General features: G+C 43.9%; 1 protein-coding gene across 4 annotated transcripts; it reads left to right on the forward strand.

The window, feature by feature from the left end:
• The first annotated feature begins 27,391 nt into the window (after positions 1 to 27,391).
• phf6 (PHD finger protein 6) lies at positions 27,392 to 103,406 on the forward strand. Of its 4 annotated transcripts, none has more exons than XM_060832361.1 (13): positions 27,392 to 27,465; positions 37,152 to 37,194; positions 55,429 to 55,585; positions 56,195 to 56,296; positions 66,911 to 67,044; positions 67,155 to 67,201; positions 72,339 to 72,499; positions 75,078 to 75,221; positions 89,303 to 89,407; positions 90,043 to 90,176; positions 92,584 to 92,692; positions 93,823 to 93,891; positions 93,980 to 103,406. In XM_060832361.1, the coding sequence occupies exons 3-12, from the start codon at positions 55,448 to 55,450 to the stop codon at positions 93,838 to 93,840; spliced, it is 1,092 nt and encodes a 363-aa protein (XP_060688344.1). In that variant the 5' UTR covers positions 27,392 to 27,465; positions 37,152 to 37,194; positions 55,429 to 55,447; the 3' UTR covers positions 93,841 to 93,891; positions 93,980 to 103,406. The 4 variants fall into 4 exon arrangements, with proteins under 4 accessions (XP_060688344.1, XP_060688347.1, XP_060688346.1 ...); XM_060832362.1 differs by lacking the exon at positions 27,392 to 27,465 and adding an exon at positions 29,532 to 29,564; XM_060832364.1 differs by lacking the exon at positions 93,823 to 93,891.
• Positions 103,407 to 128,486: the final 25,080 nt, after the last annotated feature.

Genomic DNA, 128,486 nt, shown 5'->3' on the forward strand with positions numbered 1-128,486 from the left:
AATAATCAAGGATATACATCCTTTCAAACAGATAGGTAGGTGGGCAGAGGGGATGGGGTTGATTTATTAATAAGAAATTAAATCAAAGTAATAGTAAGAAATGAAATAGGTCAGATGCTATAGAATGTATGTGGGTAGAATTGAGGGATAAAAAAAATAGGTGGAGTTATGTACAAGCCTCCAAGTAGTAGTCAGGAGCTGGGGCGCAAGATATATCAGGAGAGGGAAAAGATGTGTAGGAAAGGCAAAGTTACAGTAATCATAGAACATAGAACATTACCGCGCAGCACAGGCCCTTTGGTCTTCGATGTTGCGCTGACCTGTGGACCCAATCTGAAGCCTATCTATTTTACACTATTCCATTTTCATCCATTTGTTAATCCAATGATCATTTAAATGCGCTTAAAGTTGGCGAGTCTATTACAGTTGAAAATGTGTTGCTGGTTAAAGCACAGCAGGTCAGGCAGCATCGAAGAAACAGGAAATTCAACGTTTTGGGCCAGAGCCCTTCATCAGGAATCCTGATGAAGGGCTTTGGCCCGAAACGTCGAATTTCCTGTTCCTTGGATGCTGCCTGACCTGCTGTGCTTTAACCAGCAACACATTTTCAGCTCTGATCTCCAGCATCTGCAGACCTCACTTTTTACTCGAGTCTATTACAGTTGCAGGCAGAGCGTTCAATGCCCCTACTATTCTTTGAGTAAAGAGACCACCTCTGACATCTGTCCTATATCTGTCACCCCTCAATCCCTTGTGCTAGCTATCACTATTCAAGGAAAAAGGCTCTCACTGTCCACTCTGTCTAGACCTCTGATTATCTTATATATCTCAATTAAGTCACCTCTCAACCTTCTTCTCGCTAATGAAAACAGCCTCAAATCCCTCAGCCTTTCCTCATAAGACCTTCCCTCCATACCACGCAACATCCTAATACATTGCCTCTGAACCCTTTCCAAAGATTCCACATCTTTCCAAAATGCAATGACCAGAATTGAGGGATGTGTAGGTTAGGTTATTTTATTTTACATTCGGGTTAATCCTCGGCACAACATGGTGGGCTGAAGGGCCTGTTCTGTGCTGTACTTTTCTATGTTCTATGTTCTACGAACCTTTTCCAAAGCTGCCACATCCATCCCATAATGCAGTGACCAGAACTGTACGCAATATTCCAAGTGTGGCCACACCAGTTTTGTACAGCTGCAACATGACCTTGTGGCTGTAAAACTTAATCCCTCTACCAATAAAAGCTAACACACCAGATGCCTTCTTAACAACCTTTCCAGCCTGGGTGGCAACTTTCAGGGATTTATGTACATGAACATCAAGATCTCTTTGCTCATCTACGCTGCCTAGAATCTTACCATTAGCCCAGTACTCTTTATTCCTGTTGCTCCTTCCAAAGTGAATCGCCTCACACTTTTCCACATTAATCTCCATTTGCCACCTCTCAGCTCAGCACTATAGCTTATCAGGAGGGATTTTAATATGCAGGTGGACTTGGAAAATCAGGTTAGTAGTGGATTGCAAGAAAAGAAATTTGTGGAATGTCTACAAGATGGCTTTTTGGAGCAGTTTGTGGTGGAGCTGACTAGGGAACAGGCAATACTGGATTTAGTGTTGTGCAATGATGCAGACTTGATAAGAAACCTTAAGGTGAAGGAATCCTGAGGAGGCAGTGATCAAAATATGATTTAATTTACTCTGCAGTTTGAGAGGGAGAAGATAGAATCAGAGGTAACAGTATTACAGCTGAATATAGACACTTACAGAGGCATGAGGGAGGAGCTGGATAGAATTGACTGGGAGAGGAGCCTAGCAGGAAGGACAGTGGAACACCAATGGCAGGAGTTTCTGGGAATAATTCAGGAGACACAGAAAAAAAACATGGTACAGAGAGGACGAGGCAACCATGGCTGACTTGGGAAGTCAGGGATAGCATAAAAGCAAAAGAGAAAGCATATAATGTGGCAAAGGGCAGTGGGAAACCAAAGGATTGGGAAGCTTACAAGGACCAACAGAGGGCAACAAAGAAAGAAATGAGGAGGGATAAGATTAAATATGAGGGTAAGTTAGCCAGTAACATAAAGGAAGACTGTAAGAGTTTCCTTAGGTATATAAAGGGCAAAAGTAGACATTGAACTGCTGGAAAATGACACTGGAGAGATAGTAGTGGGGAACAAGGAAATGGCTGAGGAACTGAATAATTACTTAGCATCAGTCTTCATGGCGGAAGACATGAGTAATATCCCAAAAATTCTGAAGAGTGCAGGGGCACAGCTGAGTAGGTGGCCATCAACAAAGAGAAAGTGCTACAAAATCTGACTAGCCTGAAGGTGAATAAATCACCTGGACCTGATGGACTACACCCCAGTGTACTAAGGGAAATAGCTAAAGAAATAGTGGAGGATTTGTGGTGATCCTTCAGGAATCGCTAGAATCAGGGAGGCTCCCAGAGGACTGGATAATCATTAACGTGACAGGCCCGTTTAGACATGGAGTAAAGCAAAATACGGAAAATTACAGATCAAGTAGCCTAACCTCAGTCATGGGTAAGATCCTGGAATCCATTGTGAAGGATGAGACTTGTGAATTCTTGGAAGTATATGGTAAAATAGCATAAAATCAATATGATTTTGTCAAGGGGAGGTCACACCTGACAAATCTGCTAGAATTCTTTGAGGAAGTAATGAGCAAGTTAGACCAAGAAGAGGCAATGAATGTTATCTCCTGGACTTCAAGAAGGCCTTTGATAAGATACCACACAGGAGGCTACTGAGTAAGATAAGGGTTCATGGTGTTAGTGGCAAGGTGCAAGCATGGATAGAAGCCTGGCCGTCTGACAGAAAGCAGAGAGTGGGGATAAAAGGGTCCTTCTTAGGATGCTAGCTGGTGACAAGTGATCTTCCGCACGGCCCAGTGTTGGGACCACAATTTTTCACTTCATGCATTAATGATCTGAGGGCTTTCTGGCTAAGTTTGAAGATGATTCAAAGATAGGTAAAGGGACAAATAGTATTGAGGAGACAAGGAGGCTGCAGAAGGATTTGGAGAGGTCAGAAGAGTGGGCAAAGAAGTAGCAGATGAAATACAACGTGGGAAAGTGTGATGTCATGCACCTTAGTAGAAGAATAAAAGCACGCACTATTTCCTCAATGGGGAGAAAATTTAGAAGTCTGAAGTGCAAAAGAGACTTGGGAGTTATAGTCAGGGATTCTCTCAAGATAAACTTGCAGGTTGAGTCAGTAGTTTGAAAGGCAAATACAATGATGGCTTTTATTTTGAGAAGATTTGAATATAAATCAGGGATGTACTTCAGAGGCTCAATAAGGCTCTGGTCAGACCACATTTGGAGTATCGTGCACAGTTCAGGGCCCAAATCTCCTATCAGTCCTGGAGGGTGTTCGGAGGAGGTTCATGAGAATGGTCCCAGGAATGAAAAGATTAACATACGAGGAATGTTTGAGAACTCTGTGTGTATACTCGATGGAGTTTAGAAGGATAAGATTAGATTAGCTACAGTGTGGAAACAGGCCATTTGGCCCAACAAGTCCACACTGACCTGCCCCCATCCACACCCCTACATCTAACACTACGGGCAATTTAGCATGGCTAATTCACCTAACCTGCACATTTTTGGACTGTAGGAGGAAACCAGAGCACCCGGAGGAAACCCACGCAGACACGGGGAGAATGTGCAAACTCCACATAGTCAGTCACCTGAGGTGGGAATTAAGACCATAAGACATAGGAGTGGAAGTAAGGCCATTTGGCCCATCGAGTCCACTCCGCCATTCAATCATGGCTGATGGGCATTTCAACTCCACTTACCAGCATTCTCCCCGTAGCCCTTAATTAAACCAGGGTCTCTGGCGCTGTGAGACAGCAGTGCTAACCACTGTGCCAACATGACACCCAGGGGATGTGAGGGGATCTAGAGTCATTGAGTCATAGAGATGTACAACATGGAAACAGACCCTTCAGTCTAACCCATCCATGCCGACCAGATATCCCAACCCAATCTAATCCCACCTGCCAGCACCTGGCCCATATCCTTCCAAACCCTTCCTATTCATATACCCATCCAAACGTCTCTTAAATGTTGCAATTGTACCAGCCTCCACCACTTCCTCTGCCAGCTCATTCCATACACATAACTCAACTTTGTGTGAAAATGTTGCCCCGTAGGTCTTTTTTATAACTTTCCCCTCTCACCCTCTAGTTCTGGACTCCCCGAACCCAGGGAAAAGACTTTGTCTATTTACCCTATCCATGCCCCTCATAATTTTGTAAACCTCTACAAAGTCACTCCTCAGCCTCCGACCCTCCAGGGAAAACAGCCTCAGCCTGCTAAGCCTCTCCAACCCTGGCAACATCCTTGTAAATCTTTTCTGAACCCTTTCAAGTTTCACAACATCTTTCCAATAGGATGAAGACCAGAATTGCATGCAATATTCCAATAGTGGCCTAACCAATGTCCTGTACAGCCATAACATGACCTCCCAACTCCTGTACTCAATACTCTGACCAATAAAGGAAAGCATACCAAACGCGTTCTTCACTATCCTATCTACCTGTGACTCCACTTTCAAGGAGCTATGAACCTGCACTCCAAGGTCTCTTTGTTCAGCAACACTCCCTAGGACTTTACCATTAAGTGTATAATTCCTGGTAAGATTTGCTTTCCAAAGTGCAGCACCTCGCATTTATCTGAATTAACCTCCATCTGCCACTTCTCAGCCCATTGGCCCATCTAATCAAGGTCCTGTTATAATCTAAGGTAACCCTCTTCGCTGTCCACTACATCTCCAATTTTGGTGTCATCTGCAAGCATACTAACTGTACCTCTTATGCTCGCATCCAAATCATTTATGTAAATGACAAAAAGTAGAGGGCCCAGCACCGCACCTTGTGGCACTCCACTGGTCACAGGCCTCCAGTCTGAAAATAACCCTCCACCACCACCCTCTGTCTTCTACCTTTGAGCCAGTTCTGTATCCAAATGGCTAGTTCTCCCTGTATTCCGTGAGATCTGACCTTGCTAATCAGTCTCCCAGTGGAACCTTGTCGAATACCTTACTGAAGTCCATACAAATCGCATCTACTGCTCTGCCGTCATCAATTCTCTTTGTTACTACCTCAAAAAGCTCAATCAAGTTTGTGAGACATGATTTCCCACGCACAAAACCATGTTGACTATCCCTAATCAGTACTTGCCTTTTCAAATACACGTACATCCCGTCCCTCAGGATTCCCTCCAACAACTTGCTCACTAACGACATCAGGTTCGCTGGTCTATAGTTCCCTGGCTTGTCCTTACCACCCCTCTTAAACAGTGGCACCACGTTAGCCTACATCCAGTCTTCTGGCACCTCACCTGTGACTATCAATGATACAAATATCTCAGCAAGAGGCCCAGCAATCACTTCTCTAGCTTCCCACAGAGTTCGAGGGTACACCTGTTCAGGTCCTGGGGATTTATCCACCTTTACCCATTTCAAGACATCCAGCACTTCCTCCTCTGTAATGTGGACATTTTGCAAGATGTCACCATCTATTTCCCTATAGTCTATATCTTCCATATCCTTTTCCACAGTAAATACTGATGCAAAATGCTCATTTAGTACCTCCCCCATTTTCAGCGGCTCTACACAAAGGCCGCCTTGCTGATCTTTGAGGGGCCCTATTCTCTCCTTAGTTACTCTTTTGTCCATTATGTATTTGTAAAAACTCTTTGGATTCCCCTGAATTATATTTGCCAAAGCTATCTCATGTCCCCTTTTTGCCCTCCTGATTTCCCTCTTAAGTATACTCCTACTTCCTTTATACTCTTCAAAGAATTCACTCGGTCTATCCTGTCTATACCTGACATATGCTTCCTTTTTTTTCTTAACCAAACCCTCAATTTCTTTAGTCATCCAGCATTCCCTATACCTACCAGCCTTCCCTTTCACCCTGACAGGAACATACTTTCTTTGGATTCTTATTATCTAATTTCTGAAGGCTTCCCATTTTCCAGCTGTTCCTTTACCTGCAAACATCTGCCCCCAATCAGCTTTCAAAAGTTCTTGCCTAATACCGTCAAAATTGGCCTTTCTCTAATTTAGAAATTCAACGTTTAGATCTGGTCTATCATTTTCCATCACTATTTTAAATCTAATAGAATTATGGTCGCTGGCCCAAAGTGCTCCCCCATTGACACCTCAGTCACCTGCCCTGCCTTATTTCCCAAGAGTAGGTCAAGTTTTGCACCTTCTCTCATAGGTACATCCACATACTGAATCAGAAAATTGTCTTATACACACTTAACAAATTCCTCTACATCTAAACCCTTAACACAATGGCAGTCCCAGTCTTATTTCTGGAAAGTTAAAATCCCCTACCATAACCACCCTATTATTCTTACAGATAGCTGAGATCTCCTTACAAGTTTGTTTTTCAATTTCCCTCTGACTATTGGGGGGTCTATAATACAATCCCAATAAGATGATCATCCCTTTCTTATTTCTCAGTTCCACCCAAATAACTTCCCTGGATGTATTTCTGGGAATATCCTCCCTCAGCCCAGCTGTAATGCTATCCCTTATCAAAAATGCCACTCACCCTCCTCTCTTGCCTCCCTTTCTATCCTTCCTGTAGCATTTGTCCCCTGGAACATTAAGCTGCCAGTCCTGCCCATCCCTGAGCCATGTTTCTGTAATTGCTATGATATCCCAGTCCCATGTTCCTAACCATGCCCTGAGTTCATCTCCCTTCCCTGTTAGGCCCCTTCCATTGAAATAAATATAGTTTAATTTATTAGTCCTACCTTGTCCCTGTTAGACCTGACTGTTTGAATCGCTTCTGTTCTCAGCTGTACCAGTCACAGATTGATCTCTTTCCTCACTATCTCCCGGGGTCCCCCCCACCACCATCTTACTAGTTTAATTCCTCCCGAGCAGCTCTAGCAAATTTCCCTGCCAGTATATTAGTCCCCTTCCAATTTAGGTGCAATCCGTCCTTCTTGTACAGGTAATTTCTACCCCAAAAGAGATTTCAATGATCCAAACATGTAAATCCTTCTCTGATACACTAGCTCCTCAGCCATGCATTCATCTGCTCTATCCTCCTATTCCTGCCCTCACTAGCTCGGAGCACTGGGAGTAATCCAGATATTACTACTCTCGAGGACCTCTAATTGAAACATGCACAATGGCCTGGACAGGGTAGATGTTGAGAAGATGTTTCTATTGGTAGAGAGACTAGGACCTGAGGACATAGCCTTAGAATTTGGGAAGACCTTTTAGAACAGAGATACGGAGAAACTTCTTCAGCCAGAGAGTGGTGTATCTGTGGAATTCATTGCCACAGAAGGCTGTAGAAGCCAGGTCATTGAGTATATTTAAGAATGAGATCGACAGATTCTTGAGAATCAAGGGAATAGGGGTTACAGGGAGAAAGTGGAAGAATGAGTTGAGAAACTTATCAGCCATGATTGAATGGCGAAGCAGATTTGATGGGCTGAATGGTCTAGTTTCTGCTCCTATGTCTTATGGTCTTATGACCTCCTTTTTAAATATATGCCTCACTTCCTATATTCTCCCTTCAGAATCTTATCCTTTTCACTTCCTATGTCCTTAGTTCCAATGTGTGCAATGACCTCCTGCTAGTACCTTTCCCCTTTGAGAATATTCTGTACCCTCTCCGAGATCCCTCTGGGATCTTGGTGTCCATGTACACAGATCTCTGAAAGTTGCCACCCAGGTAAATAGTGCTGTGAAGAAGGCATATGGCGTATTGGCTTTTATTGGTAGAGGAATTGAGTTCCGGAGTCCTGAGGTCACGTTGCAGTTGTATAAGACTCTGGTGCGGCCACATCTGGAGTATTGTATGCAGTTTTGGTCACCATACTATAGGAAGGATGTGGAGGCACTGGAACGGGTGCAGAAGAGGTTTACAAGGATGTTGCCTGGTATGGTAGGAAGATCGTATGAGGAAGGGCTGAGGCACTTGGGACTGTTTTCATTGGAGAAAAGAAGGTTTCGGGGTGACTTGATAGAAGTGTACAAGATGATTAGGGGTTTAGATAGGGTTGACCATGAGAACCTTTTTCCGCGTATGGAGTCAGCTATTACGAGGGGGCATAGCTTTAAATTAAGAGGTGGTGGGTATAGGACAGATGTTAGGGGTAGATTCTTTACTCAGCGAGTCATGAGTTCGTGGAATGCCCTGCCAGTAGCAGTGGTGGACTCTCCCTCTTTATGGGCATTTAAACGGGCATTGGATAGGCATATGGAGGATAGTGGGCTAGTGTAGGTTAGGTGGGCTTGGATTGGCGCAACATCGAGGGCCAAAGGGTCTGTACTGCGCTGTATTTTTCTATGTTCTATGTTCTATATCCTTAATCCTGGCACCAAGTATGCAACACACCATTCTGATTCCTTGCTGTTAGCCACAGAAATGTCTGTCTGTGCATCTGACTAGGGAGTCTCCTATCACAATTGTTTGCTTGGAACCTGATGTATCCCTCATTATATTAGAGCCGGTCTTGATACCAGAAACTTGGCTATTCGTGCTACATTCCCCTGAGAGTCCATCACCCTCTACATTTTCCAAAACAACGTACTTGTTTGAGGTGGGCATAGCCACGGGGGACTCCTGCACTACCTGCCTCCCTCTCCTACCTTTCATGGAGGTAACCCACTTCCATGATGTCTGCGATTTTTTCCTCTTCCTATAACTGCCACCCATCACACTTCCTAGCACCTGTAAATTCCTCATTGCCTCCAACTGCCACTCCAACTGACCCATATGATCTGATAGGGTTTGCAACCAAACACACTTCCTGCAGACATAATGATCCTGCAATAACATGGAAACTCTCCTTAATCTCACATGTCTAACAGGAAGGGCACCTCATTCTACTGAAAGCCATCTTTGCCGTGGTTCTGTTCGCCGAGCTGGGAATTTGTGTTGCAGATGTTTCGTCCCCTGTCTAGGTGACATCCTCAGTGCTTGGGAGCCTCCTGTGAAGTGATTCTGTGATCTTTCCTCCGGCATTTATAGTGGTTTGAATCTGCCGCTTCCGGTTGTCAGTTCCAGCTGTCCGCTGCAGTGGTCGGTATATTGGGTCCAGGTCGATGTGCTTATTGATTGAATCTGTGGATGAGTGCCATGCCTCTCGGAATTCCCTGGCTGTTCTCTGTTTGGCTTGTCCCAGTCGACTGACAACCAGAAGCAGCAGATTCAAACCACTACAAATGCCGGAGGAAAAATCACAGAAGCACTTCACAGGAGGCTCCCAAGCACTGAGGGTATCACCTAGACAGGGGACGAAACGTCTGCAACACAAATTCCCAGCTCAGCGAACAGAACCACAACAATGAGCACCCGAGCTACAAATCTTCTCACAAACTTTGAACACCCATGGGCGAGAGACGCTAAGACAAGCCAGGAAATGGGAATCCTGTGCCAACTGCCTAAGCGCCACATACGAACAAATCCGGTTCCTGCATGAATGCCAAAAGAATCGAATCCTTCCACCATGTGTCAGATACAGACCACCAGTCAACAACCCACAAGACAGGGACAGAGCCAGACAGAACGGTTCGACTGGGACAACACTACTATTATAGGACAAGCCAAACAGAGAACAGCCAGGGAATTCCTAGAAGCATGGCACTCATCCACAGATTCAATCAATAAGCACATCGACCTGGACCCAATATACCGGCCACTGCAACGGACAGCTGGAACTGACAACTGGAAGCGACAGATTCAAACCACTACAAATGCCGGAGGAAAGATCACAGAAGCGCTTCACAGGAGGCTCCCAAGCACTGAGGATGTCACCTAGACAGGGGACGAAACGTCTGCAACACAAATTCCCAGCTCGGCGAACAGAACCACAACAACGAGCACCCAAGCTACAAATCTTCTCACAAACTTTGACCATCTTTGTACCTTAACAGTCTATAGATCCAGAAAATGGCACAGACTTACTGCTCTAAAAAACACTGCTTCAGGCTAACTTAGTACCTATGTTTTATATTTTTAAAATTTAATTAAAAGACAGATCTCAATAAAACATATAATCAAAAAAGAACGCGCTCTACTTACTATGATAGATTTACTAAGTAAAGAGCAGCAAGATTACACTGAAAAAGCTATGCACTTAGCTTCTCCTATGCTGTCAGCTCTCTCACACAGGCTCCTCCAAGGTCAGCTGTGAATTTCACTGTTTGTTAATTTTTCTTGGACGCACTCCGATGTCCAGAGCTACTTGAACTCAAACAGCAAAGGCAGTGGCTGTGCAGATTCACTGCTGTGTCAGACAGCAATGTAGGTTTCTTTCTTGTTTGATTCACTGACCATGTAGCCTCTGCTTTTTTCCTTCATCCTTGCTTACCTTTTCTGCTTTTCTATATTCTGAAGGATCACGTTTTTCTAATATAGCCATGTTCTCCTTTAGATTTCTCACAATCTCAACAGGAGTTTTATGAGATTTAATAAAAGATTAGATTAGATTAGATTACTTACAGTGTGGAAACAGGCCCTTCAGCCCAACCAGTCCACACCGACCCGCCGAAGCGCAACCCACCCATACCCCTACATTTATCCCTTATCTAACACTACAGGCAATTTAGCATGGCCAATTCACTTGACCCGCACATTTTTGGACTGTGGGAGGAAACCGGAGCACCCGGAGGAAACCCACGCAGACACGGGGAGAACGTGCAAACTCCACACAGCATGTGCTAGTGTTAAATTTCTCTTTACTGGTGTAATCACCTGCAGAAACAAAGTAAATAAAGTTTCCAGAATTATTAAAAAGCAAACACTGTTTACTTTGTTGCTAATGTGACATTAATGTTGCAGCATATAGCATGGCACAGAAAACTACTCCTTACGTTTTGCTGGTATGTGGAGAATGTTTAGGAAATGATTTGAAATAATATTCAAAAACCTTCCAGGAACATTGAGCAGAATACAATATTGATAAAAATTTTACAATAAAACAATATTATTTGAAGATCATTGATAATATCCTACAGTTTACAATGGCATGGAAGAGTCTTTAAGAACAAAATCTCAGTATACGTAGGAAAGGACTTAAGACTATAAGACCATAAGATATAGGAGCAGAATTATGCATTCGGCATTCAGGCTTGCTCTGGCATTTGATCTTGGCCGACATGTTTCTCAACCCCATTCTCCTGGCTTCTCTATGCAACCCTTGATCCTTTTACTAATCAATAACCTACCTCTGATTTAAATACACTCAATCACTTGGTCTCCACAGCCCTCTGTGACAATGAGTTCCACAGATTCACCGTTCTCTGGCTGAAGACATTTCTCAGCTCAGTTCTGAAGGGTCATCCTGAGGCTGTACCTAATTTTTCTTACAACCGGAAACACCTTCTCCTGGTCCACTTTATCCAGGCCTCTTAGTATTCTGTAAGTTTCAGATGGATCTCCTGTCATTCTTCTAAACTCCATCGAGTACAGACCTAGAGTCCTCAATCTTTCCTAATATGACAAGTCCTTCATCCCCAGGATCTTTCTTGTAAACCTCCTCCAGACTCCCTCCAATGCCAGCACATCCTTTCTCAGAAAAAGAGCCGGAAATGGCTTACAATATTTCATATGCAGTCTGACCAGAGCCTTATACAGCCTCAGCAGTACATCCCTGCTCTTGCATTCTAGCTCTCTTGACATTGCATTTGCCTTCCCAACTGCCAACTGAATCTGCATGTTAACCATCAGAGAATCCTGAACCAGGCCTTCCGAGTCTCCTTGTGCTTCAGATTTCGGAGCCTTTCCCCATTTAGAAAATAATCTATGCCTCTATTCTTCCTACTAATATGTATAACCTCACACTTGTAATCCATCTGCCACTTCTTTGCCCACTCTCCTATTCTTCCAAGTCCTTTTGCAGTCTTCCCAATTCCTCAACACTACTTATCCCTCCACCTATTATTGTGTCATCTGACAACTTAGCAACAACGCGCTCAGTTCCTTCGTCCAGATCGTTAATGTATAGTATAATGTGAATAGTTATGTGCCCAACACTGACCCCATGGAACTCCACTAGTCATCAGCTACCATCCTGAAAAAAAATCCCTTTATCCCTCCTCTCTGCCTTCTGCCAGTCAGCCAATGCTCTATCCATGTCAGTACCTTGCCACTAACACTATGGACTCTTGTCTTATAGCAGCCTCCTGTGTGACACCTTGTCAAAAGTCTTGTGTAAATCCAAATAATTCACATCCACTGGCTCTCCTTTGTCAATCTTGCTCGTCACCTCCTAAAAAATTCTAACAGATTTGTCAGGCATGACCTCCTTTGATGAAGCTGTGCTGACTCAGCCCTACTTACTATGCACTTCAAAGTATTCCATATTCTCATCCTTAATAATGGATTCTAAAAGCTTACCAACAACTGAGGTCAGGCTAACCGGCCTATAGCTTCCTATCTTTTGCCTCCCTCGCTTCTTAAACAGTGGTGTAACATTAAACATTTTCCAGTCCTTTGGGCCCCTCTCTGACTGCAGTGACTCCTGAAAATATCACCACCAATGCCTTTACAATCTCCTCATCTATCTCCTTCAGAATTCTGGGGTGTAGTCCATCTAGTCTGGGTGATTTATCCATCTTTCCAAGCATCTTCTCCCTATTCAGTTCCCCCACCATTTCTTGTTCCTCATTGCCACTCGTCTGGCCTCATTTTCTAGCAGTGCAACATTCACTCTTGCCTCTTTCTAAAAGAACTCTTGCAATCCTCTTGCATATTATTAGTTTGCCTCCTCTCATATTTTATCTTCTCCCCAGTTATTGCTTTTTCAGTTTTCCTCTGTTGGTTTTTAAAGGCTTCGCAATCATAGAATCCCTACAGTGTGGAAACAGGCCATTTGGCCCAACAAGTCCACACTGACCCTCCAAAGAGTATTCCACCCAGATCATTCCTCTACCTTATTACTGTACATTTCCCATGACTAATGCACCTAACCTACACATCTCTGAACACTATGGGCAATTTAGCTTGGCCAATTCACCTAAACTGCATACCTTTGGACTGTGGAAGGAAACCGGAGTATCCAGAGGAAACCCATGCAGACACAGGGAGAATGTGCAAACTCCACACAGATGGTCACTCAAGGCTGGAATTGAACCCGGGTCCCTGGCGCTATAAGGCAGCAGCGCTAACCACTAAGACACTGTACTGCCCTATAAATGAGCAGAACAGAACTCCCATACCCTGACCGGGAATCGAACTCTGGCTGCAGCGGTGAGAATGCCAAATCCTAACCACTAGACTACCAGGGAAGGGATCAATAGACTACTAGGAAAGGGTATCCTCTGGATTCCCACTAATATCCACCACATTTTTTCTTTCTCTTTTCTCTTTATGCTGTTCCTAACTTCCCTTATCAGCCATGTTTGCCTCATCCTCCCCTTAGTATGTTTTTTCTTCTCTGGGATGAGTTTCTGCTGTGCCTCCTGAGTTACCCCCAGAAACTCCTGCCATTGCTGCTCTACTGTCATCCCTGCTTGATTTCCTTTCCAATCAACTCTGCCCAGCCCCTCCCTCATGTCTTTACTCAATTGTATTACCGTTACATCTGATTCCAGCTTTGCCCTCTCAAACTGCAGGGTAAATTCTATCATATTATGGTCACTGTTCCTGAGGGCTTTCTTTACCTTCAGCTCCCTAATCATTACAAATCACTAAATCCTCTTCCCATCTGTGCTCAATCACAAGATGTCCCAAAAAGACACTTTGTAGACATTCCATACATTTGTTTTCTTGAGATCCACTACCAATCTGATTTTCCCAGTCCACTCACATATTGAAATCCCCCATGATTAATATAACAGTGCCTTTTTAAAGTTTTTACTTAGTTTCTTCCCCACATCCTGACGACTGCTAGGAGGCTTGTACACAACTCCCATCAAGGTCTTTTCTCCTTTGTGGTTTCTGAACTCTACCAAACTGACTCTATGCCTTCTGACTCTATATCACCTTTTGCTATGGATTTTATTTCTTTTACTAATAAGGCAACCCCACCCCCTCTGCATATCTGCCTGTTCTTTTGATAGGATGTGTATCCTCGGATATTTATTTCCCAGCCCTGATCCCCTTGCAGCCATGTCCCTGTGATATCAACATCTAACCTACTAATTTCAATCTGTGCTACAAGCTCACTTACCTTATTTCATATGCAGTGTGCATTTAAGCACAGCACCCTCAATCCTATGTTGACTGTCCCCTTCTCATAGTCATCCCCTTATAGAACATAGAACAGTACAGCAAAGAACAGGCCCTTCAGCCCACGATGTTGTGCTGACCATTGATCCTCATGTATGCACCCTCAAATTTCTGTGACCATATGCATGTCCAATAGTCTCTTAAATGTCCCCATTGACCTTGCTTCCACAACTGCTGCTGGCCACGCATTCCATGCTCTCACAACTCTGTATAAAAGAACCCACCTCTGACATCCCCCCTATACTTTCCTCTAACCAGCTTAAAACTATGACTCCTCATGTTAGTCATTTCTGCCCTGGGAAATAGTCTCTGGTTTTCTGCTGTGCCTGAAGTTATATTCCTGACTGTTTCTGTACTCCCTGTCCTATTATTTATTCTGGAAACTTTAATAACCTCTGCTGATCCCTCCCTCCCCCTTTAATTTTTTCCATAAGTTTCCACACAACTGAACCCATCCCCAACTATTTAGGTTAAAGCCATGTCCACGGCCATGGTTATATGATTCACCAGGACTTGGGTCCCAGTAACGATTCAGGTGGAGCCAGTCCCATCAGAATAGTTCCCTCCTTCCCAAGTACAGGTAATAATATCTGATGAATTTGAACCCTTTCTTCCACAACAATCTTTAAGCTATGTCTTGACCTCTTTAATCTTATTGACCCTGCACCAAGTTGCTTTTGGCTGAGGTACTAATCCTGAAATTCTTACTTTTTTGGTTCTGCTTTTTGACATTAACCCCTAGCTGCTCAAATTCCCAAAAGAACCTCTTTCCTCTTTTTACCTGTATTGTTAGTATCTATATGGACCATGGCACATGGATCTTTCCCCACCCACACCAAGTTCCTCTGCAGCCCAGATGAGAGATCCTGTACCTGGGCACCAGGCAAGCAATTCAGCCTTCAAGACTCTAATCATGACTCTAATCCACAGAAAACAATGTCCATTCCTCTCACAATACCAACCCTGAAATACAATTACATTTCTCTTTTCTCCCTCTCTTCAATGGTTCCCTGTACTACAGTGCTATGGTTAGTTTATTCATCCTCTCTGTAGTCTCCACTCTCATCCACACAGAGAGCAAGAATCTCAAATTTTGGCCAAGTTCAAGGGCTGAGGCACCTTCAGCACTACCTCTTGGTTCCCTCTGCCTATCTCACTCACAGACTCACCCACCTGTCCCTGACCATTGACAGAAGTTAATCTGAGGATGTGAACACTTCCTGAAACACAATGTCCAGATAACTCTCACCCACTCCAACGTATTGCAGCGTTTGAAGCTCAGACTCCAGCTAATCAACTCTGAGCTGGAGTTCCTCAAACAACCAACACTTATTACAGATGATGGTCACTATGAAACATAATAGGGTCCACAAGCTCCCACACCATGCAGTTACATCACTTCGCCTAGCCCGGAATTTCAATTTTAATTTCTTAGCTCTTACCTGATTTTTTAAAAAATTGTACTGGTCTTTTACTTTGTGGCCTGTAAATATTTTCCCTGCATACCTTTAAACTGAAAGAAACCTGTAATGGATAGTCAAATTAGTAGCTATCACCAACCAATCCATTTACCTCTGGTGCCATTGTTTTGTGCTGGGCCCCTGATCCTGGATTTCAATTATCCTGATACACAAACCTTACAAACTGTGGGACAAATAAAAGCAATCAAACAACACTCCTCCCCATCGTCGCTGAATCCCCACATCGCCTCCAAATTCCCCGAACGATATACTATTTGAGCTGTGTCTCACTCTCCTTCCTCACTGAGTGAAGCTTACTTCCTTTGAAACATGTGATTCCTTCATATCCGGAGTAAACCCAAACTGTACAGGTCTAAAGGAACGGGTAAGTTCCATCCGGTTTTTGGGTTTTTTCTCCACTAAAATCGAATTTCAGTCATGGATGCAACAATCAGATGGTCCCAAATAGCTTTTCTTTATGAATCTGAGGCTGATAGAAAAGACATGCATTCTGTTCCCTATTAATGCAAGCATTACACAACAGTTAACCATTAGCAATCTCATGGTTACAAGCTTTTTTACTGTTCACCGGATGGGACATTGCTGGCAAGGCAATTGTTTACCCATCCTTAATTATCCTGGAGCAGATAAGCTGGAAGCTGCATTCTTGAACTGTTGCAGTCCTTGTGATTGCTGTTAGTAGCTGCAAATGTGTTGCTGGTCAAAGCACAGCAGGTTAGGCAGCATCTCAGGAATAGAGAATTCGACGTTTCGAGCATAAGCCCTTCATCAGGAATGATGAAGGGCTTATGCTCGAAACGTCGAATTCTCTATTCCTGAGATGCTGCCTAACCTGCTGTGCTTTGACCAGCAACACATTTGCAGCTGTGATCTCCAGCATCTGCAGACCTCATTTTTTACTCGAAGATTGCTGTTAGTAAGCGAGTTCCAGGAGTTTGTCTCAGCAACTGTGGAAAAACAGAATATAACTATAACCAAATTAGAGTAATGTATAATTTAGAGGGGAACTTGTAGGTGGTGATGTTTACTGTCTCTGCTGCACAAATTCTTCTGGATGGTAGAGGTTGTCAGTTTGGAAGTTACTGCCAAAGGAGCCTTTGTGAGTTATTGCAATACACCTTGTGGATGGTACATTCTGTTGCTACTACAGATTGTGGTTGAGGGATTGAATGTTTGGGGATGTGGTGCCAAACAAGGAGGCTGCTTTGTCCTGGATGATGTTGAGCTTCCTGAGTGTTTCTGGAGCTGCACTCATCCCTGGGAAGTATTCCATCACACTCCTGGCTTGGATCTTATAGATGGTGTGTTGATTTTGGGATTCAGGAAGTGAATTACTTGCTGTAGAATTCTCAGTCTTTGACCTGTTCTTATAGCCATGGTATTTATCTGGCTTGTCCAATTCAGTGTCTGATCAACAATAACCCCCAGGATATAGTTCAACTATAGTAACATCATTGTACATTAAGGAACAATGTTTAGGTTCTCTCTTCTTCGAGATGATTATGGAATAAAAGGAACAATGGCAGCATGGGTCCAAAGTTAGCAGAATGACGAAGAGTAGATTGACTTAAATGGAAACAGAAAATCCTAGAAAACAAGAGGCTAGACTGTGCAGGTTAGAGCACTGCAGCCTAGTTTTTGTATTCTTACAACATTTTTTATTTACAGAGAAATATATTACACATTATTCAACTCCAACTGACAACCAACCATTCAGCCTGTTCCATGCAGATGAGATCCCAATTAATGCCCGCCATCTGAAATATAGTCATAGGAGAAATGTTTAACTGCTTCGTGTTAGAAACCTTACACAACTGCATCATACTTTCTGCTGTTATTTTTGTGTGATTCTTTTGTATCAAATTTCCTCTTACAGATTGCGATGCCCATATTCTGGAGATTAGCTTTGTAAAGCTATAATGATGCACTTTTAAATTTCTTACCTCTTCAACAAGATATACTTCAATCCTCTGACAATTTCTATCTCTTTCTTTTCAAAATGCCAAAAGATATCCTAAGTGACTACAAAAATTAAAATAAAACCAAAAATAAAAAGCAGAATACAAGATTCCAAAATAGTGACTGAATGTCTGCTGTATAACTAGATTTTCTTTCAGAGCTAACATCTGCACACCTAGAGTCAATTATTTCTCACAGTCACTCTGGTTCATTGGAAAACTATTAGTGATTTTGATTCTGTAGACAATGCTATTAGAACCTAGTCTCTATTATCATTTATCACAAAAAGGGAAGAAAATGTTGAACTCTCCACTTCTAATTCATATTCTACTTATGGTCTTGCTCACATATTTTTGAAGTGATTTTTGTTTCTTTGTAGCCCAAGAAAACTGAGACTGCTCCGAGGATGTCATCTCTGTATTGTGATGTAATTCTTTGTTACAGTCACATGATTATCAGCAAGTAATAACAACGAATTTTTAATTCACTTTCTTCCAGTTGCTGAGCAATTAGCAGAGGACAAATGCCAAGCTTATGGAAATAAACTGGTGCTGTTCCACTAGCCACCTCACTTGCTTTTCCTGTTTCTTTTAATCCATTCCAAGCAACAAATAAACAATCAGTTCAGTCATGTGGCCATCTACTTTTGAAACACTCAATGAGTGTCTTATCTGAGTCTTTACAGCACTTGTTGATGTTTTGCAATACCTATAGTAGAGAACGTTGATTTTAGGGGATTACTGGGATTGGGTACTACGCTGATAAGAGCATGAGATCCAATTCATTAAAGCTGATGGTTATTGCTCGAGATGTCGTGGTGGTGACTGGTGTTTGGGTTAGTTGTCCCAATACATTGACATCATTTGACATGCTTTTGTTGCAATATAACCATCATTGAGTCATAAAATCATAGAAATGTACAGCACAGCACCAGACCCTTCAGCCCAACTCATCCATGCCAACCAGCTATCCTAAATTAATCTAGTTCCATTTGCCAGCATTGGCCCATTGGCCTGTATCCCTCTAAACCCTTTCTATTCATTTACCCAACCAGATGCCTTTTAAATGTAACTGTACCTGCATCCATCACTTCCTCTGGCAGTTTGTTCCATATATGCACCATGCTCTGTGTGAAAATGTTGCCCCTTAGGTCCATTTAAATCTTTCCGTCTCATCTTAAATGTATGCCCTCTACTTTTGGACTCCCCTACCCTGGGGAAAAGATCTTGACTATTCATCCTATCCATGCCCCTCATGAATTTATAAACCTCTATATGGTCACCCCTCAACCTCCAATGCTCCAGGGAAAACAGCCCCAGTCTATTCAGCCTCTCTTTGTAGCTCAAACCCTCTAACCCTGGAAATATCCTTATAAATCTTTTCTAAACACTTTCAAGTTTCACAACATCTTTCCTGTTACAGGGAGACCAGAATATTACACAATATTCCAAAAGTGGCCTAACCAATGTTCTCTACAACTGTAACATGACCTCTCAATTCCTATACTCAGTGTACTGACCAATAAAGGCAAGCATATCAGACGTTCTCTTCAAAATCCAGTCAACCTGTGACTCCACTTTCAAGGAACTATGAACCTGCAATCCAATGTCCCTTTTTCAGCAACACTGCCCAGGACCTTACCATTAAGTGTATAAGTTCTGCCCTGATTTGCCTTTCTGTAATGTAGCACCTCATAGTTATCTAAATTAAACTCCATCTACCACTCCTCAGTCCATTGGCCCATCTGATCAAGATCCCTTTGTATTTTGAGGTAACCTGATTTGCTGTCCAGTACATCTCTAATTTTGGTATCATCTGCAAACTTACTTACCATATCTCCTATATTCACATCTAAATCATTTATATAAATGATGAAAAGCAGTGGACCCAGCACCAATCCTTGTGATACTATGCTGGTCACAGGCCTACAGTCTGAAAGCAATCCCAAATCACTTCTTCAAAAAAACCAATCAAGTTAGTGAGACATGATTTCCTACATGCAAAGCCATGTTGACTATCCCTAATCAGTCCTTGCCTTTCCAAATGCATGCAAATCCTGTTCCTCAGAATCCCATCCAACAACTTACCCACCACTGATATCAAACTCACCAGTCTATAGGCCCCTGGCTTTTCCTTACTACCTTTCTTAAATACTGAGCCATGTGAACCAATCTTCACCCTTCTAACACTTCACCAGTGGCTATCAATGATACGAATATCTCAACAAGGTCCAGGGAGATGGTGAATACCCAGCTGCCGGTTCTGCTAACATTGAGGACCATGTGGCTGCTACATCATCATCCCCCCAGAAGTCCCACTCACTGAGGTTGAATGGTCAGTCTTCAGCAAAGGGCTCATTTTCATTTTCATTCTATTTCACCCAGACATAAATAAGTTCCGCACATATCATGATGTCAAGCTCTTTTTCTGCTTCCTCCACACCTATTTCTTTGAATCTAATCCACTCTTTAACAACCCCTTCTCCCACATCCAGCAAAGTCCATCCTCCTGGACACCCCTACCGGCCTCCTACCCTCCTTCAATTCCTTCATCTCAAACTGCTGTCTCTTCCTCCCTCTCAATTACTCCTATCTCTTCCCATTGGAATGCACAGCCCATCACTCCCTTCGCTCCAACTCCAACCTACTAAACCCGTCGATAAAGTGGAGCACGGTGGTAGTACATTGCTGAGGCCAGACACCAACTCTCTGACACCTCCTCCCACCGTTCCCTCAATTATGACTCCACCTCTGATCACCAAGGCATCATTGCCCAGACAATCAACAACCTCATCAGATCTCCCGTCCACAGCCTCCAATCTGATAGTTCCCCAACCCCATACTGTCTGTTTCTATCTCCTACCCAAAATCCATAAACCTGACTGCTCCTGTCCCACTGAGCTCATTGCCTCCTATCTCGACTCTGTTCCCCTTTGGTCCAGGAACTTCCTACCTACATTTGTGACACAACCAATACCCTTAACCTTTTCCAAAAGTTTCAATTCCCCAGCCCCTAACACCTCATCTTCACCATAGACGTGCAGGCCCTTTACATATGTGTCCCCCATATAGACCCCGCCATCAAAAAGAAATTTCTTTCTCCACTCTTATCCACTTTCTGCAGGGACGGTTCACTCCCTCGTCAGCTCTAAACTTTCCACCAACTTCTCCACCACACTGGTACCTTTCCCTGCAACCACAAGAGATACAGTACCTGCCCCCACACCTCCCCTCTTACCTCCGTCCAAGGTCACAAACAATTTTTGCAGATCTGACAGAGGTTCACTTGCACCTCATCCAACCTCATCTATTGCATCCGTTGCTCCCAATGTTGTTTCCACTATATTGGGGGAGGCCAAATGCAGATTTGGGGAACAGTTCGTGGAGCATTATGCTCTGCACTCATCAACCAATCTGACCTTCTGATATATATCTATTTTAATTCCCCCTCCCACGCTCCACTGGTGACATGTCCATCCTTGTCCCCCTCCATTGTCAGAGTAAGACCAAATATAAACTGGAGGAACAACACCTGATATTTCACTTGGGGAGCTTCCTGCTCAATGGTCTCAATATTGACTTCACCAGCTTCAAAATCCCTCCTTCCCAAGCATTTATCCCATATCCATCACCCCCCCTTCGCCTTTCTGACCTCATCTAACCTGTCCATCTTCCTAGTCACCCATCTACTCCACTCATCCCACTGACCAATCACAATAACCCCCTACCTGCATCCAGCTATCACCATACCCCCCTACCTTTCCTCCACCCTCACTCCTACCCCCCTCCCTTTATATACATCAGGGATCCTTCCCCTTCCTTAGTCCTAACAAAGGGTTTCGGTCTGAAATGTTGATTTTCTGCTCCTCAGCTGCTATCTGACCTGCTGCACTTTTCCAGCTTCACATCTTTTGACTCTGGCTTCCAGCACCCACAGTCCATACTGTGTCCAAGCTGCTGACATGGCTTCCTTCTGCCATAACCCTGGTTCCTCACTCACTGTGGTTGACAGGGTCCTCACTGTGCATCCAACCAATCACCGTGCTTCTGCCCTTGCTCCTTCCCATCACTCACTACAAGAACGTCCCTTGTTCTCACTCTTCATTCAACCAGCCTCTGCATTCAAAGGTTATTCTCCGCCATTTCAGACAACTCCAACAGACCGCCACCACCAATCACATCTTCCCCTCACTCCCCCATCTGCATTTTGCAGGGATTGCTCCCTCCATGACACCTTAGTCCATTTCTCAATCACCAACACCACTCCCCCTTCCCATTGCACCTTCCCATGTAAACGTAGAAGGTGCAATATCTGCCCCTTCATCTCCTCCCTGCTCATTCTAAGGGCCTAAACCATCTTTCCAGATGAAGCAGCATTTCACCTGTACCTTCTCCAACCTTGTGTATGGTAGTTGCTTCACCCAGTGTGGCCTACTCCACATTCATCGGATATGTGGAACAGTCCATCTTCTGCAGCTACACTGGCACCATCCCCCACCTTTTCCTCCACTACATCTATGATGTATCGGCGCTACCTCATGCTCCCACAAGGAGGTTGAACAGTTCATCCACTTTACGAACACCTTCCACCCCGACCTCAAATTTACCTGGACCGTCTCAGACTCCTCCCTCCCCTTCCTAGACCTCTCCATTTCTATCTCTGGCGACCCACTCAACACGGGCATTTACTATAAACCGACCGACTCCCACAGCTACCTAGATTCCACCTCCTCCCATGCTGCCCCCTGTAAAAACGCCATCCCATATTCCCAATTCCTTCACCTCCGCCGCATAGATAATAGACAACAGACAATAGGTGCAGGAGTAGGCCATTCAGCCCTTCGGGCCTGCACCACCATTCAATATGATCATGGCTGATCATTCCTAATCAGTATCCGCTTCCTGCCTTATCTCCATAACCCTTTATTCCACTATCTTTGACAGCTCTATCCAACTCTTTCTTAAATGAATCCAGAGACTGGGCCTCCACTGCCCTCTGGGGCAGAGCATTCCACACAGCCACCACTCTCTGGGTCAAGAGGTTTCTCCTCATCTCTGTCCTAAATGGTCTACCCCGTATTTTTAAGCTGTGTCCTCTGGTTCAGCACTCACCCATCAGCGGAAACATGTTTCCTGCTGCCAGAATGTCCAATCCTTTCATAATCTTATACATCTCAATCAGATCCCCTCTCAGTCTTCTAAACTCAAGGGTATACAAGCCCAGTCGCTTCAGTCTTTCAGTGTAAGGTAATCCCTCCATTCCAGGAATTGACCTTGTGAACCTACACTGCACTCCCTCAATAGCCAGAATGTTTTTCCTCAAATTTGGAGACCAGAACTGCACACAGTACTCCAGGTGTGGTCTCACCAGGGCCCTGTACAGCTGCAGAAGCACCTCTTTGCTTCTATACTCAATCCCTCTTGTTATGAAGGCCAGCATGCTATTAGCCTTCTTCACTACCTGCTGTACCTACATATTTGCCTTCATTGACTGGTGTACAAGAACACCCAGATCTCTCTGTACTGCCCCTTTACCTAAATTAATTCCATTGAGGTAGTAATCTGCCTTCCTGTTCTTGCCACCAAAGTGGATAACCATACATTTATCCATATTAAACTGCATCTGCCATGCATCTGATCACTCACCTAACTTGTCCAGGTCACCCTGTAATCTCCTAACATCCTCATCACATTTCACCCTGCCACCCAGCTTTGTATCATCAGCAAATTTGCTAATGTTGTTGCTGATACTATCCTCTATCTCATTAACATATATTGTAAAAAGCTGCGGTCCCAGCATGGATCCCTGCAGTACCCCACTGGTCACTGCCTGCCATTCCGAAATGGAGCCGTTTATCACTACCCTTTCTTTCCTATCAGCCAATCAATTTTCAATCCAATCTAGTACTTTGCCCCCATACCATGCGCCCTAAGTTTACTCACTAACTTCCTATGTGGAACTTTATCAAAAGCTTTCTGAAAGTCCAGGTACACTACATCTACTGGATCTCCCTCATCCATCTTCAGAGTTACATCCTCAAAAAACTCCAGAAGATTAGTCGAGCACAATTTCCCCTTCATAAATCCATGCTGACTCCGTCCTATCCTGTTACTACTATCCAGATGTGCCGTAATCTCATCCTTTATAATAGACTCCAGCATCTTTCCCACCACTGAGGTCAGACTAACTGGTCTATAATTTCCTGCTTTCTCTCTCCCACCTTTCTTAAAAAGTGCTATAACATTAGCCACTCTCCAATCCTCAGGTACCGATCCTGAATCTATCGAATTCTGGAAAATCATCACCAACGCATCCACGATTTCCCAAGCCACTTCCTTCAGTACCCTGGGATGTAGACCATCAGGCCCCGGGGACTTATCAACCTTCAGACCTAACAGTCTCTCCAACACCAAATCCTGGCAAATATAAATTCCCTTAAGTTCAGTTCCTTCAGCCACTGTTACCTCAGGGAGATTGCTTGTGTCTTCCCCAGTGAACACAGATCTGAAGTACCCATTTAATTCTTCTGCCATTTCTTTGTTCCCTGTAATATATTCCCCTGTTTCTGTCTTCAAGGACCCAATTTTAGTCCTAACCATTTTTTTGCCTTGCACATACTTGAAAAAGCTTTTACTATCCTCCTTTATATTATTGGCCAGTTTACCTTGGTACCTCATTTTTCCTCTGCGTATTTCCTTCTTAGTAATCCTCTGTTGTTCTTTAAAAGCTTCCCAGTCCTGTTTTCCCACTTATCTTTGCTATGTTATACTTTTCCTCTTTTAACTTTATATGTTTCTTAAATTCCCCTGTCAGCCACGGCCGCCCATCTGCTCCCAGGAGGACTAATTCCAATACCAAACAACCCAGATGGCCTCCTTCTTCAAAGACTGCAATTTCCCCTCTGACGTGGTTGACGATGCTCTCCACTGCATCTTCTTCACTTCCCGCTCCTCTGCCCTTGAACCCTGCCCCTCCAATCACCACCGAGACAGAACCCCACTGGTCCTCACCTACCACCCCACCAACCTCCAGATACATCATATCATCCTTCGTCATTTCCGCCACCTCCAAACAGACCCCACCACCAAGGATATATTTCCCTCCCCTCCCCTATCAGCGTTCCGGAAAGACCACTCCCTCCGCGACTCCATCAGGTCTACACCCCCACCAACCCAACCTCCACTCCCGGCACCTTCCCCTGCAACCACAAGAAATGCAAAACTTGCGCCCACACCTCCCTCCTCACTTCCCTCCAAGGCCCCAAGGGATCCTCCCATATCCATCACAAATTCACCTGCACCTCCACACACATCATTTACTGCATCCGCTGCACCCGATGTGGCTTCCTCTACATTGGGGAGACAGGCTGCCTACTTGCAGAACGCTTCAGAGAACACCTCTGGGACACCTGCACCTACCAACCCAACTGCCTCGTGGCTGAACACTTTAACTCCCCCTCCCACTCCGCCAAGGACATGCAGGTCCTTGGCCTCCTCCATCGCCAGACCATGGCAACACGACGCCTAGAAGAAGAGTGTCTCATCTTCCGCCTAGGAACCCTCCAACCACAAGGGATGAATGTAGATTTCTCCAGCTTCCTCATTTCTCCTCCCCCCATCATATCTCGGTCCCAACCATCCGACTCAGCAACACCTTCTTGACCTGCAATTTTCTTCCTGACCTCTCCGCCCCCACCCTCTCTCTGGCCTATCACCCTCACCTTAACCTCCTTCCACCTATCTCATTCCCAACACCCCTCCCCCAAGTCTGCTTGGCACACCTTCCTCATTCCTGAAGAAGGGCTTCTGCCCGAAACGTCGATTCTCTTGCTCCTTGGATGCTGACTGACCTGCTGCGCTTTTCCAGCAACACATTTTTCACCACATTGGAGAAACCAAATGCAGACTGAGTGACCACTTTACACACCTCCAGTCTGTGTGTAAGCATTACTCTGATCTTCCCGTAGCCAGTCATTTCAACACAGCCTACTTGTCGGTCCTCGGCATGCTGCAATGCTCCAACACATTACAGTGCAAACTGGAGGTGGAACATCTCACCTTCAGACTAGGCACTTTACAACATTCTGGGCTCAATACTGTGAACGCCCATTCCTTTCCTTTCTTTTAGCTTTGCTTGTTACATTCTCTGTTACCATGTCCTCTTTCCTGTACCCCACCCTAGTGGGACTGTCTGTTCTTTCCATCTCTGGCAGTTAGACACACCATTCTTCTGTCATCCTTATATTCCGATCAGTTAATCCGAACTATCAACATCCTTTCTCCCCCAATTCCACCTCCCAAAACTATAGTTTATGTCTCCCCATATGTCATGTCAGCTCTGAAGAATCATCTAGACCCAAAACTTGAGCTTGCTATCTCTCCATGGATGCTGCCTGACCTGCTATGATCTCCAGCATTTTTTATTTTCAGTACAGATTATAGCATCTGCAGTAATTTTCTCCAACATGTGATGACAAGACCTGATGTGTGGGCGAAGAGATAAGATCATGGGAGAAGCTACCTCAAGCCCTAAAATCATTGAATTTTATATTGAATCCAAAAAACTGCAGAGTTCCCAAGGAGAAAAGGAGATGTACTTCCAGCTTGCACTGAGCTTTGCTGCAGTACTGCAGCAAGCCTCAGACAGACATGTTGGCCAGGGAACAAGGTGGTGTGTTGAAGTGGCAGGCAACTGGAAGTTCAGGGTCTTTTTTGCAGACAGAACCCAAGATCACGGTTGAGGCCATTTTCATTGATTTGCAATTTGGCTGTCAGTTTCTGCTCAATGATTCTGCATTGTTTTGTATCTTGAAGGCTGCCTTACAGTACCGTTTTAGATTACTTGTTACTTTGGTTAGACCATGTTTGCATGTGACTCTTTTATCTCTTGCATGTTATTCCGGCCATTTGGGTTGTTTCTAGCACCACTTTTTTTTGTAATTATCTTTCTGCCTCAAATAATTGGATTGTAGATCATCTTCTTCTCTTACTATTTAGCTGTTAACACTTTACCCACATCATCTGACACTTTTGATCACCTGCAGAGACTTATTATTTGACACTCCACTCAGACTATTTGTATGATTTTTGGATCTCTGCCTATAAATTCTGCGCCTGTGTGATTTTCTTTATTCCATCTGACAAAGATGCAGCATTTTGAAAGCTTGGGATTTCAAATAAACCTGTTTGACTATAATCTGTTGGCATGTGTCTTCAGAACCTCTGCGAAATGATCCCCCAGTCTATGCTTCATTTCCCCAAAATAGGGGAAACCACATAAGGTATAAGCCCTTCATCAGGACATTCCTTATGAAATGTTGACTCTCCTGCTCCTCGGATGCTGCCTAATCTGCTGCGCTTTTCCAGCACCACTCTTTTTGAGTCTGATCTGCAGTCCTCACTTCCTCCCATTTTGTGTGCAATGCAGGTAAGTGCTGCTCCACCTGGAAGGTGCGTTTAGACCCTTGGATACTGAGGAGATAAATGGGCAGATGTTTCACTTTCTGCGGTTACAGTGGAAGGTGTTCTGGGGCTAAAATGAAGGAGTATTGGGGCAGCATGCCCCCAGAGGCTGAACGGCCTAGTTCCTGACCTCGTTGCTGTGGTTACCGGTTCCGCCCATTCCTCCACCCGGTCCGGGGGATGGCGCCTGCGCAGACTCGTCCCAGAACCGACCAATCAGGGTTGTGGAGGCGTGGCCGCGGCGACGTCATTGGGTGGCGGGCTGAGCACGGGCCCGTATCTGGGAGCGAGCGGTGGCGGGGCGATTGCGAGAGGCCGTGGTGAGTACGGCAGGCCCGGAGCCTAGGGCCTAGGCCACGCTGCTGCAGCTGCCTCTCCATCCTTCCCCTGTGTGTGAGCGGGAGCTGCTGATGATCCCAGCTCGTTATTACCAGAGCCCGACCCTCTGCCAGCCTCCCTTCCTCATGGAGGCTGTTTGCCCGCAGGCAGCAACGTGTGGACTGGTCACTGCACAGAGGCAGGCCTTTAGCTCCATCCCGTAGGTGCTAGCTCTTTGCAACCCTCCCTGTTCCCCTTCGTTCCTTCCCCTTCCGCACCTTCCCCGGTTCATTGTTAACACCAGGTTCACCTACTCCTATTCTCGTGGTTATCCTCCCACATCCTAACTTCAGCTGCTGTAAAACTCTGCTGCCTGTACCTTCACTCTCACCAAGTCCCATTCATCGGGTAGTCCCTGTGGCGCACTCGCTCCAGGTCAAAACGTCTCGATCCTACCCTTGCTTTCAAATTCCTCTGAGGCCTTGCCCCTCCCTTACCCTGCAATCTCTACCAGTTTTGCAGTCTTTTGAGATATCAGTGCTGCTTCAATTCCAGTTTCTTCATCTGATTTTATTCATTGAGCTATTGTTGGCTGTGCCTTGACCTGAGTGGGTGCTAAATCTTGAAGCCCCCTCTGTAAAGTGTTCTGTTTCTCTGTCAATGCTTCTACTAGTTTTCTTTGTTATGTGGGGGTAGTTCTCTTGCATTCTATATTCTGAATTTGTTTGGTAACTGTGGGTGTCATTGGCTAAGCCAGCATTTACTCCCCATCCCTAATTGCCATGGAGATGATGGTGATGCACTGTTGCATTCTTAGGTTATTTTGCATCCACGTTGCTGTTAGGAAGGGAGTTCCAAGATTTTAACCTAATGACAAATCACAAGTTGTCATGGCTCACAAGGCCATCTTATCCCATCATATACAAACCAGCTCAGCAAATAAAAACATAAGAAATAGGAGCCAAAATAGGCTATTTGCCACTTTGAGCCTGCTCAACCAATCAATAAGATCATGGTTCATCTTTTTCGTGGACTCATCTCAACTTACTTGCCTACTCACCATTATCCTTAATTCCTTTAATGTTCAAAAATTTAAAAACATTCAATAAGGTATCCTCAACTGCTTCACTAGGTAGGGAATTCCACAGAATCACAAACGTTTGGGTGAAGAAGTCTCTCCTCAGCCCAGTCTAAATCTGATCCCCCTTATTTTGAGGTTATGTTCCATAGTTGTAGTTTCATCCGTCACAGCTTCTATCTTAGCTATTCACTGCATAATTTTATGTCTCTATAAGATTTCCTCCTCGCTCTTCTTACTTCCACTGAATATCAACCTAGTCTACTCAATGTCTCCTCCTAAGCCAACCTCCTCAACTCTGGAATCAACTGCAGACCTTGTTTTTAACTGGAATCAACCTTGTCAACCTCCTCCAGTGTGATCATCATTCTTCACATAACCCTGCTCATTGTTTCTATTTAAATAACCATCTAATGCTGCCCTGACTGTTTCAATTAAACTATCTCACCTCTTCCAGGCAGTACATTCATAACTGAGGTAAAAACAATGACTGCAGATGCTGGAAACCAGATTCTGGATCAGAGGTGCTGGAAGAGCACAGCAGTTCAGGCAGCGTCCAAAGTGCAGTGAAATTGACGTTTCGGGCAATGAAAGGCTTTTGCCCGAAACGTCGATTTTGCTGCACTTTGGATGCTGCCTGAACTGCTGTGCTCTTCCAGCACCACTGATCCGACATTCATAACTGAGGCCACTTATGCGAAAAAGTTTTTTTTCTCTCATCGCACTTATTTTGCAGGTGTCTTTAAATCTAGAACACTTGTCATTCCTGATCCTTTTATGAGTGGAAACGATTTCTCCCAATCTACTCTAGCTCCCTTGTGATTTTGGAAATTTCTCTCAGATTTTCTCTCGACCTGTTTCTCGGGGGAACAGTCTCCCCTCAAACGTTATCCTCATTGACTCTTCTAACTAAATTTTCTCATCCCTCAGGATTGCTTTTCTACATCTCGTCTGCGCACTCTCCATTGCATTCACATCAGTACAGTGCACAATATTCCGGCTAAGATCTAACAAGTATCTGACGTAAGTTCAGCATTATCTACCTGCTCTTGTACTTTATACACCTAATAATGAAGCCCAGTGTAAAAGGTATTTTACCTACTCTGTATTGTCACCTATAATGATCTATACACAATACACCCAGATCCTTCTCCTCCTGGGCCCAATTAAGAATTGTGCCTCTTATTTTATATTGTCTGTCAATCAAACAATGAAATAACAGGAATCAGATATTTGGTTCCTCAAGCCAGCTCTGCCATTCAGTAAAATCATGGCTGATCTGACATTTCTCTCATCCATTTTCCTGCCCTTTCCCTGTAGCTCTTTTTGCTCCAACTGATCAAGAATCTATCTCATCCTTAAATATACGCAAGGAATCTGCACCCAGAGTGCTCTTTAACAAGGAGTTTCAAAGATGCTCAGGGCTTTGAGATAATACATTCTTCCTGTTCTCAGTCTGTGCATGCAGTCAGTGTATGTGGGTGAGGTCTTAAATGAATACTTCTCATCTGTATTCACAGAGGAGAAAGAACATTGCTGAGAATTTCATTTGGGATAGTCATGTTCTAGGATTAAGGAGGAGCTGTTAACTGTTCTGAAAGAGGGTCACTGCACCCAAGACATTGACTCTGAATTCTCACAGATGCTGCCAAAATCTACTGAGTTTTTTTTCCAGCAATTTCTGATTTTTAGCATTTGCAGTTCTTTGTTTTTTTGGCGGGGGGGAGGTATTAGATGTTTTAGCAGGCATCAAGGTGCACACATCCCCAGGGCTTGATGTGATGCCTCTCAAGCTGCTATGGGAGGCAAGGTCAGGTGGGATTGCTGGGTCCTGGCAGAGATATTTAATACATTTTTGGCCACAGGTCAAGTGCCAAATGACTGGAGGTTAACTAATGTGGTTCCTTTGTTCAAGAAGGGCGTTAGGGATAGGCCAGGTAATTACAGACTAGTTAGTCTGATGTCAGTGGTAGGGAAATTATTGGAAAAAATTGAGACAGGAGATTAATCAACTCTTGGAAAGGCAGGGATTGATCAGGATAGTCAGCACCAATGTTAGAGGAAGATCCTGCCTGACAAATTTTAATTGAGCTTTTAGAAAAGATGACTAAATATATTGTTGAGAGTAGTGTAGTTGATGTGGTTTATATGAACTTCATTAAGGTCTCACATGAATGACGGATCCACGGGATCCAAGGTAAGTGGCAGACTGGGTCCAAAATTGACTTGTAAATAGCAGGCCAAGTGATGGAGTGATGTTTTTGTGATTGGAAGCCTGTGACCAGCAGTGGACCACAGGAATCAATGCTGACTCCCTTGCTGTTTACGTGTGTTAACAACTTGGAAGTGAATGTGGCCGATATAATTAGTAAGTTTACTAATGACGTGCAAATTGGTGTTATTGATAGGCGGATGGTCTTAGGCTGCAGTCTCGTTGATCAGATGGTAAATTGTGCAGAACAACGGCAGATGGAATTTAATCTCTAAGTGCAAAAGTATGCATTTTGGGATGTCTAATAAGGGAATGTTGTAAGTTCATAGACTCTTGAAGGTGTCCGCATAGGTAAACACAGTGGTGAGAAAGGTTTATGGGATGATTGCCTTCATTAGTCAGAATATAGAAACATTGTAACAACTTTATAAAACATTGGTTAGGCGACAGATGGAATACTGAGTGCAGCAAGCAGAACTGCATAATCTTAAAAATGTACTGAAGAGGGTGCAGAATGGATTGATCAGGATGTTGGTTGGGATGAAAAGAGTCAGTTATGATAGGAGACTGCGTAGGCTGGGTTTGTTTACCTTGGAGCAAAGGAATCTGCTTGGGGGATCTGATTGAGGTATACAAAACTGTAAGACATCGTTTAAAAAAGCATATGGAATGCTGTCTTTCATTAGGAGAGATTTGGAATATAAAAGTAGGGATATAATGAACCGTCATAGAATTCCTACTATGCAGGTAGAAGGCATTCAGATTATTGAGTCTGCACCAACCTTCCGAAGAGTATCCTACCCTATCCCTGTAACCCCTCACTTGCTGTAGTTAACCCAACTGGTCTGCACACAGTGATATAACATTGCCAATCTACCTTTCGGACTGTGGGAGGAAACCCACGCAGACACAGCTAGAATGTGCAAACTCCACACAGATGGTTGTCCAAGGCTGGAATTGAACCCGGGGTACCTGTCACTGAGTGCTAACCACTATACCATATAAGGCACTGGTAAGCCTCAACTAGAGTGCTCTGTACATGATTAAATTACTTAGTGTGGAAACAGGCCCTTCGGCCCAACAAGTCCACACTGACCCGCCGAAGCGCAACCCATCCTACATTTACCCCTTTTACCTAACACTACGGGCAATTTAGCATGGCCAATTCACCTAACCTGCACATCTTTGGACTGTGGGAGGAAACCAGAGCACCCGGAGGAAACCCACGCAGACACGGGGAGAATGTGCAAACTCCAGACAGACAGTCGCCTGAGTCGGGAATTGAACCCGGGTCTCTGGCGATGTGAGGCAGCAGTGCTAACCACTGTGCCGCCCATGATAACACATCCTTCCTGTAATGTACAGTTCTCATCCGTACATTACAGGAAGGATGTTATTGCTCTGGAGGGAATGAATGGAAGATTTAATAGAATGTTGTCGGGGTTGGAGGATTTGAGCTATGGAGAGAGGTTGAATAGGCGAGGGCTGTTTTCCCTGGAGCATTGAAGGCTGAGGGGTGACCTTAGAGGTTTATAAGATCATGGGGGGCATGAATAGGATAAATAGACAGTGTTTTTCCTGGGGTGGGGGAGTCCAGAACTAGAGGGCATAGGTTTAGGGTGAGGAGGAAAGATATAAAAGAGACCTAAGGGGCAACATTTTCACTCAGAGGGTGGTATGTGAATGGAATGAGCTGCCAGAGAAAGTGGTGGAGGCTGGTACAATTAAATCATTTAAAAGGCATGGGTATATGAATAGGAAGGGTTTGGAGGGATATGGGCCAGGTTCTGATAGGTGGAACTAGATTGGGTTGGGATATCTAGCCGGCATGGACGAGTTGGACCAAAGGGTCTGTTTCCTTGCTGTACATCTCTATGATTCTATGACTGTAGAGAAATTTAGCTAAGAGGAGAGGTTAGGGTTGTTTTCCTTGGAACAGAGCAAGCTGAAGGGTGATTTGAGGTATACGTAATTGTGAGGGGTAGATTTAAAGTAGACTGGAGGAACCTGTTTCCTTTTGCAGAGTGTTCAAAATCCAGGGATCGTAGATGCAAATTAGGTGGCAGAAGGATTAGTGGAGATGTGAGGAAGAGCATCTTTATGCAGAAGGTGGTAGGTGTCTGAAATTCACTGCTTGAGTTGATGGTGGAGGCAGAGACCCTAAACTCCTTTTATATAAAAAAAGTACCTGGATCTGCACCATGAGTGCTGTAAGCTGCAGGGCTATAAGCTGTGTGCAAGAAGATGGGATTAGAAAGGGCATCTGGGTGTCTTTGATTCGCATGAACAAGATGGACCAAATGTCCCCCATCTATGCTGTATCATTTCTATGATTCTACATCGAGTAGACCATGAGAATCTTTTCACTATGATGAGACAAAAGGGCATAAGTTTAAGGTGAGGAGTAAATGGTTTAGAGGAGATCTGAGCAAAGCTTCTTTCACCCAGGGGACGATAGAAATAGGAACATGTTGCAGAAGAGGGTGGTAGAGGCATGTACTCTCGCAACATTTAAAGAAGCATCTGAATGAGAACTTAAAGTGCAAGGGCATAGTGTGGCTCCTGTTTGGAGTCTGCACACTGCTCCTACCAGTGTCTCCTTACCCTTGCCCCACTCTGTGTACCTCTGCCCAAGTGGATTCTACATCATCTGAGCCTAGATCTGTCTCATTTTATGTCTGACTGACATTGTTATCCCACCACCTCTACCTTCCCTCCTGATTTTCTGAAAGGTTATATATCCTTTAATGTTAAGCTCCCAGGTCTGGTCACCCTGTTACCATGTCAATGTAATGGCTACGTGATCATATCCATTAACTTTGTTTTGCACTGTCAGTTCATCTACCTTGTTCTGAATGCTTCATGTTTTCAAGTACCAAGCCTTTAGCTTTGTCTTTTTGCAATTTTTAATCATCCTGATTTCTTATTATCCTATTTGCATCTCTCCCTTTGTTTGCTTGTCTACCATTTTTGCATTTTACTGTTCATTCTTTTATTACCATCATGTTTCTCTTTCCCTTCTCATCCTAAGATACCCACTCTCTCTGCCATTCTAGTTTAAACCTGCCCAACCACACTAGCAAATATTTGCCCTAAGATGTCAATCCCAGTCCTGCCCAAGTGTAACCTGTCCAGTTTGTAATGGTCGCACCTCCCCCAAAACCAGTCTCAATGTCCCAGGAATCTGAAACCCTCCTCCTTGTACTATCTTTTCACCATATATTCAACTGATATATCCTCTCGTTCCTTCTCTGATTAGCACATGGCAAAGAAATCCTGATATCACTATCTTTGAGGTCCTGTTTTTCAACTTACCTCCTGATTCCCTAAATTTGCTTTTACGATTTTTTTTAAGGCTATGTCATTGGTACTGATATGTACCACGACCACTGGTTGTTCACCCTCCTGCTCCAGAATGTCTTTTAGATGCTCTGAGGAATCATGAATGGCGTTGAGCATTCATAAGTGAACATTCCTATTTCCGACCTTGTATTGGAAGCAAATCATAAATAAAGTAGCTGGGTAGGTTTGGGCCTATGCCATTACCTTGAGGAGCAGTGATGTCTAGGGGCTGAGATGATTAACCTTCTGCAACCACAACCTTTTTCCTTGGTGCTAGGTATCACTCCAACCATCAGAGGATCTCCACAATTCCCATTGACTTTGTTTTTGCAAGGGCTCTCTATTTTGTCTGTTTAGACCAAGACTGTAATGAGGTCAGGAGTCGAATGGTCCTAGTTGAGAATCAACGAATAGATTTTGTTTATAAGTTCAGCTTGATAGTACTGATGATGCCTTCCAAAACTTGGATCTCAGGATGTTGATCTAGAATAGACTCATAGATTATTAATTGGCCAAGTTGGATTTGTCCTGCTTTTCGTGTATATTTTCCACTTTGTCACCAGCATGTTGCATTGGTTGGAGCAATTTAGCTATGAAGAGAAGCTGGATGGGCTTGGATTGTTTACTCTAGTCCAGAGAAAGCTGAGGGGGACCTAATTGAGGTGTATGAGGTTATCGAGGATGTGCACCAAATAGATAGGAAGCTGCTGTTCATAGAACAGTCAGTGACAAGGAGACAAGGGCTCTTGTTCAGTAGTAATGTCCCTATCCTGGACCGGGAGGCCTATGTTCAAGTCCCACCCTCTCCAGATGTGTGTAATTAAATATCTGCACAGGTTGATTAGAAAAATAGGTTAATTAAAAATGGTTGCATATTGAGTTAAATGGCTGAATGTTTAGTGTTAGATTTTTATTTCAGATTTAAGATTTATTATCATGTGTACTCCAGTATAAATGTATAGTAATAGAGTGTTTAATGTTGCCACACTGAGTGCCATCTTAGGTACAAGTACCTAGATACAGAATCATGACAACAAGGTAGAAAAAGAACAAAGTTGGGACTACAAAGGAGTCCTGACACTATGCCGCTGCTGAAGCAGCTACTGCTCCTGTCGATCACCTGGAAGTGGATTCGGGTCTATCGCAGTTGCCACTTTCTCTGCTGTTGAAAGTGGATGCCACTGCCTCGAGTCCTGCACTGGGCCCACCAACATCAACAATTCCCCAGCTCCGGTACTGTCGCCTGCTTCTGTGGCGAGCTCCCTTAAGGTTCATTACGTCCCTGCTGGGCTCATTCTCCCCAAGGAGTTGACTCCTGCTGCTGCTGCCCATGCTTGGGAGGCCAGGTGCACTCCAGCCCTGATAAACGCTTCAATCTCCTTGGCTCCCAGCTCTCACTGTGAACTTGGCTGAGTTAGGGGGTCAAGAGTATGTGGATGTTTGGATACATCAAATGACACTACAGTATCCAATATCATGTAGTTAGAGGTGACTTGAGGGAAAAATATTTTCACTCAGCAGGTGTTGAGGAATGTGTTCCCTGGGAGGGTAGATGAGTACTTGAAATGTCATAATGTTCAACGATATTGACCAAATGCTGGAAAGTGGACAGTCTGATTCTTCTGTTTATACCATTATTTTTCAAATAATTGTCTATTTGTGTTTCAAAAGTATAAGGATTCTGTTTTCAAGGTTTTTTTTTAGGATAGTCCCCTAAGAAACAATACTTCTCTTTATATCTTCCTTTGTTACTTTTGGTTTTAAATTGGTTTTCCTTTTACTGATTCTGAGAAATGTTTTTTTGCCTTAAAAGAAGCACTCAATTTTGAACAGTTTTCTTTCTAAGCACCTTTATCATATTGAAAGATTTCTCTTTTCATTAAATAAAAGAACTGCGGATGTTGTAAATCAGAAGGAAAAACAAATTGCTGGAAAAGCTCAGCAGATCTGGCAGCATCTTTGGAGAGAAATCAGTTAATATTTTGGGTTAGTTCTGAGGAATGGTCTGATTTCTCTCCTGCTGAGCTTTTCCAGTGATGTCAATTTTTGTTCCTAATTTCACTATGCAAAACTAAAGCCTCTTTGAGTCATGAAAGTGTTACTCCCTGAGAATAGTTCTTAAATATGGTACCCAAATGTGGTCTTGGTGATCTATTTCACTATTCCTTCATTGTCATAAGACCAGAATTTTGGAGCAGTCTTCCTAACAGCGCATGGCACGTGGACTGTAGCAGTTAAGGTCATGTGATCCTTCAGAATCTGCTTTCTCTCCACAGTTGCTGCCAGACCTGCTGAGTTTTCCCAACAATTTATTTTTGTAGCTTTAAACTCTTTGACTGATGTGCCTTGGCTTTTACAAATGCAATATTGATTGTTTATCACCCTGGTCTTAGTGAGGCCATTGGATTACTTATCTAGCGTTCTTCAGGCCTCAGTGCACATCTCTTAGTCACCCTTCTCACCTTTCTCTTCCTCTTCTGTTTTTATCCTCTGTTTTGCCCCCAACTATTGTCACTTCAGGGCTGCAGTTCTTTGGTTCTGTAGTCCATGTTTAACTGTCTTCTGATTGCTAATTAGACAGAGCAAACCTAATGACCGCTGAACCTATGCTCTTCATCTCACCTGCTCACTTATTTTTCTGTCCATCCAGCTAACTGAGGATCCTTCACCAGCCCCACATTGTTCATTTTCCTTTAGAGTCGAACTTCTGCATCCATAGAGAGCAACACTCAAAATACACAAAGGGGGGGGGGGGGGGGTCGATATCCCAAATCATCTAGGAAATTCCATTCTCGGGGTGATCAAACAGTAAAGTGACCCCTGTAAACAGAATTGAAGGAAATGGTGAGAAGCTCCTCGGTTAGGGAAGACTGAAGGCTGGGGGCTGAGGCCAGCCTGTCTTAGCTGAGACATCTGTATGCTGCAGGGTCCCAGGGAAAGACTGATGCTGTAAGGCAGCTGTGGGTTACAGGGAAGACCTTAAGGGGGCCTTTTGCTGAGTATTGCAGTGCGTCTTGATTTTATTTTAAGTAACTGTTTATTTGTTTATCTTCCAGCTAAGAAGACCTAACTTTTCTATTTGCAGTTCTTTAGCAAAGGGTAAGTAGTACTGTTAATCTTATAGGCTTATAAGCTGTCATTGTGAAGGATTAATGAGAGTTTTTTGGTCTAGTCTAAATAAAGGTGACTACAGGTGTATGAAGCGTGAGTTGGTAACGATGGATTGTAGGATCTTACTAAAGGGGTTGATGGTGGATAGCAATGGTTCATATTTTAAAACATGCAAGCATTGCAACAATTATTCCAGTCTGGTGCAACAGTAAGGTGGCTCAATCATGGCTTATTGGAGGTGTCAGAGAAGAAGGTTACCTCCAAGTACAGTGGGCTGAGGAGTGGCAGGTGGAGTTTAATTTAGATAAATGTAAGGTGTTACATTTTGGAAAGGCAAATCAGGGCAGGATTTACACCCTTAATAGTAAGGTCCTGAACAGACACCTTGGAGTGCACATTTACAGTTCCTTGAAAGTAGAGTCTCTGGTAGACAGGGTCGTGAAGGAGGCATTTGGTATGCTTGTCTTTCTTGGTCAGTGCATTGAGTACAGGAGTTGGGAGGTCATGTTGTGGCTGGAGAGGATGTTGTTTAGGCCACTTTTGGAATACTGTGTTCAATTCTGGCCTCCCTGCTGTAGGAAAGATGTTGTGAGACTTACTCTGAGATGTAAAGAATGAAGACGGGCCTAAATTGCGCCATGCCAACCTAAATATCCATACGGACTAACCCAATTTCCCTGCTCTTGGCCCACATCCTTCTAAACCTTTCTTGTCCATGTATTTATCTAAATGCCTTTTAAATATTGTTAATGTATCTGCCTCAACCACTTCCACTGGCAGATCATTCCATATCTGTCCCACCTCTCCAGTTCCCTTTTATTCTTTCCCCTCGAACTTTAAATTGATGCCCTAGAGTTCACAATTCCCCAACCCTGGAAAAAAGGCTGGTTGCATTTATTCTGTCCATGCCCCTCATGACACTCATATAAGATACCTTCTGGTCTCCTACGATCTCGAGGAAAATAAAAGTCCCAGCTTGTCCAATCTCTCCGTTTGGCTCACACCCTTGAGTCCTGGCAACATCCTTGTAAATTTCTTCTGCACTCGTTCCCATTTAATAACATCCTATAACAAGGTGACCAAAACTGAACACAATACGGTCTCACCAACATCCTGTACAATAGCAACCTAACTTCCCAACTTCTATACTCAATGCCCTGACAAATGAAGGTCAATGTGCCAAAAGCCACCTTCACTGCCCTGTCTACCTGTGACTCCTGCAAGTCCTTCTACTCCTCTATATTAAACTCCTTTTGCTATTTCTCCGCCTACTTCCTAGATTAGATTAGATTAGATTCCCTCCAGTTGGAAACAGGCCCTTCGGCCCAACGAGTTCACACAGACCCTCTGAAGAGTGACCCACCCAGACCCTCTGACTAATGCACCTAACACTCTGGGCAATTTTCGAGTAAAAAATGAGGTCTGCAGATGCTGGAGATCACAGCTGCAAATGTGTTGCTGGTCAAAGCACAGATTCCTGATGAAGGGCTTATGCTCGAAACGTCGAATCCTCTATTCCTGAGATGCTGCCTAACCTGCTGTGCTTTGACCAGCAACACATTTGCAACTCTGGGCAATTTAGCATGGCCAATTCACCTGCCACATCTTTGGACTGAGAGGAAACCGGAGCCCCTGGAGGAAACCCACGCAGACACAGAGAGAATGTACAAGCTCCACACTGACAGTCACCCGAGGCGGGAATTGAACCTGGAACCTTGGTGCTGTGAGGCAGCAGTGCTAACCACTGAGCCACCGTGCTGCCCAGTTGATTAAGGTCCTATTGCAATTTCTGATAATCTTCCTCAATGTCCACAATATTGCCTATTTTAGTGTCATCTGCATACTTGGTAATCATGTCTTGTACACTCTCATCCAACTTATTGATATAGATAACAAACAGCAATGGGCCCAGCACCAGCCCCGAGCTACTGCACTTTTCACAAGCCTTCAGTCCACTATTACTCTCTGCTTCCTTTTATCAAGCCAATTATGTGTCCAATTTGCCAGCTTCTCCTGGATTCCGTATGATCGAATGAATCTTCCAGAGCAGCCTACCATGTGGAACCTTATCAAAGGCCTTACTGAAATCCATATTGACTACTTGAAAGGGTTCAGATGTTGCCAGGGTTGGAGGGTTTGAGATACAAGGAGAGACTGATTAGGCTGGGGCTATTTTCCCTGGAGCGTTGGAGGCTGAGGGGTGAAGTTGTAGAGGTTTTATAGAATCATGCGGGGCATAGATAGGATGAATAGCCAAGCTCTCTTATGCAGAGTCGGGGAGTCTAAAACTAGAGGGTATAGGTTTAAGGTAAGAGGGGAAAGATTGAAAAGGGACCCAAGGGGCAATGTGTTCACCGTGGGTGGTGCATGTATGGAATGAGCTGCGAGAGGAAGTGGTGGAGGTTGGTATGACTACAGCATTTAAAAGGCATCTGAATGGGTACATGATTAGAGGGGCTGTGAGTCAAATGCTGACAAATGGAATTAGGATTTCTGGTCAGCATGAACGAGACGACCCAAAAAGTCTGTTTCCATGCTGTCTGGCTCTATGACTAAGATCCCAAAGATTAGACAGTTTCCAGAAAAGGCAGCAAACCTGTGGATTGGGGGCATTTTAGAACATTGAGCATTACAGTGCAGCACAGGCTCTTTGACCCTCGATGGTTTCACAGGTCGGCACAACAATCTGAAGGCCATCTTACCTACACTATTTCATTATCATCTGTGTTTATCCAATGACCATTTAAATGCTCTTAAAGTTGGCAAGTCGACAACTGTTGCAGACAGGGCATTCCACGCCCTCACTAATCAAAGTAAAGAACCTACCTCTGACATCTGTCCTATATCTATCACCCCTCAATTTAAAGCTAGCCTCGTGCTAGCCATCACCATCCGAGGAAAAGAGCTCTCTCACTGTCCACCCTATCTAATCCTCTGATCATCTTGTATGTCTCAATTAAGTCACCTCTCAACCTTCTCTAACAAAAACAGCCTCGTGTGCCTCAGGCTTTCCTCCTAAAACCTTCCTTCCGTATCCTTCCTATAATGCGGCGACCACAACTGTACACAATACTGTTTTGTACAGCTGAGCAACATGACCGTGTGGCTCAGAAACTCAGTCCCTCCACCAAAAAAAACGAACACACTGTATGCCGCCTTATCAACCTGGGTGGCAACTTTCAGGGATTTGTGCATGTGGACACAGATCTGTCTGCTCATCTGCACTACCAAGAATCTTAATGTTAGTCCAGTGCTCTGTATTCCTGTTACTCCTTTCAAAGTGAATCACCTAACACTTTTCTGCATTAAACTCCATTTGCCACCTCTCAGCCCAACTCTGCAGCTTATATAGATCCCTCTGTAACTGCAACAATCTTCCACATGATCCACAACTCCACCGACTTTAGTGTCATTCACAAATTTGCTAACCCATCCTTCTACACCCTCATCCAGGTCATTTATAAAAATGATAAACAACAGTGGCCCCAAACAGGTCCTTGTTGTACCCCATTAGTAACTCAACTCCAGGATGAATATTTCCCATCAACCACCACCCTTTGTTTTCTTTCAGCTAGCCAACTTCTGATCCAAACTGCTAAATCACTCTCAATCCCATGCCTCCAAATTTTCTGCAATGGCCTACCGTGGGGAACCTTATCAAACTCCTTACTGAAATCCATATACACCACATCAACTGCTTTACCATCATCCACCTGTTTGGTCACCACCTTAAAGAACTCAGGAAGGTTTTTGAGGCATGACCTACCCTTCACAAAACTGTGCTGAAAATCCCTAATCAACTTATTCTTTCTAGATGATTATAAATCCTATCTCTTATAATCTTTTCAAAACTTTGCCCACATCACAAGTAAGGCTCATTGGTCTATAATTACCAGAGTTGTCTCTACTCCCCTTCTTGAACTAGGGAACAACATTTGCTATCTCCCAGTCTTCTGGTAGTATTCCTGTAGACAATGACAACATAAAGATCAAAGCTAAAGGCTCTGCAATCTTCTCCCTAGCTTCCCAGAGAAACCTAGGATAAATCCCATCTGGCCCAGAGGGCTTACCTATTTTCCCACTTTCCAAAATTGCTAATGCCGCCTCCTTGTGAGCCTCAATCCCGTCGAGCCTGATAGCCTGTATCTCAATATCTCGACAACATTGTCTTTTTCCAGTTGTATACTGACGAAAAATATTCATTTACTCTTAACTCTTTGGCTCCACACACAACTTCCCACTACTGTCCTTGACTGGCTCTAATCTTACACTCATCATTCTTTTATTCCTGACATACCGAGGGAAAGCTTTAGGGTATTCCTTGAGCCTACCTGCCAAAGACTTCTCATGTCCCCTCTAGTTCTTCTTAGTCAGGAAGAACCTAAAATGAGAGCTAACTTGTGTCTCTGAAGCACCCTAGCTGAGCCTTCACACCTCATCTTAACATAAGCCTCCTTCTTCCTCTTGACAAGAGATTCAACTTCTTCAGAAAACCACCATTCCCTCACTTGAACACTTGCTGCCTGCCTGACAGATACATACTTATGAAGGACATGCAGTAGCTGTTCCTTGAATAAGCTCAACATTTCAATTGTGCCCATCCCCTACAATTTCCTTCCCCATCCTATATCTTGCTTAATCACATCATAATTGCCTTTCCTCCAGCTATAATTCTTGCCCTGTAGTAAACATAACCGAATTGTGGTCACTATCACCAACGTGCTCACCTACCTCCACATCTAACACCTGGCCAGGTTCATTATCCAGTAGCAAATCCAATGTGGTTTCACCTCTTGTTTGCCTTTCTACATACTGTGTCAGGAAACCCTCCTGCACACATTGGACAAAAACTGACCTATCTAAAGTATTCTAACTATAGCTTTTCCAGTCAATATTTGGAAAGTTAAAGTTCCCCATAACAACTACCCTGTTACTTTCACTTGTACCAGAATCATCTTTGCAATCCTTTCCTCTACATCTCTGGAGTTTTTCGAAGGCCTATAGAACATTCCCAACAGGGTGACCTCTCCTTTGCTGTTTCTAACCTCAACCCTTACTACCTCAGTGGATGAGCCCTCATCAGACATCCTTTCTGCCACCGTAATCCTGTCCTTAACTAACAATGCCACACCTCCCCCCTCTTTTACCACCTTCCCTGATCTTAATGGAATTCAACAAATGAACAAGAGGTTCATTAAGATGAGGAAAAGTCAGACAGCAAACTTGCAATGAACATAAAAATTGACCATAAAAACCTCTATACATATGTGAAGGTATGAAGATTAGTAAAGACAACTGTCGGTCCCTTACAACCAGAAGTCGGGTAATTTAGATAAGTTGAGAATGGGCAAACACATGGTGGATGCAAGTGGTCTTTCATTGAAGCATAAGCGTTCAATTTTGCAGATTTTGTTTTAACAATACAGTAGTCTATTACACAAAAAACGAAAATGGGATAGAACAAAGCATGCTATTTACCTATAATGTGTTTAAAGATTTTGATACATTGTGCAAACATAACCCAGTAATCCCAAAACCACTCCATTACAGTGCTCTCTCCAGAGAATTATCTCCTTCATCACTCCTATTGGGCTTATTTTAAGTGTTAAAAATCACACAACACCAGGTTATAGTCCAATAGGTTTAATTGGTAGCACTAGCTTTCGGAGTGCTACTCCATCAGGTGATTGAATTTATAGCAAAAGTTGCCGGTGCGATGTAACTGAAATTATACGCTGAAAAATACCTTGATTGTTTATTAAGTCTCTTGTGTTAGAATGACCATGATAGTTTCACTTCATATGTAAATCACAAAACTCTTTTTAAAAGTTACATTCTCAGGTTAACTAACTATTGGTGTCAGGCCAGACCTTCAGCATCTTATCTGGTCTAGTATATTTCAATGTATAATTTCAGTTTCATCACACTGTAAAGTTTTGCTATAAATTCTGTGCTTTACAATTGTGTAGTCCACAACCACCTGATGAAGGAGCAGCGCTCCGAAAGCTAGTGCTTCCAATTAAACCTGTAGGACTATAACCTGGTGTTGTGATTTTTATTTTAACTGTAGCTTTGATATATTGTTTTGAGAATCTGACCGCCTCTTTCTGGAGCCTTCATAAGTTAAGCTTAAACTTTCTCAGCTTCATATAACTTTTCAAGGGTTTAACCAACTTCTCTTGAGCACATCTAGCTTCAACCAAGAACCATGCAGAATTGCCAAAATTGAAGCTTTTGAAAAAAAACTTTTTTCTAAGGCATGGATGTTTGCCCCCAATCAAAGAAAAAATTCATTCTGAACAAATAGGTAAACAGATTATGAATAGATGTAGAGGCAATAGGGTAGTGGTGATGGGAGATTTTAGTTTTCCCAACATTGACTGGGATACACTTAGCGTCAGAGGTCTGGATGGAATAGAATTTGTACGTGCAATTCTGGTCTCCTTCCAATCGGAAAGATATTGTGAAACTTGAAAGGGTTCAGAGAAGATTTACAAGGATGTTGCCAGGGTTGGAGGAATTGAGCTATGGGGAGAAGCTGAACAGGCTGGGGCTGTTTTCGCTAGAGCGTCGGAGGCTGAAGGGTGACCTTAGAGGTTTACAAAATTGAGGGGAATGGATAGGATAAATAGGCAAAGTCTTTTCGTTGGGATGGGGAAGTTCAGAACGAGAGGACATAGGTTTACGGTGAGGGGGGAAGTTATAAAAGAGACCGAAGGGGTAACTTTTTCACGCAGAGGGTGGTATGTGTATGGAATGAGCTGCCAGAGGAAGTGGTGGAGGCTGGTACAGTTGCAACATTTAAGAGGCATTTGGATGTGTATATGAATGGGAAGGGTTTGGAGGGATATGGGCCGGGTGCTGGCAAGTGGGACTAGATTGGGTTGGGATATCTGATCGGCATGGATGGGTTGGACCGAAGGGTCTGATTCCAAGCTGTACATCTCTGACAGTTTTCTAGAGCAGTATGTCAATAGTCCCACGAGGGTAGGGGCCATGTTGGACCTGGTACTAGAGAGTGAGCCAGGACAAGTGGTAGAAGTTGCGGTGGGGGATTTCTTTGGGAACAGTGACCACAATTCTGTAAGTTTTATATACTCATGGTTAAAGAAGAGAGTGGTCCTAAGGGAAGAGTGCTAAACTGGGCTAAGGCCAATTATATCAAAATTAGGCAGAAGTTTGGAAATGTGAATTGGATACCGCTATTTGAAGGGAAGTCCCCATTTGAGATGTGGGAGGCTTTCAAAGATAGGTTAACGGCGGTGCAGGAGTAGGCCGATCTGCCCTTCGAGCCTGCACCACCATTCAATATGATCATGGCTGATCATCCTTAATTAGTATCCTGTTCCTGCCTTATCTCCATAACCCTTAATTCCACTATCCTTGAGAGCTATATCCAACTCTTGCTTAAATGAATCCAGAGACTGGGCCTCCACTGCCCTCTGGGGCAGAGCATTCCACACAGCCACCACTCTCTGGGTCAAGAAGTTTCTCCTCATTTCTGTCCTAAATGGTCTACCCCGTATTTTTAAGCTGTGTCCTCTGGTTCAGCACTCACCTGTCAGCGGAAATATGTTTCCTGCCTCCAGAGTGTCCAATCCTTTAATAATCTTATATGTCTCAATCAGATCCCCTCTCTGTCTTCTAAACTCAAGGGTATACAAGCCCAGTCGCTCCAGTCTTTCAGCGTAAGGTAGTCCTACCATTCCAGGAATTGACCTCGTGAACCTACACTGCACTCCCTCAATAGCCAGAATGTCTTTCCTCAAATTTGGAGACCAGAACTGCACACAATACTCCAGGTGTGGTCTCACCAGGGCCCTGTACAGCTGCAGAAGAACCTCTTTGCTTCTAAACTTAATCGCTCTTGTTATGAAGGCCAGCATGCTATTAGCCTACTTCACTACCTGCTGTACCTGCATGCTTACCTTCATTGACTGGTGTACAAGAACACCCAGATCTCTCTGTACTGCCCCTTTACCTAAATTGATTCCATTTAGGTAGTAATCTGCCTTCCTGTTCTTGCCACCAATGTGGATAACCATACATTTAGCCACATTAAACTGCATCTGCCTCATTTGAAGGCAAAGGATAGGAAGGGCAAGGCTCGTGAACCGTGGATGACAGGAGAAATTGTACGACTAGTCAAGAGGAAAAGGGAAGTGTACATAATGACTAGGCAGATAAGAACAGAACAGGCCCTGGAAGAATATCGGAAGAGTAGGGCAAGTCTTGAACAAGGAATCAAGCGGGCTAAAAGGGGTCATAAAATAGCTTTAGCAAGCAGAATTAAGGAAAATCCCAAAGCATTTAATTCTTGTATCAGAAGCAAGTGGGTAACTAAAGAAAGGATTGGTCCACTAAAAGATAATTAGGGAAGTCTGTGTGCCAAACCTGAGAGAATGAGTGAGATTCTGAATGATTACTCTGCATCAGTGTTCACTGAAGAGAGGAACATAATGAATCTTGAGATTTAAGATGAAGTTTGATTAGTCTGGATCACGTTGGCATAAGTAGGAAAAATGTGTTGGGTATGTTAGAAGTTATTAAGGTGGACAAATCCCCAGGACTGGATTGGATCTATCCCAAGTTGCTGAGGGAGGAGAGAGAGGAAATAGCTGGGGCTCTGACATAGCTTTGTGGCATCCTTAAATACAGGTGAGATGTCGGAGGACTGGAAGTTTGCTCATGTTTCCCCTGTACAAGAAGGGTAGTAGGGATATTCCGGGTAACTACAGACCAGTGACCCTGACGTCGGTGATAGGGAAGTTGCTGGAGAGTATACTGAGAAATAAGCTCATTCCTTTCCAAATATAAATAGATCCTATCAGTGATAGGTAAAATGTTTTTGTGCGGGGGAGATTGTGCCTTACCAACTTAATAGAGTTCTTCAAGGAAGTGACCCAAGTTGATAGATGAAGGAAAGGCTGTTGATGTCGTATACATGGACTTCAGTAAAACGTTTGATGAGGTTCCCCATTGTACACTAATGGAGAAAGTGAAGTCACATGGTGTGCAGGGTGTTCTAGCTAGGTGGATAAAGAACTGGTTGAGCAACAAGAAACAGAGTAGTAGTTGAAGGGAGTTTCTCGAAATGGAGAAAGATGACCAGTGGTGTTCCACAGGAGTCAGTTTGGGGCCACTGTTTGTAATATACACAAATGATCTGGAAGAGGGCACTGTTGGTATGATCAGCAAGTTTGCAGATGACATAAAGATTGGTGGAGTAGCAGAAAGCATAAGAGACTGTCTGAGAATACAGGAGGATATAGATAGACAGGAGAGTTGGGTGGAAAAGTGGCAGATGGTTTTCAATCCAGACAAATGTGAGGTGATGCATTTAGGCAAGACTAATTCTAGGGCAAATTCTACAATGAATGGAAGAGCCTTGAGAAAAGTTGATGGGCAGAGAGATCTGGGAGTGTAGGTCCATTGTACCCTGAAGGTTGCTGTGCAGGTGGATAGAGTGGTCAAGAAGGCATAAAGTATGCTTGCCTTCATTGGACGGGGTATTGAGTATAAGAGCTGGCAAGTCATGTTAAAATTGTACAAGACATTAGCTGCCTTTAGAATACTGTGTACAGTTCTGGTTGCCACATTACCAAAAGGATGTGAACGTTTTGGAGATGGTGCAGAGAAGGTTTACGAGGATGTTGCCTGGTATGGATAGTGCTAGCTATGAAGAGGGGTTGAGTAGGTTAGGCTTATTCTGGATTAGTGGTGCTTGAAGAGCACAGCAGTTCTCAGGCAGCATTGAAGTGCAACAAAATTGACGTTTCAGGCAAAAGCAGGGGTTTTGCCCGAAACGTCGATTTCGCTGCACTTTGGATCATGCCTGAATTGCTGTGCTCTTCAAGCACCACTAATCCAGAATCTGGTTTCCAGCATCTGCAGTCATTGTTTTTACCTCCTAGGTTAGGCTTATTTTCACTAGAAAAAAGGAAATTGAGGGTTTACAAAATCATGAAGGGTAGAGACGAGCTTTTTTCTAGGGTGATGGGCAGTCATGCTTTCAGGGTGAGAGTTGGAAAGTTTATGGGGGATGCACACGGCAAGTACTTCACACAGAGGGTGGTGGGCGTTTGAAACGTGTTTGCCAGCAGAGGTGGTAGAGGCAGGCAAGGTGGATTCATTTAAGGTGCATCTGGACAGATGCATGAGTAGGTGGGGAGCAGAGGCGTACAGATGCTTAGGAATTGACTGACAGGTTTAGACAGTACATTTGGATCGGCTCGGGCTTGGAGGGCCGAAGGGCTTGTTCCTGGGCTGTAAATTTTTTTTATTCTTTGTTCTTATTCTTTCTAAATTGGAGCTAAATGCACAACTGTCTGCCTTGTTCGCTCGTCAAATTCTCCCATTGTAAACAAAACCCATTGCACTCGAGGAAGTCTTCTCTTTCACTGTTGTTTTAAAAGAAATCAGCATGGCAACAGAAATACTTACAAGTTAATCACTAGGCTCCTCGGATACACAACGTAATTTAAATTCAAAAATTTAAACTCACATACAAGGTATGTAATGCACACACCTTGCATCACACAACCAAGGAAATATGCAGTGAGAGTTGTGATTTGGAATGCATCACCTGGGAAGATGGTGGAAGTGGGTTCAGCAAAAGCATTCAAAAGGGAATTGGCTAAATAGTTTCAGAAAATTTCACAATTATATAATGGAGAGGAAAGTCAGATTAATAGGGTTGCCCTGCTAAAGAACATTGGCTGTAAGGAAACCCCTGCTTGTATCATTCTCCAATTTTATGGAATGCTGTGGAAAGTGATTACTGATAATGGTGTAGGCCCTTTAGAGTTTAGTTGTTTGTTTCTGTCTACTGCTGCATGTGGGAAATAACCATGTTTGTTGTGTCATGATAAAATATCTCCGATGTCCTTCCTGAAAAAAGTTACATTTTTAAAGCATGCAGGCAGATTGTCAACCTATATGGAATTCTAATTAAATATTGCAATTTGTTTCACAACTATTTGAAAATAATACATTTTACTGTGCATATTCGTTGTTTCATTGTGGGTACATCTTTCAGACTGAAATAAGTAAACTCTGTACTTAAATATTAAATTAAATTGGTGTCTCATTTAATAGTCAACCATTTGAGTGGCACTCATGATTTCTAAGCATTTCTGCGCTTGTACAGCAGTAGAATATTTCAGCACAAGAATAAGACTTTAAGGTTGTGCTGAAGGTTTGTTGCCATCTGCCACCCACACACATTCCACTGTTTCAATCCCTGTATATGTAAACTTCTGCTTTTATAGCACATTTTGATACTTCTGTTTCAACAAGAGATGTGATGAGCAATTCTACGAAAAAGACTTTGAATTTTAAATGGTAAATATTGCACATAGCTAAATTTGTTTATATGTTATTGTCTCCAAAATAAAACATAAATTTATTTTGTGAAGTGTTTTAAGCTGTTTGATGTTAGGCAGTACATAAATGTAAAATCCTACTTGATGTAATTGTTTCCTATCAGATGCAGGCATACCCATCAATGCGATCCTGTTAATTTGGACTAGCATTGAGACTGCAGCAATGTGTGTTGGCCTGAATGCCAAATATTAGAAAATTGAATACGTCAGGAAAATTCTTGCATCTATATCATGCTATTCTCAACGGCAGATTATATCAAAGTGCTTTGTAGGCAATTATCTACTTGAAGTGTAATACCTTTTGTCATGTAGGATGTGTGGCAGCCATTTTGAACCCAGTCATGGATGTGTACAGTAGAGAAAAAGTCCCTTCAGCCCATCAAGTATACACCATTCAAAACAAATAGCTAACTATTCGAATCCCATTTTCCAGCACTTGGCCCATAAAAATGTTTATCACATCGAAAAATATTAGCAATATGGTTATGATGAGCAAATAGGAAAGTGGAGTTGATGCCGTAGTCAGATCAGCCACGATCTTAGAGAATGACAGAGCAGGCCTCGGTGGCTGTTACTCCTAAATCCTGTATTTCCATGATTAGAGAGTCTGTTTTTTAATGTTTAGTTGAGGATGAAGATTGGTGAAGACACAAAGTAGCCTGTCTTCCTTTGGAATAGTGTCTTGGAGTCATATATCACATTACATCAGATTATAGTCCAACAGGTTTATTTGAAATCAGGACAAAGGAACAATGCTTCAAAAGCTTGTGATTTCAAATAAACCTGTTATGACTTTCTCCTAGTTGACAAAGTAAGGACTGCAGATGCTGGAAATCAGAGTTGATAGTGGGGCGTTGGAAAAGCACAGCAGGTCAGGCAGCATCTGAGGAACAGGAGAATAGACATTTCGGGCCTTGCCTGAAATATCTATTCTCCTGCTCCTCGGATGCTGTCTGACCTGCTGTGCTTTTCCAGCACCACACTTGTGACTTTGCCAATCCCAGTTCAACGCCAACAATGCCACATCATAGAGTCATACAGCATGGAAACAGACTCTTCAAACTAACCAGTCTATACTGAATGTACTCCGATTTCTCCAGTTTCCTCACTTTCCCCTCGCCCCACCCTTGTCTCAGTCAAATCCCTTGAACTCAGCACCCCGCCTTCCTAACCTGCAATCTTCTTCCTGACCTCTCCGCCCCCACCCCACTCCGGCCTATCACCCTCACCTTGACCACCTTCTACCTATCGCATCTCCGACGCCCCTCCCCCAAGTCCCTCCTCCCTACCTTTTATCTTAGCCTGCTGGACACACTTTCCTCATTCCTGAAGAAGGGCTAATGCCTGAAACGCCAAATCTCCTGTTCCTTGGATGCTGCCTGACCTGCTGCGCTTTTCCAGCAATACGTTTTCAGCTCTCATAATGAATGTAATCCTAAATTAAACTAGTCGCGCCTGCCTGTGCTTGGCCCCATATCCTTCCAAACATTTCTTTTCACGAGTATATGAGTTAGCTCGCTGAAGCTTGAAGATTTGTTTTCAGATGTTTCGTCACCATATTAGATAAAATCTGTAGAGTCTCTAGTGAAGCGTTGGCGGATATGTTATGCCTCTCTATTATGGTCTTGGTGGTGGTTTAGTGTATTGGTAATGTTGCTGAACTAGTAATCAAGAACCCCAGGCTAGGGATGGGGGCTCAAATCCCAGCATGGTAAAATTTGGTTTCAGATTTTAAAACAAAATCTGGAATTTTTTAAAAAAGCTAGCTTAATGGAGACCATGCAACATAACATAGGAACTAAGGGAAGGAGTAGGATGTTCAGATCCTCAAGCTTGCTTCACCATTTAATATAGTCATGGCTGATCTCCTTGCAATGTCAACTCCACTTTCCTGCCTGCTCTCCATAACCCTTCAACCCAAAATGAAATATATCTATGTCCTCAAATTTATTCCGTGTTTCAACATTCTTTACACTCTGGGGTATTGAATTCTGAAGATTCATGACTCTTTGAGATGTAATTTCTCCTCCTATCTCTTTTAACTCTGCTATCCCTTATCCTAAAACTGACCTCAAAAAGGAAAACATCCATACTACGTTTACTTTATCACTCCACTTTAGCATCTGATATATATTCACTAGATCTCTCTCATTTTTCTCAACTCTAGAAGGTATAGGCCGAAGCTGTTCAATGTCTTCATAACACATGCTCTTGGGATCAGTGTAGTGAACCTCTGCTGAGCTGTCTCCAATGCAACTACGTCATTGAGTGAGAGCACCAAAATATCCCAGGTGCAGTCTCATCAATGCCTTAGACAGTTGCAGCAGCACTTCTCTACTTTTATGCTCTCTTCCTTTAACAATTAATGCCAAAATACTAGTTTTCTGTAACTCGTGCAGAAAGACGACAATGTCCCTGCGCCAAGCCATCTGAGGTAGATTGTTGATTGTTATTAAACCAAACAGGCTTTAAACATCAATCGTGGAATCCCTCCAGTATGGAAACAGACCCTTCAGCCCAACAAGTCCACACTGACCCTCCGAAGAATAACCCACCCAGATCTATTCCCCTACTACCTTATATTTACCCCTGACCAATCCACCCTAACCTGCACAGTTCGCTAATGTCTCTTGGGGAAGGAAATTTGCTGCCTTTTCCTGTTCTGGTCTGGTCTACATGTGTCTGTAGATGCACAGCTTGCAATTGCTGCTTTGACCATACACCATCCTGATTAGGAAATATATCGCCTTTCCTTCAGTATTGTTGTCAAAAACCTGGAATTCTCTCCCGAATGATATTGTGGGTCTACATCAAGTAGATTCAAGTAGTTAATTCACAAGCATCTTAAGGGCAGCTAAGGATGTGTAATAAATGCTAGTCCAGCCAGCAACACCCATTAGTAATTCGGAAAATTAAAGAAATATAAGTTGGGCCTAGAGAACCTTATACCAGAAAATGTAGAACATTTATAAATGTTACAATGTTAATGCTCATCTTCATTCAATTTAGGAAAGAAGAACTAAATGTTTTCTTTGGAACCAACAAAACTTGAGCTATTTCAAGTTAGTAAGTCATGTTCATTAGTTCAGATTTTAGTTCTTGATACTCTTTTAAAAAGTACCCCTTGCCTACTCTTCATATTTTGGCCCCACCATGATTTGCAATTACTGAATGCTCCCCTGTATCTCTAACAACCTTTCCAACTGATTTGAGATATTCATCTAATGAGCAGCATTTGATATGGGATTCTCAAGTCTGTTTACAAAGGATGCCATCTTCCCCTGTAAATGTTGTATCTTTAATAATAACGAGTTAATACTCCTTCCCCCTTTCTCAGGCGAGCTCTTCCTTCAGCATGCCATGGCCTTCTCATGGTCTTTGTCCTTGCTTGTCCTGAAGGACAATAAGCCTTTTTTTTTCTGAACTGGGTTACTCAGCTATGTGGTATTAGAGTCATAGAGATGTACAGCACGGAAACAGACCTTTCGGTCCAACCAGTACACACCGACCAGATATCCCAACCCAATCTAGTCCCACTTGCCAGCACCTGGCCCATATCCCTCCAAATCCTTCATATTCACATACCCATCCAAATGCTTTTTTAAATGTTGCAATTGTACCAGCCTCCGCCACTTCCTCTGACTGCTCATTCCACACGCGTATCACGCTCTGCTTGAAAAGTTTGCCCCTTAGGTCACTTTTATATCATTTCTCCTCTCACTCTAAACCTATGCCCCCTAGTTCTGGATTCCCTGACCTCAGGGCAAAGACTTTGTGTATTTACCCTATCCACGCCCCTCATAATTTTGTAACCCTCTAAGGTCACCCCTCGGCTTCCGCCCCAGCCTGTTCAGCTTCTCCCTCCGATCCTCCGACGAGATGTGTTCTGCATATTTATCTCTGACGTTTGGATCAAACTGTCCAGGCACTAATTGTCATCCTCATGTTAGAGTGTCTCCACCTTTCACCTCAGCTGTAAACCAGAGAGATTTGATATTACATTGTAACGTTTGGACAGTCTCGCTTTCCACAACTCCCATGTGCCACAGTCCCGACAAACAACCTGCTCTGCTGTATCTTCATGGAACTAGGACTCGTTCTTGCTTGATGATTTGCTAGTGCTGTTCAGGAGGGTTTAACCCAAATTGCCAAGGGAATGGGGACCTGAAGATGGGTAGCTTAAATTGAAGGGAAGTAAAGCTGTTAACAGGACGTGGAAAAGGAGCAAGTGAAGTTATAAGGAAGGGAAGTATTAACTAAGCAAGAATACTGAATATTATGAATACCAACTTAAGGGCAATCTACCTGTTTGCAACTAGATTGATGATCTAAAGACCCAAAAAGCTGGATTTACCGAGTTTGTTATTAAAGAGACATGGTTGCAGAAAGACCCAAGACTGAGAATTGAAATGTGAAGATAATTGACTTTTAAGAAGTACAACAACAAAGTAAAGGCAGGGAGGTGGTAGAAACAGATGCAGCCAAAACGTTTAGGAGGCATTTAGACACTTAAATAGGCAAATGAGATTAGTTTAGAATAGCATCCTGTTTGACACAGGCATGGTGGGCAGAAGGACCAGTTTCTGTGCTATACTGTTCTATGTTCTGTGAGGTGGTGTGCTGATTAATAAAGGATGGAATTTGTACTGGAGAAGGATGAGTTTTCAATTGGAAGATCAATACATGGAATCTTTTTGTGTGGAGCTAAGAAACAGCAAAGCTAGCAGACATTGGTAGGAGTTGTTTATAGGCCACCGAACAATGCTGGTAGTGTTGGGCATGACGTTTAATTAGGAGAAGAGAGAAGCATGTAGCATGGGCAACAGTTATGGTGACTTCAAACTGCATATAGTCTGGGTAAATTTAATACGCTCTAATGTTGAAGATAGGTTTTTTTGAGTGTGTTAGGGATGGTTCCTTAATATGCTGCTCTAGAAAGTCAGATAGTGAATGGGCTATTTTAGATCTAATATTACTTAACCAACTGGGGCTAATTAATCTTGTAAAAGAACTTTTGGGAATGTGTGACCATAGTATAGTATACTGTTACTCTTTGAGAAAGTGAGCAATCCCACATGCCTGACAGCAGATGTAAGATGTGACTTTGAAAGGGCATTCCATTTGCAGTGCGGACTGATTCTGTTCTTAAGTCACACCATGCCCTGAGATTAGTGCTTAACAGTTTCCCTCATTAAACTAGCTCAGTGGTATATCTGGATTCGATATTTGTAGCATTGATTGCAGGTGCGTACACAAATATTTTCATTTTCTGTAGCTTTAACATCTGAACGGATATCTAATTTAAATATTTGTGGTTTCTTATGAACAAGACCCTAGTGACAAAGCATAATGATGACTATAATGGACTAGGTACATCAAAAATATAACAAACTTTTAAAAGGTAACTGGCAATTTCCAAATAGATCTTTGCTTGGCATTTAGATATTTAAAAGGATGGGAATATTTTTGTACTCATTTATGGAATGTGAGCATTTATTGTCCGAGCCCTTGTTGCCCTGAAGATTTGTTGTTGAACTATCCATTTGGCATAGCTTAATCCACAATGATGTTACAAAGAATGTCAAGCTATAGAAGAAGATCATTCAGCCTGTCAAGCCTGCCATGCCATTCTATAGGCACATTTACCCAGAGCCTCAACTTTTTTTTGTCAGCTCCTTACAGTCTGCAACTCTTCTACATTTCAGAAATCTTTAGTGATCTAGAGAACTTCAGACATTCATAATCATCTTAGAAGAAATTCCCCTTGTCTCAGTTCCTCCTTATTCTGTAAATATATCCCCTTGTTCAAGTCTCCCCTCCTAGTGAAAACATCTTAACATCTGCCCTGCTAGCAGCAAATTTTAATGTAACATGTTCTGCTCCCCCTAAATGAAATTTCCAGGGTTTTGACCAAGCAGCAGAAGAATAGCAATATATTTCCAAATTTGGGTGGTGAGGTGCTTGGTGAGGAACTTGGAGGTGATTGCAACCCTGTGAATCTGCTGACCTTGTCTGTCAAGATGGTTGTGGTAATGAGTTTAGAATTAGAATTAGAATTTCTACAGCGTGGAAACAGGCTCTTCAGCCCAACAAGTCCACACTGCCCCTCTGAAGAATATCCCACCCAGACACATTACCCCACATTTCCCCTGACTTGTGCGTCTAACTTTTCCATCCCTGGACACTGTGGACAATTTAGCATGGCCAATTCACCTAACCCTGCACATCTTTGGACCGTAGGAGGAAACCCATACAGACCGGGCGAATGTGCAAACTCCACACAGACAGTCGCCCAAAGCTGGAATTGAACCTGGGTCCCTGGTGCTGTGAGGCAGCAGTGCTATCCACTGTGCCACCCCCAAAAATTTAGAAGTTGCAGTGTAAGGAACCTTGATGAATTTCTGCAGTTCATCTTGTAGATGGTATGCACTGCTGTTAATTGACAGTGGTGAAGGGAGTGCATGTTTATGATACCAACCAAGATGGTGTCAATTTTCTTGTTTTGTTGGATCTGCCTTGTAGATGGTGGACAGGCTTTGGTGAGTGAGGAGGTGAGATACTTGCCTAGCTTCTGACCTTTGTTTGTAACTACAGTATTTACATGGCTATTCCAGTTCAGCCTCTGGTCACTGGTAGCCCCCAGAGTGTTGATGGAATGAGCCTAATTATTAGTGATTGTAAGCGTGAAGTCTTTTTCTCTTGTTAGTTTTGAGCTTTTTTCTAAATTGGTAACACCAAGGTGCTGCATATGGTGTTTAAACTATAAATATGTCGATTAATTTTGCTTAGCCGTTCCAATAATTCACAGTATTTGTTTTATGCTATTTAAAAATTCCAGTTGGAGGCCAGCTTGAGTGATGGCGACTGATTCTAAGGGGAAGAGAAGGGGTTCGAGACAACCAAAATGTGCTTTCTGTAAACTCAATAAAGAGGAGCATTGTGGCCAGTTGTTAGTAGCCCAAAGCCAGAAGATGGCAGCACATCACAAATGTATGGTAAGTGAAGAGGCAGCAATCACTTGGAGTCCGAAGCTAATAGTCAGGTTGACAAGGATATTTCTAACATCAGATTCCTCTGCTGTATTCACTTGAAGTTATTAAATCCTATATTTAAGTTGGTACTGGTGAATCAGTGCTACTGTGCTCAGTGAGCATTAATGAGTGAATGAATCTAGATAGGCAGATGCTGATGGTGTTTGGCCAGGATTTCATCTTATTCTTTCACAAATTCACTAGGAATCGGTTGCATCAATCCCTGATTGGAGTTATCTTACCCCACTGCACATTGCATTTGCCCATTCGTCGGGTAGAAAACAAAATGTGGCTGTGCCCATGGACTCATCGATAACCATCACTTTGAAATGAGTGATTTCTGGGTGTTACTTAGATTGGAAAATTTTGTTTTCCCACTCTCCGGAACCACTGTTGTCCAAATGTTAAATAAACTTGTAATTCTCCTCTTTTCTTCCCCCCCACCCACGCCCCATGTAAAATTTGAAAGTTGTGTAATGTGTAGCCATGTACAATCTGTTGATCTCATAAAGGATCTGTGAAATTTGTCCTGCAAGAAGCTGATATACTATTTTGTTTTCTTCCTATTTCTAGTTATTTTCATCTGCTCTAGTGACCTCTCATTCTGAGAATGAGACTCTTGGTGGCTTCTTGCTTGAAGATATCAAGAAGGAAATAAAAAGGGGAAACAAGCTGGTATGTAGTATTCATAATTGCTCTTTGACATTTAGTGGCAAGAGGGTGCTGGTTGAGGGTTGTTTTGTAGCTGGAGCCTGTGTCCAGTGATGTGCTGTAGGGTTTGGTGCTGTGACCTTTGCTGTTGCGTGCCTTAATGATCTAAGACCTGAAAGTAGGAGGTTTTATCAATGTTTGCAGATGACACAAAAATAACAAGGAAGAAAGCCTTTGATTACAGGATAATACAGACTGGTTGATCAGGTGAGCAGAACAGTAGACAAAGGAATTTAAAGGTGATAAATGAGGTGGATCATTTTGGGAGGATTGGAAATCTAGAAAGGATCCTAGAAAGTACGGAGGATCAGAGGGACTTCGTGCATATCCACAGATCTTCATAGGGAACAGGACAGTTTGTGATGTGTAAAGAAGGCATAAGGGATACTTTCCTTTATTAATCCTTGATGAAGCTTTGAAACAAAAGCAAGAAAGTTATAGTGGAGCTGTATATGATGTTAGTTAGGTCATAGCTAAGCCACAGGAGTCATGATGTGGAGATGTTGGTAATGGACTGGAGTGGACAAAGTTGGAAGTCACATGGCGATAGGTAATTGTCCAACAGGTTAATTTGAAAAATCAAGCTTTCGGAGTGCTGTTCCTTCACCTGACAAATGTTGTGGGCATCACCCAAGAACAAGGGGTTCGGGGCTAGGAATTAAATATTCAACAATGTTTCCTGTCAAAAGGACAGGCCAATGGACAGTCAGGGCAGGGTTGCTTCTTAGAAATTAAATCAATACCAGGAGGCAATATACGATTGGAAGGTATAGAATCTTTGAGTAACTTTGAAGAATCATAAAGGTAAATAAGACCCTGATGTCTGTTATGTGCAGGTCTCCGTCTCCTAGCAGTAGTCAGGATGTGGGGCTGAAAATAAATCAGAGATGGAAAAGTCATGCAAAAAGGAACTATTACAATAAACATGTGAGACATCATAATGCAAGTGGATGGCAAATCAGGTTGGTAGCAGATCTAAAGAAAGGGAATTTGTGGAAATTCCAAAATTTTTATATTGGAGCAGCTTGTGATAGACCTACTAGAGAATACTGCTCTAAACTGTTTCCCCCCCCCCCACCCCTCCAAATGCAACAAAGACAGAGACCCCCCCAGTCCTCACCTGCCACCATACCAGTCTCCGCATCCAAAATATCATCCTAAATACTTCTGCCAGCTCCAAGAATATGCTCCCCTCCCCACCCTTCTATGCCTTCCGCAAGGACTGTTCCCTTTGCCGATCCTTGGTTTGCGCTACTCTCCCCAACAATCCTCCCAAACCCTGGTAGCTTCCTCTGCACCTGGAAAATACGCAAAACCTGCCAGCATGCCACCTCCCTCACCTCCATCCAGGGGCCCAACTAGTCCTTCCAGGTGAGATAGAGGTTCACCTACCTCTCCTCCAACCTAGTTTACTATGAAGAGTGCTCCCATTATGATCTTCTCTACATTGGGGAGACCAAATGTAAACTCAGGAAGTGTTTCACTGAGCATCTCAGCTGGGCTCACGGGGCGACCTGACCTCCCAGTCAATGCCCATACCATCCTCAACCTCCTCCATTGCCACAGTGAATCAGCCCACAAATTGGAGGAACAACACCTCATCTTCTGCCTCAGCAGCCTACAATCCAGAGTACTCAACACTGAGTTCTGAGATTTCAAATAACCTCCCTTCCCATCCCTGACACCCTTTCCAACCCCTCCCCCTCCCCTTCCATTCCTCTGACTGACCCTTCCAGCTATCAACTGGATTCATTCCTCCTAATGAGTAACCATTCGTACTTTCCACCTGTGTTCATCTATCCTTACTTCATCACCCCACACAAAACTCTTCCCCCAACCCCCCCCCCCACCACCACCACCACCACCACCACACCACCTTTAAAAGCCTTTAAAAACCAGTAGAGGATAACTTAACAAAACAGTAAGGGGGGTGAAGATGAGATTGAGGCTAAGCTAGCTAGTAATATAAACTATGGCAAAAGTATTTTTAATTTTCTAAAAAGGTAAAAGGGGGGCAAAAGTGGGCATTGTTCTGCTGAAAGTAAGGATGGAGAAGGAGTAATTGGCCACAAAAAAATGGCGGACGAATTGAATAAATACTTTGCATGTTTTCATAGTGGATGACATCATACCAAAACGTAGCGAGTCAGGAGAGGTGAGTGTAGTGACTGTCGCTAAGGTATGGTGCTGGAGAGGCTGAAAGGTCTGAAGATGGATACGTACTCCAGACAGATGAGCTAATCCCAAGGTTTTGAACAAGATTGGTGAAGAGACTGTGCAGTATTGATAGTGATCGTTCAGGAATCATTAGACTAGAGCCAGGGAGGGTTCCAGAAGAGTTGAAAATGGCTAATTTAACATCTCTGTTAAGAAGTGAGGGAAGCCAAAAACAGGAAACTATAGGCTGGTTAGCCTGAGTTCGGTTGTTGGTAAGATTTAAGAGTCCATTATTAAGGACGAAATTGCGGAGTTCTTGGACGTACGTGGTAAGTTAGGATGCAGTCAGTACGGCTTCATCAAAAGGAGGTCATGCTTGACAAATCTGTTAGAACCCCCCCCCCCCCCCCCCCATTCTTGATGAAGAGCTTTTGCTTGAAATGTTGACTCACCTGCTCCTCGGATGCTGTCTGACCGTCTATGCTTTTCCAATGTCACACTTTTTGACTCTGACATCCAGCATCTGCAGTCCTCACTTTCTCCTTCTGACATCTGAAGCTCACAGGGACTTCAAAGTCCTGGCTCATTATTCTCTTGAGGTTACCTTGGAGATTCAGTCAGCAGTTAGGAAGGCAAATGTGATGATGGCATTCATTTTGAGGGGCTAGAATACAGGTGTCAGGATTTACAACTGTGGCTGTGTAAGGCACTGGTGATACTGCACTTGTAATATTGAGCAGTTTTGGGCCTCATATCTAAGGAAGAATGTGCTGGCATTGGAGATGGTCGAGAGGAAGTTTACAAGAATGATCCCGATGCAGAGCTTGTCAAATGAGGAACAGTTGAGGACTGTGGATCTGTACTCTGAGTTGGGAAGGATGAGGAGGGATCTCCATGAAAATTCTGAACAACTGGATTAACCAACACATGGAAAGTGAGGATTAATCAGGGATAGAGTCGTAGAGATGTACAACACGAGTTAACATAAATTTGTAAGACTGAGATTCTGTCTGACTAAGTAACATTTTTTGAAAAGTTGACTAAATATACTGATGAGGGTAATGCAATTGATGTGGCTTACATGTATTTCAGTAAGGCCTTGGACAAGGTCTCACATGGAAGGCTGGTCCAAAGGTAAGAGTCACCAGGATCCAAGGCAAGTTGGCAAACTGAATCCAAAATTGGCTTGCATATAGGAAGCACAAGGTGAAGGTGGAGGGTTGTTTTTGTGATTGGAAGCCTGTGACGGGATCCTTGCTGTTTATGTACATTGACGACTTGGATGTGAATGTCGGAGGTACAATTAGTACGTTTGCTGATGACACAAAAATTGGGTTGTTGATAGTGAGGAGGATGGTCTCCAGCTATAGCTTGATAATGATTGGATGATAAATTGGGCAGAACAAGGGCAGATGGAATGTAATCTCTATAGGTGCATGCTGATCCATTTTTGGGAGGTCAATTAAGCAATGGATGTTATTCCCTAGGGATTATTGTGCAAAGCAACCTTGATGTAAAAGTACGCAGATCCTTGAATGTGTCAGCATTGATAGACAGGATGATGATGAAGGCACACAGGATGCTTGCTTTCATTAGCTAGGGCACAGAACGTAGGATCAAGAAAGTCTTGTTACAACTTCATAAACCATTAGTTTGGCCACAGATGGAATACTGTGTGCAGTTCTGGTTGCCACACTATCAGAAGGATGTGATTGCACTGGGGAGGTTGCTGAGGAGATGCACCAGGACGTTACCTGGAATGAAAACTTTTAGTTATGAGGAGAGACTGGATGGGGTGGGTTTATTTTCCTTGGAAAAAGTGAGGACTGTAGATGCTGGAGATCAGAGTCCAGAAGTGTGCCGCTGGAAAAGCACAGCAGGTCAGGCAGCATCTGAGGAGCAGGAAAGTTGATGTTTCATCAGAATTCCTGAAAGGTTGACTCCCCTCCTCCGATGCTGCCTGACCTGCTGTGCTTTTCTCACGCCACATTTATTTTCCTTGGAGCAGAAGAGGTCAGATGGGGGCAATCTGACTGAGGTACTCAAAACTGAGAGGCATAGAAAAGAATACCATCTGGTTCGCAAACTGCCATCTTTACCTGGGTTGGCCTCCACAGCCTACAGCAATGTGGTTAACTCAACTGCCCTCTGGATGATTAAGGATGATCAAAAAATACTGGCCGAGGCAGCGATTCCCTCATCTTGTGAATTCATTTTTTAAAAATCATGCTATGGTCAGTTTGCTCATCCTCCCGACAGTCCCTGTTCTAATCATAGAGTCATAGAGATGTACAGCAGACCCTTCAGTCCAACTCGTCCATGCTGACCAGATTTTTTTATTTCAAAAATATACTTTCATCATAAAAATAATTTGATCTGTACAATTGGTCATGCCATACATGCATAAACATTCCATTTCTTTGCATACAGAGATCAAGTAATCATTCACATATACAGGTCTGTACGTTTACAATGCATATATTTAGCTGAGGCGCCAGTGGAGCCCACTTACTGTGTGGGGTCCCCTGTTCTTTGGCAGGCAGATGTTACATGGTGGTCCTTCCCCACTGCGCCTTGACGGAAGCTGCCCTAAGCTTCAACGCATCCCTCAACACATAGTCCTGGAACTTGGAATATGCCAGTCCGCAACACTCAGTCAGGGTCAGCTTCTTCAGCTGGAAGATCAACAGATTTCGGACAGACCAAAGAGCGTCTTTAACCAAGTTGATGATCTGCCAGGCACAGTTAATGTTCGTCTCGGTGTGCGTCCCAGGGAACAGACCATGGAGCACGGAGTCCCGCATCACGGAGCTGCTCAGGACGAACCTCGACAAACGCCACTGCATTCCTCTCCAGACTTCCTTTACATAGGCACATTCAAGAAGGTGTGCGAGTCTCGTCCCTCCCCCCTGCCGCTTTGAGAGCAGTGTGCGGTGCGGCCGAGAGTGCAAGCCTGCATAAAGGCTCTCGCAGGCAGAGCCCTTCTCACCACCAGCCAAGCCATGTCTTGGGGCTTGTTGGAAAGTTCTGGCGATGCGGCATTCTGCCACATGACTTTGACAGTCTGCCCAGGGAACTGCTCGATAGGATCCGCCCTCTCCTTTTCCCGAAGGGCCTCAAGGACACTACGTGCTGACCACTTTCTGATGGACTTGTGGTCAAAGGTGTTTTTCTTCATAAATTTCTCTACAAAGGACAGGTGATATGGAACGGTCCAACTACTTTGAGCATTCCGCAGCAGCAAGGCCAGGCCCATCCTTCACAATACCGGGGACAGTACGTCAGTACCTCAGTACGTTGTGACACTACCTCAGTACGTCGTGACACTTTGTGTTTGCGTACCGGGGATCCATGCACAGCTTGATGCAGCTACACAGAGGTGGCCATCAGGGTGAGCGTGGCATTGGGTGTGTTTTTTTCCCCCCCCGTTGCCTAGAGCTTTGTACATAACTCGCTTTGGACCCTGGTCATCTTTGATCTCCATACAAAATGGAAGATGGCTTGGGTGACTGCGACGGCACAGGTTCTGGGAATAGGCCAGACCTGTGCCACATATAACAACACTGACAGTGCCTCACACCTGATGACCAGGTTTTTACCTGCACTGGAGAGTGACCATAGCTTCCAACTGCCCAGTTTCTGCCTCACTTTTTTGATACACTGCCCCCCCCCCCCCAAAGACTTGGCGCACGCCCCAACCCCTCCGAACCAAATACCCAGCACTTTCAGGGCCAGATATCCTAACTTAATCTAGTCCCGTTTGCCGGCACTTGGTCCATATCCCTCTAAACCCTTCCTATTCATATGGCTGACCACTCCCCCCCCCCCCCCCCCCCGCCTCCCATGTAAAAGATGTGATAAGAGAACATATGGTTACGGAGTCCAGAACCAGGAGCATCATTTCAGAATGCAGGCTGTCATTTAAGATTGAGATGAAGAAACTTCCTGCAATAGAAAGATGGAGCTAGATCATTCTATTTATTCAAAAAAAGATTGAGGCATCAAGAGTATGAATAGAAAGAAGCAATATGGCATTGAGATATAAATCAGCAATCCTCAAGTTGAATATGGACCAGGTTTGAAGGGTGGAATTGCCCGAACCTGCTCCAAGTTTGTTTCTATAGGCTGTCCTTTAATCAGAGGACATAGTACAAGATTGGGCAGAATGATTGCAAAAAGGATGTTCCTCCTGATTGGTGAATCTTCGCTCAGTCTAACGAATGTATGGAATCCTCCACCACGGAAGGCAGTGAAGGCCAAGTCACTGATCTATTCAAAAGGGGGTTAGCAAGTTTTGAAAAGATTTGTAGCTCGATTGAAGTTCTGGATGTGAGTTTGCTCGCTGAGCTGGAAAGTTTAGTTTCAGATGTTTCATCACCATGCATGGGAACATAATTGGTGAAGCGCTGGTGTTATGTACCGCTTTCTATTTATGTTTAAGTTTCCTTGCGTGTTTGGTGATGTCATTTCCGGTTCTTTTTCTCTGAGGATGGTAAATGGGGTCCAAATCAATATTTGCTGTTAGTTCCAGTTGGAATGCCATGCTTCTAGGAATTCTCATGTGTCTCTCTGTTTGGCTTATCCTACGATGAATGTGTTGTCCCAGTCAAAGTGGCATCCTTCCTCGTCCGAATGTAAGGGTACTCGTGATAGTAGGTTATGTCTTTTTGTGGCTAGTTGTTGATTGTGTATCCTGGTGGCTAGTTTTCTGCCTGTTTGTCCAATGTAGTGTTTGTTATAGTCCTTGCAAGGTATTTTGTAAATGACATTAGTTTTGCTTGTTGTCTGTGTAGGGTCTTTCAAGTTCATTAGCTGCTGTTTTAGGGTGTTGGTGGGTTTGTGGGCTATCATGATGCCATAGGGTCTGAGTAATCTGCCAGTCATTTCAGAGATGGCTTTGCTGTAAGGTAAAGTAGCTAGGGTTTTGGGTGCATTTTGTCTGTGTTTGGGTTTGGTGCTGAGAAACTGGCATACTCTGTTTGTTGGGTACCCACTCATGAAAATGCTGTGTGGGTGATTTTTCTTCTGTTTGCCATTCCTCTGTGCTGCAATGTGTGGTGGCTCATTAAAATAATGTTCTAGTGGGATGACTGCTTCTGTGGTTCAGTATTTGTCTGTATGTGGGGTTTTCCTGTAGGCGCTGGTTTGAAGTTCCCCACTGACTGTTCACTCTACTGTGACATCTAGGAATGGCAATTTGATTTTTTTTGTGAATTTTATGCCAGCAAGGATATTATTAATGGTCCTGAAGGTTTTCTCTAATTTGTTTCGTTTAATGATGACAAAGATTTCATCCACATTGCAGACCCAAAGTTTGGATTGGATGGTTGGGAGAGCTGTTTGTTCAAGTTTCTGCATTGCTGCTTCTGCTAGGATCCCTGATATCGGTGATCCCATGGGTGTTCTGTTGATTTGGTTGTGGCTGAAAATGTGTTGCTGGAAAAGCGCAGCAGGTCAGGCAGCATCCAAGGAGCAGGAGAATCGACATTTCGGGCATGAGCCCTTCTTCAGGAATGAATGATTTGGTTGTGGGTCTTGTTGTTGAAAGTGAAGGCATAGGTCTACTCATTTCATAATGTTGTCTTTGCTGATGAAGTTGGTGCTGTCTGGTGTTTGTATCTTTGGTTCTTCTGATAGTGTAGTCATTGTTTCTTTAGCAAAGTTAATGTTGATGGGTGTGAACATATTTTAGATCAAAGGAGAGCATTATTTCATCCTCTTCTATCTTAGTGTCTGTGGTGTTCAGGATTTCTTGTGTAGCAAATAAACTGGCATGAATCCTCTGTGTTTTAGGCTTTTGTGGAGTTCCTTGGTTAGCCTGTACATTGATGTTCCAGGTAGAGACTATGGATCTCTTGGCAGCTCCTGGTTTGTGGATTTATTGGGTAGTCCTTAAAAGTGTGGTGTGTTGGACCTGTCCGGTTTCATTTTTTTTTTGGAAGTCTGTTTTGTTCACTTATCTAGATTTCTGTTTTGTGAGTAAGGCTGTGGCTTGATTCTATCACCACCTGTTGGTAAGTGTCGGTATCTACAAGCAGTGCATTTGCTTTCTAATAGTCATCTGATTTGTTTAAAATGACTGTCAAGCGTCCTTTGTCTGCAGTTAGGATTACCATATTTTTGTCTTTGAGTCCTTTTTCGTGCTTTCCTTTCTTGTGTGTTTCCTCCTTTTTTCCTGCTTAATGTTGATGCAACTGTCTGTCTGATGGCTTGCTGGGTTTCCTCTGAGTTTGTTATCTTTCAGTGTTGCTTTTAATGCTGCTAAGAAATCCTTTTTGTTCATGTCTCTGAAGTTGTAGTTTAGTCCTCTAAGATTTTTTTTTCAGTCATGATTTGGAGGTGCTGGTGTTGGATTGGGTGTACACATTTTTAAAAAAAAATCACAATGAGAGGTTAATAGTCCAAACAAGTTTATTTGGAAGCACTAGTTTTCAGAGCACTGCTCCTTCGTTAGGTGGTAGTGGTGTATAAAATCGTAGTGCACAGAATTTATGGCAAAAGTTTACGGTGTGATGTTACTGAAGTAGTGTATTGAAAAAGACCTGATTGTTTAAGTCTGTCATCTTTTGGAATGGGCATGTTGGTTTCAGTACTTATGTAAATTCCACAACGTTTTAGTAAATTTGTCGATGACACAAAGGTTGGAGGTGCTGTTGATAGTACGAGGGCTATTGCAGGCTGCAGTGTGACATAGACAGGATGCAGATTTGGGCTGAGAAATGGCAGATGGAGTTCAACCTGGATAAATGCGAAGTGATGCATTTTGGAAGGTCGAACTCGAATGCTGAATATAGGATTAAAGACAGGATTCTTGGCAGTATGGAGGAACAGAGGGATCTTGGTGTTCAAGTGCATAGATCCCTCAATGTTGCACCCAAGTGGATATGATTGTTAAGAAAGCATATGGTATTTTGTCTTTTATTTAACAGGGGCATCGAGTTTAAGAGCTGCGAGGTTTTGCTGCAGCTCTACAAGTCCCTGGTGAGACCACATTTGGAGTATTTTGTCTAGTTCTGGTCATCCTACTGTAAGAAAATAGAGGCTTTGGAGAGGGTGCAAAGAAGGTGTGGGGTGGGTACGTATGTGTGTGTGCGCATGAGTGTAAAGGGCTATTAGTCTGAGAGGATGTGTGTGCGTGCGCACGCACATATGAGAGAGAGCGTGTGTGTTTGTGTTTGTAAGAATGTCAGTCTTTCTGTGTGTATGTGTATCTCAAGGTCCTGGTTGAGGCCATCCCCATGGGTACTGAACTTGGCTATTAGCCTCTGTTTGGCCACTTTGTGGTGTTGCCTGTCCCGATGTCCACCTTGGAGAATGGTCACCCGAAGGTCCGAGGACGAATGTCCTGGACCGCTGAAGTGCTCTCTGACTGGGAGAGAACATTCCTGTCTGTTGATTTGTTGTGCGGTGTCCATTCATCTGTTGTTGTAGCCTCTGCTTGGTCTCACCAATGTACCATGCCTCCCTTTTTTTCAGTATCTGTTAGAGGTCAGCCTGATAAGTTTATTTTTATCCCGGCTTCTGTGTTGTCTGTGTTTCTTTGTGAGTTTGTCTATTTTTTCTGCAGGTCTAGTTTGTTTCCTTTTGTGTTTGCTGCTGTCTAATGCCTATGGCTCGGTATACTGTGTCTGTCCATTCATGGTTCATCGTGTTAGTGAGTCGTTTTCTGGCATGAAATTTCATCCAAAATGAATGTCTTTTACAAAGTTCCTTGTAAGCACTGTAACAAATAGTACATTGGACAAATTGGCAGAAAACTAGCCAGCAGGATACATGAACATCAATTAGCCAGAAAAAGGCATGATCCTCTATCACTATCTTTACGTACGGATGAGGAAGGACTCCACTTTGACTGGGACAACATGTCCATCCTAGGACAAGCCAAACAGACGCGCATATGAATTCCTAGAAGCATGGCATTCCAACCGGAATTGTATTAACAAACACATTGATTTGGATCCCATTTCTCATCCTTTGAGAAAAAGAATAGGAAATGACATCACCAAACACTCCCAGAAGCCTAAACACATGAATAGGAAGCGGGACATAACACCAGCGCTTCACCAATTATGTTACCTAGTATGGTGACGAAACGTCTGAAACCAAACCTTCCAGCTCAGTGAGCAAACTCACATCCATTCAAGAAAGAGTTTTAGAGTTAAAGCTTCAGCGCTGGTCCTATTGAATGATAGAGCAAACTTGAAGGACCAAATGACCACCACCACCTTGTTTTTGTTTCAGCATTTTGTTTTATAATTAAATGTTATTTTGAGTTGATTGAAGAAGCCTGATGAAAGTCTCCCTCATTTTGGATAGCAGTACAAAAGGGAAACCATTGGCCATTTGGTAATCCAATCAAATTCATTGTTATTTTCAATTGAATGACTAGTTGAAAGTTTATAAGTGTCTTTCCTTCTGCAGAGCTGCTCTTGCTGTCACCGCCCAGGAGCAACTATTGGATGTGATGTGAAAACTTGTCGTAGAACATATCATTATTATTGTGCAAAGCTTGATAAAGCCCAGATCAAGGAAGATGCATCACAGGGCATATATCTGTATGTACAGCACATTGCTTGTTCTTTCAGATTTGTTCATGGAGCCATTGTTTAATGATTCAATGAGTTGAAATGTTGATCTGTATTTTTTAAAATCCTTTTCTTGACAGGATCCTCTGTCAGAAACACAAAGAAGGTGCTGAGGATTCCAATGAAGGTAACTAATATACAGAAAATCGGTATAATTCATTGCATTTGTCAACTGTTAAATAATTTTCTTTTCATTTTTGTCACATTTTGGTGTGTGGCTTTGTGGCACAATGGCACAGTGCCTCACAGTGCCTGAGACCCGGGTTCAATTCCCACCTCGGACAACTATCTGTGTGGAGTTTGCACATTCTCCCCATGTCTGCATGGGTTTCCTCCGAGTGCTTCGGTTTCCTCCCACAGTCCAAAGATGTGCAGGTTAGATGGTGTGGCCATGCTAAATTGCCTGTAGTGTTAGGTGAAGGGGTAAATGTAAGGAAATGGGTCTGGGGGTTGCTCTTCGGAGGGTCGGTGTGGACTTGTTGGGCCGAAGGGCCTGTTTCCGCTCTAAGTAATATAATCTAAGTAATCTAATCAGTAATCTAATTTGTTATTGTCGCCTGTCTGATTAGGCAGGACTGTGTTGTTGACATGTGCAGATGTTGTTAATCTGGCACTACTTATCCCAAAAGGGCCATCTTTTTTACATGACAAGAATGGCTATAGTGGCTTTCAATTATTAGTAACATTAGTACACCACCTCGAATGAGTGAAATTCCTTTACTGAAAGGGTCAAATCTGAAGGTGCAGCACTTTCTGCTGAATGCACCTTTGCCTAACTATTGGCTACAGTAGTATGGAGTTTTGGGTTATTTTGTTTGGAGGATATTTGAACAAGGGTACTTGACAGATGGAAGCACAAAAGTTTAAATAACTTAATAGTTCATAAAACTTTCAGTGTTCAGGACAATTGAATGTCCAGGTCTGTAGAAAAGCACTTTAAATGTGGGCCACAGGTGGGAGTTCATGCAAAGGATGTTTGGAAAGTCAAAGAAAAAGAACAAAGTAAGATTTACAGGATAATGATCTGGTCATGTCAAGCAGTGTGACACTGAGAGTGTATGAACAGTGCACCGGTAACCAGATTAAATATAGGACAAATGATGAACAGAAAGAAAGGTTTTTTTCTCTGAATATATGCACCATTCGTAACAAGATGGATGAATTAATTGCTCCAACTTAAATAAATTCCATGTAGGTCCACAAAAGTACCAGTAGCATAGGCAGTATGAATGTGCTTAGATATTAGGAGGAAGTAGGCACCAAATTAAGAATCAGAATTTTGAATTATTACCTGAAAGGTAAGCAAATTGGCTTAAAGCAAATCTGATGAAAGTGCAGCTCAGGATAGATTATAGAAGTTGGGACTGTTCTTGGAATCCACAGACTGAGATTTAATAAAAGTGTTCAAATGCCATGAGCAGACTGGACAAAGTAGGGAGGGAGAAGCTGCTACTGCTCACAAAATAATTAAGCAAGAGGGCATAGATTTAAATTGATTTGAAAACGAAGCAAGGGATGATGTGAGGGAAAAAAAAACTGAGTAGTTTGGGTGTATGGTGGAGCCAGTTGAGTTATTCAGCAGTTGTGGAATTTCTTGGGTAGAAATGGTATGTATGGATATAGGGAAAGGGCAGGTGATGAATGAGTATTGCCTGGAGACAAATGAAGTACTTTTTGTTATTGTGGTCTACTAGGAATAGAGAGCAGGAGTGAAAGACCGGACTTTAATGACTTGTAGATTAGGTAGTGTAATTAGATCCTGGATTGTTTGTAGTTGACAAGGTTCGCAGTGGTAGGAGAACTTGCTCTCATGCAGTGCTCCTTCTGTGGGGAATCTCCATGGTGACAATGTACGCAGGAAGTGAGTTTTGCTGCAGCTCCTGATTTGCCACATGGAGCACCTGGAGCTGCAGATGGACTCACTGTGGAGAATCCATGAGGCTGAGAATGTTGTGGATAGTATGTTTAGCGACCAGATCGTGCCTCCAGTAAGGGCTATACAGACAAAAGAGTGGGGTCACCAACATGAAGATAAATGAGCACAGCAGTCCCCAGTGGCCATTTCCCCCTTAAACAGGAATGCCACTTTTAATATTCTTTGGGGAAGAATGGCCCCTCAAGGGAAAGCAGCACCGGGTTGATGGCACCACGCTGGCACCGCTGCGCAGCAGGTAGAATTCAAGTGTAGGCAAGCAGGAGAACTGGGGGATTCCATCGCTAGGGACACAGATTGGTGTTTCTGTGGCCATGTGCTAGATTCCTGAATGGTGTGTTGCCTCCTAGGCCCAGGGTCGAGATTTGAATAGGCACAGGATCTTCTAAAGGGTGAACAGTCAAAGGTTGATTTCCATGTTGGTGCTAATGACATAGGGAGATGACGTCCTGTGAAGGGAGTTGGGTTGAAGTTAAAAAACGAGACCTCTAGGGTTGTAATCTTGGGATTACTTTGTGCCACATGCCAGTGAGGCTAGGAATAGAAAGATAGTACAGTTAAACATGTGGTTAAAGAGCTTGTGTAGGAAGGGAGAACTTTGGATATTTGGATGTCTTTTAGGGTAAGGGGGACCTGTACAAGAAGGATTGGAAGGGCAGGTTGCACCTAAATTAGAGGGGCACCAATAAGAAGGGTACAGTCACTTTGAAGGATTTGTACTGCAGGCCTCCCAACAGCCAGTGGAACTGAAATGTGGACAATATGGAAAACTGTGAAAGCAACAGGGTTGTTGTGATGGGTGATTTTTAACTTCCTCTATATTGACTTGGGTTAAAAATCTCACAACACCAGGTTATAGTCCAACAGGTTTAATTGGTAGCACTAGCTTTCGGAGCGCTGCTCCTTCATCAGGTGGTTGTCAGGCAGCGCTCCAAAAGCTGGTGCTTTAGTTAAACCTTTTGGACTAAACCTGGTGTTGTGATTTTTAACTTTGTACGGCCCAGTCCAATACCGGCATCTCCAAACCATGACTATATTGAGTGGGACTCACTTAGTGCTAGGGGCTTTGATGAGGGGGAGTTTGTTGGGTTTGTCCAGAATAGCAATATGTAAATAATAAAATGAGGAAATGGCCAAACTAGACCTGGAATTGGGGAATGAGCCCACCAGGTGATTGAAGGTTCAGTGGGTGAACACCTTCAAAACACTAACTAGAATTCTGAAAGTTTTAAGGCACATTAAGTTAAGGACAAGAATAATTTCTTGGTTGAAATAATTAAATTTGGGGAAGACTCACTACCATGGTCTTCAGCAGGAACATGGGGAATGTAGAATGGAGGGGAACTGTTTGAGGATAAATCCACATCTGACCTGTGGGAATCTTTTTTTAAAACCAGATGATGAGAGTCAGGGCCAGTATGTTCCTATGAAAGTGAAGGATAAGGATGACAAGATTTGGGACCCTTCGATGACAAAAAAGAAAGAGAGCTTTGTCCCAAAAAAAAGGCTTATGTACAGTTGGCTTGATGGTAGGAGACAGGGTTATTTCTTGGACTGGAGGCTATGACCAGCATTATCCTATAGAGGTTGGTGCTGAGTCCAGTGTACTTGGGGACTGGTACTAGCAAGTCCTGAAAATGACATTATGGTTAAACAGAGGGAGGAGCTGAGAATCTGAAATGGTATTTTGGACAGATTTGGGTGTTGATCTTGCAGCATGAAGGTTTGAAAGCTTCCTACCAACGTCTGATTATCAGCTGTTGGAAGCTTAGAATAGAAACTAAGTTGTAAGTGTCAATGACTTCTGCTGTGAGCTGAAAAGTTCGCCTTGATAGTCTTCAGAAAATCAATAAAACAATAATCAAATGCTGTGTTGCAACACATTTTCCAAACTGCTTAAATAATCTGGACAGTTTTATTTTCTTCTATCCCTTAACTCTATTCCTCTTTTATTTGTGAATGGGGGCTGAAAACAAGGTTTATTGGGTTGAAATCATAGACATCAAATAGATTGTTTAATTTTGTTCTAATGAAGTTAGTGTATTGCTAAGTCTGTTATTTAAGCTACAAAACTGGTGGCTACAATTGATTATTCAGTTTGTAGTTATTCAAAAAATCTGGTTAGGAAACATTGGGGTCAAATTTGACAGTCTTTGAAGGCTTTACATTTAGTGCTGCAAATACAAAGTTAGGAAGACTGAGTTGATTTGGCTGTCCCTCTGTGTCATAACAATATTAGGTTTTATAAAATCTAGAGCGGTATGTGGTTCAATGGTTACCACTGCTGCCTCAGTGCCAGGGACTCAGGTCGAATTCCAGCCTTGAGTGACTGTCTATGGAGTTTGCACGTTCTCCTTGTGTCTGTGTGGGTTTTCACTGGGTGCTCTGGTTTCCTCCCACAGTCCAAAGATGTGTAGGTGAAGGAATTGGTCAGTGGTAAATTGTCCGTTAGTGTCCAGGGGTATGTGGGATAGTTGAGTTAGCCAGAGTAAATGTGGGATTACAGGGGTTTGGTGGGCTGCTCTTTTGGAGGCTCAGTGCAACCTTGATGGGCCAAAATGACTACTTTCTGCATTGTGTAGGGATTTAATGAAATTTTTTTTTTAAAAAGTCAACAAAGTGAGCACTGGTCCAATAGAAAGTGAGTCTGGAGAATTAGTAATGCAAAATAAGGGCATCAGCAAAGCAAAGACGGTGGGTGCTGGAAATCCAAAACAAACGCAAAATGCTGAAGGCAGCTGAGTTTTTGCAGCATTCTCATGTTGTGGAAAATATGGAGTTAGCTGAATTGAAAAATTCATCAGTTTTTGTTATGGAGCATATAAGTAACATCACTAGCATGGAACAGACTGATGTAAAAGGATAAGGCTACACGTATATCGAATAAGCCATGGTGTTTGTTGAAATTTTCATACATTTTAAAAGTTTAAAGACTTAATTATTTTTTAAAAAGCAGGACTAATCATGCCTGTTTCCATACTATAAGTAATCTAATCTAATCTAAAAATCAGAATTTGCTGGAAAAACTCAGCAGATCTGGCAGCATCTGTGGAAAGAAAGCAGAATTAACATTGCTGGTCCACGGACCATTCTTCAGAACTGATTTGTAGCTAGGAAAAGGTTGATATATCCCTTAAAGAAGGGGTAGGGTCGGTGGGTAGAGGAGGAGGAGGAAATGATAGGTGGAGATGGAGCCCAGAGAGAGCAAGCAGGGGAAAACGGTTGAGCAGACGGAGGAATGGATAAAGATCAGCCTGGGAGAATGAATAGCTGCTAATTCGCACCATTAGTGGCTGAGCTAATTACAGTTTTCTGGTGGTGCTGCTGACAGATGGGCTCCAAGGAAACCTGAGTGAGTGTTCCCCAGGTCCTCGAAAAGGCGCTCAGAGAGCGCACAGAGAAAAACGGAGAGCTCCAAACTCGAAAGATGAGTCGGATGATGCTATGTCCACATCCTCTCAAGGGAAAGATGAAACCAGTTGCAGTTCCTATGTGAGTAATGCATTAATAACGGAAACATTGTTTTGTTTTTCCCTCCCTATTTTCTCTTCCTTACAATTATCGAAAATTGTCCAGTTTCCTTTCAGGTCATCCGTTGTCTCAATTTTCAGAATCCTTGCTGTGTAAACAAGGTTCCACCTCTTCATCCCCTATATCTCTTGCCCAATCCTCAATTCTGAGTCCCTACTCCTGTACACTCAGCTTATGTGCACAATTTTTCTTTGTCTTGTCTAAAACTCAATCTTGTGCACCTCACATCTCACTTCAATCTCTTGCTCCAGGGAGAACAATTCCAGCTTCTCCATTCTGTCCAAATCACTGAAGGTTATCATTGTTGGGTCTATTCTTATAAATCTCCTCTGAATTGAGTTAAGAACCTACACTTTTTGGTGGAAAGCTGGTGGTGGAATTTCTTGAGTTAAAAATCACACAATACCAGGTTATAGTCCCAACAGGTTTTTTTGGAAGCACTGGCTTTCTGAGCGCTGCTCCTTCCACAGGTGGTTGTGGAGAACAAGATTGTAAGACACAGAATTTATAGCAAACGTTTACAATGTGACGTAAACCTCTTCTCTTCTCCTCCCCCACCCACCCACCCGCCCCCTAAGATTTCTGACTCCACGTACGCTTCAGAACTGGGCCATTCTGTCCATATGTCTTGCCCTGCCCCTAATGCCAAAATTGATCATTTTGTACTTCTCTGCTTTGTTTTCATTCATGGAATGTAAGGTAATGTCCATCCCTAGTTGCCCTTGAGAATTAATGGTAAGCTGTTGTCTTGAACTGCTACAGTCAATTTTGTGTAGAAAACAATTCTGTTCAGAAGAATTCTGCCACTTGTCTGTTTATTCTGCTCCCTTATGTCCTGTTGCAGTTGATACTGGTTGTGACTCCTCCAAATTAGGTACCATTGGTAAAATGTGGAAATGCTCCCAAATCCAAGTCAGCACCTTTCAAAACCATGTTCATTTCCATATAGAAGGGCAAGGATAGCAGATACATGGAAACACCATCACCTTCAAAATCTCTTCCAAGTCAATCACCATCCTGACTTTAAAATGTGTTGCCGTACCTCCAGTGTCATCTGGGCAAATCTTTGAAATTCCTTCCTCATAGCATTGTGCTTTTAAAAAGAATGAATAAATTACAGCGTTTCAAGGAAGCAACTGGCCCTTGGCTTCTCTAGGAGAATTAGGGATTGTAATAAGTGTTGGCGCAGCCAGTGATGCCCACATCTCATGGATGAATTAAAAGAAAAATCTTCCCTAGGCTGCCTTTCCTCCGAAAAAAGCAGTCTCGGCACGTTCAATCTACCTGCAGAATTCAACTCTGAATCTGTTCTTGTAAATCCTCTCTGTATTGTCTACAGTCTTGTAAGGTGTAACAGGTCCAGCTTGAAGCAGATTCCACCTGACCCAAAACTAGTTCTGATGCTTCAGAAATCTGATTCCTGTTCCTTTGATATCATTCTCCAGACATATGTCCAATCGATCAAACTTCATATTCTATTCTCAATAGCACGTGGTGCTGGAAGTAGTTTTGAGTTTCTGTTTATTACTGTCCTAACCCCCGCAAAATCTTTCAGAAACTTGCCCCTTTTCATACTTGTAGCTCTTCCATTATTATCCTTTACCTTGGCCTCAGAGGCAACATGTTGAACGAAGCAGAAATGTCCATCTGATCCCCTGACTGTGGAATCCTGTCTCAATGTTGCTTTTCCACTCTTCTTTATCTTCTGGGCAGCTGCATTGCCCTTGGTGTCTCAAACTTGGCTATGCCTGTACTGCCATCTTCACTAGTAACCAAAATGAAAAACTAATTTGCACAAAAGATGGACTCTGGGACTGCTGCTATGCCTGTACTAGTGTCTTAGAAAGAATGGAGGTTGACAATACTTCTGTGCTTGTACACTCTCAACCTAAGATGTGACCACCTCTTGAATGTACTATCTATGCAGTATTCAACCTCCTGGGTGCACAACAATGATTCTGTCTGTTAGTAGAATTCCAATACCCAGAGCTCCATGGCCCATCCACAACATTCCCCATTGTACATTCCACTTGGCTGAATTGACTTGTCATACCATAACTTTAGAAACTGTTTATTGCAGTTAGAATAACTTAAATAACAACCTTTTACTGGCTTCTTCACCTGTACAAAACAAGAGTCAATTACTGGAAGTTGGAAAAGGTAGAAAAAGAGCGCCTTCTTACCAAGCTCCCTCCTTTATCAAGCACTGACTTTACACTCTGCACTGAGTGCAGATGAGGCAGGACTGTTTCAGTCTTCTCATTACTGAGCTTAATTACCTGTTCAAAGGCTGAGATAAACCTAATTTATCTTCACACTTTCCTTTGTTCTCTGCTCAGCACAATCGTGTCTCTTGCTCTCTTGTACCTCCTCCCACCATCCTACCTCTCATCTTCTGCCCCACTCCCTGCCCTTGCAGACACAGGGAAGATAATTAAACACATTGATAAATTCATGGTTGTTAAGTCATTTGAAACCTTAAATTGCATTATCTTTTTAATTCTCTTTGTTCTTGCTTTGAATGTGTTTTCCTTTGTAGAGAGAACGGTCTCCTCACTGCAGTAGTCCCACAATTGCAGGGCCAAAGTGTGGGTTTTGTCATGCTGGAGATGAAGAAAATGAAACCAGAGGAAAACTCCACACGTCAAATGCTAAAAAGGTTGCTGCACATTACAAATGCATGGTAAGGTGATTGAATGTGTTGGAGTCACTTTGGAGATAGGCACTGCTAAGATATTGTATGAGGTGTAATGTATTTTGGTCCAGTCTTTGTCTCCAGACTTCAAAGTTCTAGTGAGTCCTTGTCAAATTAGCTGTATATCACAGGATTCCAATCATTAGGTTTTGTGTAAATCATGCTATGTGTGAATTGAGTAGAACAATGTTTCTTTGCGCATTATGGAAAATGCAAGAGTTTGTGATCAATTCCAAAAGAAATTACACCAAGCTAAATTGCCGAGGACAGTCAGTAGATTCCAGTACTACAGTTGAACCTAGTTTCTAGCACCATCTGACATTTCTGAATCAGTAGAATATAGCATCATAGAGCATGTGTAGCAGAGAAAGGCCACTCCATCCATCCTGTCTGCTCCAGATGCTGTGTGGGGTAAAGTGGCAAGTTAAATGTGTCCTTCGTAATAACTCTAAAGTATCAAACAGTAGGAAGGGAAGAGCAAAAATAAGAGTGCTCTTGACCTATTGGTGCTCAAAAGTTATTAAATATTGTTACAATGAGGAGACAGCCAGCCAAATAAAATCAGCCTCCCTCTCCCTGCATTTACAACACAGTAAAATTAAAGCACTCAAAGACCTTTAAAATTGCCCCAGAAATTCCTAACCAGACTTTCTGAATAACTGACACCAGAGACCAAGTTTATAGCTTAAACAAAGAATTAAAACTTTTATCAGTAATACATTACAGAGCCATTACAGAGACGTGGGTAGAACAGGGACAAGAATGGCTGTTGCAGGTTCCAGGGTTTAAATGTTTTAGTAGGATCAGACATGGGGGTAAAAAAGGGGGAGGTGTGGCATTACTTGTCAAAGATAGTATTACAGCAGTGGAATGGACGATGGAAGAGGACTTGCCATCTGAGGTAGTTTGGGCTGAGGTTAGAAATAGGAAAGGTGAGGTCACCCTGTTAGGTGTTTTCTACAGGCCTCCTAATAGTCCTAGAGAAGTAGAGGATAATATTGCGAGGATGATTCAGGAAAAGAGTGAAGGTAGCAGGGTGGTTGTTATTGGGGGACTTTAACTTCCCAGATATTGACTGGGAGAGCTATAGCTCGAGTTCATTAGATGGGTCGGTGTTTGTCCAATGTGTGCAGGAGGGTTTCCTGACACAATATGTAGACAGGCCAACAAGAGGTGAGGCTATACTGGATTTGGTTCTAGGTAATGAACCAGGACAGGTGTTAGACTTGGAGGTAGGTGAGCACTTCGGGGACAGTGACCACAACTCGGTGACTTTTACTTTAGTGATGGAGAGGGATAAGTGTGCGCCGCAGGGCAAGAGTTATAGCTGGGGGCAGGGAAATTATGATGCAGTGAGGCATGACTTAGGATGTGTGGATTGGAAAAACAGGCTTCAAGAGAAGAACACTAATGAGATGTGGGGATTGTTCAAGCAGCAGCTACTACGTGTCCTCGATAAGTATGTACCAGTCAGGCATGGTGTAAAGGGCCTTGTGAGGCAGCCGTGGTTTAGTAAGGAATTGGAATCCCTTGTGAAAGGGAAGAAGGCGGCATATGTAAAGATGAGGCGTGAAGGTTCAGTTGGGGCGATAGAGAGTTATAAGGTAGCCAGGAAGGATCTAAAGAGAGAGCTAAGAGAAGCGAGAAGGGGACATGAAAAGTCTTTAGCTGGTAGGATTAGGGAAAACCCAAAGGCTTTCTATAGGTATGTCAGGAATAAAAGGATGACTAGGGTAGGTATCGGTCCAGTCAAGGATAGTAGTGGGAAGTTGTGTGTGGAGGCGGAGGAGATTGGAGAGACACTAAATCAATACTTTTCATCAGTATTCACTCAGGAACAGGATACTGTTGCTGATGTGAATATGGAGTCACAAATGATTAGAATGGATGGCCTGGAAATATGCAGGGAAGAGGTTCTGGGAATATTGGAGAGGATGAAAATAGATAAGTCTCCTGGGCCTGATGGCATTTACCCTAGGATCCTATGGGAAGCTAGGGAGGAGATAGCAGAGCCATTGGCCTGGATTTTTATGTCGTCATTGTCAACGGGAATAGTACCAGAGGACTGGAGGATAGCGAATGTGGTCCCCTTGTTCAAGAAAGGGAGTAGGGATAGCCCTAGTAACTATAGGCCAGTGAGTCTGACTTCAGTGGTGGGCAAAGTCTTAGAGAGAATGGTAAGGGATAAGATTTATGAACATCTGGATAGGAATAACGTGATCAAGGATAGCCAGCATGGTTTTGTGAAGGGCAGGTCGTGCCTCACAATCCTTATTGAGTTCTTTGAGAAGGTGACTAAGGAAGTGGACGAGGGTAAAGCAGTAGATGTTGTGTATATGGATTTTAGTAAGGCGTTCGATAAGGTTCCCCATGGTAGGCTAATGCTAAAACTACGGAGGTATGGCATTGAGGATACATTAGAGGTTTGGATTAGGAATTGGCTGGCTGGAAGGAGACAGAGGGTAGTAGTTGATGGACTATGTTCATCTTGGAGTGCAGTTACTAGCGGTGTACCACAAGGATCTGTTTTGGGACCATTGCTTTTTGTTATCTTTATAAATGATCTAGAGGAAGGGCTTGAAAGCTGGGTAAGCAAGTTTGCGGATGACACAAAAGTCGGTGGAGTTGTGGATAGTGAGGAAGGAAGTGGTAGGTTACAGCGGGATATAGATAAGTTGCAGAGCTGGGCAGAAATGTGGCAAATGGAATTCAATGTAGCTAAGTGTGAAGTCATTCACTTTGGTAGGAGTAACAAGAAGATGGATTACTGGGCTAATGGTAGGCTACTTAGTAGTGTGGATGAGCAGAGGGATCTTGGTGTCCATGTACACAGATCTCTGAAAGTTGCCACCCAGGTAAATAGTGCTGTGAGGAAGGCATATGGTGTACTGGGCTTTATTGGTAGAGGAATTGAGTTCCGGAGTCCTGAGGTCATGTTGCAACTGTATAAGACTCTGGTGCGGCCTCATCTGGAGTATTGTTTGCAGTTTTGGTCGCCATACTATAGGAAGGATGTGGAGGCATTGGAACGAGTGCAGAGGAGGTTTACCTGGATGTTGCCTGGAATGGTAGGAAAATCTTATGAGGAAAGGCTGAGGCACTTGGGGCTGTTCTCATTGGAGAAGAGAAGGTTTAGGGGAGATTTGATAGAGGTGTATAAGATGATTAGGGGTTTAGATAGGGTCGACACTGAGAACCTTTTACCGCTAATGGAGTCAGGTGTTACTAGGGGACACAGCTTTAAATTAAGGGGTGGTAGGTATAGGACAGATGTTAGGGGTAGATTCTTTACACAGCGGGTTGAGAGTTCATGGAATGCCCTGCCAGTAGCAGTGGTGAACTCTCCTTCTTTATGGTCATTTAAGCGGGCATTGGATAGGCATTTGGAAGTTATTGGGCTAGTGTAGGTTAGGTAGGATTCGGTCGGCGCAACATCGAGGGCCGAAGGGCCTGTACTGCGCTGTATCTTTCTATGTTCTATGTTCTAATAATTTTAGCAGAGCAAAGTTAAGCAACAAGGTAATCTAATTTAATGTCTATGATTTAATCTACTGTCTCAGACAGACAGGCAGTTACAGTATAAGTCAAAAGTAAAATTATTAGATTTGATTAGATTAGATTACTTAGTGTGGAAACAGGCCCTTCGGCCCAACAAGTCCACACCGACCCGCCGAAGCGCAACCCACCCATACCCCTACATTTACCTCTTACCTAACACTTTGGGCAATTTAGCATGGCCAATTCCCCTGACCTGCACATCTTTGGACTGTGGGAGGAAACCGGAGCACCCAGAGGAAACCCACACAGACATGGGGAGAATGTGCAAACTCCACACGGTCAGTCGCCTGAGGGTGGAATTGAACCCGGGTCTCTGGCGCTGTGAGGCAGTAGTGCTAACCACTGTGCCACCGTGCCGCCCAATATATATTTAAGCAGAGTTCTGATTTTTCTCCACAGATGCTGCCTGTCCTGGAAAGCTTTTCAAGCAAATTTTGTTTTTGTTTCTGATTATAGCACCCGCATTTCTTTCGATTTTTATTGGATTCTACATAACCAGATAGCTCATTCACACTCTCTCCATGATGTGCAATATCACAGGTGCACAGATCGAGTCCAGCTTGGTTTCTCTAGGCACTTGTCAATGCAAACAGTTTCCAGTAGACTGAGGAATATTCATTCAATTCTGATAAAGAAGATTCTATTCTCTCAACTTTCAATAATAGAATAACCAGAGAGCAATCAGATCTCCTTACTGTAACCTTTGTAACCAGAGCCCTTCTGACCAAAAACAAACTTCAAAACCAATGTGAAATTCAGGTTTTGTTCTGACTTTTCCAGGATTCTCTAGGTACCAAATGCCCCTGTCATCTCATCAAAGAACTCCAGTCAAATTTGTCAAACGTGACCAGCCCTTGATAAAGCCATGTTGACTAGGCAAAAGTGAGGACTGCAGATGCTGGAAATCAGAGTCTAGATTATAGTGGTGCTGGAAAAGCACTGCAGGTCAGGCAGCATCCGAGGAGTAGAAAATCAACATTTCGGGCAAAAGCCCTTTTATCAGGAGTGAAGACGGAGCCACCAAGGTGGAGCGAAGCCATGTTGACTAGTGTTAACTTGTCTTTTTTAATTCCATGTATGACTTCCATTAGTTTTCTCACTATTGATTTCAAGCTGACAGATCTGTCTGTCTATCTACTAATAAAAGCTAACACACCATATACCTTATTAACAGCCCTATCAACCTGGGTGGCAACTTTGAGAGGTCCATATACATGACACCAAAATTGCTCTGCTCATCTACATGATAAGAATCTTACCATTCCTGTTACTCCTTCCAAAGTGAATCACCTCACACTTCTGCATTAAACTCTGTTTGCCACCTCCCAGCCCAGTTCTGCAGCTTATCTATGTCCCTCTGTAACCTACAACATCCTTTGTCACTATCCACGACTGTACCAATCTTAGTGTCATGTGCAAATTTACTAACCCATTTTTCTATGACCTCATCCAGGTCATTTATAAAAATGACACACAGCAGTGGCCCCAAAACAGATCCTTGTGGTACACACTAGTAACTGAACTCCAGGATGAACATTTCCCATTAACCACCACCCTCTGTCTTTCAGCTAGCCAATTTCTGATCCAAGCTGCAAAATTATCCTCAATCCCATGCCTCCATATTTTCTGCAGTGGTCTACCATGGGGAATTTTATCAAATGCCTTACTGAAATCCATATACACCATATCAACGGCTTTATCTTTATCTACCTGTTTGGTCACCTCAACTTGATATGGTTAGTGAGGCATGACCTACCCTTCACAAAACCATGCTGATTATCCGTAATCAACTTATTCCTATTAAGGTGAATATAAATTATTTTTCCAACACTTGACCCACAACTGAAGTAAGGCTCACTGTTGTAGAATTGCCAGGGTTCTTGCTAGTCTTATTCTTGAACAAGGAGACAACATTTGCTATCCTCCCAGTCTTCTGATACTATTCCTGTAGATAACGATGACAAAGATCAAAGCGAAAGGCTCAGCAATCTCCTCCCTGGCTTTCCAGAGAATCCTAGGATAATTTCCATCCGGCCTAGGAGATTTATCTATTTTCACACTTTCCAGAATTTCTAGTACCGCCTCCTTGTGAACCTCAATCTCATCGAGTCTAGTAGCCTGTTTCTCAGTATTCTCCACGACAACGTTCTTTTTCCAGTGTGGATACTGACACAAAATATACATTTAGCGCTTCCCCCATCTCCTCTGGCTCCACACACAACTTCCCACTACTATCCTTGATTGGCCCAAATCTTACCCTAGTCATTATTTTATCCCATATATACAAATAGAAAGCTTTAGGGTTTTCCCTGATCCTATCCGTCAACAACAACTTGTATCCCATCCTTGCTCATTTTGGCTCTCTTTAGGTCTTTCCTGGCTATCCTGTAACTCTCAATCACCCTAACTGACCCATCACATCTCATCCTAACATAAACTGCCTCCTTCCTCGGCTCCCTGTCTCGACAACTTCCTCCCTGTCTGACAGGTACATACTTATCAAGGACACACAGTAGGTATTCTTTGAATAAGCTCCACATTTCTATTGTGCTCATCCCCTGCAGTTGCCTTCCCCATCTTAAGCATCCTAAATCTTGTCTAATCTCATCATAATTGCCTTTACCCTAGTTGTAGCTCTTACTCTCCGGTGTGTATACCTATCCCTTTCCATTGCTAAAGTAAGCATAACTGAATTGTGGTCACTATCACAAAGTGCTCACCTACCTCCAAATCTAACACCTAGCTGGGTTCATTACTCAGTATCAAATCCAATGTGGCCTTGGCCCTTGTTGGCCTGTCTACGTACTGTCAGAAAACCCTCCTGCGCACATTGGACAAAAACTGACCCCTCTGAAGTACTTGAACTATAGTAATTCCAGTCAATATTCGGGAAGTTGAAGTCCCCCATAACAACTACCCTGTCACTCTTGCTCCTATCCAGAATTATCTTTGTTTTCCTTTCTCTCCATCTCTGGAACTATTCAGAGACCTAGAGGAAGTTCCCAACAGGGTGACCTTTCTTTTCCTGTTTCTAGCCTCAACCCATACTACCTCAGTAGACAAGTCCTCAAATGTCCTTTCTGCAGAAGGAATTCTGACCTTGACTAACAATGCCACACAACCCCCCTCTTTTTCCATGTTCTCTGTTCTTACTGAAACATCTAAATCCCGGAATTTACAACTACCATTCTGTCCCTGCTTTACCTATGTCTCTGAAATAGCCACAACATTGAAGTCCCCGGTAACAACCCATGCTGCAAGTTCACCCACCTTATTCTGGATGCTCCTGATGTTGAAATAGACACACTCAAACCAACTTTTTGCTTGCCAGTGCCTCCTTGCAACCCTGAAACCTTATTTCGGACCTCCCTACTCTCAACCTCCTCTATACTTTAATTTAGATTCCCATCCCCCTGCTGAATTAGTTTAAACCCACTGGAAGAACATTAGCAAATTTCGCCCCAGGTACCCCTCTAATGATCTTATAGACCTCAGTCAGGTCCCCCCCTCAACCTCTGTCTTTCTAATGAAAATAATCCGAATCTACTCAACCTTTATTCATAGCTAGCCCTCCATACTGTTCAACATCCTGGTGATCCTCATCTGCACCCTCTCCAAAGCATCTATGTTGTTTTTGGTAATGTGACCAGAACTGTATGCAATATTCCAAATGTGGCTTAACCAAAGTTCTATACAACTGTAACATGACCTGCCAACTCTTGTATTCAATACCCCATCGATGAAGGAAGGCATGCTGTATGCCTTCTTGACTACTCTAGCGACCAGTGTTACCACCTTCAGGGTACAATGGATCTGAACAGCCAGATCTCTCTGTATGTCAGTTTTCCCAAGGCTTTTCCATTTACTGGAATAGTTTGCTCATGAATTGGATTTTCCAAAATGCGTCGCGTCTCATTTGCCTGGATTTAACTCTATCTGCCATTTCTCCTCCCAACTCTCCATTCTGTCCATATTTTGCTGCATTCTCTTGACACTCCCCTTCACTATCTGCTACTCCACTAATCTTCGTGTCTTCTGCAAATTTGCTAATCAGACCACCTATACCTTTCTTCAAATCATTTATGTATATAAAATTTATCATAAAATGTTCTGACAAAGGGTCATTTGACCTGAAACGTTAACACTGCCTTCTTTCCATAGATGGTACCAGGCTTGAAGTTACTCCAACAATTTCTGTTTTGATCATAAAAATCCATCTGGTTCACTAATCCCTTCTAGGACCTTGCCTGGTTGATGACACCTACATCCCACAAGTTAATTTCTTTTAAAAAAAAACTGACTGCCGTGATATTTGTGCCTTCAGTGAAATTCCCAATTGGTTCAGTGTTGCAGTGTTACACTGATGGTTAAATCAATGTTGGTGTCAAGCTACAGCACCTCAATGAACGTGGAAAATGTACAAGAATTTAAATGTCTGGCTACATTTCCAATCTTCTCCAATTTCATAAATAATGATAAAACATCCTTATTGATATTTTTGGTTAGAATTTCTCTCTGGTCTGCAATCCCTTGGTTTGGTTTGTATCTACATATCTGTTGTTTTATGATCACTTTGATTCATGACATTAGTGAAAGCTACTTGAGAATTGTGAACCAAAGTTGAGAAATTTCTGATGTTTGGTGAATATCTGACACTGAGACCTTGGAAATCTGCTGTTTATAAGTAGGGCTTTAAAGGAAAGCCAGTGACAACAAAATCCAACTGTAGGCACTTAATTAGAGGAGCTGCAAGCACGGGCAAGACAGAACTACGAACCCAAACAGCGATGTTGTCTCTCCCATGCTCACTTCTCCAGTCACAGTTTATCTGCTTCCATTCTGGAGAAGCAATCTGTGATTGCGAGGGTAGCAAGGACAGATGTTGCGGAAGCAGGGATCCTGAGATTGCCTCATGGTTATAGCAAGACCAGTCAGAATAATCCTGCAATGTTGAGCTGCAGCGTCACCAGTTGCTTTCTGATTAACTGCTGGAAGTTGGGTAGGAGAAAGTGAGGACTGCAGATGCTGGAGATCAGAGTCAAAAGTGTGGTACTGGAAAAGCACCACAGGTCAGGCAGCATCCAAGGAGCAGGAGAATTGACGTTTCAGTCAAAAACCCTTGATTCCTGAAGAAGGGCTTATGCCCAAAATGTCAATTCTCCTGCTCCTCGGATGCTGCCTGACCTGCTCGCTGTCCTCCAGGAGACTGAGGAAAAGTACCAACAAAAGAAAAGGGAGTGGTGGGGAGAATCTCAGCCCAAAGCAGCTCTGCTAGCAATGAGGCTGGGAGCAGGGTCAGGGATATTGTCATTTAGCCTTGGTGAAAACTGTTTGAGAATTGTGAATCAACAATGAGAAATTTTTAAAGTTTCATGAATATCTGACATTGATATTTTGGAAATCGACTGTTTTTAAATAGTGATTTGTGCAGACTTTAAAGGAAAGCACCTCTGCTGTCAGTCAGTGACGCCAGAATCTGACTGCAGGCGTTTAATTGGAGTGTTGCAGTTCGACCTTACTGTATTACACTGTAATGTGCACGTACATCTTTGTCTCAAAACTGCTCAGAACTTTGTCTTTGGCCACTCTCAATCCTAGTTTAAAAACACTGCAACAATCTATAAAATCTATATGAAAGTGAGGACTGCAGATGCTGGAAATCAGAGTCCAGAGAACGTTGCTGGAAAAACACATTGTCAGGCAGGCCTTCATCAGGAATCTATAAGAGCTGAAGGGCTTTTGCCCGAAACATCGATTTTCCTGCTCTTCGCATGCTGCCTGACCTGCTGTGCTTTTCCAGCACCACTCTAATCGTGACTATAATCTCCAGCATCTGCAATACCCACTTTCACCTAATCTAGAAGATGTGTCTATTCCCATTTACCACACTGGTTTAGTTAAGCATAGCTATATGATGTGCAGTATTAGATACTAGGACAAGTTAGGTTTGTTTCTGCTGAAGTTTAGAGGATTGAGGTAACTTAATTGAAACACAAGATCCTGAGGGGGAGGAGAAAGCCAAAGATTTGCAGATACTGGAAACCCCAGAAACTAAAACAAAAATTGCTGGAAAAATTCAGCTGGTCTAGCAGCATCTGTGGAGACCAGAAGGGTCACTGGACCCAAAATGTTAACTGCATTGTCTCTGAAGACGCTGCCAGACCTGAGTTTTTCCAGCAATGTCTGTTTTTGTTTAAATCCTAAGGTCTCTTGTCAGTGGAGAGAATGGAGAGACCCATGTAGTGTCTCCCACTCTCCCTCCCTCTAACCTAAAAAGAAGGACTCAGTTGGCTGAACAGGTAAGCTACTTGGTGTTCTTGTTTTGGAAACTAAATGTAGAGTTATGGCAGCGCAGGCAGTGGAATGTTCCTCCTGCAGGATGTTTGAGGTGGGGGTGACCAACGGTGCTCCTGCCGACTTCACCTGCAGGAAGTGCGACCAGCTCAAGCTCCTCACAGACCGCGTTAGGGAACTGGAGTTGGATGAACTGAGGATTATTCGAGAGGCTGAGAGGGTGATAGAAGCTACAGGGACGTAGTTACGCTAGAGAACAGAGGTAGCTGGGTAACAGTTAGAGGTGGGAAGGGGGGGAAGCAGGCAATGCAGGGATTCCCTGTGGTCGTTCCCCTCAACAATAAGTATACCGTTTTGGATACTGTTGGGGGGGAGCGGCCTAGCAGGAGTAAGCTGCAGTGACCAGGTCTCTGGCACGAGGTCCGGCTCTGAGGCTCAGAAGGGAAAGGGGGAAGAGGAGGAGAGCGCTAGTTATAGGAGACTCTATAGTTAGGGGGACAGACAGGCGGTTCTGTGGATATGGCGAGACTATCGGATGGTTTGTTGCCTCCCAGGTGCCGGGTCCGAGATGTCTCGGACCGTGTCTTCAGAATCCTTAAGGGGGAGGGTGTGCAGCCAGAAGTTGTGGTGCATATTGGCACCAATGACATAGGTAGGAAGAGGGGTGGGGAGGTCATTCAGGAGCTCAGGGAGTTAGGCTGGAAGCTAAAAGCTAGGACGGACAGAGTCGTCATCTCTGGGTTGTTGTCGGTGCCACGTGACAGTGAGGCAAGGAATAGGGAGCGAGTGCAGTTGAACACGTGGCTGCAAGGATGGTGCAGGAGAGAGGGCTTCATTCTGGGGAAGGTGGGACCTGTACAAGCAGGATGGACTGCATTCTGGGGAAGGTGGGACCTGTACCAGCAGGATGGGTTGCACCTGAACCAGAAGGGCACCAATATCCTGGGAGGTTTGCTAGCACTCTTCGAGGGGATTTAAATTAATTTGGCAGGGGGATGGGATCCGGACTTGTAGTCCAGCAAGTAGGTTAGCTGTTTTTCAGGATGCCCAAGAATGTAGGGAGGCTGTGGAGAAGGTAGCACTGACAGGGATTACTTGCGGACACAGAGATGGGTTTAAGTGTGTATACTTCAACGCAAGGAGTATCAGAAATAAGATGGGTGAACTTAAGGCGTGGATCGGTACTTGGGACTACGATGTTGTGGCCACCACGGATATATGGATAGAAGAGGGATAGGAATGGTTGTTGGAAGTTCCTGGTTACAGATGTTTCAGATTAGGGGTGGGGGGTGGCGTTGCTAATTAGAAATGGTATAATGGCTGCAGAAAGACAGTTCGAGGGGGATCTGCCTTTGGAGGTAGTATGGGCTGAAGTCAGAAATAGGAAAGGAGCAGTCACCTTGTTGTTTACTATAGGCCCCCCAATAGCAGCAGAGATGTGGAGAAAGATTGGGAAACGGATTTTGGAAAAGTGCAGAAGCCACAGGGTAGTAGTCATGGGCGATTTCAACATCCCAAATATTGATTGGAAGATCTTTAGATCAAGTAGATTGGACGGGGCGGTGTTAGTGCAGTGTGTCCAGGAAGCTTTTCTGACTCAATATGTAGATTGTCCGACCAGACGGGAGGCCATATTGGATTTGGTACTTGGTAACAAGCTGGGACAAGTGATGGGCTTGTTAGTGGGTGAGCATTTTGGTGATGGTGACCACAATTCTGTGACTTTCACCTTGGTTATGGAGAGAGATAGGTGCGTGCAACAGGGTAGGTTTTACAATTGGGGGAAGGGTAAATACGATGCTGCAAGACAAGATCTGGGGAGCATAAGTTGGGAGCATAGGCTGTCAGGGAAGGATGTCGTTGAAATGTGGAACTTTTTCGAGGAACAGATATGACGTGTCCTTGATATGTATGTACCTGTCAGGCAGGAAAGAGATGGTCGTGTGAGGGAACCTTGGTTGACAAGGGAGGTTGAATGTCTAGTAAAGAGGAAGAAGGAGGCTTACATAAGGTTGAGGAAACAAGGTTCAGACAGAGCGTTGGAGGGATACAGGATAGCCTGCAGGGAGCTGAAGAAAGGGATTAGGAGAGCGAAGAGAGGGCATGAAAAATCTTTGGTGGGTAGGATCAAGGATAACCCCAAGGCCTTTTATGCGTGTGTGAGAAACGTGAGAATGACGACAACGAGGGTAGGTCCGATCAAGGGCAGTAGTGGGAGACTGTGTATTGAGTCGGAAGAAATAGGAGTGGTCTTGAATGAGTACTTTTCTTCAGTATTTACAAATGAGAGGGACCGTATTGTTGAAGAGGAGAGTATGAAACAGACTGGTAAGCTAGAGGAGATACTTGTTAGGAAGGAAGATGTATTGGGCATTTTGAAAAACTTGAGGATGGACAAGTCCCTCGGGCCTGCGGGGATATATCCTAGGATTATGTGGGAAGAGAGGAAGTTGCAGAGCTGTTGGCAATGATCTTTTCGCCTTCACTGTCAACAGGGGTGGTGCCAGGGGACTGGAGAGTGGCGAATGTTGTGTTCAAAAAAGGGAATAGGGATAACCCTGGGAATTACAGGCCAGTTAGTCTTACTTCTGTGGTAGGCAAAGTAATGGAATGGGTACTGTGGGATAGGATATATGAGTATCTGAAAAGACACTGCTTGATTAGGGACAGCCAGCACGGATTTGTGAGGGGTAGGTCTTGCCTTACGAGTCTTATTGAATTCTTTGAGGAGATGACCAAGCCTGTGGATGAGGGTAGAGCAGTGGATGTAGTGTACATGGATTTTAGTAAGGCATTTGATAAGGTTCCCCATGGTAGGCTTATGCGGAAAGTCAGGAGGCATGGGATAGTGGGAAATTTGGCCAGTTGGATAGAGAACTGGCTAACTGGTCGAAGTCAGAGAGTGGTGGTAGATGGTAAATATTCAGCCTGGAGCCCAGTTACAAGTTGAACTCCGCAGGGATCAGTTCTGGGTCCTCTGCTGTTTGTAATTTTTATTAATGACTTGGAAGAGGAAGTCAAAGGGTGGGTCAGTAAGTTTGCAGACGATACGAAGATTGGTGGAGTTGTGGATAGTGAGGAGGGCTGTTGTTGGCTGCAAAGGGATTTAGATATGATGCAGAGCTGGGCTGAGAAGTGGCAGATGGAGTTCAACCCTGTCAAGTGTGAGGTTGTCCGTTTTGGAAGGACAAATAAGAATGCGGAATACAGGGTTAACGGTAGGGTTCTTAGTAAGGTGGAGGAGCAGAGGGATCTTGGGGTCTATGTTCATAACTCTTTGAAAGTTGCCACTCAGGTGGATAAAGCTTGTAAGAAGTCCTTTGATGTATTAGCGTTCATTAGCAGAGGGATTGAATTCAAGAGTCATGAGGTGATGTTGCAGCTGTACAGGACCTTGGTAAGGCCACATTTGGAGTACTGTATGCAGTTCTGGTCGCCTCACTTTAGGAAAGATGTGGAAGCTTTGGAGAGGGTGCAGAGGAGATTTAGCAGGATGTTGCCTGGAATGGAGAATAGGTCATACGAGGATAGGTTGAGAGTGCTAGGCCTTTTCTAATTGGAACGGTGAAGGATGAGGGGTGACTTGATAGAGGTTTATAAGATGATCAGGGGAATAGATAGAGTAGACAGTCAGAAACTTTTCTTCCCCTGGGTACAACAGAGTGTTACAAGGGGACATAAATTTAAGGTGAAGGGTGGAAGGTATGGGGGGATGCTCTTTACCCAGAGAGTGGTGGGGACATGGAATACGCTGCCTGTGGGAGTGGCAGAGTCAGAATCATTGGTGACCTTTAAGCGGCAATTGGATAGGTACATGGGTAGATGCTTAAGCTCGGAGAAATGTTTGGCACAACATCGTGGGCCGAAGGGCCTGTTCTGTGCTGTATTGTTCTATGTTCCTCTTTTGGGAGAATCTCAAACTAGTGTTTTTTTTAAAAATGTCATCCATTTGAAATATTAAGGTGGGAAATTTTAACTGGACACATTGAGTCTTCAGAATTTTCCTGAAAAGGTGGTGAAAGCCCAGTCTTTGAATACTTTTAAGGCCAAGGTAGAGGACTGAGAAGTTATCAGGAGTAGGCAGGATTTGGATTTGAGCATACAATCATATCAACCATGACCTTTTATTAAATGGCGGTGTGTCCGCAAAGGCTGAATGGCTTATTCTTAGTTTGTATAGCTACCAAAGTTTTAATAAGCATTGTTTTTATTTTCAGTTGTTTTCTTCTGGTACTGTCCAACTCACAAATTCATCTAGAAAAGATTTTGGTGATTTTGATATTAAAACAGTCATTCAAGAAATCAAGAGAGGAAAAAGAATGGTTTGTATCCTAATTTAATTTGTAAAATTGTATTATAAATTACTGTTCTGAATGATGCTTTTGTTCCTGTTCAGCCAGCATTTCAAATGTAATTCCTGTCAAATCAAAATGTTAACTGTTTACTCCATAATGCACCCTGTAATTTTTATTTCATTGACCAAATTAAGGACAGCTTTTACTTATTTTGAGTGGATTTGAAGCTTACATTGTAATATTGGACATGAATATAAAATGATTGCAGCACAGAAGGAATCAATATGAATAATAGATGTGTGTTGTGCTGGCTTGTGAAAACTGCTGTCAATCTGACTGACAAACACTTTTTTCATCGCCCTACAAAATTTCCCATTTCAAATGTGTAATCAAAATGTTTTGCTTTCAATGTACTCAAGAATTAAACAGTTTATTAGATTATTCAATAGCTGTACAATTCATGCCAGCAATTCAGTATTCATGAAATGTTTACTAGGGTGGTGCTATTGATAGTGGGCTCTTTGAAGTGGAATGATTATTGGAATGTTTGGTGCTGTGATAGAAATAGAGGAAATTCTAGAATTCTGTCCTGTTTACCTGAGTGCTCATCAGTACAATGTTTAATTTTCTGAAGTCTGAATAATTTGTTTACAAAATTTCAGAAATGTACATTGTGCAGTCAAATAGGAGCGACCATTGGGTGTGAAATAAAGGCTTGCATCAAGACTTACCATTACCACTGTGCTGTTGAAGATCGAGCCAAATTTATTGAGAATCTTGACCGAGGGATCTACAGGTATCATGTTCTAATGGTTATTTGTCCTCCTGATTTCCCTACTCTGACCTTTTCCAGAGTGTATACTTTCTTCCTTTTGTTGAGCTTCATGCAAGTTTCATCTTGGCCTCCTCCTGAGGTCCCCACCATCTTAAGCTAGTCTTTGGCTAATTTGATTCATTCTATATAATACCAATGTCACTGACAAGAAAAGATTAATTGAATAACTTTCTTTGTGCTAAATAACTATTTCTATATTCTGTATTTTTAAAAAACGAAAAATGGGCAGTTTTTTGTGTTTTTTCCCGACGCAGTTTGCAGCATCCGGTTTAATCATCCTTTTGGGTTCGGGCAAAGGGCTTATTGCTGCAGTCAAAATCTGGGGGGTTGGTTGCTGATGTACAGCTGTTTGTGCATATATTCAAGAAAGGAGAGGAAGGAAGGAAGTTAGGAATCAAGATCAAAGATATCAAACTCAGACGATGTGAAGTAGTGTTCAGTAAGTCGGTGTCCATTTTTATTCAGTTGGCTGTGTGTAAAAATTGCTTTTGAAGCAGCTTTGAATTGATGGCTTCGTAGTTGTAAACTGGACATTAGCTCATTTTTCAAATTAGACACAGGTTTGTTTGCAGACATCAGATCTTTGAGACGTATTTCGATTACAGGCAGGCATTCAGACAAGCCTGGAACAGCTTACCCAACGGGTGTTACAAGCAGACTGACAAATAGCAGACAGATTTGTACAGTGAAAGATGATTCAACAAACAAACCAGAAATTTCAGTCATGTAACTAGGCCTTAAGGGTTTGAGATACTCAGTTAATGAGGTGGATTTTGATGTTCCATCATCAAACTTTTTTTTATCCCCCACTGCAGACAACACTCATCATTTGCACAGAGTCCAACAATGTTGGGTTTTTGAGTTCTCCTTTCTTCAGAATTAGCTGAGGTAGACAACTCATCTATTTGTCCTTTGCATTGGCTTGACTAGTATTGTCAAGTTCCAGAAAGTGATGAGTTCACTTTAATCCTGGTAATCGCTCCACGTTTATGGAAGCAGTCAAGTATGTCCAGCAGTGATTATCTCCCAAGAAAGATGTTCAATGGTATTGCCATCTGAATCCTCCATTCCCTCTCCCCCTCAATGTTCTGGAACCTTTCAACAACCAGGTATTGAACTGCACCATTTCTTATAAATACTGTCGCTACAACAGCAGGTCAGAACTCTGCTGAGAGTAACTCACCACTTGAATCTCCAAAGCCTATCCACCATCCACAATGTAGGTTAAGGGGAATACTCGCCTCTTTTCCAGAAGGGTACTGCGCTCTCAACACTCTGGAAATTTTGCCATATCCAGAACAAGGCAGCCTGCTTGATTGGCACCCCATCCACCATCTTTAACATTCACTGTCTTCAGTACTGATGTAGGGTAGTAAGAGTACCAGGTTTAAGGTACATGGGTGATAACCATTTAGAAAACCTGCTGCTTTTATATTCTTCCTGCCAAAATGGACAACTCTTCAAAGAATTCCAGTAAATTGATTGAACGTGATTTTGCTTTCACAAAGCCAAGCAACCAAAACTCAGCATTTGGTGAGGTACAACCCAGATGAGTAATAAACAAGAGAATGGGTTTCGAACAAGGCAGACATTAGTCTCTGTATAACAGCGCAATCATTTGAGAAGTTATTTCATTCAAAGGGTTATGAATCTTTTGAATTCTCTATGCCAGAGGATTTGAATGCTCCCAATTTCGCATATATTTAAACTTAGCTGGAGTAGGCAGAAAATTGAATCGACCGTGACTTGTATTAAGTTGTAAAACAAACCTGGCAGGGAGTATTGTCTACTCCTTCTAGATCTTGTGTTCTTACCCAGCTAGGTTGCTCCAAAACAATTGTGCCACTGGCATCTACCTGAAAATCTGGTAAATTGTTCTGTCCACAAATGCAAGACTAATTCAGCCTGGACAGTGATCAAATCATCATCGAGATATCAACCTTCAAGGTGATTGGCTGTTGACATATCCAGTGTCATCAAGTGACACTTATAACACAAACTCTTCAATTACCCTCATTCCACTGCTCTCTGTGGACTCTCAGCCCCGAGGGGAGAGAGAAAATGCTTCTCCCATCCATACTAAATGGGTGACCTGATTTTAAATTAAGTCCCCTTGCTTTCGTTGCTCCCACAAGAGATACATCCTTTCAGCATCAACCCTATCAAGTCCCTGCAGGATCGTGTATCATGCAAAAACATCACCTCCCATTCTTCTCAACACCAATGGGTATGGGCCCAGCCTGTTATCAGCAAAATTCAAGATTCCTTGGCTCAGGTTTTGTTTTATGCTGTTATTTTTTAGATGAATTTGCATTTTAAAAACTGGAATCCAATTATGAGCGTTCTTAAAGTTAAATTTATTTGGTAGGCTATACTGTAAAAACCACAGTGGGAATGATGACCGGGATGAGGAGGATGAAGAAAGGGAAAGCATCTCGCGCTATGGCAAAGAGCAAGAAGCTGATCGTAATCGAGAGGTACGTGTGAGACGTTATGGCAGCTGTGCAATGATGGCTGTGCCATTATGTCTGCAAATAGTAAAATACTAATGATTTGGGAATAAGTACAATTTTCCTGTAAGTTGGGAGCAGTATGCCTATATAACAAAACAAGCTACTGTTCGGAAGTTGCAATGAAGCTGTGTGAAGAATTGTATTTCTTACCTTGTGATCACCGTGTTATTGGTCATACTTCTCACTGACAATTTCTTAGCTTTCTTACTCGGGATTGTTTTAATGGCATGTTTGTCATTGGCATCAATTAGTCTTGTTTAAATTTTAACCTTGATGTATTGGTGGGGTATAGCTAAATGGCAATGTGTATAGTTGTAGAGCCATTGACTGGATTCTTTCCAGGCTGAAATCAAGTCCCTGCCAGCTTGTATAATAGTTCAGACAGAATAGTGGAGTGGCACTTTCTCATGGGTACTGTGGATGGACAGTAATGGCCAGAGCCTCTTGCATCCTGAGGAAAAGCATTTTTTTAAAGTTAGTCTATATTTCTCTACTCTACCTTGAGCCCTTTTTTTCTCCTTTTGAGTGCCTATCCAGTTAAAATGTTCAATTGAGTAAAAAAAAGTCTTGTCCCCAGTATCTTCCTGCTAGTGCTTTCAGCTGATTGGGAGCATTATCTCTTTGTGTGCCTTATCTAATCTAATCTCATACACTTCTGTCAAATGAGATATAATCTAAAACTCATGTTTACAAACTGCTTCCAATGTTTGACGTGGTAATAAGTCCCACAAAGCATTATGTAATCTCCAACTGCAGTCAACCTTGAACCCTTGGATTAGGGAGTGTTAATTCATTAAAAAGTAAATACCTTTTGCTCATTGTTGAATGATCCAGACTGAAGCTGCAAAGTTAATGGGTAGTGAATCTGGACTGTCCTGGTCAGTGGAGTTTGAGCACCTTTTGTTAATGGTATAAACCTGGGAACTGGGAGTTTGGGTGAAATATTGAATTTCTGCTGGCACTCATTGGAACTACGCAAGTTGTTGCTTTGAGAGGAGTGAAGAGATGGGCTTTCATGTTTATCAGTGCTGATTAGCAGATTAGCCAAGTTTAAAATTGTTATAAGTAATAGTCGTTTTTTGTTTGTTCATTAGGTCTTAGAAGAGGTATAGAAAAATGCATTCAAATTCCTTCTGATTTAATGGATGCCTGAATCTCTAGAGGTAATATTGCATGTTGTATGGGTTGTCAGACAGATTGCAATGCAAATAACTTTGGCCAACTGTTTTTTTCCCCCTTTATGTTAAACAGAAAAATTAACCGAGACCTTGGATACAAGAAAGTGCCAAGAAAATGCCTGTGGATTGATTGGATGAGGCTGGTACATTGTGCTCAAGACGTAAAGGACTTGAAGCGTAGAAAATATCCAAAGATCTTTCAAGAAATCTCTTTATTCTGTCAATGTTCCTCTTAAGGAAGAGAAACAGTGTAGTGAAATAGCACGGCTAATATACCTGCTTTTTTTTGATGGGGAGATTCCATTAAATGGATTATTTAGAATATCTTTTATTACAGCCTTCTGAATTAAAATGGAAATAATTTGATTTGCTGAATTTGTGATTAGATGGCACAAGCTGACCTGATACATCTTTGCATAATGAGGGCCTTGAAGGAGCAACACCTTAACACACTCGTGCATGTGCCTTCGGGTGCTTCTGGACTTCAACATCAAGAGGAGCTCAAAAATAAATGCTGAAATTAAAACCAATATCTAGCATAAGGTATTTTGACCACATCTTAATTAGCAAACAGTGGGTAGTCCTAAACAATATGTATTGATGGTTTCAAGCCAATTCTCAGTAGATGAATCTACATAATGGGACGACCCAGCTTTCAGTCCTAATGCTGACTTATGCTCGTAACAGCCAGATATCTGACTGGGAATGGGTTTGTCCTCCATTTTGCACTGCACCATCTGGAAGCAACTGATAAAAGTCTAGGATGTAATAAGATGCATCAGTTTACAGGTGGTGGTGTCCCTCTTTGAACAACATACGAATGGCATTTTTAAAATTCAATGTATAATGAAACTTCTTCAGAAATGTATGACTGAAGCTGCACTCTGTGCAAATACCAGTCCCTGACTTGGTCAGCTAATCACGGCCTTGATGAACATACTGGTACAAATGGCATTGTCAGTGAAATCATGGTTTGGTTTCAATATTCAAGTCTGTGTTAAATGTTATAATGGAAATGAATGGTTTTTACTATTGCTAGGTTCACATCACAAAATACATTATTTCCATCTTAATTTTCTTCCTGTGATTGTAGTTTCCCTTATCAAAATTAGGGCTTCAGAATAAAAGTTTAGGATTAGATTGTTTCTGATTAGTAAACAATGTTTATAGTCTGGTACCTTTTTCATATATTACCTCTCAATGTATAAAGTAGCTGCCAGGAGGAAATATTAAATTTACATGAGATGTCACTGTGTCAGCAGTGGGTGTGCTGTTCTCTTTTGCTCTAAATCAGTTGTTTTTGGATCTGGATGGCTAAACATTTTAGAAATGAATATTTTATGTAATTTGATGCCAAAATGCATCTGGTTGTTGAATGCCCTTCATTTGTATGTCTGCTCAACAGCTTACCCAGCTGGGTGTTTTTATATGTTGGTTTTACCAGCATTTTATACCACACATTCTTGGTCTAAATCATTGTTTCCTATGAATTGCTTTATTTTTCCATAGTGTACCATAATTAATATCAGGCAGCATGTCATCCATGGTTTATTGTGCCCTATTCTGTGGTCTTGACTTTAACCAAAATAGCTCAGAAACATTGTTTTCCAAAACAATTCTATACTGTCCAAAATCGTTACTTGCCTTTTTTAAGAAATTGCACTACAGAAGAGACCAGCTCAGTGTCATGTACAATGCAGCAAGGCAACAATGGAATAAGTCCAATTTCTAATTTTAGCATTTTTAAGAAAAATATCTGATTGTAAGCATTGACTTTAAACAAAAAAGCTCCTTTAAAGAAAAATGTTGCTTGTTAGAATAGATTTTGCTGTGATCCACTTCTAATAGTTATTCCAAGTTATGTGCAAGTCTCTTCAACAGATCAGAATTAAAGGCCTTTGAAATTAATAGTTGCGTGGTAGTAAATATCTTATGTTTGTAAGAGACACACTGAGCTTGTTTCATCTTGACTCATCAAAGTTAGATCAACAATGTAAATCTGACCGGAAGCAGCAGTTTGTACCACATGAGAAAAGGGTGCTATTTATGTGCAGTTCCCTACTTATGTATAACTTTCAGTGTACGTAATGCTCCCTGAACTCTGAACAGGACAGCAATATGACCAGGCATTGTGCCTTTTACAGTAAAAACTTGGAGGATAACTGTTTCCTTGTGAATTCTCCATTACAATACCTTGACTAATCAGCCCACTTCCCAACAAATAGTGTCATGTTCCTCTAGCTATGTAAGTTGTTCACTCTGAAGTTTGATATCTTTGCACCTCTTCTGATGATGCAAAATGAAGAGCTTCAACAATGTTTTTCAAAGTACTGAGTTGCTGACCATTTAAAATAAGTTCTTAGGCATTCCTTTGCTTTCCTCATTCCTGTTGAAGCACCAGTACTGATGTAGGTCAGCTCATTCACATATCCTGCTTGTGCTAACTCCAGAGTGCCTCGAGCCTCAGCAAGGCTCCAGCTTTATCCTTTGGACCAGTTGAAAAACAAAACGTTTGCTCTTGTAACTCCAGTCAATTCTTGTCTTTTTCTAATACATCAGATCTAACAGCTGTTTGCAGTCACTTAAACCTTTGACTGATCAGGGACGCACAAGCTGAAGGGCCTCCTGTTCCTATTTTTGAGGGGTATTTAGTTTTCCAATTTACTTCCATTCGATGGTGGTCATTTTATTTGGAATGTTGCATCGGTGGGGATAGAAAATGCATTCCTTAACTTTCCCCTAGTCCGAGAATTGCAAATATTGTATTTGCTCAAGTTCCAGCTCCAAAACCAAAACTCAGTTACACTGGAAATATTTCAGAGCTATGTTGTGGTGTTAGTACCGTCACTTGTGAAAATCTATCTTTAATTGCCATAATTGTTCGCTGGCTGTTTCATGTGTCAGCTATAAAGAATTGTACTGTCTGTTATCAAAGCTTGTAGTATCTGTCGGCAAAAAAGGGAAGTGCAGAGGAGGAATGGTTCAATAAGTTCCAATAAATAGCTGAGCCAGGCAGTGTGTTAGGTCACATGTGTGGTTTGAAAGTTAACATTAGGATCAAAAGACTTTACAGAAGCTGGGGCCATTTCATGAGTGCAAGAATGAGTTGTGGTTGCTGCATAAAGGAAGGTGAACCTCACTGGGTTTGCACATGCAAACGTCTACAATCCTGTTTGTACTAAGTGTCAACTGCAGTTACAGTCAAATGACCTTTGACAACAAAGTGGAATGTGACTAGCACCAAATAAAGAACCAACTCTTTTAGGATGATAAAAGCAAATTAATGTGATAAAATAAATATATAGGTGCAATTGACAGATGTGTGATGTTCAAACGGTGCCCTGAATCATGATTGTTAAGCACTGCCTCCATAAGTTCTGAACAGTTCTATTGCTAAAATCTACAATCATCCTGAGTTTCTTTTTCACCTGAATCAGTGAGATTATTTGTGTATAATTGTTTCTGGGTCTCATTATTCTGTCTAGAATGGGAATTGGTTGTATTCATTTTTAATTTTGCATTATAAAACTGTAGAAGTGCTATGTATGGTACTGATTCTATGTAAGACAATGGAACTATTGAGTTCTGTACCCAAAGGCAATGTCTGATGTACAACCTTTGCCACGGGTTAGGAAAGGGATAGCGCTGTGCTGTTAGCACAATGTGATCTGTGCTGGCCATCCAGTCTCCCAGTCTCTTAGGGGTCCAAGTTGCTACAGCATTACCCATATTTTTCCATGCATGCTGTGGCCTGTGGAGTTAGATGTGATGATGTTAGAGGCTCCTACTACTTTTCTCCTACTTCATAGGGCTGACCATTTGTGTATCTGGACAGATTTAGAGTCAGAGAGACGTACAGCATGGAAACAGACCCTTCGGTCCAAATCGTCCATGCTGACCAGCTATCCTAACCTAATCTAGTCCCATTTATCAGCACTTGGCCCATATCCCTCTAAACCCTTCCTACTCATATACCCATCCAGATGTATTTTAAATGTTATAGTTGTACCAGCCTCCACCACTTCCTGTGGCAGCTTATTCATGCACCAGCCTCTGCATGACAAAGTTGCCCCTTAGCTCCTTCTTAAATGTTTCCTCTCTCACCCTAAACCTATGCCCCCTACAGGGAAAAGGGCTTGTCTGTTTATCCTACTCCTGTTTTATTTCTTAGTAGTCTTCTATATTGCCAAGTAATGAAGCTATCCTCCTTGAACCTGGAGCTCTAGTTAAGAGACAAGGACACTACCTAGTACAGTTTGTGTTTTTGTAATGTACATACTACTTCTGAACAAGCAGTTGTTGCAATTATAGTAATCTCAAAGAACATATGATGGAAGTGTTTCTTCATCCACTGATTGTTTTCTTCAGAGGGAATATGGCATAATGGGAACATACTCCTACACTGGAAATGCAGAAATCCCTCTGCGCTTTGTGAGCAGATAAAATCAACATGGTAAAAGTTGCTTTCTGTTCATACTGCACCATTAGTTATTGCTAGTGAGTTCAGTGAAGTCATCCTACACTAGAGTAGGCTACTGCAAGCCTCTTTTGTAACTTAATCTATTCTGTCCTTCAGAATCAGAATTGGCTGATATCATAAATTCCTGTGAAAACAAATAACTTGTACCTTCCTGACTCACTGTGAAGGCTCCATGCACACTAAATAGAAAAGATCTTGAATATATTCACTGTTTTGTAAAAGCAATGCAAAACACTGCACTGAGTAGCACCAACAAAGTAATTAGGGCAGTGTGGGATCCCTATCCTGTTCACCTGAACAAATGTACCTGGTTCTCTGCTGTTGGCCTGTAGGATGTCACAGACTTGCACTTTTTCTCTGGTAAAAGGAGGCATGTGAAAGCTGAATGTGTCTAAAGGGAATGTCTCCATAGTCCCAGTGGACCATTGAGCTGTTCTGTGGAGATGGTGTGGAACTTGGAAGGGTTCAGAAAAGATTTACAAGGATGTTGCCATGTTTGGAGGAATTAAACGATAGGGAGAGGCTGAATAGGCTGGGGCTGTTTTCCCTGGAGCATTGGAGGCTGAGGAGTGGACTTAAAGGTTTATAAAATCATGAGTGGCATGGATAGGGTAAATAGACAAAATCTTTTCCCTGAGGTGGGGGTGTCCAGAACTGGAGGGCATAGGTTTAGGGTGAGAGGGGAAAGATATAAAAGGGACCTAAGGGGCAACTTTTTCATACAGAGGGTGGTACGTGTATGGAATGAGCCAGAGGAAGTGGTGGAGGCTGCTACAAGTACAACATTTAAAAGGCATCTGAATGGATATAAGATTAGGAAAGGTTGAGAGGGATATGGGCCAAATGCTGGCAAATGGGACTAGATTAGGTTAGGATAACTGGTTCAAAGTTTGTGAGAAGATTTGTAGCTCGGGTGCTCGTTGTTGTGGTTCTGTTCTCCGAGCTGGGAATTTGTGTTGCAAACATTTCATCCCTTTTGTCCCCTGGCTAGGTGACATCCTCAGTGCTTGGGAGTATCCTGTGAAGCCTTCTGTGATGTTTCCTCCGGCACCACTATAAATGCGGGAGGAAACATCACAGGAGGCTCCCAAGCACTGAGGATGTCACCTAGACAGGGGACGAAACGTCTGCAACACACATTCCCAGCTTGGCGAACACAACCACAACAGGATAACTGGTTAGCATCGTCGAGTTGGACTGAAGAGTCTGTTTCTGTATTGTACATCTCTATGACTGGTTTAACCAAGTGGTCACCACATCTCAGGTGAGGGTTGAGATTGAGAAGAAATGTCCATCGTAGCCTCAGCAGTGAAGGAATTGAACCCATGCTGTTGGTGTCACTTCACATTGAAAAGCAACCATCCAGCTTAAGCAATGGTCCTCTGCTACCCTCCAATATCTATACAGCTTATGAAAAAAACCTTAAAACTGTAGGGTCAAATAAGTGTTTTAATACAAGCATAGAATGGTGCAACTCAGCATCAGCCACTGTGCTCTATCATTTAAATCAGCTAATAGCATACATTTATATTTCTTTCCCAGTGAGCCTTCACACCAATCTCCACCCTCTGCCCCACCCTCCCTCCATTGTGTCCTTTAATATTTGACTCTTTAAAGCAAGAGTCCTACTGTTTTTGAACTAGTTCTAGATTCCAGCTGACCTCTATCAAAGGATGTTTTTTTCAAATGGTAGATTCTTAAAATATTACATCTGGTCTTCAAGACAGTGAAAATATTTTATTTTTATTTGCCTTATTGTAGCATTTTGTATTCCTGAACATCTTTGTCAGATCACTTGCATTTTTTGCCCAGGGCCAGGGCCAAAGCAAGTTCTGTTTCATCAAATTCATTTTTAACATCCCAGTGATGCATTCGCTGTCTTAGATTGCAGATGTATCAGACATAAACTGGTGAAGCTTAGATTCACTATTCTGGCTCCAGCTGTTGTTTATAGAATTTCTTTTCTATTTTCGTGCTGATTTTTGAGTACTTATTGATGTACAATTCTGGGCATGGAAAGATTGCTACCTCATTCAAAGGTGTACTCCTTTGTGATTGTTTCTCTGTATTGAGCTACATTCCCCCGCCCCCAGTTTGAGTGGGGCTGATATCCTATCATATCATTTTGCATCTTTTTCACAGTCCTGGCTGAAATATGCTACAACTCCAACAACATCCATTTTGATGTTACCTACATTTGGTAGAATTCCCTCAATCTCGGGTCCCTGACCCCAATAAAACCATGAAATGTCTTCAGAACAAGAAACGTACCTAAAATTTGCTTGCAGCCAAATCATTCCGTGTGCCCTCCGTTGCCTTGTGTGCTTGAGTTGTCCCTTTATCTATGTGAAACTATAGAAGCTGTTACTGTTTCATTTCCTCTACCTTAATTCTTGTGTTTCCAAGTGATTATTGTTTGCATCATGTTTTCACACTGGGTTATTTTTTTAAAAATGCTAAAGATGATCTAGCTTATTATTTTGCTACTTTATCCATTTCTTTGTCTGAAGTAAGGGAATGCATTTGCTGATTTCCAGTCCCCTAGCAGTGAGACAGCTTGTTCTTTTTTCCAATGGGCAGTGCCATGTAGCCACATTTTGTGCTGATAACATTGAGGAAGTGCTGGTAAGAGATTGGCCTTTCATTATTCTAATGGGGGTGACTGAGATGAATCTTGTGGATTCTGATCTACATGGGGATTGATCACATTAATTGAACCCTGGTCCTTGGGCTCTTCACCTGGGAATGTTGTTCTCTTATTTTAACCACTGGATGTGTACAATGAAATGATTGAAGGACAAATAATGAGGATGTACAAAAAGTTAGCATTAAGTGCTAACCATGTAGCTAACTCAATTTGTGAAATAAGTCGATTACCTTTGGTATAATATACATTCATGGAGGATGGACATGTTCCTTCCCTATAGTAATATCAAATGTAAAGCATTGGTTGTTATAGTTTTTCCTCCATGTATATCATTTCCTTATTTTTCCTGATTGTGAAACTGAAATTTCAGCTGGTACACTTACTGTACTAACAAAATGACATCTGCCAATTGCAAATGAGCTTACTACTAGTTCATTTTTATTAATCTTGTAAACATTGAAAACCAATTTCTTTGTTAAAGCTGTCACGTTTAACACTTTTTTGGGTTAAACATTGTGTGAATCCAAGGTTTATATTTAAAGGACATTAAAGGTGCCTTAAATATGAATTTTGTTGTGATCAAATCCTCAACTCTGTACTGTAATTGCTATTCCATTCGAGTGGGGAAAATGTTCTGACCACCTCCAGTAGTTGGCTGCAGTAATTTCTCCTCAATTTTTTTCCAATCAAGATGGGGACAAGTTTTAACTAAAACCATTTCATTGGATGCAAATACCACAGGCTTCCAAACTCTGTCTCTGTGGATTACTTTGTTTCTCAGTTGTAGTACATGGCTTCTCTGGTAACTATTTTACCAGTTTTATACCAGGAGGAATCAGTCTTAATGGAGAAAATGAAGTTGTTGAGTGTTGATTGTCTTGCTTTGTAGAAGCAAGTTCAGTTTTGTGCTTGTTCAGTGGTTGTTACCGCCAGTCTTGAATTAATAATCCAGAGAATGTGAACCGAAACTTCACCTGCAGAATTGAACTCGTGTTTTAAAATTTATAAAAATGGCTATGCAGCTATAGGTTTTAAAAACCCAACTTTAGAGGGGAGGCAATGGCTTAATGATATGATCGCTCAAATATTAATCAAGGCACTCAACAAAGAGTCTGGAGACCTGGGTTCAAATCCCACCATGCCAGATGGTGCAATTTGAATTTAATAAAAGTTTGGAATTAAGGGGAATAATAACCATGAATCCATTATTGATTGTTGGAAAAATCCAACTGGTTCACTAATGTCCTTTTAGGGAAGGAAATCTGCTGTGGGTCTGGAGTCACATGTAGGCCAGACCAGGTAATGACAGCAATGTGGTTGAGTCTTCGCTGCCTGATGGGCAATAAATACTGACCTGGCCAAAACTGCCCACATCCCATGAGTAAATTATTTTTTAAAAGTAAATGAAACTCTTTGAGGAAGAAAACTTGTCATATTTATGTGATCTGGACCATTTTGAGACTTCAGTTTCCACTTATTTGGTTGATTCTTAATTACCCATTGAAATAACCAAGCAAGTCACCCTGTTGACTTGACATCAAATTGCTGCAAAATAATGTTCAAAAATAAGATCTAGTGCCATCTCTCTTTTTTTTAAAGAATGGGCAATAAATGCTGGTCTTACCATATGGCCATGTAATCAGTGAAATTTTAGGAATTCACAAAGCATTGCTATGGGACTTGAGAATAAATAGTCCACAATTAGTATCAACTTTGAGTGATGGTACATTTTTAAATCTAATCAGGTTTCAATGCCAAATGGTGATTCAGCATTTTTGAGTTTTCAATCTGGCACTTAAAGGTGCTGTTTTACCACAATGTTCACTAACTCCTTTAAAACTGCACTGTTAACTGAAGAACTATATTTAAGTTCTGAAATAAATCCTGCAGTTTCTGGTGATGTATATGGCCTGATCACTCTTGAACCTATTTTACATCTGTATCATCGTGTCTCCTTGTTTGACACTTTTTTTCTTTGCAGTGTTTGGAAATGTTCACCTTTGTTCCTGAGACTTTGTGTGTAGCATCTGTAGTAGCTGTAGGACACAGTTGCAAAATGTTTAAATGAACCTTTCTTTTTTGCCCTGTACAGTAAATGTTGAATAGTGATTTTGTTTGCATGCAGTGATGGAATGCTTGCTCAAAGTTAGGACTGAAAATGTAAAATGCTCACTATTGGGTATTGCAGTTTTGAATCCATGTGGAGATAAAATTGCCTTTGACATTTGACACAAAACACCAGGAAAAAGTTGCCACATTCCCATTTTTTAAAAATGTGTTTAACATTTTTAGTTTTAAAGTATCATGGTGTTACTTTATGTCTAAAACACTTAGTCATTGAATGTTTTTAATAAAAGTATATCTGCCTTTGAATTTGTTTGCTCATCATTGTAGTTGCAGATTCACTGGATTTTCTATTAGTTTTAAAATAGTTTTGGAAAATGATAGACTGGATCTAAAAGTTGAAGTTCTAAACTGGAGGAAGGCTAATTTTGATGGTATTAGGTCAGAACTTTCAAAAACTGATTGAGGGTACATGTTTGCAGGTAAAGGGAGGGCTGAAGAATGGGAAGCCTTCAGAAATGAGATAACAAGAGTCCAGAGAAAGTATTTTCCTGTAGGATGAAAGGAAAGGCTGGTTGATATAGGAATGCTGGATGACGAGAGAAATTGAGGTTTTCGTTAAGAATAAGAAGGAAGCATATGTCAAGTATAGACAGAGATTGAGTGAATCCTTAGAGTATAAAGGCAGTAGGAGTATATTTAAGAGGGGAATCAGTAGGGCAGATAGGGACATGAGATAGCTATGGCAAATAGAGTTCAGGATAATCCAAAGGGTTTCAGAAATATATTAAGGACAAAAGGGTAACTAGAGAGAGAGAATAGGGCCCCATAAAAATCAGCAAGCTGTCTATATGTGGAGCTGCAGGAGGTGGGGGAAGATACTAAATAAGTATTTTTGCATCAGCGCTTACTGTGGAGAATAGACATGGAAGAAATGGAATGTAGGGAAATAGATGATGACATCTTGAAAAATGTCCATATTACAGAGGAAGTAGTGCTGGATGTCTTGAAATGCATAAAAGTAGATAATTCCCCAGGACCTGATCAGGTGTACCTCAGAACTCTGTGGGAAACGAAGGAAATGATTGCTGGGCCCTTTTAAGAAAAGTGGTAAAGAAAAGCCAGAGAACTGTGGATCAGTGAATCTGATCTCGGTGGTGGTCAAGTTGTTGGAGGGCATCCTGAGGGATAGGATTTTCATGTATTTGGAAAGTCAAGGACTGATTAGGGATAGTCAATATGGCTTTGTGCGTGGGAAATCATGTCGCAAACTTGACTGAATTTTTTGAAGAAGTAACAAAGAGGATTGTTGAGGGCAGAGCAGTAGGTGGAATCCATATGGACTTCAGTAAGGCATTCGACAAGGTTCCCCGTGGGAGACTGATTAGCAAGGTTAGATCTCATGGAATACAGGGAGAACTAGCCATTTGGATACAGAACTGGCTCAAAGATAAAAGACAGAGGGCGACGGTGGAGGATTGTTTTTCAGACTGGAGGCCTGTGACCAGTGGAGAACCACAAGGATTGGTGCTGGGTCCACTACTTTTCATCATTTATATAAATGATTTGGATGTGAACATAGGAGGTATAGTAAGTTTGCAGATGACACCAAAATTGGAGGTGTGGTGGACAGCAATGAAGATTACAATGGGACCTTGATCAGATGGGCCAATGGGCTGAATAGTGGCAGATGGAATTTAATTCATATAAATGTGAGGTGCTGCATTTTGGAAAAGCAAATCAGAACAGGACTTATACACTTAACTACACTTATACACCAGGGAGTATAGGATAAATAGACAAAGTCTTTTCCCTGGCCTAGCAGAGTCCAGAACTAGAGGGCATAGGTTTAGGATGAGAGAGGAAGGTATAAAAGGGACCCAAGGGGCAACCTTTTCATGTGGAGGGTGGTGTGTGTGTGGAATGAGCTGGGAGAGGAAGTGATGGAAGCTGGTACAATTACAACATTTAAAAGGCATCTGAATGGATAAATGAATAGGAAGGGTTTAGAGGGATATGGGCCAAGTGCTGGCAAATGGTACTCTATTAGGTTAGGATATCTGAATGGCATGGACGAGTTGGACCGAAGGGTCTGTTTCCATGTTGTACATCTCTGACTCTCAGACCATCTTGGAAGAATTGACATTGGTTGTAACATTGCTTAAGGAGAAAGTGAGGACTGCAGATGCTGGAGATCAGAGTCAAAAACTTGGTGCTGGAAAAGCACAGCCAGTCAGGCAGCATTTGAGGAGCAGGAGAGTTGACGTTTCAAGCATAAATTCTTCATCAGGAATGTTCACATTCCTGAAAAAGAGCTTATGCTCAAAATGTTGACCAGCTGTGCTTTTCCAGCCCCACACTCTGTAACATTGCTTAAGTGCATATTGGATTGAGTATGTCAAGTGAACAAATGAAAAATTGCCTACAATCTTTAATTTTGAGGCATATTATAAGAAAGTACTTATGAACAATGTGATTTTAAAACATTTCATTTGGAGCCATAGTTTTGAAACATGGCAAGAGGCCCTTCAGCCAATCTTGCCTGCTCCTCCCTCCCCTTCCTAGACCTTTCCATTTCTATCTCGGGCGACCGACACTCCTCCCTCCCCTTCCTAGACCTTTCCATTTCTATCTCGGGCGACCGACTCAACACAGACATCTATTATAAACCGACTGACTCCCACAGCTACCTGGACTACACCTCCTCCCACCCTGCCCCCTGTTAAAAACGCCATCCCATATTCCCAATTCCTTCGTCTCCGCCGCATCTGCTCCCAGGAGGACCAATTCCAACACCGCACAGCCCAGATGGCCTCCTTCTTCAAGGACCGCAGATTCCCCCCAGACGATGCCCTCCACCGCATCTCCTCCACTTCCCGCTCCTCCGCCCTTGAGCCCCGCTCCTCCAACCGCCACCAAGACAGAACCCCACTGGTTCTCACCTACCACCCCACCAACCTCCGCATACAACGTATCATCCGCCGCCATTTCCGCCACCTCCAAACGGACCCCACCACCAAGGATATATTTCCCTCCCCTCCCCTATCAGCGTTCCGCAAGGACCACTCCCTTCGTGACTCCCTCGTCAGATCCACACCCCCCACCAACCCAACCTCCACCCCCGGCACCTTCCCCTGCAACCGCAGGAAATGTAAAACTTGCGCCCACACCTCCACACTCACTTCCCTCCAAGGCCCCAAGGGATCCTTCCATATCCGCCACAAGTTCACCTGTACCTCCACACACATCATCTATTGCATCCGCTGCACCCGATGTGGCCTCCTCTATATTGGGGAGACGGGCCGCTTACTTGCGGAACGCTTCAGAGAACACCTCCGGGCCGCCCGAACCAACCAACCCAATCACCCCGTGGCTCAACACTTTAACTCTCCCTCCCACTCCACCGAGGACATGCAGGTCCTTGGACTCCTCCACCGGCAGAACACAACTACACGACGGCTGGAGGAGGAGCGCCTCATCTTCCGCCTGGGAACCCTCCAACCACAAGGTATGAATTCAGATTTCTCCAGTTTCCTCATCTCCCCTCCCCCCACCTTGTCTCAGTCGGTTTCCTCTAACTCAGCACCGCCCTCCTAATCTGCAATCCTCTTCCTGACCTCTCCGCCCCCACCCCACTCCGGCCTATCACCCTCACTTTGACCTCCTTCCACCTATCCCACCTCCATCGCCCCTCCCCCTAGTCCCTCCTCCCTACCTTTTATCTTAGCCTGCTTGGCTCTCTCTCTCTTATTCCTGATGAAGGGCTTATGCTCGAAACGTCGAATTCTCTATTCCTGAGATGCTGCCTGGCCTGCTGTGCTTTGACCAGCAACACATTTGCAGCTGTGCTAATCATCCAGCATCTATCTACTCTGATGCCACTTTTCAGTATTTGAACTGTACCCTTGTATGCTGTAGAATTTCAAGTATTCGTCTAAGTACGACTTAAATGAAGATTCTTGCTTCTACAACCCCTTCAGGCAGTGAGTTCCAGATTCCCTCTGCCTCTAGGTGAAAACAATCTTACCCAAATCTCTTCTAAACCTCCTCCTCACCTAAGTCTATGTTTCCTGGTTTTTGACCTCTCTACTCAGGGAATTTTTTTTTTCCTTATCTACTATCTGCCCTTTTGTAGCTTGGTACACCTAAATTGCGCTCCCACCTCCAGTGCTATCACATCCTTCCTAATTGTGCACAGAAATGCGCAGAGCTGTGACCTAACACTGCATTCAGTTCCATCGTAACCTCCTTGATCTTGGATTCAATGACTTGATTAATGAAGGCAAGTATTCTAAATATTGCCTTAACTACCTATCTAGCTTCCTTCAGTGATCTGTGGACATGCACACCGGAATCCTGCTGATCTCTATACTTCACAGGGTCCTGCCATTCTTCATGTTTAAGTAGTGAGGGAGGCAGAAGACATGAAACTACAGGCAGGTTAGCCTGACCTTGGTAAGATTTTAGAGTCCATTATTAAGGATGAGATTGCAGAGTTTGCTTGGAAGTGCATGGTAGAATAGGGTGGAGTCAGCACGGGGGTGGGGGGGCTGACTAATCTTAAAATTCTCTGAGATGATCATGTTTGACAAAGTAAAGCCAGTGGCTGTGATCTATTTGAATTTCCAGAAGGCCTTTGACAAGGTGCCACCCAAGAGGCTCTTAAATAAAAGCCCATAGTGTTAGGGGCAATGTACTGGCATGAATAGAGAGAAGGTGGGTATGAAAAGGGCTTTTTTCATGACGGCAGCTGGTGACTAGAGAAGTTCTGCAGCACCATACTTGTGTGTTCGGACCATACCTTGATATCACGTATATTAATGATCTGAAGGAATTGAGAGTATTGTTGTGAAGTTTACAGATGACAAAGGTAGGTGGAGGGGCAGTAGTGCTGAGGAAGCTGGGAGGCTGCAGAAGAACTTGGAAATGATAGGAGAGTGGGCAAAGTAGTAGATGGAATACAATATTGCAGAAAAAGAACAGAGGCATAGACTATTTTCTAAACAGGGAAAAAAATCAGAAATGTGAAGGGCAGAGGGACTTGGGAGTCTCAGTTCAGTATTCTTTTAAGCTTAACAGTGGTTCAGTTGGTGGTTAGGAAGGCAAATGCAATGTTGCCATTCATTTCAAGAGAGCTAGAATACAACAGCAGCGATTTACTGTTGAGGCTGTGTAAGGCCCTGGTCAGATTGCATTTGGAATATTTATACCCCCAATTCTAATGAATGATGTGCTGCTGTTAGAGGGTGTTCAGAGGTGGTTTACACGAATGATTCTGAAGTTGAAGGGCTTGTCATATGAGGAGTGCTTGAGGACTCTGGGTCTGTAGTCGATAGAGTTTAGAAGAATGAGGGGGGAATCTGAAAGCTACAGAATATTGAGTGGCCTGGATAGAGTGGACATGAGAGATTAGGGCCAGGGAGTGCACAGCCTTTGTAAAGGGATGACCCTTCAAAACTGAAATGTGGAGGAATTTCTTCAATCAGAGTGTGGTGATTCTGTGGAACTCATTGCTGCAGAAGGCTGTGGAGGCATAGTCATTGAGTGTATTTAAGATAGATTCTTGATTATTAAGGGGATCAAATGCTACTGTAAATACAAGAGAATGCAGTTGAGAAACATCAACCATGATTGAATGATACAGCAGACTCAATGGACTGAATAGTCTAATTTTGCTCCTGGTGATGTACTCCTATTCCTTGTTTGTCATTTTAAAATGCATCAGGATTAAATTCCATTTGACATTATTCTCTCCATCTATACTGTCCTGTATTTTAAGGCTTCCCTCCTCCGTACTTACCATACTGCCAATTATCCTGTTATTACTGATCAGACCACCTACCTTCCTGATGAGAAGTTTAAGCTCGAAATGTTGATTCTCCAGCTCCTTGGATGCTGCCTGAGCGGCTGTGTTTTTCCAGCACCGCACTATTCAACTCTGATCTCCAGCCCTCACTTTCTCCTTTTCTACCTACTTTCATGTCTGGATCATTAATATGTATAACAAACAACAAGGGATCTGGTTCTGAACCATGTGGTACACCAATGGACACAGGCTTTGAGTCACAAAAACATCCTTTTACCATGCCTCCTGTAAGTAAGGCAATTTTTGATCCAATTTGCCAAATTGCCCTGGATCCCACATGCTCTCACCTTTTTTGAGCTGTCTGTTGTGAGACATTGTGGAAAGCCTCACTGACGTCTGTGCAGATGACATCAACTACACCACCTTATCTGCAAACCCAGTCACCACAAAATTCAATCAAATTTGTTAGACGTGATCTCCCCCAGACAAAGTCATGCTGATTCTTTGATCGATTCTTTGATCAATTCTTTCCTCTCTGAATGGAGATTAATTCTGTTGCTTAGAATTTTTTTCATTTCCTGTTTTAACCCTGCCACCAGACTTAAATGACCATACATCAGCTGCCCCTCCCCGCGCCCCCCCCGTCATCTGACACTCTTCTGTAGGAGAAAGTGAGGCCTGCAGATGCTGGAGAGTTAGTCGAAAAGAGTTACACTGGAAAAGCACGGCAGGTCAGGCAGCATCCAAGGAGTAGGATAAATGACATTTCATCAGGAATGTCCCATAAAGGGCTTAGGCCCAAAATTTCAACTCCTGCTCCTTGGATGCTGTCTGACCTGCTGTGCTTTTCCAGCACCACCCTTTTTGACTCTGGCATTATATGTCCAGAGAAGACTTGAATATTCATGTCAGAACTAATGCAATCTCCTCTCTTGACTCCCACAGCAGCCTGGGAACTTAGCCACTTTCATACCTGCTAATACTGCTTTCCTCTCAATGCTAATTTGTTATCTCAGTATTCCACCCTGATTTCTATTCTTACGTTGTTCTTTCTGTCAAATTCCGAAATATGGCGTGCCACCCTTCTCTCCCATCCTGTTATGGTGTAGGATTATGGAGAGAGGTCAAATTAACTGCATTCATCACACCAAAAACAAATATTTTCTTTATCCTTGAATTGAAGAGTGTTACATTTGATAATTTCTGAACTGCATAATAAAACTGATGAATTTAGCCCATCAGCTTTCTTTAGTCAGGAAGGTCTTAAACCCCAAAGGACTGCAGATGCTGCAAGTCAGAAACAAAAGAAATTGTTGGGAAAATTCTTGGTTCCTGCAATATCTGTGGAGAGAAAAATAGTTAAAGTTTCAGGTCCAGTTTTTCAGAAGTCTAACTCTTATACTCGCGCAAGACAAACAAATGCAAAAGCATTTGCCAAGAATGACTTCTGTTCTTGCTGAACAAAAGTCAAAGGTTGAAAGTCAATTAGATACCGTTGCAGGGGAGGCAACAGCCTAGTGTCTCATTGGTGGACTGTTAAGCTAGAGATTCAGATAAGGTTCTGGGGCCTTGGGTTCAAATCCTGCCATAGCAGATGAATTCAATAAAAACCTGGAATTAAGAATTCACTGATGACCACAAAACCATTGTTGATTGTCGGAGAAACTCTTCTTCACTAATATTGAGGGAAAGAAGTCTGCCATCCTTGCCTTTTGTCTATATGTGATTGCAGACCCACAGCAATGGGGTTCACTGTTAACTGCTTTCTGGACAATTAAGGATGGGTAATAAATGCTGGTTGAGTCAGTGATGCCCTCATCCTGTGAATGAATATAAAAAATGGTTCCGACTGTAAATTATGATAACCAGCAATCCAGCAGCACTGTTTTCCACGGAGAAAAGTTTAACTTCTGATTCCCTTGCTTAACAAAATCTACACTTTACCTCAGAAGGTGGTGGAGCAGGATCATTGAATATTTTTAAAGTAAAGTTTCAAAGTTGCAGAATCCTCTGAGAAAAATAAATTATCTTCATCTCTATCCTAAAAGAGGAATCCCAATTTTAAAAATGTCCCATAACTTTGGACTTACTCACAAGAGGAAACAGCCTTTCCATATCCATCTAGTCAGGATCACTCACTCTTATATATTTCAATCAAGTCTCCCTCTTCCTTTCAGTGGAAACCAGTCCAGTCTTTCCAGCTGTCAATCCAGTAAATTTCCTCTGAGCCACCTCCAATGTATTTACATCCTTCCTTAAATAAGGACACCAAAAACTCCCCACAGTATTTGAAATGTGGTTTCATCATTGGTCTGAATACGTGAATCATAACTTCTTTACTTTTTTTTTGTTCAATTCCTCTCATCAATAAGGATTAATCATTTGCTGAAACTGCAAATTAATTTTTTTTATCTCTCATGCACTAGATCACCTACAACTCTTGGTGGCTCTGAATTTTGCACATGAACCCTCTGTTCAAAGAAATGCTCTTTTTTCAAATTCTTCCTGCCAAAGTGATACCTGCCCACATTTGCTAGATTTTCGTCCACTCAACAAAGATGAAGACCAATACAAATAATGACAAATTCACTTACTCATCAAAATCTGCCAATCATCGAAACAAAAATTCATAATTTCTTTTCTGTCAGCCTGCCAATCTTCTATTTTTGGGAGCGATAGAGAGGCTGCCGGGAAGGTAAATTTTCCTACTTAAAACGGACTTACCTCGAGGGTCAGCAGCCTTCATTTGTAGCAGAGGTGGGAGTGAGGAACTGAGTGGGAACAGGGAGAGCGAGGAGCTGAGTGGGAGTGGGGGGAGCGAGGAGCTGAGTGGGAGTGGGGGGAGCGAGGAGCTGAGTGGGAGTGGGGAGAGCGAGGAGCTGAGTGGGAACGGGGAGAGCGAGGGGCTGAGTGGGAACGGGGAGAGCGAGGAGCTGAGTGGGAACGGGGAGAGCGAGGAGCTGAGTGGGAGTGGGGGCTGAGTGGGAGCAGGGGGAGCGAGGGGCTGAGTGGGAGCAGGGGGAGCGAGGGGCTGAGTGGGAGCAGGGGGAGCGAGGGGCTGAGTGGGAGCAGGGGGAGCGAGGGGCTGAGTGGGAGCAGGGGGAGCGAGGGGCTGAGTGGGAGCAGGGGGAGCGAGGGGCTGAGTGGGAGCGGGGGGAGCGAGGAGCTGAGTGGGAGCGGGGGGAGCGAGGAGCTGAGTGGGAGTGGGGAGAGCGAGGAGCTGAGTGGGAACGGGGAGAGCGAGGGGCTGAGTGGGAACGGGGAGAGCGAGGAGCTGAGTGGGAGCAGGGGGAGCGAGGGGCTGAGTGGGAGCAGGGGCTGAGTGGGAGCAGGGGGAGCGAGGGGCTGAGTGGGAGCAGGGGGAGCGAGGGGCTGAGTGGGAGCAGGGGGAGCGAGGGGCTGAGTGGGAGCAGGGGGAGCGAGGGGCTGAGTGGGAGCGGGGAGTGAGAGGAGCGGAAAGAGAGGAGCTGAGTGGGAACGGGGAGGGTGGGGAGCGGGGAGAGCGAGGGGCTGAGTGGGAGCGGGGAGTGAGAGGAGCTGAGTGGGAGCGGGGAGAGCGAGGGGCTGAGTGGGAGCAGGGGGAGCGAGGGGCTGAGTGGGAGCAGGGGGAGCGAGGGGCTGAGTGGGAGCAGGGGGAGCGAGGGGCTGAGTGGGAGCAGGGGGAGCGAGGGGCTGAGTGGGAGCAGAGGGAGCGAGGGGAGCTGAGTGGGAGCAGGGGGAGCGAGGGGCTGAGTGGGAGCAGGGGGAGCGAGGGGCTGAGTGGGAGCGGGGAGTGAGAGGAGCGGAAAGAGAGGAGCTGAGTGGGAACGGGGAGGGTGGGGAGCGGGGAGAGCGAGGGGCTGAGTGGGAGCGGGGAGTGAGAGGAGCTGAGTGGGAGCGGGGAGAGCGAGGGGCTGAGTGGGAGCAGGGGGAGCGAGGGGCTGAGTGGGAGCAGGGGGAGCGAGGGGCTGAGTGGGAGCAGGGGGAGCGAGGGGCTGAGTGGGAGCAGAGGGAGCGAGGGGAGCTGAGTGGGAGTGGGAGCGGGGGGAGTGAGGAGCTGAGTGGGAGCGGGGAGTGAGAGGAGTGAGTGGGAGCGGGGAGAGCGAGGAGCTGAGTGGGAGCGGGGAGTGAGAGGAGTGAGTGGGAACGGGGAGAGTGGGGAGCGAGGGGCTGAGTGGGAACGGGGAGAGCGAGGGGCTGAGTGGGAACGGGGAGAGCGAGGGGCTGAGTGGGAACGGGGAGAGCGAGGGGCTGAGTGGGACGGGGGGAGCGAGGAGCTGAGTGGGAGCAGGGGGAGCGAGGGGCTGAGTGGGAGCGGGGAGAGAGAGGAGCTGAGTGGGAGCGGGGAGAGCGAGGGGCTGAGTGGGAGCAGGGGGAGCGAGGGGCTGAGTGGGAGCGAGGGGCTGAGTGGGAGCAGGGGGAGCGAGGGGCTCAGGGGGAGCGAGGGGCTGAGTGGGAGCAGGGGGAGCGAGGGGCTGAGTGGGAGCAGGGGGAGCGAGGGGCTGAGTGGGAGCAGTGGGAGCGGGGAGTGAGAGGAGCGGAAAGAGAGGAGCTGAGTGGGAACGGGGAGGGTGGGGAGCGGGGAGAGCGAGGGGCTGAGTGGGAGCGGGGAGTGAGAGGAGCTGAGTGGGAGCGGGGAGAGCGAGGGGCTGAGTGGGAGCAGGGGGAGCGAGGGGCTGAGTGGGAGCAGGGGGAGCGAGGGGCTGAGTGGGAGCAGGGGGAGCGAGGGGCTGAGTGGGAGCAGGGGGAGCGAGGGGCTGAGTGGGAGCGGGGAGTGAGAGGAGCGGAAAGAGAGGAGCTGAGTGGGAACGGGGAGGGTGGGGAGCGGGGAGAGCGAGGGGCTGAGTGGGAGCGGGGAGAGCGAGGGGCTGAGTGGGAGCGGGGAGAGCGAGGGGCTGAGTGGGAACGGGGAGAGCGAGGGGCTGAGTGGGAACGGGGAGAGTGGGGAGCGGGGAGAGCGAGGGGCTGAGTGGGAGCGGGGAGTGAGAGGAGCTGAGTGGGAACGGGGAGAGTGGGGAGCGAGGGGCTGAGTGGGAACGGGGAGAGTGGGGAGTGGGGAGAGCGAGGGGCTGAGTGGGAGGGGGGAGCGAGGGGCAGAGTGGGAACGGGGAGAGTGGGGGAGCGGGGAGAGCGAGGGGCTGAGTGGGAGCGGGGAGAGCGAGGGGCAGAGTGGGAACGGGGAGAGTGGGGAGCGGGGAGAGCGAGGGGCTGAGTGGGAGCGGGGAGAGCGAGGGGCTGAGTGGGAACGGGGAGAGTGGGAGCGGGGAGAGCGAGGGGCTGAGTGGGAGCGGGGAGAGCGAGGGGCTGAGTGGGAACGGGGAGAGTGGGGAGTGGGGAGAGCGAGGGGCTGAGTGGGAGGGGGGAGCGAGGGGCTGAGTGGGAGCGGGGAGTGAGAGGAACTGAGTGGGAATGGGGAGAGCGAGGGGTGAGCGGGAGGGGGGGGGAGCGAGGGGGTGAGTGGGAGGGGGGAGCGAGGGGCTGAGTGGGAGCGGGGAGAGCGAGGAGCTGAGTGGGAACGGGGAGAGTGGGGAGCGAGGGGCTGAATTGGAACGGGGGGAGCGAGGAGCTGAGTGGGAACGGGGAGTGAGAGGAGCGGGGAGAGAGGAGCTGAGTGGGAACGGGGAGAGTGGGGAGCGGTGAGAGCGAGGGGCTGAGTGGGAGCGGGGAGAGCGAGGGGCTGAGTGGGAACGGGGAGAGTGGGGAGCGGTGAGAGCGAGGGGCTGAGTGGGAGCGGGGAGAGCGAGGGGCTGAGTGGGAACGGGGAGAGTGGAGAGTGGGGAGCGGGGAGAGCGAGGGGCTGAGTGGGAGCGGGGAGAGCGAGGGGCTGAGTGGGAACGGGGAGAGTGGGGAGTGTGGAGAGCGAGGGGCTGAGTGGGAGGGGGGGAGCGAGGGGCTGAGTGGGAGGGGGGGAGCGAGGGGCTGAGTGGGAGCGGGGAGTGAGAGGAGCTGAGTGGGAATGGGGAGAGCGAGGGGTGAGTGGGAGGGGGGGGAGCGAGGGGGTGAGTGGGAGGGGGGGAGCGAGGGGCTGAGTGGGAGCGGGGAGTGAGAGGAGCTGAGTGGGAGCGGGGAGTGAGAGGAGCTGAGTGGGAGGGGGGAGAGCGAGGGGCTGAGTGAGAGGGGGGGAGCGAGGGGCTGAGTGGGAGCAGGGAGTGAGAGGAGCTGAGTGGGAGCAGTCGAATTGAGCTCTGGGAAGTTGAGTGAACTGATATATTTGGGCAGCAGCTGAACCCGAGACACGACATGTGTAGCGTCTCCCACCTGCCCCACTCCTCTAACCAAAAATAAAGGACTCGGTAATGTGTTGATCAGGAAAGGTTTTTTCTATTTCTTTTTGTTATAATCATATGATTAGTAAAAACATTTCTTTTCTTTTTAATTTATCTAAGTTAAGACTAAGTTAAGCTTAAGATTAAAAATGGTAGGAGATCTCAGCCCCATGTTATGCTCCTCTTGCTCAATGTGGGAGTTCAGGGACACAGCTGATGTCCCTGACTCCTTCACGTGCAGGAAATGTATCCAGCTGCAGCTCTTGTTAAATGGCATAATGGCTCTGGAGCTGCAGATGGACTCACTTTGGAGCATATGTGATGCTGAGGGGGTCGTGGGTGACATGTTTAGTGAATTGGTCACACCACAGATTAGGATTGCTGAGGAAGAAAGGGAATGGGTGACCATAAGACAGAGGGTCGACATGGTGGCTCAGTGGTTAGCACTGCTGCCTTACAGCACCAGGGTCCTAGATTCAATTCCATCCTCAGGCGACTGTCTGTGTGGAGTTTGCACATTCTCCCCGTGTCTGTGTGGGTTTCCTCTGGGTGCTCCAGTTTCCTCCCACAGTCACAAAGATGTGCAGGTTAGGTGAATTGGCCGTGTTAAATTGCCCATAGTGTTGGCTATATTAGTCAGAGGGGGTGGGTTGTTCTTTGGAGGGTCAGTGTGGACCTGTTGGGCCGAAGGGCCTGTTTCCACACAGGGTATCTAATCTTTAAAATGAAAGAGCAGGAAGGCAGTGAGGACATATTCCCCCCAAAACAGGGGCTCACTAGGGGAAGGCAGCAGTAGCCAGGTTCATGGCACCGTGGCTGGCTCTGCTGTATATAAGGGCGGGAAAACGAGTGGAAGGGCCATTGTCATACCGGAGTTGATTTTAAGGAGAGTAGAAGGCATTTCTGTGGTCGAAAACGAGACTGCCAAATGGTGTGTTGCCTCCCAGGTGCACAGGTCAGGGATATCTCAGATTGGCTGCAGAACATTCTGAAGGGGGACGGTGAACAGCCAGTTGTCGTGGTGCATATGGGCACCAATGATATCGGTTTAAAAAAAAAACCGGATGAGGTCCTACAAGCAGAATTTAGGGAAAGTAGGACCTGAGGTAGTAATCTCAGGATTGCTACCAGTGCCACATGCTAGTCCGAGTAGAAATGGAAGAATAGGCAAGATGAATGCGTGGCTTGAGAAATAGTGCAGGAGGGAGGGGTTCAGAATTTTGGGATATTGGGATCGATTCTGGGCGATATGGGACTATTACAAATTCGACGGTCTACACCTGAGTCGGACTGGAACCAACGTCCTTGGGGGTGTTTTCGCTAATGTTGTTGGAGAGGGTTTAAACTAATGTGGCAGGGGGAATGGGAACCAAATGAGGAGGTTAGTGGGCAGTAAGGAGGTAGTAACTAAATCTTGTCAGGAACTAGGTAATTAAGTCAGCATGACTAAGAAGAAGAGGAGGCAGGGAGCAGGTGGTCTGAGGTGCATTTGTTTTAATGCAAAAAGTGTAGTAGGTGAGGCGGATGAACTTAAGACTTGGATTAGTACCTGGGAGTATGATGTTATTGAGACTTGGTTGAGGGAAGGGCATGACTGGCAACTAAATATCCCAAGATATCAATGTTTCAGACTGGATAGAGAGGGAGGTAAAAGGGGTGGAGGAGTTTCATTACTGGTCAGAGAGGATATCACAGCGGTGCTGAAGGAGGGCACTATGGAGGACTCGAGCAGTGAGGCAATATAGGCAGAGCTCAGAAATAGGAAGGGTGAGTGAGAATATTGGGGCTGTACTACAGGCCTCCCTACAGCGAGTGTGAGATAGAGGTACAAATATGTGAACTGATTTTGGAAAGATGGAGGAGCAACAGGTGGTGGTGATAAGAGAGTTTAATTTTCTCAACATTGACTGGGATTCACTTAGTAGCGAGTCTGGCAGGCACTGAAGACTGAGATGTGTCTGTGGTAGCGAGTCTGGCCTCCTCTCCAACCTATCACCTTCTCCCCCACCTTCATATACCTCTTGCATTGCCAGCTACCTTGACCCCAGCTCCAGCCCCATCCCATTTATGTCTCAGCCCCCAGCCCACGAGCCTCATTCCTGATGAAGGGCTTATGCCCTAAACTCGATCTATCCTGTCTATAACTGACATATGCTTCCTTCTTTTTCTTAACCAAACCTTCAATTTCTTTAGTCATCCAGCATTCCCTATACCTACCAGCCTTCCCTTTCACCCTGACAGGAATATACTTTCTCTGGATTCTTGTTATCTCATTTCTGAAGGCTTCCCATTTTCCAACTGTCCCTTTACCTGCGAACATCTGCCTCCAATCAGCTTTTGCCTAATACTGTCAAAATTGGCCTTTCTCCAATTTAGAACTTCAACTTTTAGATCTGCTCTATCCTTTTCCATCACTATTTTAAAATGAACAGAATTATGGTCACTGGCCCCAAAGTGCTCCCCCACTGACACCTCAGTCACCTGCCCTGCCTTATTTCCCAAGAGTAGGTCAAGTTTTGCACCTTCTCTAGTAGGTACATCCACATACTGAATCAGAAAATTGTCTTGTACACACTTAACAAATTCCTCTCCATCTAAACCTTTAACACTATGGCAGTCCCAGTCAATGTTTGCAAAGTTAAAATCTCCTATCATAACTACCCTATTATTCTTACAAATAGCTGAGATATCCTTACAAGTTTGTTTCTCAATTTCCCTCTGACTATTAGGGAGTCTATAATACAGTCCCAATAAGATGATCATCCCTTTCTTATTTCTCAGTTCCACCCAAATAACTTCCCTGGATGTATTTTCAGGAATATCCTCCCGCAGCACAGCTGTAATGCTATCCCTTATCAAAAATGCCACTCCCCCTCCCCTCTTGCCTCCCTTTCTATCCTTCCTGTAGCATTTGTATCCTGGAACATTAAGCTGCCAGTCCTGCAGCTTAACCCTCTGATTATCTTATATGTCTCTATTAAGTCACCTCTCAACCTTCTTCTCTCCAACCAAAACAGCCTCAAGTCCCTCAGCCTTTCCTTGTAAGACCTTCCCTCCATACCAGACAATATCCTATTAAATCTTCTCTGCACCCTTTCCAAAGCTTCCACATCCTTCTTATAATGCGGTGACCAGAACTGTACACAATACTCCAAGTGCAGCCGCACCAGAGGTTTGTACAGCTGCAGCATAACCTCATGGTTCCGGAACTCGATCCCTCTATTAATAAAAGCTAAAACACTGTATGCCTTCTTAACAACCCTGTCAACCTGGGTGGCAACTTTCAAAGATCCGTGTACATGGACACTGAGATCTCTCTGCTCGTCTACACAACCAAGAATCTTACGATTAGCCCAATATTTTGTATTCCGGTTACTCTGACCAAAGTGAATCACCTTACATTTGTCCGCATTAAACTCCATTTGGCACCTCTCAGCCCAGCTCTGCAGCTTATCTATGTCTCTCTGCAACCTACAACATTCTTCATCACTATCCAGAACTCCATCGACCTTAGTGTCGTCTGCAAATTTACTAACTCACCCTTCTACGCCCTCATCCAGGTCATTTATAAAAATGACGAACAGCAGTGGACCCAACACCGACCCTTGCAGTACACCACTGGTAACTGGACTCCAGGATGAATATTTCCCATCACCCACCACCCTCTGTCTTCTTTCAGCAAGCCAATTACTGATCCAAGCTGCTATATCTCCCACAATCCCATTCCTCCACATTTTGTACAATAGCCTACTGTGGGGAACCTTATCGAACGCCTTGCTGAAATCCATATACACCACATCAACCGGTTTACTCTCATCTACCTGTTTGGTAACTTTCTCAAAGAACTCAATAAGGTTTGTGAGGCACGATCTACCCTTCACAAAACCATGCTGACTATCCCTAATCATATTATTCTTTTCTAGATGATTATAAATCCTATCTCTTATAACCTTTTCCAACAACTGAAGTACGGCTTACTGTTCTATAATTACCAGGGTTGTCTCTACTCCCCTTCTTGAACAGGGGAACCACATTTGCTATCCTCCAGTCTTCTGGCACTATTCCTGTAGACAATGTTCATTTAAAGATCAATGCCAAAGGCTCGGCAATCTCCTCCCTGGCTTCGCAGAGGATCCTGGGATAAATCCCATCCAGCCCAGGGGACTTACTTATTTTCACACTCTGCAGGATTTCTAATACCTCTTCCTTGTGAACCTCAATCCCACCCAGTCTAGTAGCCTGTATCTCAGTCTTCTCCTCGACAACATTGTCGTTTTCTAGAGTCGAAAAATATTCATTTAGCGCTTCCTCTATCTCCTCTGACTCCACACACAACTTCCCACTACTATCCTTGATTGGCCCTAATCTTACTCTCGTCATTCTTTTATTCCTTAAATACCTATAGAAAGCCTTAGGGTTTACCCTGATCCTATCCACTAACAACTTCTCATGTCTTCTCCTGGCTCTTCTGAGCTCTTTCTTTAGGTCTTTCCTGGCTGCCTTGTAACCCTCAAGTGCCCTAACCGAGCCTTCACACCTCACCCTAACATAAACCTTCTTCTTCCTCTTGACCAGAGATTCCACTCCCTTCATAAACCATGGCTCCCGTGCTCTACAGCTTCCTCCTTGCCTGACAGGTACATACTTATCTAGGACATACAGGAGCTTTTCCTTGAATAAGCTCCACATTTCTGATGTGCCTATCCCTTGCAGTTTCCTTCCCCATCCTATGCTTCCTAAATCTTGCCTAATCACATAGTAATTGCCTTTCCCCCAGCTATAGCTCTTGCCCAGTGGTATACACCGATCCCTTTCTATCACTAAAGTAAACATAACAGAATTGTGATCGCTATCACCAAAGTGCTCACCTACTTCCAAGTCTAACACCTGGCTGGGCTCATTCCCCAGTACCAAATCTAATGTGGCCTCGCCCCTTGTTGGCCTGTCTACATACTGTGTCAGGAGGCCCTACTGCATACAGGACAAAAACTGACCCATCTATAATACTCATACTACAGTGTTCCCAGTCAATATTTGGAAAGTTGAAGTCCCCCTTGACAACTACCCTGTCTCTTTTACTTCTATCGAGAATCGTCTTTGCTATCCTTTCCTCTACATCTCTGGAACTATTCAGAGGCCGATAGAAAACTCCCAACAGGGTGACCTCTCCTTTCCTGTTTCTAACCTCAGCCCATACTACCTCAGTTGACGAGTCCCCACACATCCTTTCTGCAACTGTAAGACTGTCGTTGACCAACAATGCCACACCTCCTCCTCTTTTACCATCTTCTCTGTTCTTACTGAAACACCTAAATCCTGGAACCTGCAACAGCCATTCCTGTCCCTGCTCTAACTATTCCTCCGAAATGGCCACAACATCGAAGTGCCAGGTACCAACCCATGCTGCAAGTTCAGCCACCTTATTCCGGATGCTCCTGGCATTGAGGTAGACACACTTCAAACCAACTTCTTGCTTGCCGGTGCCATCTTGCGCCCCTGAAACTTGATTTTGGACCACCCTACTCGTAACCTTTTCGATACTTGAACTACAGTTTTGTTCCCATCCCTGCTGGATTAGCTTAAACCCACCCCAATAGCCTTAGCAAAATCTCTCCCCCCCAGTGGGATATTGGTACCCCTCTGGTTCAGATGAAGACCATCCTGCTTGTAGACGTCCCACCTACCCCAGAAAGAGCCCTAATTATCCAAGAATCCAAAACCCTCCCTCTTGCACCATCCCTGTAGCCACGTGTTCAACTCCTCTCTCTCCCTATTCCTCGCCTCACGAGCACATGGCACTGGCAACAAACCAGAGACAACAACTCTGTTCGTCTTAGCTCTAAGCTTCCATCCTAGCTCCCTGCATTTCTGCCTTAAATCCCTATCTCTCTTCCTACCGATGTCGTTGATGCCTATGTGGACCACGACTTGGGGATGCTCCCCCTCTCCCTTAAGGATCCCACAAACACGATCAGAGGCATTGCGAACCTTGGCACCTGGGAGGCAACACACCAACCGTGAGTGTCTCTCGTCCCCACAGAACCTCCTATCTGTCCCCCTAACTATGGAGTTCCCAATGACTACTGCTCTGCTCCTCTTCCCCTTTCCCTTCTGAGCAGCAGGGACAGACTCTGTACCAGAGCCCTGTGCCCCACTGCTTTCCCCTGGTAAGTCGTCCCCCCAACACTATCCAAAACGGTATACTTATTGTTGAGGGGAATGACCAGAGGGGATCCCTGCACTGCCAGCTGGTTCCCTTTCCGTCCCTGGACTGTAACCCATTTGCCTTTTTCTTGTATCTGAGGAATGACTACCTCCCTGCAACTCTTCTCAATAACCCCCTCTGCCTCCTGAATGATCCGTAGTTCATCCAGCTCCAGTTCCCTAACGTGATTTTCGAGGAGCTGGAGTTGGGTGCACTTCCCGCATATGTAGTCAGCAGGGACACTAGTGGTGACCCTTACCCCCCACATTCTGCAGGAAGAACATTCAACTGCCCTCACCTCCATTCCCACTATTCTAAATTCTCAGAGACTATTGAAAAAATAAGGAATTAAAAAAAACTCGTTACCGTACCAATCTGGTGCACAAGTCCTTTTTTTTTGGTTAGAGGAGGAGGATGGGTGGGAGACACTACCCGAGTGGTGTTTCGGGTAACACACCCACACAAATATATGACTTCCCAGAAGTCCTTCGCTCCTCCCTCACACCTCTCGGCAAATGGAGGTCCGACTCCCGAGGTAAGACCCTTTTAATGCAGGAAAACCCACCCTTCACATTCACAAGGATGTTATTAAACTGGAAAGAGTGTAGAAGAAATTTACAAGGATGTTGTCAGAACTCAACGGTCTGCGTTATAGGGAGAGGTTAGACCATAAGAAATGAGTGGAAGTAAGTGGCCCATCGAGTTCACTCAGCCATTCAATCATGGCTAATGGGCATTTCAATGCCACTTACCCGCACTCTCCCCGTACCCCTTAGGTTGAACAAACTAGGAGTTTTTTTTAGAGCCTTGGAGACTGTGTATAAGATCATGAGAGGCATGGTTAGGGTGAATGCACTCAGTCATTTTCCCAGAGTTGGGGAATCAAGGACTAGAGGGCATCAGTTTAAGGTTAGAGGGGAAAGAATAAAAAGGGAACCTGAGGGGCAACTTTTTTAACACAGAGGGTGATATGCATTTGGAATGAGCTGCCAGTGGAAGTGGTTAATAACATTTAAAAGGCATTTGGACAAATACATGGATAGGAAAGGATTAGAAGGATATGGACCAAGTGCAGGGAAATGGGGTTAGCATGGATGAACATTGTGGTCAGCGTGGACCAGTTTGGGCTGAAGGGCCTGTCTCTGTGCTGTAGGACTCTATGACTCTATAATTGTGTGGCCAAATTCTGCTCTAACTCCATTTACAAATTTGTCAATGACACTATTGTAGTGGGTCGCATCTCAAACAAGACAGAGTACAGTTAAGAGATTGACAGCTTAGCGGCTTGGTGTAACGACAACAATTTCTCCCTCAGTGTCAGCAAAATGAAGGAGTTGGTTATTGACTTCAGGAAGCAAAATGGAGAACACATCCCTGTCTGCATCAATGGTGCTTTGCGAGCTTCAGGTTCCGAGGAGTAAATATCACCAACGATCTGTCCTGGTACATTCAGATTGATGCTTCAGTCACCAAAGTCTCTACTTCCTCAGAAGGCTAAGGAAATTTGGCATTTCCACAACGATTTTTATAGCTGCACCACAGAAACCATCCTATTCAGATGTATCACAGCACAGTATTGCAACTGCTCTGCCCAAAAACCAAAGAATTACAGACAGTTGTGAATACAGGCCAGTCCTTCCATGACACAGTTTACACTTCCCAATATCTCGGGAAAACACTAACATAGTCATGGACCCTTCTCACCCGGTTATATTTTCTTCCCCCCTCTCTGAAGGGCTTATGCCCATAATGTCGATGTTCCTGCTCCTCGGATACGGCCTGACCTGCTGTGCTTTTCCAGCACCACATTCTCAACTCTTCCATTGGGCCAAAGATGCAAAAGTCTGAAAACACGGACCAGCAGATTCAAGACCAGCTTCTTCCCTGCTGTTATCAGAATTATAAACAGACCTATTCATACATTAGAATTGATCTTTCTCTGCACTTTCTCTGTTGCTGTACATTGTGCATTCTATTCCCCTGATGTACTTATGTAAGGTATGATTTGTCTGGTTAAAACAATACTTCTCACTGCATCTCCAGCTTTAACCTTGTCCACTAACGTCTTATGAAAGACCTTATTAAAAGCCTTCTGAAAATCCAAATACACCCCATGAACTGGTTTTCCCTCATCTATCTCCTGGTTACATCTTCAAAAAATACTCCACTGGATTTGTTAAGCATGAATTGCCTTCATAAACCAATGCTGGCCCTGTCCTTTTCTGTTTGGGCTAGACAGAGCTAAGTGATTCCATGTGGGTGAAAGTGAGTTCTGCAGATGCTGGAGATTAGAGTCAAGTGTGGTGCTGGAAAAGCACAGCAGGTCAGGCAGCATCCGAGGAGCAGAAGAATCGATGTTTTAGGCAAAAGCCCTTCATCAGGAAAGTGATTCCATGACCAACGGATCAGAGCTAAGCATTGTAGTCCTGCCACATTTGGTCATGAATGGTGATGAACAATTAAACAACTTGCTGGAGAATCAGGCTCCAAAAACATCCCCTTCACCAATGATGGGAGTGCAAAGGATAGGCTGAAGCATTTGCAATAGTTATCAGTAGCGAGTAACATTCGTGCTACAGAAATGTCAGGTAATAACCATTTCCAAAAAGATAGAATCTAATTAGCATCCCTTCACTTTCAATGGCACACACCATCACCACCACACCCATCCCTCGCACGATTAAGGTCCTAAGGTTACCATTGACTGGAATCTCAACTAGACTTCCCATTAAAATATAGTCTTCATAAGAGCAAGTCAGAGGCTAAGAATCTTGAACCGGGTTAGCCATCACCTGAATCCCCAAAGACACAAATCAGGAGTGTGTTGGAATACTCCACACTTGCCTGGATGGGGGCAGCTCCAACAACACTCAAGAAACTTGACACCATCCAGGACAAAGCAGCCCACTTGACTGACACATCCATTTCCTCCACCACTGACAGTAACAACATTGTGTACTATGTACAAGATGTATTAAAGAAATTCACCAAAGATCCTCAGACAGCACATTCCAAACCAATGAATACTTCCATCTAGAAGGACAAGGGAGGCAGATACAGGGGAACATCATCCCTTGCAAGTTCTTCTCCAATTTTCCACCCTGACTTGGAAATAAATTGCTGTTCCCTCATTGTTGCAGTCTTGAAATCCTGGAATTCCTGAGGGCCTTGTGGTTCTACCTACAGCACATGGATTGCGGTGGTTCACGAAAGGAGCTCACCATCACCTTCTCAAGGCCAACAGGGAACAGGCAATAAATGTTGGCCCCGATAGTGCCATCCGTGTCCCACAAGTGAATACAAATAACTGAACTAATTATTGCAGATTGCGAGTCTCTGAATTTCATCACCTTCTCTTCATTCAAAAGGGTTTGACAGAACAGATGCTGGGATGATCTTTCTGACTGGACGCACCAGTTTGGAAATGAGTTGAAACAAGGATCACTGGACACAAATTGACACAGATATTGTCAGACCAGCTCAGTGTAAGACCATAAGACATAGGAGTGGAAGTAAGGCCATTCGGCCCATCGAGTCCACTCCGCCATTCAATCATGGCTGATGGGCATTTCAACTTCACTTACCATCATTCTCCCCATAGCCCTTAATTCCTTGTGACATCAAGAATCTATCAATCTCTGCCTTGAAGACATTTAGCGTCCCGGCCTCCACTGCACTCTGCGGCAATGAATTCCACAGGCCCACCACTCTCTGGCTGAAGAAATGTCTCCGCATTTCTGTTCTGAATTGACCCCCTCTAATTCTAAGGCTGTGTCCACGGGTCCTAGTCTCCTCGCCTAACGGAAACAATTTCCTAGCGTCTACCCTTTCCAAGACATGTATTAACTTGTAAGTTTCTATTAGATCTCTTCTTAATTTTCTAACTCCAATGATTATAATTCCAGGATCCTCAGCCGTTCCTCGTATGTTAGACCTACCATTCCAGGGATCATCCGTGTGAATCTCCGCTGGACACGCTCCAGTGTCAGTATGTCCTTCCTGAGGTGTGGGGACCAAAACTGGACACAGTACTCCAAATGGGGCCTAACCAGAGCTTTATGAAGTCTCAGTAGCACAACGGTGCTTTTATATTCCAACCCTCTTGAGATAAGTGACAACATTGCATTCGCTTTCTTAATCATGGACTCAACCTGGATGTTTACCTTTAGAGAAATCTCGACTAGCACTCCCAGATCCCTTTGTACTTTGGCTTTACGAATTTTCTCACCATTTAGAAAGTAGTCTATGCTTGTATTCTTTTTTCCAAAGTGCAAGACCTCGCATTTGCTCACGTTGAATTCCATCAGCCATTTCCTGGACCACTCTCCCAAACTGTCGAGATCCTTCTGCAGCCTTCCCACTTCCTCAGTACTACCTGCTTGTCCACCTAGCTTCGTATCATCAGCAAACTTCGCTAGAATGCACCCGGTCCCTTCATCCAGATCATTAACATATAACGTGAACACCTGCGGCCCCAACACTGAACCCTGTGGGACACCGCTTGTCACTGGCTGCCATTCGAAAAAGAACCTTTTATCCCAACTCTCTGCCTTCTGTCAGACAGCCAATCCTCAATCCATACCAGTAGCTTACCTCAAACACCATGGCCCCTCACCTTGCTCAGCAGCCTCCCGTGTGGCACCTTATCAAAGGCCTTTTGGAAGTCTAGATAGACCACATCCACTGGGTTTCCCTGGTCTAACCCACTTGTCACCTCTTCAAAGAATTCCAACAGGTTTGTCAGGTACGACCTCTCCTTACCAAATCCATGTTGACTTGTTCTAATCAGACTCTGCTCTTCCAAGAATTTAGAAACCTCATCCTTAATGATGGATTCTAGAATTTTACCAACAAGCGACGTTAAGCAAATTGGCATTTAATTTTCCCTGACTCCAGTGACTCTTGAAAGATCTCAACCAATGCCTCCGCTATTTCCTCAGCCACCTCTCTCAGAACTCTAGGATGTATCCCATCGGGGCCAGAAGATTTATCAATTTTAAGACCTTTTAGCTTTTCTAGCACTTTCTCTTTTGTAATGGCAACCATACTCAACTCAGCCCCCTGACTCCCTTTAATTGTTGGGATATTACTCATGTCTTCCACTGTGAAGAATGACGCAAAGTACTTGTTAAGTTCTCCTGCTATTTCCTTATCGCCCATCACTAGGCTTCCAGCATCAGTTTGAAGTGGCCCAATGTCTACTTTTGCCTGTTGTTTGTTTCTTATGTATTGAAAGAAACTTTTACTATCATTTCTAATATTACTGGCTAGCCTACCTTTATATTCGATCCTCTCCTTCCTTATTTCTCTCTTTAGAACATAGAACATAGAAAGATACAGCGCAGTACAGGCCCTTCGGCCCTCGATGTTGCGCCGACCGAATCCTACCTAACCTACACTCGCCCAATAACTTCCAAATGCCTATCCAATGCCCGCTTAAATGACCATAAAGAAGGAGAGTTTACAACTACTACTGGCAAGGCATTCCATGAACTCACAACCCGCTGTGTAAAGAATCTACCCCTAACATCTGTCCTATACCTACCACCCCTTAATTTAAAGCTGTGTCCCCTAGTAACACCTGACTCCATTAGCGGTAAAAGGTTCTCAGTGTCGACCCTATCTAAACCCCTAATCATCTTATACACCTCTATCAAATCTCCCCTAAACCTTCTCTTCTCCAATGAGAACAGCCCAAGTGCCTCAGCCTTTCCTCATAAGATTTTCCTACCATTCCAGGCAACATCCTGGTAAACCTCCTCTGCACTCGTTCCAATGCCTCCACATCCTTCCTATAGTATGGCGACCAAAACTGCACACAATACTCCAGATGAGGCCGCACCAGAGTCTTATACAGTTGCAACATGACCTCAGGACTCCGGAACTCAATTCCTCTACCAATAAAGCCCAGTACACCATATGCCTTCCTCACAGCACTATTTACCTGGGTGGCAACTTTCAGAGATCTGTGTACATGGACACCAAGATCCCTCTGCTCATCCACACTACCAAGTAGCCTACCATTAGCCCAGTAATCCATCTTCTTGTTACTCCTACCAAAGTGAATGACTTCACACTTAGCTACATTGAATTCCATTTGCCACATTTCTGCCCAGCTCTGCAACTTATCTATATCCCGCTGTAACCTACCACTTCCTTCCTCACTATCCACAACTCCACTGACTTTTGTGTCATCCGCAAACTTGCTTACCCAGCTTTCAAGCCCTTCCTCTAGATCATTTATAAAGATAACAAAAAGCAATGGTCCCAAAACAGATCCTTGTGGTACACCGCTAGTAACTGCACTCCAAGATGAACATAGTCCATCAACTACTACCCTCTGTCTCCTTCCAGCCAGCCAATTCCTAATCCAAACCTCTAATGTATCCTCAATGCCATACCTCCGTAGTTTTAGCATTAGCCTACCATGGGGAACCTTATCAAACGCCTTACTAAAATCCATATACACAACATCTACTGCTTTACCCTCGTCCACTTCCTTAGTCACCTTCTCAAAGAACTCAATAAGGTTTGTGAGGCACGACCTGCCCTTCACAAAACCATGCTGGCTATCCTTGATCACGTTATTCCTATCCAGATGTTCATAAATCTTATCCCTTACCATTCTCTCTAAGACTTTGCCCACCACTGAAGTCAGACTCACTGGCCTATAGTTACTAGGGCTATCCCTACTCCCTTTCTTGAACAAGGGGACCACATTCGCTATCCTCCAGTCCTCTGGTACTATTCCCGTAGACAATGACGACATAAAAATCCAGGCCAATGGCTCTGCTATCTCCTCCCTAGCTTCCCATAGGATCCTAGGGTAAATGCCATCAGGCCCAGGAGACTTATCTATTTTCATCCTCTCCAATATTCCCAGAACCTCTTCCCTGCATATTTCCAGGCCATCCATTCTAATCATTTGTGACTCCATATTCACATCAGCAACAGTGTCCTGTTCCTGAGTGAATACTGATGAAAAGTATTGATTTAGTGTCTCTCCAATCTCCTCCGCCTCCACACACAACTTCCCACTACTATCCTTGACTGGACCGATACCTACCCTAGTCATCCTTTTATTCCTGACATACCTATAGAAAGCCTTTGGGTTTTCCCTAATCCTACCAGCT

Source organism: Hemiscyllium ocellatum, chromosome 11 (assembly GCF_020745735.1).
Source record: "Hemiscyllium ocellatum isolate sHemOce1 chromosome 11, sHemOce1.pat.X.cur, whole genome shotgun sequence".
Classification (NCBI taxonomy): Eukaryota; Metazoa; Chordata; class Chondrichthyes; order Orectolobiformes; family Hemiscylliidae; genus Hemiscyllium; species Hemiscyllium ocellatum.

Bases quoted from the DNA above. Each gene is read 5' to 3' on its own strand.
- phf6 (XM_060832361.1), top strand. From the start codon at position 55,448: ATGGCGACTGATTCTAAGGGGAAGAGAAGGGGTTCGAGACAACCAAAA. The intron at 55,586-56,194 runs GTAAGTGAAGAG...TCCTATTTCTAG, and splicing joins CAGCACATCACAAATGTATG to TTATTTTCATCTGCTCTAGT. The intron at 75,222-89,302 runs GTAAGGTGATTG...TTTTATTTTCAG, and splicing joins CTGCACATTACAAATGCATG to TTGTTTTCTTCTGGTACTGT.